The 144,179-nt window shown below is 45.4% G+C and overlaps 1 protein-coding gene across 1 annotated transcript; it reads right to left on the reverse strand.

Moving 5' to 3' along the window:
* Positions 1 to 32,151: 32,151 nt before the first annotated feature.
* On the reverse strand, positions 32,152 to 97,386 carry hao2 (hydroxyacid oxidase 2 (long chain)). Its single transcript, XM_070892706.1, has 7 exons — positions 97,241 to 97,386; positions 94,885 to 95,036; positions 72,406 to 72,689; positions 69,871 to 70,089; positions 61,539 to 61,697; positions 59,127 to 59,196; positions 32,152 to 32,204 (listed from the first exon to the last, which is right to left on the reverse strand). The coding sequence occupies exons 1-7, from the start codon at positions 97,369 to 97,371 to the stop codon at positions 32,152 to 32,154; spliced, it is 1,068 nt and encodes a 355-aa protein (XP_070748807.1). The 5' UTR covers positions 97,372 to 97,386.
* Positions 97,387 to 144,179: the final 46,793 nt, after the last annotated feature.

Here is a 144,179-nt window from a genome sequence, read left to right on the forward strand (position 1 = left end):
GCCAATAATTGAGACTTATGCCATTAAGACTCATACCCGTGAATGTACCAGCCCTAACTTCTGGCGCGTTTAGTGGGTATCGAGTGGGTAAGTACCACAAGTTCACGCCCTTACATGTATTTCAATGCCGAGTCAAACATCGAGGAACTGATATAGCGCAGCCTGTGGAGGAGCAGGATAACTCAGACTGCAACTTCCAGATTTCCGCGTTTAACTGCGCATATGTGGACTCTGTCATCAAAGAATCATAGGGGACGAAATTTACCTCCGCCCGAAATGGGTTGCATCTTCCGCTCCTGAATTGTTTTTCCCACCGCATCAGATGAGGTCGCCTCTTTCAGTGAATTCAGTTCTTTGTCGTTTTTTTTGAAGCGGACCGGAAGTTGGCCATAATGGGGGCGGAAGTGGGACTGTTGGCAGTCGACCGACAAAAAATCATGGTGGCCGCGGCAGTGCGCCTTCCCCTTGAAGGGCCGCCGCGCCGCCTTGGCTCACAGACTGAAAGCAAGGTGCACCAACAGAAAAAGCTGTCGGGAGCACCGCGCGGCGGGTTAAAGATTTGTGAACATAAATTTTGCGGGAGGTGCGCTGGAGGTGCAGGAGATCGGTGGTGCCCCCTTTGATGATACACTTAGGACAGTCAGCAGCAGCGGGACAGAAGTGGGGGCTGTCAGAAAAATCCCCGAGCTGAATTTCGCTGGCGGCGGCCATTGGACATGAAGTTGGCCACCGCTCGACTCCGCTGCCTGGCCACTGCTTTCTGGTGGTAAGAAGCCTTTTGGGGGAGCTGAATTTCAGCCCCATAGAGTCATAGAATGGTTACAGCACAGAAGGAGGCCATTCAGCCTGTTGAGCCCATGCCGGCTCTCTGCACGAGCATTTCAGCTAGTCCCACTGCCCCGCCCTTTCCACATAGCTCTGAAAATCTTTTTTCTTCAGGGACTTATCCAATTCTCTTTTGAAAGCCATGATTGAGTCAACCTCCACCATCCTTTCAGGCAGTGCATTTCAGATCGTAATCACTCGCTGTGTAAAAATGTTTTTCCTCATGTCGCCTTTGGTTTTTTTGCCAATCACCTTAAAAATGAAAGTTGCTGTCTGATTTACTGCTTAGTAACGGTGAGCTTGATAGCCTCACCGTTATTCTTAGTGCAAAATCCGGGCCAAAGTATTGCTGATATGGGCTGTGGATTCCTCCAAGTTTCCACCAACTGTAGCATATCCATTGAAACTGTCTTCACAGCCTACATATGCTCTTGTATAATTTTCCATTTTGGTCCCTAAGTTGCTCAGGACAGTTATTTCTCAAACCTCTGGTCAAACTCAGTTGTTGCATCTGTTGTGTATGAAGATAGAGTCAGACTGAACACTGTGAGCTCAAAGTGAGCTGTACAAGGTATTGGTGAGGCCATACCCGGAATACTGCGTGTAGTTTTGGTTTCCATATTTATGAAAGGATATACTTGCTGTGGAGGCAGTTCAGAGAAGGTTCACTAGGTTGATCCCGGCGATGAGGGGGTTGACTTATGAGGAAAGGTTGAGTAGGTTGGGCCTCTACTCATTGGAATTCAGAAGAATGAGAGGTGATCTTATCGAAACGAATAAGATTATGAGGGGGCTTGACAAGGTGGATACAGAGAGGAGGTTTTCTCTGGTGGGAGAGACTAGAACTAGAGGGCATGATCTTAGAATAAGGGGCTGCCCATTTAAAACTGAGATGAGAAGAAATTCCTTCTCTCAGAGGATTGTGAATCTGTGGAATTCACTGCCTCAGAGAGCTGTGGAAGCTGGGACGTTAAATAAATTTAAGAAAGAAATAGACAGTTTCTTAAACGATAAGGGGATAAGGGGTTATGGGGAGCGGGCAGGGAAGTGGAGCTGAGTCCATGATCAGATCAGCCATGATTTTATTGAATGGCGGAGCAGGCTCGATGGGGCCGCATGGCCTACTTCTACACCTATATCTTATGTTATTATTTGCTGTACCTGCATACTAATCTTTTATGTTGCATGCACAAGGACACCAGGTCCCTCTGTACTGCAGCACTTTGCAATTTTTCTCCATTTAAATAATAATTTGCTTTTCTATTTTTTCTGCCAAAGTGGATAACCTCATATTTTCCCACATTATACTCCATCTGCCAAATTTTTTCCCACTCACTTAGCCTGTCTATATCCCTTTGCAGATTTCTTGTGTCCTCCTCACGATTTGCTCCCACCCATCTTTGTATCAGCAGCAAACTTGGCTACAGTTATATATGTGGACATATTTACTCTGTACACCCATCAGAGGGCTCATTCCCCGTAGTCCCAAGGGATCCCATCATCCCTTGGGAGCACAGGTATTTAAGAAGACTTCACGGGTTGGAAAGGCACTCTGGAGACCTGCAATAAAAGACTAAGGTCACACTTTACTTTGAGCTCACAGTGTTCAGTCTGACTCTTTCTCCATACACAACAACTGGCGACGAGATACAGATAGCAAACCCAAAGATGCAGCAAACAGTGGGCATCCTGGAGAAATTTTCGGACGGAGATGATTGGTAAACTTTTGTGGAGCAACTCAACCAATACTTCGTGGCCAAAGAGCTAGATGGGGAAGAGAGCATTGCCAAATATAGAGCGATCCTCCTCACTGTCTGTGGGCCACCAACATATGGCCTCATGAAGAATCTGCTCACTCCAGCGAACCCATGGAGAAATCGTGCGACGATTTGTGCACACTGGTCTGAGAGCATTTGAACCCGAAGGAAAGTGTTCTGATGGCGAGGTACCAGTTCTACACCTACAAAAGGTCTGAAGGCCAGGAAATGGCGAGTTATGTCGCCGAGCTGAGATGCCTTGCAGGACATTGCGAATTTGAAGGACATTTGGAGCACATGCTCAAGGACTTTTTCGTACTTGGCATTGGTCACAAAACCATACTTCACAAGCTTTTGACTGTAGACACCCCAACCTTGATTAAGGCCATAACGATAGCCCAGGCGTTCATTGCCACCAGTGACAATACTAAGCAAATCTCTCAGCACACAAGTGCTGCTACAAGTACTGTGAACAAAGTGATGTTGTTTTCGAATCATAACATACAGGGCAGGTCACACATACCTGCAGCTACACATCCGCAGATGTCTCAGAGTCCACCATTATGGGTGATGAATGCAAGGCCATTAACACCTTGTTGGTGCTGCGGGGGTGATCATCGTTTCCATTCATGCCAATTCAAAGGATACGTTTGCAAGGGCAGTGGAACAATGGGACACCTCCAAAGAGTGTGCAGGTGAGCTACTAAGCCTGTTAAACCTGCAAACCACCATGTTGCAGAGGAGGACAGATCCACGGAGGATCACAACGAACCAGAGCCTCAGATAGAGGAGGCAGAGGTATATGGGGTGCACACATTCATCATGAATTGCCCCCCCGATAATGGTGAATATTGAACTAAATGGACTCCCGGTGTCAATGGAGCTGGACACGGGCACGAGCCAGTCCAACATGGGCAAAAAGACTTTCGAAAGGTTGTGGTGCAACAAGGCCTCAAGGCCAGTCTTAGCTCCAGTTTGCACGAGTCTAAGAACTTACACGAAAGAACTGATTCCTGTAATCGGCAGTGCTACCGTAAAGGTCTCCTACGATGGAGCGGTGCACAAGCTACCACTCTGGGTGGTACCTGGCGATGGTCCCATGCTGCTCGGCAGGAGCTGGCTGGGAAGGAAACGCTGGAACTGGGACAATGTCCGAGTGCTATTGCCCGCTAACGACACTTCTTGTGCCCAGGTCTTAAACAAATTTCCTTTGCTGTTCGTACCAGGCATCGGGAAATTCCAAAGAGCAAAAGTGCAGATCCACCTAATTCCGGGGGCACGACCCATCCATCACAAGGCGAGAGCATGATGAGAGAAAGGGTAGAGATCGAGCTAGACCGGCTGCAATGAAAGGGCATCATTTCACCGATCGAGTTCAGCGAGTGGGCCAGTCCTATTGTCCCAGTCTTCAAGGGAGACGGCACCGTCAGAATCTGTGGCGATTACAAAGTAACTATCAATTGTTTCTCCCTGCAGGACCAATACCCACTACCAAAAGCCGACGACCTCTTTGCAATGCTGGTGGGTGGAAAGACGTTCATGAAGCTGGATCTGATTTCAGCCTACATGACGCAGGAACTGGAGGAATCATCGAAGGCCCTCACCTGCATCAGCACGCACAAAGGTCTTTTTGTTTGGAATCTGATCAGCGGCGGTGATATTCCAGAGAAACATGGAAAGTTTAATGAAGTCGGTCCCGCACACCGTGGTCTTCCAGGACGACATTTTGGTCACAGGTCGGAACGCAGTCGAGTACCTGCAGAACCAGAAGGAGGTTCTTAGTCGATTCAACCACATGGGGCTCAGGTTAAAACGCTCGAAGTGCATTTTCCTGGTGCCTGAAGTGGAGTTCCTATGAAGGAGGATTGCGGCGGATGGCATCAGGCCCACCAACACAAAAATGGAGGCTATTGAGAACGCACCGAGGCCACAGAACGTGACGGAGCTGCGGTCGTTTCTGGGACACTTGAACTACTTTGGTATCTTCTTACCGGGTCTCAGCACCCTGCTAGAACCACTACATGTCTTAATACAAAAAGAGGGCACATGGGTTTCGGGCAAAGGCCAAGAAAATGCCTTTGTAAAAGCGAGAAAATTGATATAATGAAGCAAATTGATTGTGCTGTATGATGTATGTAAGCGTTTGGTACTAACAGACTATTATCTGAATGGTGACAGATTAGGAAAAGGGGAGGTGCAAAGAGACCTGGGTGTCATGGTACATCAGTCATTGAAGGTTGGCATGCAGGTACAGCAGGCGGTTAAGAAAGCAAATGGCATGTTGGCCTTCATAGCGAGGGGATTTGAGTACAGGGGCAAGGAGGTGTTGCTACAGTTGTACAGGGCCTTGGTGAGGCCACACCTGGAGTATTGTGTACAGTTTTGGTCTCCTAACCTGAGGAAGGACATTCTTGCTATTGAGGGAGTGCAGCGAAGGTTCACCAGACTGATTCCCGGGATGGCGGGACTGACCTATCAAGAAAGGTTGGATCAACTGGGCTTGTATTCACTGGAGTTCAGAAGAATGAGAGGGGACCTCATAGAAACGTTTAAAATTTTGATGGGGTTAGACAGGTTAGATGCAGGAAGAATGTTCCCAATGTTGGGGAAGTCCAGAACCAGGGGACACAGTCTAAGGATAAGGGGTAAGCCATTTAGGACCGAGATGAGGAGGAATTTCTTCACCCAGAGAGTGGTGAATCTGTGGAATTCTCTACCACAGAAAGTTGTTGAGGCCAGTTCACTGAATATATTCAAAAAGGAGTTAGCTGAAGTCCTTACTACTAGGGGAATCAAGGGGTATGGTGAGAAAGCAGGAAGGGGGTACTGAAGTTGCATGTTCAGCCATGAACTCATTGAATGGCGGTGCAGGCTAGAAGGGCCGAATGGCCTACTCCTGCACCTATCTTCTATGTTTCTATGTTTCTAACATGTGATGTGTTGTCATATTGCATTGGGTGTCTATTGCCACAAGCTAATGATTTCGGGAAACTGCAACCGGTTGCTTTTGCATCCAGGAGTCTGTCTAAGGCCGAGAACGCCTACAGCATGATTGAAAAAGAAACATTAGCGTGTGTCTATGGGGCAAAGAAAATGCATCAGTACCTGTTTGGGCTAAAATTTGAGTTGGAAACTGACCATAAGCCACTTATATCCGTGTTTTCCGAGAGTAAAGGGATAAATACCAATGCATCGGCCCGCATCCAGAGATGGGTGCTCACGTTGTCCGCATACAACTACGCCATCCGCTACAGGCCAGGCACAAAAAACTGCACCGATGCTTTCAGTAGGCTGCCATTTCCCACCAAGGAGGAGGAAATGGCGCATCCCGTAGATCTAGCCATGGTTATGAGGGCATTTGAGAATGAGCAATCACCCGTCACTGCCCGGCAGATCAAAGCCTGGACAAGCCAGGACCCTTTATTATCTCGAGTCAAAAGCTGTATGCTTCACGGGAACTGGTCCAGTGTCCCAATGGAAATGCAGGATGAGATAAAGCCATTCCAGCAGCGCAAGGATGAAATGTCTACACAGGCAGATTGCCTTCTGTGGGGCAATCGAGTAATGGTCCTCAAGAAGGGCAGAGCCTCCTTCATCAATGACCTTCACAGTACCCACCCAGGCATCATAATGATGAAAGCGATAGCCAGATCCCACGTGTGGTGCCTGGTATCAATGCGGACTTAGAGTCCTGCGCTCACAGATGTAATACATGCTTGCTGTTAAGCAATGTACCCAGGGAGGCGCTGCGAAGTTTATGGTCTTGGCCCTCCAAACCGTGGTCTAGGGTACACGTAGACTCTGCAGGCCCGTTCTTGGGTAAAATGTACCTTGTGATTGTAGACGTATAATCCAAGTGGATTGAATGTGAGATTATGTCGGCTAGCATGTCTGCTGCCACCACTGAAAGCCTGCGGGCCATGTTTGCCACACACGGCTTACCGATGTCCTGGTGAGCGACAACGGGCCATGTTTTACCAGTGCTGAGTTCAAAGAATTCATGACCCGTAATTGGATCAAATATGTCACATCTGCCCCGTTTAAACCAGCGTCCAATGGTCAGGCAGAGAGAGCAGTGCAAACCATCAAGCAAGGCTTGAAGAGGGTAACTGAAGGCTCACTGCAGACTCACCTATCCCGTGTCCTGTTTAGCTACCGCACGAAACCCCACTCACTCACTGGGATCCACCTGCTGAACTGATCAGGAAAAAAGCACTTAAGACAAGGCTCTCGTTATTTCACCCTGATCTACATGAACAGGTAGAGAGCAGGCGGCTTCAACAAAGTGCATACCATGATAGCGCAAATGTGTCACGCGAGATTGAAATCAATGATCCTGTATTTGTATTAAATTATGGACAAGGTCCCAAGTGGCTTCCCGGCACTGTCATGGCCAAAGAGGGGAGCAGGGTGTTTCGGGTCAAACCTTCAAATGGACTCATTCACCAGAAACACTTGGACCAAATCAAACTCAGATTCAGGGACTACTCTGAGCAACCCACCTTGGACTCTACCTTTTCTGATCCCCCAACACCCAAACCAGTGGCAACCGACACCACGGTTGACCACGAAGCAGAACCCATCATCCACAGCAGCCCTGCAGTGCCCAACAAACCAGACAACCCAGCAAGGCCAGCTACACAGCTGCACAGCAACCCAGCGAGGGCCCAACAAAAGATTCAACAACACCAGCTTTCACACCGAGACAATCAACCAGGCAAGAAGGGACCCAGATTTACTCACATTGTAAATAGTTACACTACTGACTTTGGTGGAAATGTTGTTATATATGTGGACTTGCATTTCCTCTGTACAGCCACCAGAGGGCTCATTCCCCGGAGTCTCAAGGGATCCCATAATCCCTTAGGAGCACAGGTATTTAAGAAGGCTTCACAGGTTGGAGAGGCACTCTGGAGACCTGCAATAAAAGACTAAGATCACACTTTACTTTGAGCTCACAGTGTTCAGTCTGACTCTTTCTCCATACACAACACATATGGAGTCTCTTCATCCAAGCCATTAATATAGATTGTAAATAGTTGAGGCCCCAACACCGATCCCTGCGGCACCCTACTAGTTACTGTTTGCCAATCGGAAAATGACCTATTTATCCTGATTCTCTGTTTTCTGTTAGTTAGCCAATCCTCTACCCATGAACTTACTTCTTGTGCAGTAACCTTTCATGTGGCACCTTATCGAATGCCTTCTGGAAATCCAAATACACTACATCCACTGGTTCCCCTTTATCCACCCTGCTCGTTACATCCTCAAAGAACTCCAGCAAATTTGTCAAAAATGATTTCCCTTTCATAAAACCATGTTGACTCTGCTTGATTGAATCATGCTTTTCCAAATGTCCTGCTACTGCTTCCTCAATAATGGACTCCAGCATTTTCCCAACGACTGATGTTAGGCTAACTGGTCTATAATTTCCTGCTTTCTGTCTGCCTCCTTTTTTAAATAGGGGTATTACATTTGCGGTTTTCCAATCCGCTGGGACTGCCCCAAAATCCAGGGAATTTTGGTAGATTACAGCTAATGCATCCACTATCTCTGCAACCACTTCTTTTAAGACCCGAGGACGCAAGCCATCAGGTCCAGAGAACTTGTCCGCCTTTAGTCCCATTATATTACCAAGTACTATTTCTTTAGTGATAGTGAGTTCCTCCTTCCCTATTGCCCCTTGATTATCCACTATTGGGATGTTTTTAGTGTCTTCTACTGTGAAGACCAATACAAAATATTTGTTCAACATCTCTGCCATTTCCCTGTTTCCCATTATTAATTACCCAGTCTCATCCTCTAAGGGACCAACATTTACGTTAGCCACTCTTTTTCTTTTTATGTACCTGTAAAAACTCTATCTGTTTTTATATTTCGTGCTCGTTTATTTTCATAATCTATCTTCCCTCTCTTTGGGCTCAATTTTCCCCAAGCCTGTTTTCTGGCATATTGCCAGAGTTGCGCCACTTATTTAGGTCAAGAAATGCATGAGAAAAACTTGTCGGAAGTTTCCCTGATGTAATCTGGAACCGCGCAGCATGGCCAGTCGCCTCGGGGGGTGGAACCTGCGGTCTGCGCTGGAAAAAGGAGCCAGGCCTTCTGCGCATGCGCGAGGAAAGAAACTAACATTCTTGACGTCGCTGGGATGGCCTCTCTCTCCCTCTCCCCTCCCCTCCCCAGGCACAAATCCTTCTGATCGGCTGTTTGCGACCCTCTCCGGTCCCCGAGTGAGGTGCCTTCCTGGTCCGTTGTGGCCCCTGAGTGCGTGCCGGTCAGTTTGCTCCCGCACTCCCCCACCGAGCCACTCCGGTCCCGAGTGCTTGCCGGTCCTGGTTCGCTCCGCTTCCCGCCCCTAGACCAGGCCGAATGGCTTCCGATTTATTTACCTGCGCCAATTTCTTTAACTCTCTGCAAGGGTTTTCTTGAGAGGCCACACACACTGGCCTAAGCAGAAGTGGAGAAATTATTAACTGGCCAAAGTTCCCTAAATGGCCAGAATTGGCATAGGTGGCTGGTTACGCTCCCTCTTGAGGAAAGAAAAACTTAGCTAAAAAAAGCGGAACTAAATGAGTTACGCTGGTGCAAATTGATTGGGGAAACTGGGGATTTTTAAGTTCGGCCAGAAAAAGCAGCCTGCTCCAAAAAAAACAGCGCAAATACTGGGGAAAATTGAGGCCAAAATTATTCTTTTAGTCGTTCTTTGCTGGCTTCTAAAAGTTTCCCAATCCTCTGGCCTCCCACTAGTCTTGGCCACTATGTATGCCCTTGTTTTCAATTTGGTACCTCCCTTATTTCCTTAGTTAGCCACGGATGGTTATCCCTTCTCTTACAGTCTTTCCTTCTCATTGGAATATATTTTTGTTGAGAGTAATGAACTATCTCCTTAAATGTCTGCCACTGCTCATCAACCATCCCACTCTTTAATCTATTTTCCCAGTTCACTTTAGCCAACTCTGCCCTCATACCTTTGTAGTTTCCTTTGTTTAAGCTTAGGACACTGGTTTGAGATCCAACTTTCTCACCCTCCAACTGAATTTGAAATTCAACCATGCTATGGTCACTCATTCCTAGAGGATCCTTTACCAGGAGATCGTTTATTAATCCTGCCTTAGTACCAGATCTAAGATAGCCTGCTCCCTGGTTGGTTCCGCAAACTACTGTTCAATGAAACTATCCTGGATACACTCTATGAACTCTTCGTCAAGGCTACCCTGGCCAATTTGTTTTGTCCAATCAATATGAAGGTTAAAATCGCCCATGATTATTGCCGTTCCTTTTTTACAAGCCTCCATTATTTCTTGATTTATACTCCATCCAACAGTGTTAGGGGACTTATAGACTACGCCCACCAGAGACTTTTCCCACTTATTATTTGTTATCTCCACCCAAACTGATTCAACATTTTGATCTTCTGAGCCAATATCGTTTCTCACTCACGTACTGATCTCATAAGAACATAACATAAGAACATAAGAAATAGGAACAGGAGTAAGCCATTCGGCCCCTCGAGCCTGCTCTGCCATTCAATATCAAGGCTGATCGGATCATGGACTCAGCTCCACTTCCCCGCCCGCTCCCCATAACCCCTTATCCCCTTATCGTTTAAGAAACTGTCTATTTCTGTCTTAAATTTATTCAATGTCCCAGCTGTTCTGTGGCCTCGGTGCATTCTCAATTGCTTCCGTCTTCGCGTTGGTGGGCCTGATGCTGTCCGCCACAATCCTCCTTCCCAGGAACTCCACTTCAGGCGCCAGGAAAATGCACTGAGCCCCACGTGGTTGAGCTGACTAAGAACCTCCTCAAGGTTCTGCCGATGCTTGACTTTGTTCCGACCTGTGACCAAGATGTCGTCCTGGAAGACCACGGTGTGCGGGACCGACTTCAGTAAGCTTTCCATGTTTCTCTGGAATATCGCCGCTGCCGATCGGATTCCAAACGGGCATCTGTTATAAACAAAAAGACCTTTGTACGTGTTGATGCAGGTGAGGGCCTTCGATGATTCTTCCAGTTCCTGCGACATGTAGGCTGAAGTCAAATCCAGCTTCATGAATGTCTTTCCTCCCGCCAGGGCTGCAAAGAGACCTTTGGTAGTGGGTATTGGTCCTGCAGGGAGAAACAATTGTAATCGCCCAGATTCTGATGGTGCCGTCTCCCTTGAGGACTGGGATGATAGGACTGGCCCACTCATTGAACTCGATCGGGGACATGATGCCCTCTCTTTGCAGCCGGTCTAGCTCGATCTCTACCCTTTCTCTCATCATGTACGGTACTGCTCTCGCCTTGTGATGGATGGGTCGTGCCCCCAGAATGAGGTGGATCTGCACTTTTGCTCCTTGGAATTTCCCGATGCCTGGTTCGAACAGCGAAGGAAATTTGTTTAAGAGAAGTGTCGTCAGCGGGCGATAGCGCACGGATGCTGTCCCAGTTCCAGCATATCTTTCCCAGCCAGCTTCTGCTGAGCAGCGTGGGACCATCGCCCGGTACCACCCAGAGTGGTAGCTTGTGCACCGCTCCATCGTAGGAGACCTTTACGGTAGCACTGCCGATTACAGGAATCAGTTCTTTCGTGTAAGTTCTTAGTTTTGTGCGAATTGGAGTTAAGACTGGCCTTGAGGCCTTGTTGCACCACAGTCTTTCGAAAGTCTTTTTGTCCATGATGGACTGGCTCGCACCCATGTCCAGCTCCATTGACACCGGGAGTCCATTTAGTTCAAAATTCAGCATTATCGGGGTACAATTCGTGGTGAATGTGTGCACCCCATGTACCTCTGCCTCCTCGATCTGAGGCTCTGGTTCGTCGTGAGCCTCCGTGGATCTATCCACCTCTGCAACATGGTGATTTGCAGGTATAACAGGCTTTGCAGTTCGCCTGCACACTCGTTGGAGGTGTTCCATTGTTCCATAGCCCTTGCAAACATACTCTTTGAATCGGCATGAATGGAAACGATGATTACCCCCGCAGCACCAACAAGGTGTTAATGGCCTTGCATTCATCACCCTTAATGGTGGACTCTGAGACACCTGCAGACGTGTAGCTGCAGGCTTGTGTGACCTGCCCTGTACGTTACGTTTTGAAAACAACATCATTTTGTTCACAGTACTTGTAGAAGCACTTGTGTGCTGAGAGATTTGCTTAGTATTGTCACTGGTGGCAATGAATGCCTGGGCTATCACTATGGCCTTACTCAAGGTTGGGGTGTCTACAGGCAAAAGTTTGCGAAGTATGGTTTCGTGGCCAATGCCAAGTACGAAAAAGTCTCTGAGCATGTGCTCCAAATGTCCTTCAAATTCGCAATGTCCTATCAGGCGTCTTAGCTCAGCAACATAACTCGCCGCTTCCTGGCCTTCAGACCTTTTGTAGGTGTAGAACCGGTACCTCGCCATCAGAACGCTTTCCTTTGGGTTCAAATGCTCTTGGACCAGTGTGCACAAATCGTCGTACAATTTCTCCGTGGGTTTCGCCGGAGTGAGCAGATCCTTCATGAGGCCATACGTTGGTGCCCCACAGACGGTGAGGAGGATCGCCCTTCATTTGGCAGCGTTCTCTTACCCATCTAGCTCGTAGGCCGCGAAGTATTGGTCGAGTCGCTCCACAAAAGTTTCCCAATCATCTCCCTTCGAGAATTTCTCCAGGATGCCCACTGTTCTCTGCATCTTTGGGTTCGCTATCTGTATCTCGTCGCCAGTTGTTGTGTATGGAGATAGAGTCAGACTGAACACTGTGATCTCAAGGTAAAGTGTGACCTTAATCTTTTATTGCAGGTCTCCAGAGTGTCGCTCCAACCTGTGAAGCCTCCTTAAATACCTGTGCTGCTAAGGGATTATGGGATCCCTTGGGACTCCAGGGGATGAGCCCTCTGGTGGCTGTACAGAGTAAGTACAAGTTTACATATATAACAAACTCATTTTCCATTTACAAGTCATTCTGTTTCCTGGTGCTCTGTTTGTCTGTCTGTAAGGTGCCATGATGGTATGGACAAGGTGCAGGGGTCACCGTTGTAGAGTGAAGATGCCAGGCAGCTCTTTCGAATGCCATTTAGATTCTTGCTGAGAATACGCTGGAAGAAATTAAGGGCGATACATTTTTGGAGGGGAAGCACTGAGAATGGAGATTGACAATGGTCATAAGCTATGAAAGAGGAGACCTTGGGGTAATATCCTCATTTTCCTTCATAATCTTGTCCAAACTAAGGCAGAATTGGGCCAGAAATGGTGAGACAATGAGGCAGTGAGGCCTACGGTCAGCTCACCACCCCAACCGACATTTCCCTGATGGGACTGCTGCTCCGGCCTCTTTTTCATTTAATCCCCAATGATGTATCTGTTGAATGCCCTGGTCTTGTGCTGCCATAGTGTCCTCATTGCTGTTCCGCTTGATGGTGGGAATCCCACTGAGACCTCACTGTGCAACCATAATAAGCCCCAATCCAAAAAATTAGTTGGGGTTCAGGGGTAGTTACAGAGAGGTGGGCAGAAGTCCTGCCTCCCCCACTCCCACCGGAACTGCACCCTTAAGAGAATACCCCATGTACATTGTAATTGTACTGCAGATCATCACTATCATTACAAATTGGACATGTTAGATGCGGGAAGAATGTTCCTGATGTTGGGGAAGTCCAGAACCAGGGGACACAGTCTCAGGATAAGGGGTAGGCCATTTAGGACTGAGATGAGGAGAAACTTCTTCACTTGTTAACCTGTGGAATTCCCTGCCGCAGAGAGTTGTTGATGCCAGTTCATTGGATATATTCAAGAGGGAGTTAGATTTGGCTCTTACGGCTAAAGGGATCAAGGGATATGGAGAGAAAGCAGGAAAGGGGTACTGAGGTGAATGATCAACCATGATCTTATTGAATGGTGGTGCAGGCTCGAAGGGCCAAATGGCCTACTCCTGCACCTGTTTTCTATGTTTCTATGTTTCTATATTTATAAATCTGTTCCTGGCTGCTTGCCTCACACTTTCCCATCTCCCAGTATCTCTCCTGAGTGCCAGTCAAGTAATTGCAGAGCTTCTACCTCGTGAGCAGTCAGTGGTGTCGGTAATCATTCATCGCCCTGTGGCTGTTCCTGTTGATTGTGGGCAAACTTTTCCTTTGCAAAGAGAGAAATGAGTGAAAAAAAACACCATCCTGGCACTTCATTTAATTTCACCCAGGTATATGCATTAACCGCCACAGGTAATATTTTCAGGAGCAGGATAGCAGCAAGTATCTCTTATTTGAACATTCCACTACAGTCCTTGTTGTCAGGCCTTGGAAATTGCATATTAACATGGTGGGAAGAAAGTGTGTGTGTGTGCAGGATGTGAGGGGCTTTGTAATATTTATTTTGTTATTTCGACAGTGAAGGCATGATGGTTATGGAGGAGACTCATGCATCTAACAGTGTTACAAGGGCAAACATGCCTTCACTTACCTTGGCCAACCTTTTAAGGTCATTAAACCTTTTCCTGCCCTCTATAAAGTTTGGATGACCTTCCGCTGTGGATTCCTTTCCTCTAGTCCTAGGTGCCTGCCTCGCCATGTCCTTAACTCAAACAGAAGGACTTCCACTGAGGTCTCTGAGAATATGTGGTCTCTAACAAAGTTTCACAGATTCTATACAAATTTAACATAACTTTTTTGCTTTTTAATTCTAACCCTTTAGAAATGAACACTATGCTTTGTTTGCTTTTTTTGAATGGCCTTATTAACCTGCGTCACTACTTTTAGTGATTTATGTATCTGTACCTCTGATACCTGTGTTCCTCTATCCTATTTTGTAACTTATTTTCCAAGGGGCATATGGCCTTCTTATTCTTCCTACCAAAATATATTACCTCACATTTATCCACATTAATGTTCATTTGCCAATTACATGTCCATTCTGCAAGTTAACCACATCCCCAATTTGATGTCATCCGCAAATTTTGAAAATGCAAGTCCAATTGCTGAGCCCAAATTATTTATATAAATGGTGTTAGCGTGAATGTTTTCTCGGAAGAATCACTCAACACTCAGAGTCGGTTCCAACGCCAAAGTGGCCTTTTATTACGCCGGCGGGGAGGAAGCCTCTGGTCTAGATCCAGGCACCTCTCTCCAACGAACAAAGAAATTCATCGATATTTATATGTTTTACAATAGTTCATTACAGTTACTCAGCCCACTTCGGCTGGACACAATCCAATCATAACGATTATAGATTACATATAGGTTTCTTTAACCCAATAGAATTCCCCTGATACCTCAGGGGCTGTATGTTCGGTTCTTGTCAGCTCGGGCTGATTAATGACCTTGTTATGTGAGGTAGGCCTCCCCTTATCTCTGTTCCTCGGGGCTCTGCTGTGCGAAGTCCTTGATTAAGGACATTCCATACCAGGTACTATAATGGTTCGTTATAGTTATCTTGTCTCAAGTGGGTGATCCAAGGCATTTCCGGTAGTGGGCCTCACTAGGTCATTGCTTGGTCAGCCTCAGTCAACAGTTCATTGCTTGACTAACTGAGTTCCCATCATGCTTGGGCAGCCATTTTATATGTGGCCACTTTAAACCTATATGAGTTTAGATATATTTAGCAGGTGCCTAATGCCTGGTGTTTTGATATATTCAGCAGGTGCCTAATGCCTACAACAAATGGTATAAAGCAGTGGTCCCAGCATGGATCCTTGTGGAACATCACTTCCCATCATTTGCCAACCTGCGTAACTACCTTTAATCCCGACTCTCTGTTTTCTGTTTTGTAGCCAGCTTGCTATCCATTCTCTTACTTGTCCCCTGACGCCACATGAGTTTACTATATGGTACCTTATAGAAGGCTTTTTGGAAATCCAAATATACTACGTCTGCTGCATTACCCCATTTACCTTTCTGTTACTAATCAAGGGGCTATAGGGAGGGTGTAACTTAAAACAATCACGACAGAAAAAGTACGAGGCGAACTAATGGGACTAAAGGTGGACAAGTCCCCTGGATCTGATGGTCTGCATCCTAGGGTCTTAAAAGAAGTGGCTGCAGAGATAGTGGATGCACTGGTTGTAGTCTACCAAAATTGGAAAACTGCAAATGGAACGCCACAATTCAAGAAAGGAGGGAGACAGAAAGCAGGAAACTATAGACCAGTTAGCCCAACATCTGTCATTGGGAAAATACTGGAGTCCATTTTTAAGGAAGTAGTAGCATCATCATAGGCAGTCCCTTGGGATCGAGGAAGACTTGCTTCCACTCTTAGCATGAGTTCTTAGGTGGCTGTACAGTCCAATACGAGAACTGCAGTCTCTGTCACAGGTGGGACAAATAGTCATTCAGGGAAAGGGTGGGCAGGGAGCCTGGTTTGCCGCACGCTCCTTCCACTGCCTGCGCTTGATTTCTGAATGCTCTCGGCGACGATACTCGAGGAACTCAGCGCCCTCTCAAATGCACTTCCTCCACTTAGGACGGTCTATGGCCAGGGACTCCCAGTTGTCAGTGGGGATGTCGCACTTTATCAGGGAGGCTTTGAGGGTGTCCTTGTAACGTTTCCTCTGCCCACCTTTGGCTCGTTTGCCGTGGACAAGTTCCGAGTAGAGCGCTTGCTTTGGGAGTCTCGTGTCTGGCATGCGAACTATGTGGCATGCGAACTATGTGGCCTGCGGAGCTGATCAAGTGTGGTCAGTGCTTCAATGCTGGGAATATTGACCTGGACGAGGATGCTAATGTTTGTGCATCTGTCCTCCCAGGGGATTTGCAGGCAGGGCACTTAGAAAACCATAATATAATCAAGCAGAGTCAGCATGGTTTTATGAAAGGGAAATCATGTTTGACAAATTTGCTAGAATTCTTTGAGGATGTAATGAGCAGGGTGGATAAGGGGAAACCAGTGGATGTGTTGTATTTGGATTTCCAGAAGGCATTCGATAAGGTGCCACATAAAAGGTTACTGCACAAGATAAGACCTCACGGGGTTGGGTTTAATATATTAGCATGGATAGAGAATTGGCTAACTAACAGAAAACAGAGAGTCTGGATACATGAGTCATTTTCAGCTTGGCAACCTGTAACTAGTGGGGTGCCACAGGGATCAGTGCTGGGGCCTCAACTATTTAAAATCCATATTAATGACTTGGATGAAGGGACCGAGTGTAATGTAGCCAAATTTGCTGATGATACAAAGATAGTTGAGAAAGCAAGGTGGGAAGATGATATAAAGCATTGCATAAAGGGATATAGTTAGGTTAAATGGCAGATGGTGTATAATGTGGGAAAATGTGAGGTTATCCACTTTGGTAGGAAGGCTAAAAAAACTAATTATTATTTAAATGAAGAGAGACTACAAAATGCTGTGGTACAGAGGGATCTGGGGGCCCTTGTACGTGAATCACAAAAAGTTATTATGCAGGTACAGCAAGTAATTAGGAAGGCAAATGGAATGTTGGTCTTTATTGCAAGGGGGAGGAGTATAAAAGTAGGGAAGTCCTGCTACAACTGTACAGGGCATTGGTGAGATCACACCTGGAGTACTGCGTGCAGTTTTGGTCTCCTTATTTAAGAAAGGATATACTTGCATTGGAGGCAGGTCAGAGAAGGATCACTAGGTAGATGCCTAAGGTGAAGGGGTTGTCTCATGAAGAAAGGTTGAGCAGGTTGGACCTATACTCATTGGAGTTCAGAAGAGTGAGAGGTGGTCTTATTGAAACGTATAAGATTTTGAGGGGGTTCGACAGGGTAGATGTAGAGAGGATATTTCTCCTCGTGGAGGAATTTAGATCTAGGAGCCGTAGTTTCAGAATAAGGGGTCACCCATTTAAAATGGAGATGAGGAAGAATTTCTTCTCTCAGAGGCTAGTGAATCTTTGCAATTCTCTACCCCAGAGAGCTGTGGAGGCTGGGTCATTGAATATATTTAAGGTGGAGATAGATAGATTTTTGAAAGATAGGGGAGTCAAGGGTTATGGGAAGTGGGCAGGGAAGTGTAGTTGAGGCCAAGATCAGATCAGATCTTATTGAATGGCGGAGCAGGCTTGAGGGGCCATATGGCCTACTCATGCTCCTATTTCTTATGTTCTTAGATGAGGAAAAGGAGAGGTGCAACGAGACCTGGATGTCATGGTACATCAGTCATTGAAGGTTGGCATGCAGTACAACAGGCGGTTAAGAAAGCAAATGGCATGTTGGCCTTCATAGCGAGGGGATTTGAGTACAGGGGCAGGGAGGTGTTACTACAATTGTACAGGGCCTTGGTGAGGCCACACCTGGAGCATTGTGTACAGTTTTGGTCTCCTAATTTGAGGAAGGACATTCTTGCTATTGAGGGAGTGCAGCAAAGGTTCACCAGACTGATTCCCGGGATGGCGGGACTGATATATCAAGAAAGACTGGATCAACTGGGCTTGTATTCACTGGAGTTCAGAAGAATGAGAGGTGATCTCATAGAAACGTTTAAAATTCTGACGGGTTTAGACAGGTTAGATGCAGGAAGAATGTTCCCAAGGTTGGGGAAGTCCAGAACCAGGGGTCACAGTCTAAGGATAAGGGGTAAGCCATTTAGGACTGAGATGAGGAGAGACTTCTTCACCCAGAGAGTGGTGAACCTGTGGAATTCTCCACCACAGAAAGTTGTTGAGGCCAAGTCACTAAATATATTCAAAAAGGAGTTAGATGTAGTCCTTACTACTAGGGGGATCAAGGGGTATGGCGAGAAAGCAGGAATGGGGTACTGAAGTGCATGTTCACCCATGATCTCATTGAATGGCGGTGCAGGCTAGAAGGGCCAAATGGCCTACTCCTGCAACTATTTTCTATGTTTCTATGTTGAAAGAATTCTATAAGGCTGGTTAAGTATGGCCGTCCCTTTTGAAATCCATGCTGACTGCTCTTTATTTCAGTTCTAGATGTTTTTCTATTACATCTTTCCCACCACCTATGTTATGCTCATTGGTCTTTAGTTCCCGGTCCTTGTTCTATGTTGGTCTCTTGTGACATAGAGCTCCAGATTCTATTTCTGATTGGTTTGTTCTCTCAAGCTCCAGAATTCCAAATACTTTGGGTCCTTTAAACAGCTTCAACCTTTTATATCCTCCACATTTTTCTCCCGCCTAGTGGCAGTATGTCCGCCAGTGGGACCAGCACTCAAAACCTACTGTACATGCACGATGAGCCCCTTTGTGCTCATTGTATTGAACATGTACCTAATTAGTTACTTATCAGCACTTAACATCGTTAAGTTAAAAACATTTTTTTAAATTCTTTATAAAGAAGTGTTGGGAGTGCTAAAAAAAATGATATCTCAGAACTACTCTCTTTTCATGGTGCTCCAAGGAAACTCATTCTCACGGCAAGATATTGGAACAAAGATTGTAAGGTCTCACCTTTCTCAGGTAGTAACAGTCTGACATACAAGTTTGGATGTTACTACCCTATAAGAAGGTAAAGGTAGGGAAACAGTGATTAAATTAAACACCTAGCTAATCTTTGCTGGGCAGTCGGAAGGAATTGGCATTGAGGGAGCAGGCAAATATTTCAGATGATATGTAGAGGTAGTCTGAAACAGCCCAATTAAAACTCGCTTGATTGTAGTGGTGGAGATTGATTTAGAAAGTATATAGGGTGTCATGTTCAGAATAAATTCACAGGACTATATCGCAAGCTCAAACTGTTGTGACCTTGGTCTTTTTATTCAGACTCCAGAGTGAGGAAGCAGCATGTTGAATCACCTTTTATACCTGCTTGCCCCAGGGTGCACAGGTGGCCCTTTGGTCTCCCACATTTGGTTAAGGTCTACATACATACATAACATCACTCCCCTCCAAAGTCTTATTGTGCAAGTTATTTGCAAGTTGAGGCGATTTGGAGATCCGCACCCCCGAGTCGATCACCTGGGTTGAAATCCTGACATGGTGGGTTCATCCTCGTGATTGACGGCGAAGTTGATCGTGTTAGTGGGTCACTGGGGGCCAGGTCCTTTCACAGTGGTTCTTGGTTAACTGTCGTTCGCAGTTTGGTCTAGTCCAACTGCCTTACTCGTTAGCCCAGTTCACGGTTTCACAATCAAATGCTCCGTTTTCATCACATACACTCCATTCCCCCCCACCCCGGCTAATGCAGTGCTACCAGCCCAACTGGAGCCCTGAACATGGTCGACATCACTTATTCTGATGTCGCGTGGAGGAGCCGTGCAATTATGGTGCATTCTCTGCTGATGGCATGCGGAAGGCTCGGTTCTGAGTGATTCCGTCTGGTGATTGCGTAGCAGCCAGGCTAGGCGGGTCTGTAGGGAGTCTACCATGACACACGTGGTGCTGGGTTTAGTGATTTGGGCGCTGATCTTGAGGTCTGGCAAGCCCAGGATGGCCGCAATGGCCTTGAGATTTTCGGTAGTGGTGGGAGGTCCCCATGGACCTTGGGCCATAGTGTGGGGACCCCGGACCACCGACTGTGTGTAGCCGACCTGCCTTGCTTTGCAACATTGAGATGGGTCTATCATCTCTGCGGCGGATAGGTTGCCACATCCCGTCCAGCAGTTGACCTTTGGCAGGTGGTAATATGGGATCCTGGCTGGTCCAAGTCCTAAACTGGGGGGCCGTTACGGTTGACCCCTCGCTTTCTAGCACTTCCACGACTGCGAGTGGGTCTGCAGGCTGCGTCGTTTCCACCCCGGGGGTGAACAACGGTGGTCAACTGAGAGCATAGGCGCCCCTCTCTGTGCCTGGCCTGTGGCGGATCATGTTACAGTGCACAGACAGTGTTGGACATTCTCGAAACAATGCATCGATAATGGTACCACTGCTCTCCCAAACTTGTGGGATGAGCAGCTTGTCTGACTCGAGCACATATTGGGACACTCTTTGGTTTGGTACGTCTCTTTAGTCCCGTGGATACAGGCTGGTGCTTTGTTTAACTTATTTGATACATGTTCAATCGTTTGGGGCTCACCCGCTACTTTTGCTTGCTGCACAACACTCCCGACCCCATGCAGTAACATCTCACTTGCTATGAAAACTTTGTTAGATACATATACAACTGGTTGGGGTTCGTCCGCTACTTTGGCTTGCTGTACAACACACCCGACCCCGTGTGATAACACATCACTTGCTACAAGTACTTTGTCAGATACATATACGACCGGTTGGTGTTCGCCTGCTACTTTGGCTTGTTGTAAATTACTCCCAACCCCATACAATGGTACATCATTGGCTGCGAAAGACCGCCCCTTTACCATTGCCCCAAACCCAGTTGTCTTCCGTGCTGGGTGACACATTTCTCCGTTCCGTTGTGGCGACCTTCCGTGGTCTGAATGCTCTCTCGTCCTGTGGTCTGGACGCTCTCTCAACCCATGGCCTGGACGCCTTCTCGTCCCGTGGTCTGGGCGCCCTCTCGTCCGTGTCCGTGATGTCAACAGCCATGATTTTCCTCCACAGGTATTTTGCCTCTAGCGTCGGAAGACACATTCGGATCATTTCGGCCAGAGTCCCACTCTACATGTTCGATCTGGAGCCTCTTCCATCGTCGCGAAAGGGTCGTCGGCTTCGGGTGATGGGTACTGCGTCTGTACCGCTGCTCGGTTGAGCTTTACCTCCTCGTGGTTGTGATGTGGCCTGTGCCTCGGGGATCTGCAAATGGACCTGCACTTCAATGCTTGGTTCAGCTGGAAGTGGTGGTTTGCTCGGTCTTTGAGAAGGGGAGACGTCGGTCGCCGGAGACGGTACGCAGAGGTCTTCCCAGTTCCATCAAATCTTCTCCATCCACCTCCTGCCAAGCAGCATTGGCCCATCACCTGAAACAATCCACAGTGGTAATTCGTGTACTGCTCCCTCATGGAATACTCTTATGTCTGCATTATCAATCACTGGTATCAGTTCCTTGGTGTAGGTGTGCAGCTTTGCCTGACTCGGGATCAGCTCGGGTCGCTGTGCTTCGTCGCCCCACAGCCTCTCGAAAGCCTTCTGGCTCATAACTGATTGACTCGCCCCCATGTCTAGTTCCATGGAAACTGGAGTGCCATTAAGTTCAACTTTTAGCATTATCGGAGGGCTTTTGGTGGTGAAGGTTTGTATCCCATATACTTCCTCTTCATCCTCAGGTTCAGTTGCCTCTCCTGCTCGTTCAGCGTGATCCTCGCTGGATCGGTCGTCCTCTCCTGACTCTGCCACGTGGTGAATCAGAGATCCTTTGCACATTCGCTGGAGGTGCCCCATTGTTCCACAGCCCTTGCACACATAGGGTTTGAATGTACATTGATGTGCTCTATGGCTGCCCCCGCATCGTCAACATGGTGCTAATGGATACGCATTCACGCCCCACGCCGGACTCTGAGTCACTCTAGGCCTAGGTCTGGCATCCACAATCGGGTGGGCCCTGCCCTGTGCCATTCTGCCTGCAGAAAACATTATTTTGTGCACGGTGCTCGCCGGTGAGCTTCGATTCTGTGAAGATATCTGTTTCGTGTTATCGCTCGTGGATATGAAGGCTTGGGCTATCGTGGTGGCCTTGCTCAGATCTAGGGATTCGGCAGACAGCAGTTTGCAAAGGATGACCTCATGGCCAATTCCAAGCACAAAAAATTCCTGCAACATTTCCCCCAAGGATCCTGCAAAGTCGCACTGCCTCGCAAGGCGTCTTAGGTCGGTGACAAAACTCGCCACGTTCTGGCCCTTGGAGCGACGGTGCATGTAAAAGCAGTACCTGGCCATCAGGATGCTCTCCTTTGGCTTGAGATGTTCCTTAGCCAGCGTACACAGCTATGCGTAAGATTTGTCCATTATTTTGACCGGTGCCAGCAAATTTTTAAGGAGGCCATATACAGATGACCCACATTCGGTGAGGAGAATTACCCTGCACTTGGTCGCTGTCTTAGCCTTGTCCAATTTGTTGGCCACAAAGTACTGGTCGAGGTGCTCCATGAAGGCGTTCCAATCATCACCCTCAACAAATCTCTTAAGAATACCAATGGCAGCCATTACCGCGTAAAAGTTCTTGATCCGTTACTCGTCGCCAATTTGTTATGTTTACAATAAATTCACAGGACTGTATCGCAAGCTCAAACTGTTGTGACCTTGGTCTCTTTATTCAGACTCCAGAGTGAGGAAGCAGCATGGTGAATCACCTTTTATACCTGCTTGCCCCAGGGTGCACAAGTGACCTTTAGGTCTCCCACAGGTGTGCCCCCTAGTGGCAAGTCTTACATTTGGTCTACATACATACACAACATAGGGGGCTGTACTAGAAGGGAGCAAGGGCAGAGATAGGGCTAAAAGGAGGTGTTGATTCTCTGGCCGCTAACTTTTGGTAAATAGTTCATATACACAAATTATGATTTTGACAATAAGAGGGGACATAGGAGAAGAATCAGAAGCATGAGAGGTGATCTTATCGAAACGTATAAGATTATGAGGGGGCTTGACAAGGTGGATGCAGAGAGGATGTTTCCACTGATGGGGGAGACTAGAACTAGAGGGCACGATCTTAGAATAAGGGGCCGTCCATTTAACATTGAGATGAGGAGAAATTTCTCTCAGAGCGTTGTAAATCAGTGGAATATGCTGCCTCAGAGAGCTGTGGAAACTGGGACAGTGAATAAATTTAAGACAGAAATAGACAGTTTCTTAAACGATAAGGGGATAAGGGGTTATGGGGAGCAGGCAGGGAAGTGGAGCTATGGCCATGATCAGATCAGCCATGATCTTATTGAATGGCAGAGCAGGCTCGAGGGGCCATATGGCCTACTCCTGCTCCTATTTCTTATGTTCTTATGTTCTTATTCAGTCCCTTAAGCCTGTTCCACCATTCAATTAGATCATAGCTTATCTGTAACTTAACTCCATCTTCCCACCTTGGCTTTGTAACCTTTAGTACACATGACTAACAAAAATCTATCAATCTCAGTTTAGAATTTTCAATTAACTTAGCCTCAATAGCTTTTTGGGAAGAGAGTTCCAGATTTCTACTACCCTTTGTGTAAAGAAGTACTTTCTGCCATCATCCCTGAATAGTCTAGCTCTAATTTTATTCTGGACATTCCCATCAGAGGAAATAGTTTCTTTGGACTCAATTTTCCCCAAGCCGGTTTTCTGGCGTATTGCCAGAGTTACGCCCGTTTTTCTAGGCCTGAAATGCACCAGAAATATTTTGCCAAAGTTTCCCTGATGTAAATTCAAATTTGGCGCCGTGCAGCATGTCCAATCACCTTGGGGGAGGGGGTGGAGCCTGCTGTCAGTGCCGAAAAACAAAGCCGCACCTTTTGCGCATGCGCAGAGAAAAAGTTATGTTTTTGACATCGTTCCATTGGACGCACATGCTCAGTACAGCTTGGATTTAGCAATCTGCCATTTTAAAAGAGCCAGTTGTGTATGTGAGAATGTTGAGTGCCATGTGAGAGCACTGGAAAAAATCGCAGCTGCAGCAATACAAGATGCAACGCAGTGCAAGGACCAAGAATTTCTTACAGGATGAAGTGGAGGCACTAGTTACTGTGATTGAGAACAGATGGCATGAGCTGGACACCAGCAGAGGTCACATAAAAGTTCCACCCAAAGAACTGAAGAAACGCTGGAACCAAGTTGCAGAAGATCACTGCACAGTGGTGACCACCACGAGATCTGGAAGCCAGTGTAAAAAGAAATGGCAGGATCTTGGTCAAGTAGTTAGTGTAAGTAATATTTTCATTTATTCAATGCAATTGCAATTGCAATTGTAAAATATGACCAGCTGTATATGTCCCACCCAGCAGAAAGACACTCTCTCTAAAAAGTTACATTTTCATCTTTGCAGAGGAAAGTGGCACATAATAAAAGGGAAAGAACTCGAACAGGAGGAGGCCCGGAAAATCTGTACCCATTGACACCCTTGGAAGAGAGGGTCGCTGCTTTGATGGGTCCTGCCTGGAAAAAAGCAATCAGTACTGCAGAAGCTGGGTCCACACTCGAGGGAGAGGGTAAGTCCTGCAAATTCATCATGGTCCTTCAAATCAGCCTGCTGCCTGGCCTGTGCTGCGTGAGCCTACTCATGCCACCCACCCTGCCCCCTCCTCTGCTGCTAACCATTTGACTGTTCTGTTATATTTTGCAGAACTTGAGGCCAACCCTGACAATGCAGAAGAAGATTCAGACAAGGATGAACCTGAAGAGGAGAACATCTTCCAATCCAACCCTCCAGACCAAGAACATGAGGGTGAGGGGGAGGGGATGGAGCTGGATAAAGTTCCCACTGTTGTACTGACTTTGAAGGAGGTGCCGCTCATGGAGGTGACAAACCCTTTCGTTACTAATGGTTTGAGTGTTGGTGGGACATTCCATAGTTTCACACCTTCTGAGGATGCGGGTCCAGTGGTGGGGTGCAGCAAGGCACACCCAGGGCCCCACCATCCCAGGCTGCGGGTCCCAGTGTTGGGGTGCGAGTCACACCCATGGGGAGGAGGAGAAGGAGAGCTCGACCGCATATCTCCTGAGGTGCAGGATCTAACAGATGTGGTTCAGATGTTGTTATTGAGTGTGGAGAGTATTGACCTTACCCGATCACTCCTGGACGCCATCAGTAGGGTGAGTGATGAGGTAGCGGGACTGTCGGGAGGAGTAACAGCAATGACACGAGAAATGGGAATGATATCCGGGATCATCAGTGAGGGAATAGTGGCCATGAGGGAGGGAATGTCAGAGATGGCGCAAACCAGGTCACTGACCATGAGGGAGGGAATGTTGCAGGTAATTCAGACAGTTTTGCTCAACGTGAGGGAGGGAATGTTGCAGGTCGTTGAGACAGTCAGGAGCATGATGGATCACGCCCAGACCCATCCTCCATGGACAGAATCAATTGTCACTCTGACTCCAATCCCCACACCAGTCTCTGAAGAGCCCAAAGCCGGACCCTCCAACTTGCCACCTGGACCCTCCAACTTGTTGCCTGACGCCGACGTCCCCCACTCAAGAGGTGCGCAGTACCTGAGATGTTAGAAAGAGTAAGCTTGGTATCAAGCCCAGAAACACTGTGTCACTGCCTGCGGGCAGGGGTGGTGGAGAGTCCAAAACCAAGCGCCGCGGGTGGTCTTAGAATAAAGGGGGATGGGAGATGGGTGCAGCCTGTCTTTGCTGCTGCTGTTGTTGTTATTATTGTTACTGTTGTAACTGTCCTCAAATTAAAAGTTTTTTGTAAGTTATGTAAATTTACAAGTTTATATGATCTGAAAGTTTTTAAGTGATCTTAAAGAGTGATATTAAAATAAAGTTTGATACAAGAATAATGTTATAAAGTTAAGTACATTGTAAACTTTTGAATAAAATATATTTTACATTAAAACTGAATCATGTTCCATTAACACAACACAACATTACGGAACAGCTCCAAACAGTAAACATGTCCATGTGGAATAGTTGTCGCTGAGCCGTTAGGCATCAGTAAAGCGTTCACGGATGAGCAGCTGGCGCAAGGCTCGAGCAATCGTTAAAGGGGTACGATGGCCCGCCCTCCTCCACCGTCGTGCTCCGGCCTCAGGCACTTGCGTGGTTTCCTCATCCTAGTCATCATCCGCCTCCTCCTCCTCCTCCTCCTCCTCCTCCTGCTCGTCACCTGCATCTTCCACCTCATTATCATCAGCCACTATCACTGCAGGTGGGTCTTCCACTATCAGGTGCTGCTGCCTCATGATGGCTAAGTTATGCAGCATGCAGCACACAACAGTGAACTGACCGACAATCTCAGGGGAGTACAGCAAGTAGCCTCTGGAATGGTCCAGGCATTGGAAACGCTGTTTCAATATGCCAACGGTCCTCTCAATGATGCTGCACATCGCAATGTGCGACATGTTGTATTGACAGTCAGCTTCCGTCTGGGTTACGCGTAGGGCATCATGAGCCAGGTGGCGAGGTCATACCCTTTATCTCCCAGCAACCTGCTCTGCCCTTCTGGCTGCTGCTGAAACATGGCAGATATAATGTTGTCGCATAGGATGAATGCACCATGGCTATTGCCAGGGTATCTTGCATCGACTGACATGATATGATGCACATCATCACACACGAGCTGCACATTAATGGAGTGGAAGCCTTTTCTGTTCCTGTACATCTCGGAATCCTTTAAAGGTGCTCGCAAGGCGATGTGGGTACAATCAATGCAGCCCTGTACCTTTGGGAAGCCAGCAATCCTGGAGAAGCCCACAGCCCTGTCATGGATTGCTTGGGTGGTCATGGGGAACTTTATGAAGTCATTCCTACGCACTTACAGTGCAGCTGTGACCTGGCGAATGGAGACATGAGTTGCATGTTGAGAGATGGCGCACACATCCCCAGTTATAGCTTGAAACGATCCGGAGGCATAGAATGAAAGTGCAGCTGACAAAGCAGCCTTCCTGATGATTCTAGGATGCAGGTCTGCTTTGACCAACTAACAGATCTCACTTTCAACTTTTTTGCAGAAATGCGGCCTTCTGACACAGTTTGCATCACTCAGGTGGAGGTACAAACGCCTGTCTCAATATACCTGAGGTGTGTATGGCCTCCTGCCCAGCACCCTACAGGCTCTGATGTTCCTGATGCGATGAAGTTGAATCAATTGTCTCCTACGTAGCACCATGATGCAGAAAGCTTGCACAAGGTATGGACATTGTCAGTGTTGCTCCCATACTTAAATTTAACTTTTGAAAGAAGCTCAAAATGGCAAGAAAACAGGCAGCACAGGTTCGTAGTTGTATCTCCCCAGGTCTATATGGATGGACCACATACCCAAAGATCTTGTGACTCCTCTCTCTCCTCCCCCCCACCTCCCCTTGAGTCTTGTGACTTCTCTCTCTCCCTCCTCCTCCCCGGGCTCCAATCCTTCCGATCAGCACCCCTCTCTCTCTCCTCTCCTCTCCCCCCCCAACCTTTAATAATTGGAGTCTTGTGACTTCTCTCTCTCTGTCCCCCTTCCCGGGCTCCAAGCCTTCCGATCGGCACCTCGCTCTCTCTCCCTCCTCCCCCTCTCCCCCCCCCCATGGCTTGTTTTGTAGTCAAGCCCCGAGCCGCTGTGTCCAGGTGCGAGGCCGATTCTGCCGGCCAAACATATAACCCTCCAGCCCTGCTTCAAGACCTTCGCTGGTGGCGTGTGAGTGAGTAAAAAAATGAGAAAACTTCTGAAATCCAATAAATTTACACTTCTACGTTGACAGGTAAAAAAAAATTGAACTTTATTATTGATTTTGACAGTGTTCTTGACTCCCTGCAAAATCTTCAATTTAAAAACAATGACGTCTTTTAGCGCAGATTTTGAATGTGCGCTGATTTTCTTAACTCACCAGAAAGTTTTTCGGGAGTGGCTAGATACGCCAACCTGAGAGAAAAAAATGTTGGCCAAACTGCGAACAATTGAAAAAACCGGTGCAGACATGAGGGAACATGATGTCAAAAAAACTGGCCTAGAAAAATCGTAACTAAGTCAGTTATACCAGCGCAGATCGCAGGGGGAAACTTGGGAAAAAATAAATATGCCAGAAAAAACGGCGCATGCCCAAAAAATGGCGCAAATGACCAGGGAAAATTGAACCCTTTCTATCTACCCTATAAAGTCCTTCAATCATGTTAAACAACACAATTAGATTAGGGGAGGAGGTTCAATGTCAGGAAATAACATTCAAGCTGGGCTCCTGGGTTGATGGCTCCTGGGTTGACTGCTCCTTAGGGAGCATGTTTGCTTTGCAACTCTATCCTGGGCCATCCGTTGTCACCTGTTTACCTTTCTCCCCCAATCTCCTCTTCCACTGTTTAAGTCCCCCCAACTCTAATAGTGGGTGCATTTTAGCCCTAACTGCACGCTACAGCTGCAAGTTTAAAGTTACCTGGGCCCAATGCCCATCCCCTAACAACGCTGGCTCTTTGTTTTCATCAGTGAGCACTGGACCTTTGCTTAGATTTGGCTTCCAATGTCATAGATAAGACTGTATGGTGTATCTATTCTCAAATCCTTTGAATACGGACTATTCATATAAACAGCTGTAGTTTGCTTACTTCAGAACGACTCCCCTTAAACAAGATTTCCTCAAATGGATTTGCTACCCTCATTTTATTACCCTAAAACTAAAGCTACATTTTATTACCTACAATTATTTCCTTACACAAGAACTTTATGTATCAGAAGACAGGCAATGCATTCCTTTTATGACACTTCAAAGTCATCCTGTTTATATTGGAAAATCTGGAAAACCTGTTGCTTTAAGATACAAAGAAGTTTGACTGTTAACCCTTAACTCCCCAAGATGTCCAACACACATCACTCCAGAATGTCAAAGACCTTTCCTTTCCATTCACCCCTCGCAGCATTGACCCTGTGAATTCTGCCAGCAGATTAGCTCTCACAGCCCCTCTCTGCCTTTCCCTCCAAACTGTCCGTTCACTTATGGAAAAGGCCCTTGCTATCCATGAGCTTATTGTCGATGATTGCATCGAAATCATGGCCGGGTTGGAAACTTAGCTGATGGGTGATGACACCTTCCCCCTTAATAACGCCTCCTGCCTATTCCTTCGACCACTTTCCCCTCCTCACTGAATCACACCTCCGTCTGTTCCACTACTTCTCTGACCCTTCCTCCTCCTTTGAACATCTCACCTTGCTCCACCCCTCTCAGCTCTCCTTTACAATTCTTGTTCTCTACCACCCACCTAAGTACCATAAAAATGTTCTCATTAAGATATCTTCACTGCTTTCCTCCCTCTGCCTTTGTACTGAGTGACTTCTGATCCTTGGTGATTTCAACCTTCTTTATCAACTCATCATGATCTCTCTCCTTTGAGTCCACTGCCCTCCTATCCTCCCTTAATCTCTCCCTGCATATAAGCTCGCCTATCGATAGTCACGGAAACGCCCTCGACCTTGCCATTTCACGTGGTCTCTGTACTCCCATCATGTCAATCCAGGTAAAGTCATGTCTAATCACTTCCTTGTATCCGTCTCCACTCACATTTCCCTTCCCCCTCTAAACCCCACTTCCTTCTGTGTCTGCTCTGGAAAAAACTCTCCCCCAATTCACTTACAACAGCACTTTCAAATTCCCAACTGTCTATCGTTTGGTCCTCCATTCACCATGACCTTTCTGCAGCTACCAATCTGCTCAATCACAACCTTACCTGCACCTTTGATGACCTTGTCCCTATTAAAACCATTACTCTCTCTCACCCTGGTATGGCCCCACTCTCTTAAATCCCAGGGACGCAGACTTGAACTATATCGGACAATTTGTTGAACCACACATTGCCAGATTTGGCTGGACCACATAAAGCAGACCTGCTCACCTGCTCTCTTCTGTCAAATCTTATCATTATTCCGCGATCATCCTGGAATGCCAAGATAGCCCCGACTTTTCCACCACAAACCGCCTTCGTAAACCCCTCTCCCTTGCCCCTTGATCCTCACCTCCAACAACTAGTGTAAGGAGCTCATGGACTTCTTTGTCACTAAGATTGGGATCATCCATTCAGATGCCTCTGCCATTTCCCTCCCTTCCCCTAGTCCACAGGGTCCAACTTCCCCTAAGGTTCCCTCGGCCCTAGCCCTGAACGCACATTTTTCTCTAGATTCTATCCCATGTGCCTATATGCCCTCTTCAAACTCAACTTGTCAATGAGACCCAGCTTCTGCCAATCCTTAAACCGATTCCCACCAAACTGCTGACCATCCAACTTCCTTTTCTGGCCCCCATGTGAGCTGTTATTGCAAACAGTTCCCTCTCTTCAGTTACTGTTCCCCCTCCCTTCTAATCTGCTATCATCACTCCCCTTCTCAAAAAAAACACCCCTGGCCCCCTGTCCTTGCAAAGTACCACCCCATCTTCAACCTCCATTTCCTCTGCAAAGTCCTTGAACGTGTTGTCGCCTCTCAAATTCATGCCCATCTTTCCCACAACTCCATGCAATCAGATGTCTGCCCTGCCACAGTACTGAAACGGTCCTTAGTAAAGTCACAAATTACATCCTATTGTGTCTGAGACCATGGTAAACTATCCCTCCTTATCCATCTAGACTTCACTCACTGCCACTTTGACACAGCTGACCACGCTATCCTCCTCCATTGCCTCTCCACCATCGTTCTGCTGGGTGGAACTTCCCCCGCCTGGTTCCACTCTTAGCTATCTAATTGTAGCCAGAGAATCAGCTGCAATGGCTTCTCTTCCCACTCCCACACAGTTACCTCTGGAGTTCCCCAAGGAGCTCTCCTTGGCCCCTCCTATTTCTCATCTACGTGCTGCCCCTCAGCAACACAATGTCAAATTCCACGTGTAAGCTGACAACATCCAGCTCGACATCACCACCACCTCCCTCAACCCCAGTCCCGCCCTCCCCCCTCCCCCCCACCACTGCCTTTGATTTGTTATGCTGCTTGTCCAATATCCAGTATTGGATGAGCAGAAATTTCCTCCAACTAAATATTGGGAAGACCGAAGATATCGTCTTCAGTCTCCACCACAAACTCCATTCCCTAGCTACTAACTCCGTCCCTCTCCCGAGCCACTGCCTGAGGCTAAATCAGATCACTTGCAACATTCGATTCCTATTTGACCCTTTGAGCTTCCAACCTCATCTTCTCTCCATCAGTAAGACCGCCTACTTCCACCTCCGTAACAATGCCTGTCTCCGACCCACTTCAGCTTATCTCCTGCTGAGACCCTCAGCCAAGCCTTTTTACCTATAGACTTGATGATTCCAATGGTCTCCTGGCTGGCCTCCCACCTTACACACTCCGTAAACTTAAGCTCATCCAAAATTCTCCTTCCTGTATCCTAACTCAAACCAAGTCCGGTTCACCCATCACCCCTGTGACCTACATTGGCTCCTGGTCTCACAATGCTTTGATTTTAAAATTCTCATCCTTGTTTTCAAATCCCTCCATGGCCTCCCTCCTCCTTAACTCTGTAGCCACCTCCATCCTTACAACCTCCTAAATGACTGCACTCCATCAATTCTGGCCTCTTGCCCATCCCTGACTTTAATCGCTCCACCATTGGTAGCCGTGTCTTCAGCTGCCTAGAACCTACGCTCTGGAATCCTCCCCCACCCCTACACCTCTCTGCCTCTCCTTCCTCCTTTAAGACCTCTGTGGCCACCTGTCACCTGGTCACCTGTCCTAATATCTCCTTATGTTGCCTGGTGCCTTGGGATGTTTCATTACGTTAAAGGCACTATATAAATACAAGTTGCTGTAGTTGAAAGAAGCTCAATTACAAAAATGAGCTGAGAACAACAGAAAGTTGCTCAGATACATTCGGTTCAAATATCGGGCAGTGAGCAATCTACTGCTGGAAGGTTGCTGAGTTCAATGTCAAGGTATCTGAAAATGGTAGAAATGCTTACAGAGGGAAACTGAATTCAAATGTCAGGCAGTGAGAAATATGGGAAGTCAGGCATCTGATTTAACCTGTAAAGGCATGAGAAGCACAGTGTGTTCCTGGTAGAAGGCTTCTGGATTTGAATGACAGTGGAGGATGGGACTTGAACTTGGGAACTAGAATCTAACAGTTTTATTGAACCTGCTCTGTCTCAGTTTGTAACTCATTTGATGAATAATGAGTCTAATTGTTTAAAATTAAAATATCTCCAAATATATATGCAGAGCAAACTGATGCAAGTTTGTAACACTGAGCAACTAGTTTCATAATTACTTTACTGCCACACTTCCTGTTTTTCTTCTTTTGCCAGATTATTGAGGAAGTATTCTGCAAGAAATATTTTATTACATGCAGATTAATTATTCATAGATAGTAAGTGTAAATGTTCCTTCATTTCTGTTTTTCTGTTAACAGCTGTGTCAGATTATCCATGGCTATATTGTAAATATTATCATTAATATCAGCATTTAACACATTCATTTAATATTGCTCTGTCTGCTGTTTTAATGCAGGTTTTAACCAGTTTATTTTAAGTGGTCTGGTGCCTCTTCTACAAAAGAAAACAGAAAAAAATCCACATTAGCAAGTGTCTGCTGATATTGGCAGCACAAGTTCCAGGTTATAATGAATCTGGGCGAATCAAACACAATGGCTGCAATTTCGCCTATCTCTGCGGGTCCGTGGCAGGCAACGATGGTGGCGGGAACCCGGCCCCGCTGCTGGCTCTGGCCCGCTGTGTAGAATGATTTTACATTGATTGGACTTGTTACGCCTGCCCAGCGCATTTGCCGGCCAAGGAAGCGGGTCTGATGACGTCACTTGATGATGCGTCATCAACCGGTTTCCATAAAGGGACCATGCGCAAATTAATTTTGACAGTTGTGCTGTCAGTATTCTACAGCATTGAAGTGCTGCAAACACTGTCAAGCACTTCACAGAGATGCAGGGCTGCACCCAGGCTCTCCCATGACTCCCTCCATATGCTTATATGCACATTGCAGAGGAGGGCACAAGCAGGGATGTCATCAGGAGAATCAAGCTGCAGTGCCACAAATATTTCAATGATCTCAGCAGATCACAAAACGTTAGTACAAAGCCACACTCAATCTCATGCTGCTGTGCCTCTCATTACATCCCCATCACTCTGCCTTCCTTACCATACTCCTGCACATCCTGACTCACACCACCCATCCCTCTCTATCTACAGAATCACATCCCCATCTTACTAGCCACCCCTCACCTCATCCTAGTGCAATCATGCCAAGTAAATACTTGGGTGTTTTATCCAATGTTCATGTAAAGTTTCTGTTAATGTGGTGTCAAACATTGAAACCTTTATTTTCAACACTAGGACAGATCTGTGTACACTTTTGGAAGTGACTTCGTGAGTTGCAGTGAATGGTAAGACATAATGGTACCCCTGCAATGGTGATGAGTTGCTTGGGCATTGTAGGAATGCTTTATGGTGTTGGTGTGTGGTGTATCATGTGGCAGCCGAGTGTACAGCATCAAGTGAAGTGCATCTGGCCATGGTGAGGCCATCCCTGGCTTACCAAGCAGCAATGTGGTCGGGTGCTGATGCCCTGTGTCCTGTGCAGCATCAGTTAATTGCGGAGAAGGTTGATGTTGTTGGTGCTGCTGGTGTGCCTGGTGCTGCTAGCATTGGGCGCCAGCAAACTTGGTATTATGAGGACCAAGGTAACATAGTTTCAAGGGCACTGACACTGACGTAATAGATGGCAGGTGAAGTTGGGATTTCAGAAGCGATCTGTCAATGGTGAAAGAGGTTGTTTCAATGAGGTGACACTGGATAGAGAGTTTACTCCACTTTCAACCTGCATAAAACTCAATCTGTCTTCCAAATGCAGTAAGCAACAGTTTCTGAGCTTGGAAAGTGAACAGCTGTGAGATGGGAGCTTTTATAGCCCATTTCGAGCTGTCATGTAATGAGATGATCCCTGTCATTCAACTCCCGACCTCCTTACCTGACATGATCCCCGAGCAGTGTGGACCCTGTGGGCGACCTCGTAAATGTAAAGGTGAGCTCAAAATTCTTCTTAATGGGCTGTTAACAAGGTCATAATGACCTGTATTTGACCTGTATTACCTCCCCCTCCGCTGCATGTCGGGCCTGTTCTGCACCGACAGACCCGACATCTGGGAAAGGTATGTAGCAGCAGGTTGACAACAGGGCCCAACCCGCTGTCAAAACATTTTTTTCCCCACCCGAACCGCCACCAAACGTGCCTGCTGAACCCCCGCAAAATTCCCCCCAACGTGTGTACCTGGATGATAATTAACACAAAAGTATACATATAAAGGGTTTCACTGCACCATGTAATTAATATCAATTGAAAAAATAGATTTTGTAAATTACTGCTTCTCGCTGCCCCACTCCAAGGTAATGAATATCGAAAAGAGAGGGCTTCAGGAGAGCTCCCTCTGGTGGTCTAGTCTGTAACATGCAGTATGCCTATTACAATCCGGAAAGATTTTATTCAGCATAGAAAAGCAATTCTGTGTACATAAAACTGCTGTTTTCTTTCAAATACAAAAAGATTCAGGAATGTAGCAGCTAAGATAAAGCCAAAGATACAACAATTAGTGGTAGTATTCAGCATTTGTTGTGGATAGAGGAGCAGATGTGTTTGAACTGTGTAGAATATTTAATTCACTTATTAAGATATTGGATTTTATTACAATTTTCTACCATTGTGTCCAAAGAGCAAGGGTGACAATTTACAATGTTCTTTGCTGTGTTTATATTTAATTGGTTCAGATACATATCTTCAATAAATATCCATTAGATATGATGTAATTGTACTGATGCAACAGATCTCAGGGATGCAGAGGCTAATTGCAGTGTCTCATCTATTGCGCCATCAGAAATAAATGAGTAAGATAGAGCCCTGATGATATAGATTGTATACGGCCCATGGAAGAAGGAGATTTGTTAGCTTTGAGCTTATTATTGACCAGTCACATTCCATAATCTCAGTAGTGCACGGACGAAATTCAATGCAGAAATGTGTGAGGTGATACATAAGAACATAAGAAATAGGAGCAGGAATAGACCACCTGGCCCCTCGGGCCTGCTCCACCATTTAATAAGATCATGGCTGATCCGATTATGGACTCAGCTCCACTTCTCTGCCCGCTCCCCATAACCCCTTATTCCCTTTTCGCTCAAAAAACTGTCTATCGCCGCCTTAAATATATTCAATGACTCAGCCGCCACAGCTCTCTGGAGCAGAGAATTCCACAAATTTACAACTCTCTGAGAGAAGAAATTCCTCCTCATCTCAGTTTTAATTGGGCAGCCCCTTATTCTGAGACTACGGGCTAGAATTTCCTATCAGCCCACCAGCGGCGATTGATGCCCAAAAGTCCGCTAAGACGGCGAAAACTTCCTCCCAAAAAATAAAAAAATCCGCCTAGCGAAAACCATGGGCCTTGCGCCCCCATTCTGGGCGAAAAAAATGCAAGTTAGGGTCAATTATGCGGTTCGTGAACAAAATGGGCGAAAAAATAAAAAAAACAATAAAAATTTGCCCCGAGGCTGTGGGTTGGGCCGAACACCAGAAAAACAATTAAAATAATTTAAAATAAAACATCAACTAAAAAAAAGTCAAAAAAATATTCCCAAGACACTTTAAAACTAAATCACCACAACACATTTTTAAAATAATTAGTAAAAAAACAATTACTAACCTTTTTCTTGCAGAGCAACTTACCTAGCGCCCAACTCTGCTGATCCTCGTGGGCGTTTAAAAAAAACTTACCTATGGGTCACCGCTCAGCCAAATATCGCGCTAGGGCGATCTGAGGAGATGCACGCTGGCAGTCCGCTCCCCAACGATATCTCGAAACTGCCAGCGTAACTCAGGTAAGGAAATATTCGCTCACCTGATCACTGCCCACAATGGCCAATACTGCCCAGAAAACAGGCGGTAAGCCATTGGAAATTCTAGCCCCCTGTCCCCTAGTTTTAGTTTCCCCTATGAGTGGAAATATCCTCTCTGCATCCACCTTGTTGAGCCCCCTCATTATCTTATACGTTTCTATAAGATCATCTCTCATTCTTCTCAACTCCAATGAGTATAGGCCCAACCTACTCGGCCTATCTTCATAAGTCAATCCCCTTATCTCCGGAATCAACCTAGTGAACCTTCTCTGAACAGCCTCCAATGCAAGTATATCCCTTCTTAAATACGGAGACCAAAACTCTAGTGGCCTCACCAATACCCTGTACAGTTGTAGCAGGACTTCTCTGCTTTTATACTCTATCCCCCTTGTAATAAAGGCCAGCATTCCATTTGCCTTCCTGATTACTTGCTGTACCTGCATACTCACATTTTGTGTTTCATGCTCAAGGACTCCCAGGTCCCTCCGTACTGCAGCACTTTGCAATTTTTCTCCATTTAACTTATAATTTGCTTTTCTATTTTTTCCCACATTATACTCCATCTACCAAATTTTTGCTCACTCACTTAGCCTGTCTATATCCCTTTGCAGATGTTTTGTGTCCTCCTCACAATTTGCCTTCCCACCCATCTTTGTATCATCAGCAAACTTGGCTACATTTTGGTAAGAAGAATGAGGAGAGACAATGCAAGCTTAATGGTACAATTATAAAGGGAGTGCAAAAACAAACAGACCTGGGGGTGTTTGTGCACAAATTGTTTAAGGTGGCAGGACAGGTTAACAAAGCAGTTACTAAAACATATGGGATTTATAAATAGAGGCATAGAGTACAAAAGGCAGGAAGTTATGCTAAACCTATATAAAACACTAGTTTGGCTGTAGCTTGAGGATTGTGTCCAATTCTGGGCACCACACTTGAGAGGGTACAGAAGAGATTTACTAGAATAGTTCCAGGGATGAGGGATTGATTGGAGAAGCTGGGATTGTTCTCCTTCAAGCAGAGAAGGTTAAGAGGAAATTTTATAGAGGTGTTTAAAATCATGAAGGATTTAGATAGAGTGAAGAAAGATAAACTGTTTCCAGTGGCTGTAGGGTTGATAATGAGGGGCCCTCATTAAGGTGATTGGAAATGAACCAGAGACAATCTGAGGAAAAACTTTATCACACAACAAGTGGTTAGGATTTGGAATTCACTGCCTGAGAGGGTGGTGGATACAGATTCAATAGCAGCTTTCAAAAGGAAATTAGATAAATACTTGAAGGAGAAAAAATTGCAGGGATACAGGGAAAGAGCGAGGGAGTGGGACTAACTGGATTGCTCTTCGAATGAGCCGGCACAGACTTGATGGGCCGAATAGCCTCTTACTGTGCTGCACTATTCTATAATTCTATGAAATCGCTTTTCCACAGTCTACATAATCAGCAGAGTGTCTGGAACAGGTTGTCTTGTTGAAGTGATTCAAATATTGTTACCACCAGTGTGGGATGTTTCAGTATCCCATTAGTTTTGCGGTGGGAGGGGGGGGGAGCGGGGGAGGGGGGGTGCATATCCACAGCTTCTAAGAGGCACTTTACTACTGCAGAATTGACCTATAAAACTGATAATATTCTTTTACCCTCTTCAGCTGTGCGGAAGTGGTATGGCATAGTAGTGTAGTGGTTATAGTGTTAAACGAACAAACTAGAGGTCGTGATTTCAGTAGGATTTTGCACTGAGAATAATGGTGCGACTAACAGCACTTACCATTATTATGGGGTAAATTGGACAGTAACTTCGGTACGCACATGCGCAGTTAAACTGAAAGCTGCTGTCCGAGTTACCCTGCTCCTTCACAGGCTGCGCTATGATAATACCTCACAGATACAGTCGGCATTAAAGTCCATGTAAGGGCATAAAGTTGCTGTACTTACCCACCAGTTACCCACTAAACATAGCAGAAAAAGTTAGGCTGGTGCATTCAGGTGTAAGTGAATTTCTAATGATGTGATACATCACAATTACTTCTAAGCAACCTCTCTAGCACTGAAAATTTAATTTTACAAGTGTGGAGTCTCATTCCTTCAGAACTTAATTAGTGTTGGAGCTTTAAAAGATATGTTTTTTATTTTACTTTCTCTTTCTGTCTCTTTTATCTCTCTCTCTCTTAATCCCATCTTTGTATATAAAATTATGAGGGGCCTAGATAGAGAGGATAGGAAGGACATATTTCCTTTAGCAGAGAGGGCACTAACCAGGGGGCACAGATTTAAAGTAATTGGTAGAATGATTAGAGAGGTTATGAGGAGAATGGTGGGGGTCTGGAACTCACTGCCTGAAAGGGTGGTAGAGACAGAAACCTGCAACACATTTTAAAAGTATTGAATGTGCACTTGAAGTGCAGTAACCTACAGGGCTACGGATCAAGAGCTGTAAACTGGATAACTCTTTTTCAGCTGCCACAGACCCAATGAGCCGAATGGCCTCCTTCTGTGCCATAAATTTCTATGGGTCTATCTTTCTTTCCCTCCATTTCACTTTCTGCGCGTGGTTTTACAATGGATTAAATATTCTAATTTATACTTCCTGGTATAGCCTCTGCGTATCTCAGTGAAGATTGTTCAATCTGATTGGTTGAAGAGCCACACTGTTCCTTGTCCTGCTTACAGATGCCACAGATCCCCTGTAGAGGACACTGGAAAAGATCTCAAGAAACTATAAGTTACCACTCAACAGCCCGCATATTGTCTGTGGGCAGCTGTCAGTGTGATGAACAGCAAGCGTCGTTCCTTCGCTGCTGACCACAAAATCCGGGCCAATAAATCCTGACAATAAACAAAACCAAACATGACAATGATCCCCCGCCCTCTTCCACTTACATTGACATTTTGTTTTGCTCCTTTTCATTTTGTATCTGGCTAGGTATCTCTTTTCCTACACATAATAAGGGTAAATCTCTTGCCTACACTCTTTGTAGTGTATGCGGGAGTTACCAGTGTGGAGTGCCCCGAATGCCTCCTCTGTTGATTTGTAATCTATGACATCAGATTATAATTTTCATGCATGATCTATTCTGCCAAAAATATCGCAAGACCTGCCATATGTTAATTGTAGTCGCACTACTTAATATTCCAAAATATGTCTGCAATAGTACAAGGAATGTTTGATAATGCAGTACTGTTTTTGGCCAGCAAGTGGCACTGATGTTCTTTCAAAATACCACTTGGTCCACAGTATACTAAGTTTGCAAATAGACCATTAAACTTTTTTTTAATGGATAGGCCAATTATAAGAATTTCAAAATGAAAAAATAATGTTCCAGCAATAAAGCAGATTCATTCCAAATACATAATTTCAACTGACCAACAACTGTAGTTACACTAGGCATCATTTGGAGATTTCCTTAAATAAATTTCAGATGTATGTAGAAATGATTGAAATAAATCTATGGATAATTATAATTCAAAAGCAGTGTAATTCTTTATCTGAAGTAAAATGTTTTGAAATGTGGCATCTACAAATAATTAAAATATTTCAAGTCATTTGTGACCTCTTGAAATGACAATTCATTTTGTCCCACTAGTTAGCGGGGGAGAAACACAGCCACAGAATGGACAATTTGAGAAGGCCTTTGAAACCAGGGGTAAAGATGACAAAGTGGAGTGATTTAGGGAGGGAGTGGTTTTCTCCACTTAGCTGAATTGAGAATGCTGCAAGCCACATTCTTTTCTTCACAAAATCCTGCCCTCTCGTCACCTCTGCCCTCTTCAAACTTCACTGGCTCCATCTGCCCCAATGAATTGGGTCAAATCCCTCAATGGCTTTCACTCCACCCTACCTCAATGATGTATCTCCTCTCGCCCTATGTCACACCTCCATCACCACTCTGCTCCTTATACTCCAGACTCTCCACTCTACAATTAAGACCCACTGTATCAGCCACAATGCCCCCACTTTCTGGACTCCCTCCCTAAATCACTCCATAAGATTACAGTTTTCCTTTCTGCCATGTAATGGCAAATTGCATATTGGGTGCGGTGACTAGTGGTTACGAAATCAGCTGATAAAGCCCAGCAATATGTTTATATATATGTGTATGATTACAGTTTGCGAGTGCCTTACAGGGTGTGATGCAATTTTAGGGAGGAATGTATTAACTGCCCAACCATTTCCCTTGAAGTTCATGATTTTGTCAGAATCTCGTCTCGTTGCAACCTCAGTCTCAATTATCAGAAGAATTATTTCATAGCAACATAGGAACAGGAGTAGGCCATTTAGCCCCTCGAGCCTGTTCTGTCATTCAGTGAGATCATGGCTGATCTGCGACCTAACTCCATATACCCGCCTTTGGCCCATATCCCTTAATACATTTGGTGAACAAGAAGCTATCAATCTCAGATTTAAAATTAAATGTTTACATTTCATTGCTGACTTTCACAGAGACATTGACAATATGATGTATTTGTTGCAATTTTATGCCTTAAATAGTCTCCTCTAGAAGTCTGAGCAAATCACATAGAAGCTGAATATTAGTTTCCAAAGGTGAAATGACATTATTCTGGTGCACACTGCCACCCAACCTCCACATCTCCTTTAGCTGGGCTGGAGTTCAACTCAAGTCATAAAGCTGAACGAGTAATGACAATCAAGTCCCACTTCCACAACAAACCACCTGGTTCCAGCATTTAGATTTGGGCTTTGAGCAGAACTTAGCTTGTGAAATGTATCTGTGCTTCACATGGTGGCTCTGCTCCAGCAACAACAATAACTTTCATTTATATAGCACCTTTGACATTAAAAAAAGGTCCAAAGCACTTCATGGAGATATGAGGAAAATGGATGCCGAGCCAAAGAAGGGGAGGTTTCGACCGATGACCAAAAGCTTGGTTAAAGAGATGGATTTTAAGGACAGTCTTAAAGGAAAAGTGGGAGGTAGAGGGGCTTGCAGAGAGAAAGATCTCCAACATAGGCTTAACAGTGGTGGAAATGCTGCAGTTAAAAGGGTTCAGGTAAAGAACATTTATACATGTCAACAAAAAGAGAACTACTTCTCAAACAGACATACTACAATATTGCATTACAAAATAAAAGTTATTCGATATATTCTGATTTGTTTATTTGCCTTGGTTACAGTGCTTTTCAATGAGGTCCAAATGTGTCCAAAACAATCTTTTCTTTCCAGATATACTGAACTTCCAGCGATGGTGCCCCGAACTCAGATGTGCTGCTTAATTTCATTTCAGGAATCATTCTAAAGCTTGGAGAACTGAATGAGGTTCCTGTTGATCTCGGAGATATTTCTACAACCTGCATCGGAGACAAGGTATTGCTGATGCTAGATAAAACCCAAGTGCATTAAATTGCTGATATCACATGATATTGGGCCCAAGTTTCCACATGATTCTGCCTGATTTTTAGGAGCAACTGGTGGAGAACGGACTATTTTAGAAATCGCAATTCTCCACATTTTTTTTTCTGCAGTTCTAGTCAGGTAGAACAGTTCTAGTTTAGAACAGAATTTTTTCTTCAAAAGGGGGCGTGTCCGGCCACTGACGCCTGATTTGAAAGTTTCCACAGTGAAAATGTACTCCAAACTAAAGTAGAATGGAGCCAGTGAAGATTTTTGTAGAACTGAAAAAATCTGTTCTACACATTAAAAAATCAGGCGCAGGTTACAAATTAGGCGTCCAGAACGAGGTGGGGGGGGAGGGGGGGGGGGAAGGGAACTCATTAAATTTGACAATAAATCCTTATTTATACTTCTACAAATATTATACAAATAAATCCAACCTGAATAAACATTTATAAGCCAAGAAAAGATTAAATAAACCATCTTCCTACCTGTGTGAAAGTGCTTCAGCCAGGAAGAATTCTGCAGCCGTTCGTGCTGCTGAGCGGGAGGGGGAGAGAGAGAGACAGAGAGAGGGAGGGAGAGAGAGAGAGAGAGAGAGAGAGAGAGAGAGAGAGAGAGGGGGGAGGGAGAGAGAGAGGGGGGGGGAGGGAGGGGGAGAGAGAGAGGTGGGGGAGGGAGCGAGAGAGAGGGGGGGGAGGGAGGGAGAGAGAGAGATGGGGGGAGGGAGGGAGAGAGAGGGGGGGGAGGGAGGGAGAGAGAGGGGGAGGGAGGGAGAGAGAGAGAGGGGGAGGGAGGGAGAGAGAGAGAGGGGAGGGAGGGAGAGAGAGAGAGCGGGGGGGGGGGGGAGAGAGGGGAGGGGGGGTGGGGAAGGGAGAGGTCAGGTCGGATCGGATCCAGTCCGGGAGTCGGGTCCAGTGGGGGGGGGGGGGGTCGGGTCGGGGAACAGGAGCGCGGGTCGGGTTGGGTCAGTCGGTGGGGGGGGGGGTAGTGGGTGTCGGGTCTCGGGTCGGGGCGGGGGGGGGGGAAGCGGGTGTCTGGTCGGCGGGGGGGGGTGGGGAAGCGAGTGTCGGGTCAGGTCTGGTCGGCGGGGGGGGGGGGGGAAGCGAGTGTCGGGTCTTGTCGGGGGCGGGGAGCAGGAGCTGGCCGTGGGAGGAGCCTTATTCACGCAGCCCCAGTGAGGCCATTCAGCCAGGGCTAGGGGCTGTGTGCTTCGGGCCCCTCCCACACAGTTCGGCGCCTGGAGCTACTGCACTTGCGTGCCGACTGTAGCGTGCATGTGCAGAGGTCCCGGCACTGTTTTCAGCGCCGGAACCTGGCTCCGCCCCCCCCCACAGCTCGTGCTGGCTGCGCCGAGGGCCAGAGGACCTGTAAGTAGGCGGAGAATACCGAGGATTTTTTTAGCCGCCGTTTTAGGCGCGAAAAACGGGCGCCCAGCTCGGAGGGGCGCCCGTTTTTTTTCTTGTGGAAACTTTGGCCCATTATAACTAAATAAGTTTATTTCCTATGAGAGCCATGTGCCACCACACAGCTTCTGGCTGAAGTGGGAGCAGAATTCTCGATGTGAGAGAGGTTGCCACAAGTGGCACCGTTGCTGACTCACACGCTGTCAGGAGGTGCACTTCAAAGAAGAGAGTTGTCGAAAGCCATGTTTTGCAAATCATTTCAAATTTTGCACATTAATGTTATATTGTCATTGGTAATCTTGCAAAACACTTTACCAGGCTACACAAAGAGGATTCAACACATGGCGTAGTGCAGTGTTTGCTACAGTATATTAATATATACACTTTATTACTTAACAACACAATATCCACCTTTTAACAGCATGGAATCAAGAGTATCCTGTGCATAGCCTTATTTTATTTTCTGGCTAAGGTACAAGTGAGGATTAAACACTGTCTATAATAAAAACAGAAAATGCTGGAAATCTCAGAAGGTCAGGCAGCATCTGCGGTACTTGTTAGAAACTGTCTGTTACATTCAATCCTCAGCAACATATCGTCCATGTACTTAGACAAATTAGTTGGGGTTTCAGCTTTGAACTTGCCAGCATGCAACTTTCCCGCAGCCATTTTAATGGTCAGGACAATTACGTGCTGGCGAGCGCACGGTGGAAAGCCCCAGCCACTATGATTAATCCTTATCCACAGCTGATCTCCATTAATGTTATGCTGCAGGGTCAATAGTATGATGGAGACTTGGTGAAAGCAAATTTTCAGAATTTAGCAAGTCTTCAGCAATACTTTTCATCAAATATTTGTTACAATTTCTATTTCCAACATCAAATAATAACACCCAGCAGACATCACGGCCTATAAATTCAGCTGCGCCCGTTTCTCAGGCGTTAACTGGTCTACTAAGTCCCTAATATGGCGGGCAGGAAGCACATTTCAAACTCGCAGAGCACATCGCGGTGCTAACCGGCACCAAGGCCCCCATGCTTACCTGACTGCCGAGCTGGGAGTATTAGAAGTGCTCCTACCAACCCCACATTAAAAGATCACGAGCCTCTCCCCTCTCCCCGCACCCCACACTCCAGCTACTGTTTCCCCTGACCCAGCTACCGGTCGTTCCCCTTGTCCAACACTATCTCTCCCTGGCCACCGATCTATCAACAACCCTCCGCCCCCACCCCACCCCACCCCTAGCCACAATTCCAGCCTGAGCCTCAATTGCCCATCCTTCCTTACTTAGCCTGAGGGCTGCTGTGTCACCAAGCATAGGCCCGATCTTCAATTACGTTTCACTGGCAGCTCTGTGGCACACACCAGTTCGATAGAAACATAGAAACATAGAAAATAGGTGCAGGAGTAGGCCATTCGGCCCTTCTAGCCTGCACCGCCATTCAATGAGTTCATGGCTGAACATGCAACTTCAGTACCCCATTCCTGCTTTCTCGCCATACTCCTTGATCCCCCTAGTAGTAAGGACTACATCTAACTCCTTTTTGAATATATTTAGTGAATTGGCTTCAACAACTTTCTGTGGTAGAGAATTCCACAGGTTCACCACTCTCTGGGTGAAGAAGTTTCTCCTCATCTTGGTCCTAAATGGCTTACCCCTTATCCTTAGACTGTGACCCCTGGTTCTGATCTTCCCCAACAGTGGGAACATTCTTCCTGCATCTAACCTGTATAAACCCATCAGAATTTTAAACGTTTCTATGAGATCCCCTTCATTCTTCTGAACACCAGTGAATACAAGCCCAGTTGATCCAGTCTTTCTTGATATGTCAGTCCCTCCATCCCGGGAATCAGTCTGGTGAACCTTCGCTGCACTCACTCAATAGCAAGAATGTCCTTCCTGAAGTTAGGAGACCAAAACTGTACACAATACTCCAGGTGTGGCCTCACCAAGGCCCTGTACAACTGTAGTAACACCTCCCTGCCCCTGTACTCAAATCCCCTCGCTATGAAGGCCAACATGCTATTTGCTTTCTTAACCGCCTGCTGTACCTGCATGCCAACCTTCAATGACTGATGTACCATGACACCCAGGTCTCGTTGCACTCCCCTTTTCCTAATTTGTCACCATTCAGATAATAGTCTGTCTCTCTGTTTTTACCACCAAAGTGTCAGGGTGCCTAGATACTCACCATTCAGGTGTAGGAACAATACCCTGCTCCCCAGGGCAGCCAGTCTTGCCGCCCCACCCCCCCACCACACCTTAATTTCGAGGCCATGAAGGGGAAATCATGTTTAACTAATTTACTGGAATTCTTTGAGGATATAACGAGCATGGTGGATAGAGGTGTACCGGTGGATGTGGTGTATTTAGATTTCCAAAAGGCATTCGATAAGGTGCCACACAAAAGGTTACTGCAGAAGATAAAGGTACGCGGAGTCAGAGGAAATGTATTAGCATGGATAGAGAATTGGCTGGCTAACAGAAAGCAGAGAGTCGGGATAAATGGGTCCTTTTCGGGTTGGAAATCGGTGGTTAGTGATGTGCCACAGGGATCAGTGCTGGGACCACAACTGTTTACAATACACATAGATGACCTGGAAGAGGGGACAGAGTGTAGTGTAACAAAATTTGCAGATGACACAAAGATTAGTGGGAAAGCGGGTTGTGTCGAGGACACAGAGAGGCTGCAAAGAGATTTAGATAGGTTAAGCTAATGGGCTAAGGTTTGGCAGATGGAATACAATGTCGGAAAATGTGAGGTCATCCACCTTGGAAAAGAAAAACAGTAAAAGGGAATATTATTTGAATGGGGAGAAATTACAACATGCTGTGGTGCAGAGGGACCTGGGGGTCCTTGTGCATGAATCCCAAAAAGTTAGTTTGCAGGTGCAGCAGGTAATCAGGAAGGCGAATGGAATGTTGGCCTTCATTGCGAGAGCATTGGAGTACAAAAGCAGGGAGATCCTGCTGCAACTGTACAGGGTATTGGTGAGGCCGCACCTGGAGCACCGCGTGCAGTTTTGGTCACTTTACTTAAGGAAGGATATACTAGCTTTGGAGGGGGTACAGAGACGATTCACTCGGCTGATTCCGGAGATGAGGGGGTTACCTTATGATGATAGATTGAGTAGACTGGGTCTTTACTCGTTGGAGTTCAGAAGGATGAGGGGTGATTTTATAGAAACATTTAAAATAATGAAAGGGATAGACAAGATAGAGGCAGAGAGGTTGTTTCCACCGGTCGGGCAGACTAGAACTAGGGGGCACAGCCTCAAAATACGGGGGAGCCAATTTAAAATCGAGTTGAGAAGGAATTTCTTCTCCCAGAGGGTTGTGAATCTGTGGAATTCTCTGCCCAGGGAAGCAGTTGAGGCTAGCTCATTGAATGTATTCGAATCACAGATAGATAGATTTTTAACCAATAAGGGAATTAAGGGTTACGGGGAGCGGGCGGGTATGTGGAGCTGAGTCCACGGCCAGATCAGCCATGATCTTGTTGAATGGCGGAGCAGGGTCGAGGGGCTAGATGGCCTACTCCTGTTCCTAATTCTTATGTTTTTATGTTCTTATATACAAAGGTAAATCAACAATAGTAACATTAGAACATAAGAAATAGGAGCAGGAGTAGGCCCTATGACCCCTCGAGCCTGCACCACCTTTCAATAAGATCATGGCTGATCATCGATCTCAGCTCCACTTTCCCACCTGATCTCCATATCCCTTGATTTTCCCAGACTCCAAAAATCTATCTATCTCTGCCTTGAATATATTCATAGGCTCATCAATTACAGCCCTCTGGAGCAGAGAATTCCAAAGATTCACAACCCTCTGAGTGAAGAAATTCCTCCTCATCTCTGTCTTAAATGGCTGACCCCCTTATCCTGAGATTGTGTCCCCTAGTTCTAAACACTCCAGCCAGGGTAAACAACCTCTCAGCATCTACCCTGTTAATCCCCTTCAGAATCTTGTATGTTTCAATGAGATCATCTCTCATTCTTCTAAACTCCAGAGAGTATAGGCCCATTCTACACAATCTCTCATCATAAGATGGCCCTCTCATCCCAGGAATCAAGCTAGTGAACATGTTATAAATATATCGCCATGCCTTCATCGTCGCTGTGTCAATAATCCTGGATCTCGATACCTAACAGCACTGTGGGAGTACCTTCATCACACAGACTGCACCGCTTCAAGAAGAAGTTTCACCACCATCTTCTTAAGGGCAACTAGGGATAAGCAATAAAGGTCGGCCCTGCTATCAACGCTCATATCCTGAGAATGAATTTAAAAAAATAACATACCCAGCCACTATCACCAGCCTCTGACCCATCCTCACCCTCAGAAATCCCTCTGTCACTGGCCTCAATTGCTGGAATGGCTGTTCCCAGCCTCTGCCCCATCAACATTTTCACTCCCAGCCGCAGCTCTAGAAATGACTCTGCTCATAGACTTAGTCCCAGGGATATCTCTACTCCTAGCCTTGGTCCCAGAGATTCTTCAATTCCCAATCTCAGGAACAGAATTCTGCTCTTGGCCTCAGCCTCAGGAATGCCTTTGCCCACCTGAAGTATTGATGGTACCAATCCCAGCTGCCAAATAACAGGAAACCGATCTTGCTTAATTCTTGCTTCAACTCAGGTATCACATGCACTCCATCCTACTCCAGCTCTCTCTTTGCCTCACTGTTCTGTGGTTTTCCATCTTCTATTCTGCTGCCAGATTGCTCCATTCCTGGTCTGTGTTTTTCATTACGTAATGTGTGATTGGCTATTTTATTAGTACCACCCAAATATATTGATGCAGAGATTAGTTATATTGCCATGAACAGTACATTACTGGATATACAATCTCCGGTTGAAAATTTAGCAGAAAATGAACAGAACAGCACATTGTTATGGTTAAGTGACTTTATTGCATATGGCAGCAACTTTCCTGAAAAGGATTATTTTAGCCTAAAAGAAAGAGAGACTTGCATTTCTATAGTGCCTTTCATGACCTCAGGGACATCGCAAAGTGCTTTACATCTACTTTACTTTAAAAAATATATATATGGTCACTTTTGTAATGTAGGAACCATAGCAGCCAATTCTGCACCCAGCAAGCTCCCACAAACAGCAATTATATAAATTACCAGATAATGCATTAGGTGTTGAGGGATAAAATTTGGCCAGGACACCAGGAGAACTCTTTTTTTCTGCATTGAATTTACAGCACAGAAACAAGCCATTTGGCCCAACATGTCTATGCCGGTGATTATGCTCCACAATCTCCTCCTCCCACCTTACTCCATCTCACCCCATCAACATATCCTTCTAGTCCTTCCCCTCTCATGTACTTATCTAGCTTTCCCTTAAATGCATCTTTGTTATTCACTTCAACTACTCCTGGTGGTAGCAAGTTCTACATTCTCACCGCTCTCTGAGTAAATAAGGTGCTTCTGAATTCCTTATCTATTTTATTAGTAACTATTTTATATTCATGGTCCCTAGTTTTGGACTCCCCCACAAGTAGGGGCTGAAATTCACTGTCCCCGAAAGGACGGTTTGGGCGGCCAATCGAAAAAATCAATGGGCTGCCGTGATCGGGTGTTTTTCCCTTGGCTTGGGGAGGATTTGAGCGGTGCGCACTTCCGTCGGAAACGGTGCGGTGAAACCGTTATAAAGGAAGGTTTGCAGCGGTGACCTCGGCAGCATGCGGGCTGCTGAATAGCGTCCATAACAACGAAATTCGGGATAAAGAGTAGGATCTTTCCTGGCAGTGCCCCTGCGAGGTTTTCCAGTCAGTGCACAAACGCGACACCGCTGGAGTTTTGCCGCAATCGAGTCCGTTTCTTCTGGTAAATCGTTTGTAATTGTTTTGGTTCCATTAAACCTGCTGAGTGCTGCTCAGAGGTTTTCACAGACTTTATACAACTTTCAGGTCTGACTGTTTAGTGGAGGCCTGTAGGCCTGATTGTGGGCTGCAGAAACTTGCTTGGCGAGGTTCACCCTGTGGATGGGAGGAGTGTTAGGAGGGTGACACCTGGTACACCTGATTGGAAGCAGGGCAGCACGCAGGAGAAAGCATCGTCGGCAGCACCGTGCAGAGGCAGCAGGCAAGGGAGGCAGTACAACAGAGAGAAGGGTGTGCAGATGTGCGCAGACATGCAGCTAGAGAGGGTGACCAGGAGAGAGATGGCATCAGGAGGAGGGTGAGGGATGCTGACCACCCCACCCCCTCCAAATACCGAAAGAGGAGCCTTTCCAGCAAGAGCCTCCACCGAGAATGAGGAGGACCAGGGAGATGGCCAGCAGGCAGCTGCCAGGGGAAGTGGCCAATGCAGATGTGGGGGAAGTAGGCCCTACCTTCTAAGGGTCTACAGACCTCAGTTCTCCTACCTCCAGTTCAGTGAGGAGCAATACCTGCGAAGGCTAGGATTTCAGAAAGACGTACTCAGGGAGCTCTGCACTGTCCTGCAAGAAGATCTGCAGCCTCAAACAAGGCTCAGGACCACTCCCACCGTAGAGACCAAGATCACCATCGCCTTGAATTTTTATGCCAGTCTGCCACCGCAGACATTAGCAACATCTCCCAATTCTCGGCACATCAGTGCATCCGGCAGGTCACAGATGCACTGAACAGGAGAAGGGTCCAGTACATCTCCTTCCCGATGACAAGGGACAAACAGGTAGAGCGCAGGCCGGATTTGCCCGAAATCGTCCTCATCATAACCCTGGAAGGGAGGTGCAGCTGCGTCTCATAGCTGCTCGCTTCAGATAATCCCATCCACACATGACCCTTCAGGTCCCACTTTCAATGGCCATCGCAATGAGTGCCTGGGGGAGGTGGGACCTGTACAAGCCGGACGGGTTGCACCTCAACAGAGCCGGGACCAATATGTTTGCGGAGGGGTTTGCTAGTACCATTGGGGAGGGTTTAAACTTGGCAGGGGGATGGGAACCTGAGAGTAGATTCAGTAGGTGGGGCGGGGGGAGGGGGGGGGGAGAGAAAAGCTGGAATTAGAAAACAAAAATAAAGAAAGTGAGTTTGAAGGAGAGAGGAAACAAGCAGGAAAAAAGGGTAATAAAACAAACTTAAAGGCACTTTGTCTAAATGCACGTAGTATTTGTAACAAAATAGATGAGTTGATGGCACAAATTGAGACAAATGGGTATGATCTGATAGCCATTACAGAGACGTGGTTGCAAGGCAACCAGGACCGGGAATTAAATATTCACAGGTACTTGGCAATCTGGAAGGACAGACAGAAAAGAAAAGGAGGTGGGTTTGATAAAGGATGGAATCACTGCAATGGTGAGAAACGATATTGGCTCAAAGGATCAGGGTGTTGAAACAGTTTGGGTGGAGATAAGGAATAATAAGAGGAAAAAGACACTGGAGGGCGTAGTCTCTAGGCCCCCTAACAGTAGCAACTCTGTTGGTCGGAGTATAAACCAGGAAATAGTGGGGGCTTGTAAAAGGGAACAGCAATAATCATGGGTGATTTTAACCTCCATATTGATTGGACAAATCAAATTGGTCAGGGTAGCCTTGAGGAAGAGTTCATAGAGTGCATAAGGGAGGGTTCCTTGAGCAGCATGTAACAGAACCAACCAGGGGGCAGGCTATCTTAGATCTGGTCCTGTGTAATGAGACAGGATTAATAAACAATCTCCTAGTAAAGGATCCCCTTGGAATGAGTGATCATAGCATGATTAAATTTCAAATTCAGATGGAGGGTGAGAAAGTTGGATCTTAAACCAGCGTACTAAGCTTAAATAAAGGAGACTATGAAGGTATGAGGGCAGAGTTGGCTAAAGTGAACTGGGAAAATAGAGTGAAGTGTAGGACGGTTGATGAACAATGGTGTACATTTAAAGAGATATTTCACAACTCTCAAGAAAAATATATTCCAGTGAGGAGGAAAGGGTGCAAGAGAAAAGAAAGCCATCCGTGGCTAACTAAAGAAATAAAGGACGGTATCCAATTAAAAACAAGGGCATACAAAGTGGCCAAAACTAGTCGGAGGACAGAAGACTGGGAAGCTTTTAAAAGCCAGCAAAGAACAACTAAAAAAATGATTAAGAAAGGGAAGATAGACTATGAAAGTAAACTAGCACAAAATATAAAAACAGATCGCAAGAGTTTCTATAGGTATATAAAAAGAAAAAGAGTGGCTAAAGTAAATGTTAGTCCCTTAGAGGATGAGACTGGGGAATTAGTAATGGGGAACATGGAGATGGCAGAAACTCTAAACAAGTATTTTGTATCAGTTTTTACGGTAGAGAACACTAACAATATTCCGACAGTGGATAGTAAAGGGGCTCTAGAGGGGGAGGAACTTAACACAATCACAATCACGAAGGAGGTGGTACTCAGTAAGATAATGGGACTAAAGGCAGAAAAATTTCTTGGACCTGATGGCTTGCATTCTAGGGTCTTAAGAGAAGTAGCGGCAGAGATTGTGGATGCATTGGTTGTAATTTACCAAAATTCCCTGGATTCTGGGGCAGTCCCAGCAGATTGGAAAACTGCCAATGTAATGCACCTATTCAAAAAAGGAGGCAGACAAAAAGCAGGAAACTATAGACCAGTTAACCTAACATCTGTGGTCGGGAAAATGTTGGAGTCCATTATTAAAGAAGCAGTAACAGGACATTTGGAAAAGCAAAATTTGGTCAGGCAGAGTCAGCATGGATTTATGAAGGGGAAGTCATGTTTGACAAATTTGCTGGAATTCTTTGAGGATGTAACGAACAAGGTGGATAAAGGGGAACCAGTGGATGTGGTGTATTTAGACTTCCAGAAGACATTTGACAAGGTGCCACATAAAAGGTCACTGCACAAGATAAAGGTTCACGGGGTTGGGGGTAATATATTAGCATGGATAGAAGATTGGCTAACAAACAGAAAACAAAGAGTTGGGATAACTGTTTCATTCTCTGGTTGGCAATCAGTAACGAGTGGGGTGCCGCAGGGATCAGTGCTGGGACCCCAACTATTTACAATCTATATTAACGACTTGGAAGAAGGGATTGAGTGTAATGTAGCCAAGTTTGCTGACGATACAAAGATGAGAGGAAAAGCAATGGGTGAGGAGGACATAAAAAAGCTGCAAAAGGACATAGACAGGCTAAATGAGTTAGCAAAAATTTGGGAGAGGGAGTATAATGTGTGAGGTCATGCACTTTGGCAGAAAAAAATCAAAGAGCAAATTATTATTTAAATGGAGAAAGATTGCAAATGATTTAGATGAAGGAATTGAATGCAATATCTCCAAATTTACAGATGACACTAAGCTGGGTGGTGGTGTGAGCTGTGAGGAGGAACATAAGAGGCTGCAGGGTGACTTGGACAGGTCAGGTGAGTGGGCAAATACATGGCAGATGAAGTATAATGTGGATAAATGTGAGGTTATCCACTTTGGAGGCAAAAACAGGAAGACAGAATATTATCTGAATGGTGACAGATTAGGAAAAGGGGAGGTGCAACGAGTCCTGGGTGTCATGGTACATCAGTCATTGAAGTTTGGCATGCAGGTGCAGCAGGCGGTGAAGAAGGCAAATGGCATGTTGGCCTTCATAGCTAGAGGATTTGAGTATAGGAGCAGGGAGGTCTTGCTACAGTTGTACAGGGCCTTGGTGAGGCCACACCTGGAATATTGTGTTCAGTTTTGGTCTCCTAATCTGAGGAAGGACGTTCTTGCTAATGAGGGAGTTCACCAGATTGATTCCTGGGATGGCAGGACTGATATATGAGGAGAGACTGGATCAACTGGGCTTGTATCCACTGGAGTTTAGAAGAATGAGAGGGGATCTCATAGAAACATATAAAATTCTGACAGGATTGCACAGGTTAGAGGCAGGAAGAATCTTCCCATTGCTGGGGAGTTCCAGAACCAGGGGTCACAGACTAAGAATAAGGGGTAAGCCATTTAGGACCGAGATGAGGAGAAACTTCTTCACTCAGAGAAAGGTTAACCTGTGGAATTCTCTACCGCAGAAAGTTGTTGAGGCCAGTTCGTTAGATATATTCAAAAGGGAGTTAGATATGGCCCTTATGGCCAAAGGCATTAAGGGGTATGGAGAGAAAGCAGGAAAGGGGTACTGAGGTTGAATTATCAGCCATGATCTTATTGAATGGTGGTGCGGGCTCAAAGGGCCGAATGGCCTGCTCCTGCACCTAATTTCTATGTTTCTATGTTTAGAGTGCTGCAGTACAGCGGGACCTGGGGGTACTTGTGCATGAAACACAGAAGGATAGTATGCAGATACAGCAAGTGATCAGGAAGGCCAATGGAATCTTAGCCTTTATTGCAAAGGGGATGGAGTATAAAAGCAGGGAAGTCTTGTTATAGCTCTACAGGGTATTGGTGAGACCACACCTGGAATATTGCGCGCAGTTTTGGTTTCCATATTTACGAAAGGATATGCTTGCTTTGGAGGCCTTTCAGCGAAGGTTCAGGGAGCAGCTGGCTTGTAAGAAATCCTTACCTGCATGCTGAATTTCTCAGTGGTGATAAAGCTCAAATTAAGACAGCCATGCAGCTTTAAAATTCAATTTGGAAGGGTTCATTAGCGCTGGAATCCATTTGTTCACTTTTGGAGTTGAACATGGGGTGCCCCAACCACAAAATAATTTTGGTGCCAATGGCCCCAAAAAGGTGGGGGGAGCACCAGCTTTTCAGCGGTACTGAATTTCGGGCATGTAGTGTTTTACTTTCCATATATTTCACATTGATGAAAAACAAGCTGATGCTGCAATGTACAGCAATGCCACCCAATGCCACCCAATGTGTTTTAAAGTTAGGTGATCTCTTAACTTGGGTTCCCCAGAGCATAATCTAGCCCAACTCAAGGATGTCCTTTGGCACAGAGCAAAAACCCTGCAAAGTAAATAATTTTTATATATTTTATATATTTGTATGTACTGACATTCTAATGGTCAGAATCTCATTTAAACTCAAGGGCAGGGTATTCCTGACTGGACAAGCTGTGGAAAACCTCCCTGTGCTCTGTGTTGGTAAGCTGGTTAACTTGTTAAATTCTAGCACTATCCCTGTGCATATTTGGAACCTTGGTTCTGTGCCTAAACTCTCTCGATTTATGTAAGTAAGGTGTATCCCTAGGGGAAGAGATTGTGCACCACATCAGACAAGCAGAATTGCTACCTCTGTGAAATTCTTAGTTGCTTGGTTTGAAGTCTCTTAACTATGGTGATGGGTTTGTGTCTGTGTCAGACTTCTTCAAAATAGTGTCATTGGATCTTTTACATTCACCTAGTTTAACGTCTCATCCGAAAGACGGCATCTCTGACAGTGCAGCACTCCCTCAGTAGTGAATCCTAGAAATTTACAGCAAGGAAGGAGACCATTTCGGCCCATCATGTCAGCGCCGGCCAACAAAAACTATCCAGCCTAATTCCACTTTCCAGCTTGGTCCGTGGCCCTGTAGGTTACAGCACTTCAAGTGCGCATCCAAGTATCTTTTAAATGTGGTGAGGGTTCCTGCCTCTACCACCCTTTCAGGCAGTGAGTTCCAGACCCCCACCATCCGCTGGGTGAAGAAATTTCCCCTCATATCTCCTCTAAGCCTCCCCCAATTACTTTAAATCTCCCCCTGGTTGTTGACCCCTCTGCAAAGGGAAATAGGTCCTTCCTTGCCACTCTATCCAGGCCCCTCATAATTTTATACACCTTAATCAGGTCTCCCCATAGCCTCCTCTGTTCCAAAGAAAACTCAATCTTTCCTCATAGCCAAAATTCTCCAGTCCAGGCAACATTCTTATAAATCTCCTCTGCACCCTTTCCAGTGCAATCACATCTTTCCTGTAATGTGGTGACCAGAACTGCACATTGTACTCCAGCTGCTGCCTAACCAGTGTTTTCTACAGTTCAAGCATAACGTCCTTGCTCTTGTATTCCATGCCTTGACTTATAAAGGCAAGTATTCCATATGCCTTCTTAACCACCTTATCTACCTGGCCTCCTACATTAAAGATAGAAAACATAGAAAATGGTTGCAGGAGTAGGCCATTCGGCCCTTCGAGCCTGCACCGCCATTCAATATGATCATGGCTGATCCTCTATCTCAACACCATTGTCCCACTTTTCCTCCATACCCCTTGTTTCTAAAAATCTATCTATCTCCCTCTTAATTATATTCAGTGACTTGGCCTCCACAGCCTTCTGTGGTAGAGAAATCCACAGGTTCACCACCCTCTGAGTGAAAAAATTTCTCGTCATCTTGGTCCTAAATTTCCTACCCCGTATCCTGACACTTTAACCCCTTGTTCTAGACTTCCTAGCCAGGGGAAACATTCTCCCCGCATCCAGTCTATCCAACCCAATCAGAATTTTATACGTTTAAATGAAATCTCCTCTCATTCTTCTAAACTCGAGTGAATACAGGCCTAGTCGACCCAAACTCCAAGGTCATAAAAACATAGAAAATAGGTGCAGGAGTAGGCCATTCGGCCCTTCGAGCCTGCACCGCCATTCAATGAGTTCATGGCTGAACATTCAACTTCAGTACCCCATTCCTGCTTTCTCGCCATACCCCTTGATCCCCCTAGTAGTAAGGACCTCATCTAACTCCTTTTTGAATATATTTAGTGAATTGGCCTCAACAACTTTCTGTGGTAGAGAATTCCACAGGTTCACCACTCTCTGGGTGAAGAAGTTCCTCCGCATCTCGGTCCTAAATGGCTTACCCCTTATCCTTAGACTGTGACCTCTGGTTCTGGACTTCCCCAACATTGGGAACATTCTTCCTGCATCTAACCTGTCTAACCCCGTCAGAATTTTAAATGTTTCTATGAGATCCCCTCTCATTCTTCTGAACTCCAGTGAATACAAGCCCAGTTGATCCAGTCTTTCTTGATAGGTCAGTCCCGCCATCCCGTGAATCAGTCTGGTGAACCTTCGCTGCACTCCCTCAATAGCAAGAATGTCCTTCCTCAGGTTAGGAGACCAAAACTGTACACAATACTCCAGGTGTGGCCTCACCAATGCCCTGTACAACTGTAGCAACACCTCCCTGCCCCTGTACTCAAATCCCCTTGCTATGAAGGACAACATGCCATTTGCTTTCTTAACCGCCTGCTGCACCTGCATGCCAACCTTCAATGACTGATGTACCATGACACCCAGGTCTCTTTGCACCTCCCCTTTTCCTAATCTGTCACCATTCAGATAATAGTCTGTCTCTCTGTTTTTACCACCAAAGTGGATAACCTCACATTTATCCACATTATACTTCATCTGCCATGCATTTGCCCACTCACCTAACCTATCCAAGTCGCTCTGCAGCCTCACAGCATCCTCCTCGCAGCTCACACTGCCACCCAACTTAGTGTCATCCGCAAATTTGGAGATACTACATTTAATCCCCTCATCTAAATCATTAATGTACAGTGTAAACAGCTGGGGCCCCAGCACAGAACCTTGCGGTACCCCACTAGTCACTGCCTGCCATTCTGAAAAGTACCCATTTACTCCTACTCTTTGCTTCCTGTCTGACAACCAGTTCTCAATCCATGTCAGTACACTACCCCCAATCCCATGTGCTCTAACTTTGCACATCAATCTCTTGTGTGGGACCTTGTCGAACGCCTTCTGAAAGTCCAAATATACCACATCAACTGGTTCTCCCTTATCCACTCTACTGGAAACATCCTCAAAAAATTCCAGAAGATTTGTCAAGCATGATTTCCCTTTCACAAATCCATGCTGACTTGGACCTATCTTTCCAAATGCACTGCTATGACATCCTTAATAATTGATTCCATCATTTTACCCACTACCGATGTCAGGCTGACCGGTCTATAATTCCCTGTTTTCTCTCTCCCTCCTTTTTTAAAAAGTGGGGTTACATTGGCTACCCTCCACTCCATAGGAACTGATCCAGAGTCAATGGAATGTTGGAAAATGACTGTCAACGCATCCACTATTTCCAAGGCCACCTCCTTAAGTACTCTGGGATGCAGTCCATCAGGCCCTGGGGATTTATCGGCCTTCAATCCCATCAATTTCCCCAACACAATTTCCCGGCTAATAAGGATTTCCCTCAGTTCCTCCTCCTTACTAGACCCCCCGACCCCTTTTATAACCGGAAGGTTGTTCGTGTCCTCCTTCGTGAATACCGAACCAAAGTACTTGTTCAATTGGTCCGCCATTTCTTTGTTCCCCGTTATGACTTCCCCTGATTCTGACTGCAGGGGACCTACGTTTGTCTTTACTAACCTTTTTCTCTTTACATATCTATAGAAACTTTTGCAATCCGTCTTAATGTTCCCTTTGTTCCTCTACACTTTTCAGTGTTGTACCATTTAATGTGTATTCCCTTGCCTTGTTAGACCTCCCCAAATGTATTACCTCACACTTATCCGGATTGAATTCCATTTGCCACTGTTCTGCCCACCTGACCAGTACATTGATATCTTCCTGCAGTCTGCAGCTTTCTTCTTCATTATCAACCACGCAGCCTATTTTAATGTCATCTGCAAACTTCTTGATCATATCCCCAACATTTAAGTCCAAGTCATTGATATATACCACAAAAAGCAAGGGACCCAGCACTGAGCCCTGCGGAACCCCACTGGAAACAGCCTTCCAGTCACAAAAACACCCATCAACCATTACCCACGCTTCCTGCCTCTGAGCCAATTTTGGATTCAACTTGCCACTTTGCCCTGGATCCCATGGGCTATTACTTTTGTGACCAGTCTGCCATGTGGGACCTTATCAAAAGCTTTGTTAAAATCCACATACTCTACATCATACGCACTGCCCTCATCAACCTTCCTGGTTACCTCCTCGAAAAATTCAATCAAGTTAGTCAGACACGACCTTTCCTTAACAAATCCATGCTGACTGTCCTTGATTAATCCATGTATTTCCAAATGAAGATTTATCCTGTCCCTCAGGATTTTTTCCAATAATTTTCCCACCACTGAGGTTAGGCTGACTGGCCTGTAATTACTCTGTCTCCCTTTCTCCCTTTTTAAACAAAGGTACAATATTAGGAGTCCTTCAGTCCTCTGGCACCACACCTGTAGCCAGAGAGATTTGGAAAATGATGATCAGAGCCTCTGCTATTTGCTCTTTTGCTTCTCTTAACATCCTGGGATACATTTCATCTGGGCCTGGAGATTTATCTACTTTCAAAGCTGCTAAGCCCCTGAATACTTCCTTTCTCACTATGTTTATCTCATCTCGTATTTCACACTCCTCCTCCCTCATTGCAATGTCTGCATCGCCCCTCTCTTTTGTGAAAACAGATACAAATTATTCATTAAGAATCCTATGCACGTCTTCCACCTGCACACACAGATTTCCGTTATGGTTTCTAATAGGCCCCACTTTTTCTCTCGTTATCTTCTTACTCTTAATGTATTTATAAAACATCTTTGAGTTTTCCCTGACTTTACTTGCCAACATTCTTTCATGCTCTCTCTTTGCTTTCCTGATATCTTTTTTAATTGCACCCCTGCACCTCTTATACTCCTCTAGAGTTTTTGCAGTGTTGAGTTCTCGGTATCGGTCATAAGCTTCCCTTTTTTTCTTTATTTTACCCTGTATGTCCCACCCTTTTTTTTAAGGGAACATACTTGCTCTGTACCCTCAGGATCTCCTCCTTGAATGTCTCCCATTGCTCTGACACTGATTTGCCATCAAGTAGCCATTTCCTGTCCACTTTGGCCAAATCCCATCTCGGCTCAGCAAAATTGGCTTTATCCCAATTGAGAACTTTTATTCCTGGTCCCCCTTTGTCCTTTTCCATAACTACCCAAAATCTTACTGAATTATGATCACTAGCACCAAAATGCTCTTCCACTGATACCCTTTCCACCTGCCCATCTTCATTCCCCAAAACCAAGTCCAGAACCACCCTCTCCCTAGTTGGGCTTGTTACGTACTGGCTAAAGAAGTTCTCCTGAATGCACTTTAGGAATCCTGCACCTTCTGTACCACTCACACTACCTTTTTCCCAGTTAATATTAGGGTAGTTGAAATCCCCCACTATTTTTGCACTTCACAGCAATTTGCCCACATATTTGTTCTTCTATCCCTCTCTGACTGCTTGGGGGTCTATAGTACATTCCCAGGAGTGTGATCGCCCTTTTTTGTTCTTTAATTCAATCCATATGGCCTCGTTTGATGACCCATCTAACATATAATCCCTTCTCACAGTTGTAATTGTTTCCTTAATCAATACTGTGACTCCCCCTCCTTTTTTACCCTCTTCTCTATCCTGTCTGAAGACCCTGTAACCAGGAATGTTGAGCTGCCATACGTACCCTTCTTTCAGCCATGTCTCAGTAATAGTCTCTGGAATGGGAATTAAAATTCTGCCTCAGAGGCGACAGTGCTATCACTGAGCCAAACCTACATCTTTGAGGTAGGAGGAGTGATATAACAGGACTATTTCTGAATTTTTTTAAAGACTTGTACACTGAGGTTATGTGCACTAAGGACCTTCAAACTCTCATTCGAGAGAGAGAATCCTATGTACTATCCAACCTGAGCTGCATTTCAAGCTAGGTTCCTTAGTGTTTAAACCCATTCTGCTGTACAGTCAGAAAATATTACAACTTTAAAAGTCCTTACCAGCCAAAGCCATTGATAAACGAAATTCATCATTCAAAATCTGCAAAATCTCTTTGACTCCCTCTTCTCCCTAAAGATAAAATAATATACATTCAATGTTTGAAAATAGATTTTTGTCAACATTTTGTAATTTCAAAATTTTACATCAGCCAGTTATGTAAAAACACAGTTTTAGGCTCGAGTGTATTACAAGGCTTTAACATGTAACAGCTATGCCATTTACCTGCATCAATTATTTAAAGAAATCCTGATATTGCACAGTACAGTATCACTGAGTCTGCCATATAATTTCCATTCTTTATGACACTACTACTGGCCAAAATAAGCAAAAGGAAAATGCTCAGTAGAAATGTTAAAATTCCTTAAGTTATTATTTGCAAAATAACACAGCCTGCAGCCTGTGGAAATCCAGTAGCTTATCTTGGGTTTGAGGTAGGATTAATAAACCACTTCAGTTTCACTCTTCAGTTTTAGGATGCTGGTTCAACCCCTCAATTTGTTATTGTTTAGGTTGGTACAGTTATTTAATGCAGGTTTGAAAAAAGGTTATTTGAAAAAAAACAGTTGTCTGCCCAGAGCAGGATATTTGACTCTATCAGAGTATCATCTTGTCTTACATTCAGCAGATCATGGTTCTCCACAGTTTCTGTTGTTATTTTCAAGTCTGTAACAAGATTCATCTTGTCTCTGGGTTGTTTTTAGAATGACAGGTTGTTAGCCTGACTCACAACCCCTGATCAAGAAGAGGGATGGACTACATTTAGTCTGGCTCCTACCTTCCAACCTGTCTAGTTTGGGTGGTGATACTCCTGCCAGCATAGTTCTCAGGGTCATAGGAGTACACAAGCCTTCCATTCACATCAAGGTGCAGTCCCCAGGGAAGGTCATTGCTCTGTGGGTGTGGGTAGGTGGTGGTGGGGGGTCCGCCAATTTACTGTGAAAGTTACAGAAATAGGTTGGGAGAACCCTTGTAGAAATTCCAAGTGCTGGTACTTTCAGAGATCTTTATTAGCTAGAAATGTTATATATCCCATGGGCAGAATCATAGTTGTGTACATGACTTTATCCATGAGATAAATTGAGTAATTTCTAGCCATAGCTTATCTATTTCTTCTCAGAGGAAATACCTTTCTACTAGCTGAAGACTGAGTAACATTTGTGTAATTGCTTTGGAAATTTCCATTGTCCCTTTTGTCCAATTTCTTCAATAGATGTAATAGGAGTTTGGAAGTATCCTACAAAATTGGGAACTGAATATTACAATATAATAAGTTAATCTCTCATGGTGTTGCTCACACAGTCAGAAGAAGTGGCTGTGTTGTGACATTACTTTTGAAAATGAGATGACATGGTTTGGGGGAGGGGTTTATTGAGGTTTTAAGGCAATGCCAAGTTGCAGAGGTAAGGAGTCATTGGAAGGAAAGTACTGAGAATTTGTCAGAGGGAATTGGACTGAGGTTTCAGGGGTAATAAGTAACTGAGAGGGTGGAGGAAGGAATGGGACAGTGAGTTTTTGTGGTATTGAAGTTGTAAGGAGTTAGAGTGGGACAGTTATAATTTGGATTGGTGAGTGGGGAATGGAGAGTAATTAGTATTTAGGAGAGGCTACTGGGGGTAGTGACATGCTGAATGAGAAATGATCAGGATGGTGAACATTTGGGGGTAATGAAGAGTAGAAAAGTGGGTAATTGTGGGCATTGTAGGGTAGTGGGGATTGGAGAGGAAAGGAGATGAGGATTGGTTGGAAGCAAAATAAAGGAATAAAAAGACATAGAGGAGAGGTTTGAGGTCACTGAGTGGCAGATGTAAAGCTTATGATCAGAACACAGTGAGGCTGAAAACCTATGAGGGCTTTGTGTTAAATTCCTTTACTTTCTGCTTTGTGACTACCTGCTCCCCCTTGTAAAACACTCTGACATAAGAACATGAGAAATAGGAGTAGGAGTAGGCCATTTGGCCCCTCGAGCCTGCACCACTATTTAATAAGATCATGTCTGATCTGATCTTGGGCTCAGCTCCACTTCCCTGCCCACTCCCCATAACCCTTCATTTCCTTTTAATTCTTTTAAATAAGCAGTGCCTTATAAACAGAGGTTGTTGTCAATGGGTACACAAAGAAAAGAATTTATTCATTAAAAAAAATCGATAGCTGTTGGATTTCATAATTCTATAAATCCTTTTGTTTTTGAAACATAAGCCTCATTAGATATTTGTCTGGGATACTATTGAAGGGGACAAGGAAGCAATACTCCTCCCACCCTGTAAGAACATTTGCTCACCTGTTCTAAAATCCACTTGACCTCCAACAGACTACCTAATGATCTCCAAAATTTTCCTACGGCAGGGAGCAATGGAAACATGGAGAAGTTGAAGGTTAGTAGTGATAATGAATATAAAGCATCAATTAATTACCTTGTAGGCAAGGCCCCAAACCACAGGGCGGCCAATGAAAACGCACTTGGCACCAAGAGCTATAGCCTTGAGCACGTCACTTCCTGTACGGATTCCGCCATCCAAATAAACCTCAATTCTCCCTTGTACCATCTCCACAATCTCTGAAAGGGCATCTATCTGCAAACGTTCAAACAAGTATTACTCACTGTCTTTCAATCCACCTTTCTGTTTGGAATTAAGGGCAATGGCACTATTTTCCTAACTTAGTGAAATTTGTTGCTAACAGATTAAGATGTTGCTAATGGATTAATTCCCAGATCTCTTCCAGCTAACCCTAATCATAGTTAATGTTATAGAATTGTGGCCTTCTTAAAAAGAAAAGGATTATATATCTTCATTGTTTAGCCTGTGATGAGTTAGGGAATAAATCTCATTGACCAGTTAATTTTACCTTCGGCAATTCCCCACAGTAACACTACTGTGACAGGGAGCTCGGTGTCGGGAATCATGTGAGCAAATGTACATCCTAATACTCACAAGATCTTTTTTTGTGTAAAGAACAACTTCCTCCATCTTACTTTCTCACACAAATACACCCACTATATTCTGCCACTGCATACACCAGATTTCCCAGTAATTATCCAATACAGTTTGTCACTTAAATAGCTTTTTGAGTCTTTGAACTATGAATTGCTCTTCCAGGGCTCAGTTAGCAAATGTATCACATGATGTACTAAGCCACTCAGAACGGGAAGGTCTCAGGTTCTAGATCTAGTCTGCGCTGAGTCTGACTTAACTGGGAGTGGTGCAGGGAATTACAACTAGCCTTAGTGGTTAGGAAGGGGAAAAGAATCTGATTCTGATAATTATCCCGTGACCCTCGTGGCTGTCAAGTGAGGACAGGATCAAGCTCAGCTATGATGGCCCTGCTTGCATAGCTTGCTGATTTCCATAATGCTCACAAATGAAGAACGAGCACTTGGTATTGGAGAGCTCCTTGTGCCTGTGGCATCTGCACCCGGGTGCAGCAAATATTCCCTTCAGAAAAAGAGTAAAGAGAGGAAACTAGAGGTGACAGAAATTTATAAAAATGTTACATTTTACTGACAAAGTAGATATAAGAGCTGTGGTGTATGTAGGCACATTTAGCAATGACTCCACGAGGCAGGGTATGATATTTAAACTGTGTAGACCGTAGTCCTTTATTTGCAGCTCCTCGAGTGAGGACACAAAGCTGTGAGCTTCCTTTTATACTGGGTTACCGGCAGTGTGCAGGTAACCCTTAGGTCTCCAGCTATTGCACCCCCTGGTGTATAGGTAAGGTATGTACAGTGTAAGGGTACATTCGGTGTTACAGACATCACACAACAAACAAGCATGCATATATAACAACACTCCCCCCTAAGCATTTTTAATATCCTTATTGTCATGACAAGGGGAAGTGATCAGTGGTGGGCTGTGGGAGGTTGTGGTGAGGGTTGTGTGGTTGCCAGGTGTGACCCCTGTACTTGAGGCTGGCCTCGTACATTCCCTCCCCCCTCCCTCACACACAGACCAAGTGGGTGTCACTGTTGTGGGATCCCTCAGGGGGGTAGCCACAGCAGCAGTGGGTAGGGTGCATACTCTGTGATGTGGGTAATTGTGTGGTGGTGGGCAGGGCCACAGGACTGGGTGGGCTCCTTGTCCTCCAATTGGGATGAGGGTCAGGTCATCCCAGGGTTTACCAGGGAAGCTGGAGGGTATTGGCCTCTCGCTCCTGGTGTTGGCCCTGATGGCCAAGGAGTGTAGGGCTGGTCTGGTGCAGGTTGCCAGTGGTGGTGACTGTGCTGCCCATTGACCACTGTCCCTTTAGTGGGTCTGCTCCCACTGGGTGTGTGTGTGTTCTTCCAGGGGTATCACATTTGTTCCAAAGGTCCAGGGTACATGGTCTGGTAGCCAGCTGGACCTGGGGGTCTCCCACAAGGGGATTCCTCTAGCATTTGCATGGTCCCTGCAGAACCCAATGTCCTTTAGCAGTGTCCTACATGTATACATGATACCTTGGTATACATAGTTGAGCCTACATTATAAATTACAGCATTTGCATCACTCTTGGGTGTCATGGTCTCACTAGACATGGTTACATTAGGCATTTCAAACTCTCTGTCATAATCATCAAACATAACAAGCTTGTTCTTAATCTTACTTACACAAGCATTCATCTCATTAGTCACATTAGTTACACCAGCATCACAATTCATGGTCACATTATCATACTTGCACCCTTTTATTGCATCTTTAGCTTTAAAGTCCTTGTCCTCATTTAGTTGAAACTGTCCCTTTAAATTTTTTTCGTTACCGGTCTCCTTTAAGGGAGCCTTCCAGTCCGATTGGCCGCTCGGTGCCACATGTCGCTCTTCCAACGCTGCCCCGCGTGGTCTGGCCGTGGCCATTTTGTTTGCAGGTTCTTCTCCTCGTGGTGCAGCCACCATCTTCTGGCTCTCCTCCAGGTAGGCTGTGGTGGTCTTTTCTTCCTCAGGTTCAGGTTCTTCCTGGACATCGGGAATCCACTTCTTTCGACGATGTTCACCTCTTGGAGTCCTGCCCCGGCCCAGAAAGTGGAGTTTTCGATCCTGGAGATGTTGTGGAGTTGTCGCTGTGCAGTCGAGCTGGACAGTGGGATCTCTGGATGCAGCGGTGGATCCATGTTTGATATCGATTGCTGGAGCCTGGAGGCCATCGCCACTTCGACCGACTTGGACCGGGTTCATCCAATTCCTTCCCAGCAGTGTGGGACCGTCGCCAGCTACGATCCACAGGGGGAGTTTGTTCAACATGCCGTCCTGGGAGACCTGGGCGTCTACGTTGCCAATGACCGGGATTTTACCTTTGGTGTAGGTGAGCAGCTTTGCTTGGACAGGGTGCAGTTTTGGTCGATTGGCGGGATTTATCCAAAGTTTTTCAAAGGTCGTTTAACTCATCACAGACTGGTTCGCCCCTGTGTCGATCTGCATAGAAACTGGGACCCCGTCGATGTCAACTTCCATCGTCCACGGAGAACTTTCGGTGGAGCAGGTATAAATTCCATACTCTTCTTCCAGGGGTTGAGCAGCTTTACCTTCATCTGTGTCAGAGCTCCGGTGATCAGCCAACTCACCAGAGATGCGATGAATACAGCTTTTTCTGCACATTCTTTCAAGGTGCCCTTTCTCTTTGCAACCTTTGTATGCATAGTCTTTGTAGCGGCACTGGTGGGCCCTGTAGTTTCCCCCACAGCGCCAGCACGGGGCCATCCGGTTTGCCCCATGTGGCGGACTCAGGGTTGCAGGACTCGGGGCAGCATTTCTGCCTTTGGACGTATCCATGCGGTGCACTGCATTCGCCGGTTTAAAGTCCTGGGTCAGTATTCTCCTGGAGTCGTCGGCCGAAACCATGTAGGCCTGGCTCACTTGAATTGCTTTCTGCAGGGTGACTGTGATGTCAGCTGAGAGCAATTTGTGTAGAAGGTCTTCGTGGCTGATTCCGATGACAAATATGTCCCTTAGTGCTTCATTTAGGTGGTCTCCAAAATCACATGATGCAGCTAGTCTTCTTAAATGTGCAGCATACTTAGTAATTTCTTGGCCTTCGGGTCGCCAGTAAGTGTAGAACAGGTACCTGGCTGTGAGGATGCTTTCTTTTGGTCTTAGTTGCTCCTGTATAAGTGTTACAAGTTCCTCATTGCTTTTAGTGGTTGTCTTTGCTGGGGCTAGCAAGTCCCTGATGAGACAATGGATGGTGGACCCACAACTGCTAAGCAGGATGGCCCTGTGCTTGTTCGGTCATGTAGCCGGTGTGTCCTCATCCAAGTCATTGGCTATGAAGAAATGTTCCAGTCTTTCTACAAAAGCATCCCAATCTTCCCCATCAGTAAATTGCTGAAAGTTCCTGAGATTCGACATGCTGAGTGTGTAGTTCGTGACCTCGTATCCTTGTCGCCAGTTGTGGTGTATGTAGGCACCTTTAGCAATGACTCCACTAGGCAGGGTATGATACTTAAATTGTGTAGACTATAGTCCTTTATTTGCAGCTCCTCAAGTGAGGAGACCAAGCTGTGAGCTTCCTTTTATACTGGGTTACCTGCAGTATGCAGGTAGCCCTTAGGTCTCCAGCAGCAGCACCCTCTGGGGTACAGGTAAGGTGTGTACAATGTAAGGGTACATTCAGTGTTACAGACATCACACAACAAACAATCATGCATATATAACAAGAGTGAATTCCACTGGAAGCACAGGATTGCAGAATTAGTTCTCTATTTCTCATTAGACCCTGAAAATTAGAATACTTTCTGTTGACCCCTACTGCTGACATGGCTGAGATCAACTAACCAGGTAAGGAATTAAAGCCTAGAAACTCGTCTTGGGCAATGGTGCAGGATGTGCGGTATCGGATCCGAATATCAGGTGCTGCGTTTAACGGGCAGCCGACCTGATACTGCCCGTGATGCACCATCGCCCGAGTTGAATTTCTAAACCGTGGTGTGGGACCTTCTCAGTCTGTCTGGCTTAGTACTACATTAGACTAAATTAAACAATGTAAGCTTTCTTTGCATTTTAAGAACTGTTTAGCAAAGAGTAAGATAAATTGCTGATATGATATGACAGGATTAAGATCATTTTAATGCTACAATGTCTGGTTAGCTCAGTTAGTATTATTCCTATAGATTAATATATGGAAAACAAATTCAACTTTAGGTTTTGATGTTAATATGTGGAAGAGGAATGGCTGTGCAGAGTGGCGGTATGGATTTGTATGATACAATGGAATGATCACGATGTTGTAAATGTTTTTAATGTTCAATAAATATATATTTTTTAAGTTAATACTATTCCTTCTCCAAGGTCAGAAGGTTGTGGGTTCAAACCCCACTGCAGGACTTGACCATGTAATCTAGACCGACACTTCAGTGTGGTGGGAAGTGTTGGGAGATGTCTTTAATTGGTATCGCTTGGATAAAATGCTAAACTGAGGCATTGTCTACTTGTACATAAGAACATAAGAATTAGGAGCAGGAGTAGGCTATTCAGCCCCTCGAGCCTGCTCCGCCATTCAATAAGATCATGGCTGATGTTCAACCTCAACTCTACTTTCCTGCACGATAGCTCCTGTTTCCTTTAATATCCAAATATCTCTCTATCTCTGTCTTGAATGTACTAAAAGACAAAGTCTCCACAGCCCTCTGGGGTAGAGAATTCCAAAGATTCACCACCCTCTTTGGTGGTGAAGAAGTTTCTCCTCATCTCAGTCCTAAATGGCTGACCTCTTTTTCTGAAATATGGCCCCTGGTTCTAGACTCCCCAGCCAGGGGAAACATCCTCCCTGCATCTACCCTGTCAAGCCCTGTAAGAATTTTGCTTCATTGAGATCACCTCTCATTCTTCTAAACTCTAGAGAATATAGGCCTAGTCTACTCAATCTCTCTTCATAGGGCAATCCCCCCATCCCAGGAATCAGTCTGGTGAACCTTTGTTGCACTCCCCTCTCCTTAGGTAAGGAGACCAAAACTGTACACAATACACCAGGTGCGATCTCACCAGGACCCTATATAATTGTAATAAGACGTCTTTACTCTTGTACTCAAATCCTCATGTAATAAAGGCCAACATTCCATTTGCTTTCTTAATTGCTTGCTGTACCTGCATGTTAACTTTCAATGATTTGTGTACAAGGATACCCAGGTCCCTCTGAACATCAACTTTTCCCAATCTTTCACCATTTAAAAAATACTCTGCTTTTCTATTTTTCCTACCAAAGTGGATAACTTCACATTTCTCCACATCATGTTCCATTTGCCATGTTCTTGGCCATTCACTTAGCCTGTCTATATCCCCTTGAAATCTCTTTTCATCCTCCTCATAACTTACATTCCCACCTAGCTTTATATCATCAGCAAACTTGGATTATATTACATTTGGTTCTCTCATCCAAATCATTGACATAGATTGTGAATAGCTGGGGCCCAAGCACCAGTCCTTACGGCACCCCACTAGTTACAGCCTGCCAACCCAAGAATGATCCGTTTATTCCTACTCTCTGTTTTCTGTCTGGTAACCAATCCTCAATCCATGCTAGTATTTTACCCCCAATCCCATGAGCCCTACTTTTGTTTAATAACCTCTTGTGCAGCACCTTATGGAATGCCTTCTGAAAATCCAAATACACTACATCCACTGGTTCCCCCTTATCTATTCTGCTAGTTACAACATCAAAAAACTCTAACAGATTTGTCAAACATGATTTCCCTTTCATAAATCCGTGTTGACTCTGCCCAATCCTATTATTCTTTTCTAAGTGCCCTGTTACCACGTCCTTAATAATAGATTCTAGCATTTTCCCTACTACTGATGTCAGACTAACTGGTCTGTAGTACCCCGTTTTCTATCTCCCTCCTTTCTTAAATAGCGGGGTTACATTAGTTACCTTCCAATCTGCTGGAACCATTCTAGAATCTAGAGAATTTTGGAAGATGACTACCAATGCATTCACTATCTCGATAGCCACCTCTTTCAAAACCCTAGGATGTAGGCCATCGGGTTCAGGGGATTTATCGGCTTTCAGTCCCATTAATTTCTCCAGTACTAATTTTTTACAAATACTAATTTCTTTCAGTTCCTCATTCTTGCTAGACCCTTGGTATTCCACTATTTCCGGAAGGTTTTTCGTGTCTTCTTCTGTGAAGACAGACCAAAGTATTTGTTTAATTTCTCTGCCATTTTCTTATTCCCCATCATAATTTCTCCTGTCTCAGCCTGTAGCGGACCCACATTTACTTTCACTAATCATTTCCTTTTTATATACCTATAGAAGCTTTTACAGTATGTTTTTATGTTTCTTGTTAGTTTACTCTCATATTCTTTTTTCCCTTTCTTTATCAATTTCTAGGTCTTCCTTCGCTGAATTCTAAAGTCCTCCCAATCCTCAGGCTGACTGCTCTTTTTGGCAACATTATAAGTCTTTTCCTTTGATCTAATAATATCTTTAACTTTTCTTGTCAGCCATGGTTGGACCACTTTTCCTTTGTGCCTTAAAGGAATGTATATTTGTTGTAAATTATGTACTAATTCTTTAAATGCTAGCCATTGCTTGTCTACCATCATACCACTCAATGTAGTTTCTCAATTTACCTTAGCCAACTCTTCCCTCATATCTACTTAGTTTCCTTTGTTTAGATTTAAGACCCTAGTTTCAGATTTAACTAAATCACTTTCAAACTTAATGTAAAATTCTATCATAGTATGGTCTCTCTTCCCTAAGGGCCCCTTTACTACAAGGTTATTAATTAACCCTTTCTCGTTGCATAATACTCAATCTAAAATAGCTTGTTCTCTAGTTGGTTCCTCAACATACTATCTTGTATACATTCCATGAATTCGTCCTCCACACTATTACTGAAAATTTGATTTGCCCAGTCTATACGTTGATTAAAGTCGCCTGTGATTATTGTATTACCCTTGTTACATGCGCCTCTAATTTTCTGATTTATACTGTGCCCTATATTACCACTACTGTTTGGGGGCCTATAAACAACTCTCACCAGTGTTTTCTGCCCCTTGCTGTTTCTTAGCTCCACCCAAACTGATTCTACTTCTTGATTTTCTGAGCTAAGATCCTTTCTCCCTACTGTCTTTATCCCATACTTTATTATCAGGGCTACCCCTCCTCCTTTTCCATTTTGCCTATCTCTTCTAAAAATTAAGTATCCTGGAATATTTAGTTCCCAACTTTACAACCACGGCTATTAGATCAAACCTATTAATTTATATCTGCGTTATTAATTCATCTATTTTGTTGCGAATGCTTCGCACATTCAGATATAGTGCCTTTAGCTTTGACTTTTTTCTATTTTTCCCTGATGTGACCTTTGTCAGTAATGCCCTATTACCTTTGTTACTCTCTCTGTCCCTTCCTGACCCACTCTGCTTATTTTTACCCAAAACTCTGCTCTGCTCTAGAGCCTTAACATTTCTCTTGCTGCTTTTAAATTTACTCTTTCCTCAATCCTGCCCTTGCACCCCCCACTTCATTAGCTTAAAACCCTGTCTACTGCCCAAGTTATTCATACAAATGGACATAAAGTAGCACAGTTCGAGGAAGAGCAGTAAGTTTTCCTGGTCTACTGGTCAACATTCCCGCCTCAACCGACACCACTAAAAGCAGCTTAACTAGTCACCCATTTGATTTGCTGTTTCTGGGAGCTTGTTGTGTGCAAATTGGCTGTCATGCATGCCTACATAATAACAGTGACTATACTTCAAGGCAAACAGTTAGTCATGGATGAAAGAAAGTGAGGAAGGAAAGAAGGATGGAATGTGAGAGAGATAGATAAACTGACCGTAGCTGGGCCTCCATCAAGTTGCCTCCCTCCATGGTTTGACACAATGATACCTTGGACACCATGTTCCACTGCCAGCTCTGCATCTTCTTTGGTTAGAATACCCTTGATAATTATAGGCAGGCGAGTTAATGACTGAAGCCAGTAGATATCTTTCCAACAAATTGACGGATCCAGAGAATTGGCTGGTACTCCATATACCTCTGCTCCGTTAAGATCCTGTTCGGATAGGAGTGTAGTATCAGTACAGTAGAAAGTGACGTTTCATTATGTGGGAAACTCAACTTGAGGGTTGTAGAAGTTGTGCATTTCGTCCAGACACTTTAAATCCTTTTGGCTCAATTCTATCTCAATTGGGACTGATGATCTGGGAGTGTATTGATGGTTTCTAAACTTGATCTGCAGATAGCTTTTCAATATCAGTTATGTGACATAAAAAAGCAAACAGTTAGTTTATACACACACAAATATTTGAGTTTAAGATTATTGATTTTAAGCAATGACAAGGATTGCTTTTAACTGTAGACCTTTAACTCAGAATAGAAATAATTGCTTACTGAATTTCATGATTTAGTGTGCAAATATGCACTATAATAATGTTATATATCTAGGTACCGAACAGCAGACATAGTTGGTGTATGCTTGAAAATTCATTAGGTGCATTATGCCCATAAATATTAGAAATGTACATAGAAACTTGGGCCTAGAAATTGGATCATGTTCGAAATGGACATGCCTAATGAGGCCAACAAAAGGTCCACTGCCGGCTCACTTGTATATTATCGGCGATCTGCAGGCACCAGTTGCACCCCAGGTGCAGCTTCCCAGTCGCAGAGGAAAGCAAGAGCGGCTGACTGAGATGCTGACTGAGGGTAGCAGGTATGTTCGCGAGAGAGGGGTTGAGGCAATCGGGAGGAGGATGAGCACTGGCTGCCAACGGCCCACGGTGTTCCTGTGGAACCAGAAGAAGCACCCCTACTCCTCCTAGCTCCGGATTCAGGAAGTATAAAATGTTATGCTTTTTGGTCGGTTTAAAGAATGCTGGTTTGTTTGCTGTGCGCCCGAGAAAACTGACCGCAGCATGCACAGCACATGGGGTCAGTCGTGATGCAATTTGGTGAAGGGGTCTGAAACAGGTGTTATGCCCATTGTTTATACAATACGAGGGTCTAACGTCTGTTTCATGTGAGCTCCCTGCACAACTACAGAGCAGCCTAACCAGTATAGCACGTGGTGCACTTCTGGTGTGTACTGAGCATGTTCATATTGTACCTTTCGGCACCGGTTTCTCGCCTAATAAACAGGTAGTGTACAATCAAACTTTTAGGGCTTGATCTTCAAGTATCTCAATATATAGTTGGGGCAAGGAGTAAATAATGTGAAAAGAATAGCTGGGAAAGACAGGCTGAAGATGTTTTTCCACCTTTTTTTGCCAGCTTTATTCATTATTTTTATCCACTCCTGTCCTCTCCTGAAGGTAGAATAGAATCATCGAATGGTTACAGCACAGAAGGAGGCCATTCAGCACGTTCAGCCCGTGCCAGCTCTCTGCAAGAGCACTTCAGCTAATCCCACTCCCTCGCCCTTTCCCCATAGCCCTGCAATTTTTTTTTAGCTCTTTTGCCAAATTATGGTTCATGAGCAATATGGCTTGCCTAAGCACAAGCCCTAACAGTGAGTGTCGGCCACCTCAAGCGACCCTGATCTGGTCCTCACCAGCATCCACATATAGATACTTCAGCAGGATTTGCCAAATAGCGATCCGGAGTGGTGAGCCTGGCCAACTTTCGCCGCCAAACCCAGTGGTGCTGAGGCCAATTAGCGTGACACTGCTACCATCCTAGCTGGGATCAGTTAACTTCATTATATATATTTAGGACATTGGAAAATAGAAACATAGCAAAAGGAGTAGGCTGTTCAACCCCTCGAGCTTGTTCCGCCATTCAATGAGATCATGGGTGATCTGCGATCTAACCCCATATACCTGCCTTTAACTCATATCTCTTAATATCTTTGGTTAACAAAAAGCTATCAATCTCAGATTTAAAATGAACAATTGATCTAGTATCAATTGCAGTTTGCAGAAGAGAGTTCCAAACTTCTACAACCCTTTGCGTTTCCTAATTTCATTCCTGAAAGGTCTGGCTCTAATTTTTAGACTATGCCCCCGAGTCCTAGAATCCCCAACCAGCAGAAATAGTTTCTCTCTCTATCTACCCTATCTGATCCCCTTAATATCCTGAAAACTTTGATCAGATCACCCCTTAATCTTCTAAATTCTAGGGAATACAACACTAATTTGTGTAATCTCTCCTCGTAACTTAACCCTTGAAGTCCGGGTATCATTCTGGTAAACATACGCTGCACTCCCCCCAAGGTGTGGTGCTCACAGTACTCCAACTGTGGTCTAACCAGGGTTTTGTATAGCTGCTGCAAGACTTCTACCCCCTTGTATGCTAGTCCTCTAGATATAAAGGCCAGCATTTCATCAGCCTTTTTGAATATTTTCTGTACCTGTTCATGAAATATCCATACCTCAAAAACGCCATCAAAATTTTTTACTTTGAGATGAGGTGGTAGCTTAAAATTGTTCCTGATATCATTTCTCCGCTTGCCGGTAAAAGGGACATCCACAGTTAGGACGATGGCCTTGTATCCATGTGCTTCCACGCGGTGTACTAACTGCTCGGAGAGTTTACGGTTGCGGTAGACATAAAGCTGAAACCATCGAAATCCATTTGGTGCTGCAGTTGAAATCTCTTCCACAGAGCAGGTGGCGTACGTGCTGGCAATGTAACAAGTGTTCATGGTTTCAGCAGCTATAAAACAACACGCAAACACTGATCAAAATCCACGTTAGTTTTTAAAACATGAAATGTTGGAAATACTCAGCAAGTCAGGCAGCATCTGTGCAGAGAGAAACAGAGTTAATGTTTCAGATCGATGACCTTTCATCAGAACTGGATAAAGTTAGAGATATAGCAGGGTATCTGCAAGAGCAGGTGCACAAAAAGGTGCCCGTATCCCCCAGTTGCAGGTCTGATGAAACCCATTATATTTGTAATAAAAACAGAAAATGCTGGCAATACTTAGCAGGGTAAGCCACATCTGTGGAGAGAGAAACAGAGTTAATGTTTCAGGCCGATGATCTTTCATCAGAACAGGGAAAAGTTAGAGATGTTACAGATTTTAAGCAAGTACAGAGGCAGGGAAAGGGGTGGGGAAGAAAGAACAAAAGGGAAGGTCTGTGAGAGGGTGAAAGGCAGGAGAGATTGGAGAGACAAAAGGAATGATGGTGCAAGGCAAAAGGAAATGGTAATGGGACAAGTAAAGTGACAAAAGATGGTCTAGAAGAGGTGTAAATGGGAATGGCAGAATCATCAACAGCTGCCATCTGAAAAAATGGGGGCAAAGGTTATGGTCTGAAATAGGTGAACTCGATTTTGAGTCCAAAAGGCTATAACGTCACGAATCGAAAGATGAGCTTCGTTGAAACAGTTTAAGAGGACGAGGACAGAGCGGTCAGAGTGGGAGTGGAGCAAAGAATTAAAGTGACAGACGACCGGAAGCTCAGGGTCACACTTGCGGACTGAACGGAGGTGTTACGCAAAGCGATCACCCAATCTGCATTTGGTCTCCCCAATGTAGAGGAGACGGCAGTGTGAGCAGCGAATACAGTATACTGAACTGCAAGAAGTACAAGTAAATTGCTGTTTCACCTGGAAGGAGTATTTGGGGCCCTGGGTGTGGGAAGAGAGGAGGCAAAAGGGCAGGTGTTGCATCTCCTGCGCTTGCACGGAAAGGTGCCGTGGGAAGGGGAGGGGATGACTGCGGAATGGATCAGGCTGTCGCCGAGGGAGTGGTCCCTTTGGAATGCTGAAAGGGGAGGGGAGGGTGGTGGGTTCACGCTGGAGGTGGCAGAAATGGCAGAGGATGATCCTCTGTGGAGGCTGTTGGGGTGAACGGGTAGGACAAAGGGAACCTTCTTGAGGTTCTGGGAGGAAGGGGAAGGGGTGAGAACAGACGTGCAGGAAAAAGAATGGGCATCGAGGGTTGTAAAAAAGGAACGGCAATGATCATGCACAACTGTACACAGTATTCCAGGTGAGACCTCACCAATACCCTGTATAACTGTAGCAAGACTTGCCTGCATTTATACTCCATCCCCTTTGCAATAAAGGCCAAGATTCCATTGGCCTTCCTGATCACTTGCTGTACCTGCATACAAATCTTTTGTGTTTCATGCACCAGGACCCCCAGGTCCCGCTGTACTGCAGCACTTTGCAATTTTTCTCAATTTAAATAATAACTTGCTCTTTGATATCTTTCTGCCAAAGTGCATGACCTCACACTTTCCAACATAAAACTCCATCTGCCAAATTTTTGCCCACTCACTTAGCCTGTCTTTGTCCTTTTGCAGATTTTTTGTGTCCTCCTCACACATTGCTTTTCCGGAGATTACTACCATTAAGGTCCTGCTTTTTAATCTCTCTCCTAGCTTCCTATACTCTGCCTGCAGGACCTCATCCCTCTTCCTATCTATGTCATTGGTACCGATGAGGACTACGACCTCTGGCTGTTCACCCTCTCCCCCAGAATGCCCTGCTGCTGACTCTGCCTGACCAAATTTTGCTTTTCCAAATGGCCAGCTACTGCTTCTTTAATAATGGAGTCCAACATTTTCCAAACCACAGATGTTAGGCTAACTGGTCTATAGTTTCCTGTTTTTTGTCTGCCTCCTTTTTTAAATAGGAGCATTACATTTGCAGTTTTCCAATCTTCTGGGACCTCCCCAGAATCCAAGGAATTTTGGTAAATTATCCCTATCCCTGCCGCTACTTCTCTTAAGATCCTAGGATGCAAGCCATCAGTTCCAAGGGATTTATCCGCTTTTAGTCCCATTATCTTTCTGAGTACCACCTCCTTAGTGACTGTGATTGTGGTAAGTTCCTCCCCTGCTATAGCCCCTTGACTATTCACTGTTGGGATACATAAAAACTAAGAGAAGGGATAGCCATCCGTGACTAACTAAGGAAATAAGGGATCGTATCAAATTGAAAACAAGGGCATACAATTTGAACAAGACTAGTGGGAGGCCAGAGGATTGGGAAACTTTTAAAAGCCAGCAAAGAACGACTAAAAAATGAATAGAGGGAAGATAGATTATGAAAGTAAACTAGCACGAAATATAAAAACAGGTAGTGTTAGATCTCTTAATTTCCAATGAAATACGAACTCCGGTTGTAGTTTTAACATAACTTTTATTCTGACAGCTGCAACAAGCTCTTGGCTTTAAGCCAGGCCTTTGTCCTTCTGTGACCACATGGCCAAAATGGCTGTTCTTATACCTGGCTCAGTTTACAGAAAAGAACGCGCCTTCTTTGACCTTATTGGCTCAATTGATATACTGTTAACCTTTAATTGGCTCGCTACCAAAGGTCCTAAAATGTCAAGTTGATTGATGACTTAATGCAACATGCTCCCACTCACGTAACAGCTCTGATTTGGGGTCTGTGAATTCTCACAGCCTGTTTGAATGCAGCCTGTTTGAATTCTCTATCAATCCCCCCTTTGATTCTTTCACAAACTGAATCATAAAACATCAGCTATCACTGGTTAAACATTCTACAAAATAATTTCATACATGTTAATAGAGTTTCCTTCTAAAATTTGTTGATGTGTTTCACCACATGTCCGGATTAGTAGCTGCCACACAAATTTACACCGACCCGAATTCCATCGTGGCCACAATGGAAGTCTGGTTTTAGTAGGTTAATTAACCTTATTCCAATTTAATCCAAATCAATATCTTAATTCAACCAGTAAACAACCTTCCCTTAAGCATAACATACCCCTGTGCCACGTACAGACGGTCTGCTGGGACCTGCAAGGTGTCTCATCTTAGGGGCTGCAGCCACCTGGTCGCAACAACATTTAATCAACATAAACAAACAATATAAAAGCAGAATAATTACAACAAACAGAATTAAACCTTCCACCAATGAAGTTCCTATTGAACCTAGCCATTCAGTGGCTCTGCTCCACAAAGTGAATGATGGGGGTTGCTTAAGTTTTTCTACCTCCTTTTGGATATGCTCCGCGAAGTGGGTAATTTCTTCGGAGCTATCTGGGATATATGTGCAACACTCAGTTCCGAGTAGGTCGCAAGTACCTCCCTTTTCAGCCAGGATGTAGTCAAGGGTCAGTCTATTCTGTAGGGCTACTGTGCGGATTGATAGCATTTCTGCATTGATTTTAACTAGGGCCTCTGAGGTATCATTGGCTACCCGTTCCACAACAGATGCCATGTTAATGGATTCCCTTGCCAGTCTGGCGGTCCCATACCTAGGGATCAGAATGGCAAAGAACCTCTCTGTTTCTGTGATAGCTCTCTTAGGACGGTGTAGATGTTCCGACAGTGACTTTATATGATACATGTATGGCACAATATAGGCTAAATAGCAGGATCCCATCCAATTCTGGGGCAACCAAGGGTAGGCCTTGTGGCCACACACCCAATAGGTGCCATTATAGGCAATGAAGGTTAGCTGTTTCTTTGTCAGCAACACTCCGGGGTCTGTCCAGGCTTTTCCATCTGTTTTATTCAGAATCCCTATTAAGTTAAGAATTCCCACATCGGCCCAGTTTGGACGGTTCCGTGGCTTGATTACATTATAATTCCGGGAGCAGTTACTATACCCCATATTTTGGCCTCCTTTGATGTTTCTAATCAGACAGACCGATTCCCCCGGTCTTCCTATTCCCGTTGTATTAGTGATAACAAAAAATGGGGGCCGTTTCGAATTATTGTAGCACGGTTGGTACCCCCCCTTCAAAGGTAGTCAGATTGTAACCTGCTGATGTCCATTTACGTGCCCAGTTTTCCATATCCTGAAACACATTGCCTGTTTTGTTTTGATTAATTATCCACTCAGCCATTTCCGAGATATTCAAGGGAACTGGCCTCAAGGGAATCCCTCCCTTTGAGTGAATAGGAATATGCGCACACCTCCAACAACCAGAAATGTTACCTTGTTTGGCATAAATGTATGACATATATAAAAAGGTGTTTACATGTAATTCCCTTGCTACCCTACTATTTCCCTTTGGTGCAAAGGGTCGGCTAGTAAGAAGTAGGCCTATGCCTAGAATACCTACAATCAGTAATACAATAAATTTATACATTTCGGCAAAAAGCAATTGTCCTTATTAGATTTCAGCTTCAGTTACGGGTGCTCGTTTAACGTGTGAAGCGTGGATCCAGGCTTTCTTTCCTTGGACTTTAACAGCTGCCTGGGTGGTCACTAACACTTGATAAGGTCCCTCCCACTTGGCACCCAAAGGTTCTTTATGCAACTTTTTCACATACACCCAGACTCCCGGGATGATGTCGTGTCCTCCTTCGGGTGGATTACCCCAAGCTGACGATACCTGTCGGGAAACAGAACTAATAGCATTGGTTAGGTCCTGACAGTATGATAATAAAGTGTCACTCATTAAATGAACATCAGCTTTCCGTAAATCGATAGTTCCTGGCAGCGACATGGGTCTTCCTGTTATAATTTCAAATGGGCTTAGACCTGTAGTTCTGTTCGGGGTTGCCCTAATACTACATAGCACTATTGGTAGTGCCTGGGGCCATGATGTTCCTTCTTGGTGATTTTTGGCAAGCCGTTGTTTCAGAGTTCGATTCATTCGTTCTACTTGTCCTGATGATTGTGGATGATAAGGACAGTGTAAATCCCACGTAATGTTCAGTAACCTACAGACTTCTTGGCAGACAGCACCTGTGAAGTGTGTTCCCTAATCTGAGTCAATGCTACTCGGGACTCCCCATCGGGGAATGTAATCCTTACACAAGACCTTTGCAGTGTGATTGGCTGTTTGGCTCTTTTAGTTGGGACAGCTTCTACCCATCTAGAGAATCTGTCGACCATGACAAGAATGTTAGTGTATCCTTGGCATGAAGGAAGAGATATATAATCAACCTGCAGATGCTGGAATGGTCTGACAGGGGCAGGGGGCCTCAGTTGGGGCATTACCGTGATGGGTCCAGAATTATTTTTCTGGCAGACCACACAGCGGTCTGCTACCAGCTGGGCATGTTTTTTAAATTCCCGACCCTACCAGCTTTTCTGGAACCATGCTGTCATCTGTTGTGAGGCCAAGTGTCCCCACGAGTGGATCTGTTGGGCTAAAAATGGCATAAGCGCATGTGGCGCGACTGGCTTGTTGGTAACTCTTTGTCTCCAGACACCATCTTCACATAGCTTAATTCCTGCCTCAATCCATGTCCATTTTTCCTCTCGGGAGCACTCGTCTTGCATTGTTTGATGGTCTCGTGTCAGAGTCCTAAGTGTTTTCAATCTGCACATCTGTGTTGGTTCTTCTGGGGGAAACGCCCTGTGAGGCGGCATCTTTAGCTGCCTGGTCGGCTTGGGCATTTCCCTGTGCTTCCGTGGTATTTTCCTTGGTATGGGCCTTACACTTCAGGATGGATACTTCCTGAGTTAATTGTATGGCCTCCAGTAAGTCTCGGACTTCTTTTCCATTTCGGATAGGTGTACCAGCAGCAGTGAGGAATCCTCCTTTCCGCCATAACATACCAAAGTCGTGAGCGACTCCAAAAGCATAACACGAATCTGTGCAGACATTAGCTGTCTGTCCTTCTGCTATTTGACATGCTTCTGACAGGGCCCGTAACTCGGCCTGTTGTGCTAACGTTCCTGAGGGTAAACGTCCTTTTGCCACTACCTCATATAAGGTTGTAACTGCCCATCCTGCTTTTCTGGTACCATTGTCAACAAAGGAGGAACCATCTGTAAACAGGATGAGGTCTGGGTTGTGCAGAGGCTCCTCTGCTGCTAAGGCTGCTTCTTCTGTTTCTTTTAAAATCTCCATGCAGTCATGCTCTTCACATTCTCCCCCCTCTTGCTCCCTCGATTCTGACATCGGGAGCATAGTTGTGGGATTAACCGGGCTGGCCTGGACGATATGGAGATTAGGAGCTTCCAAAACTACTGTCCAGCGGATCCATCTAGCTGCTGTCACCTAAGACATTCTATTCATAGACAGCAAAGCGTGTACGGTGTGGGGACATTTGACAATCAGCTTTTGGTCGAGGACTAGACCCGCAGTGATCATTACCGCTCGTCATGTAGCTTCCATGGCCCTTAGGCAACTTCCCCATCTGAGGGCTACCGCATCCAGTTTTGCCGAATAATAGCCAATAGGTCTTTGCCGATCCCCATGTTCTTGTGTCAGTATAGCTGTCATATATCCTTCTTTCTCATGGACAAACAGGGTAAATGGCTTACCACTGTCGGGGATTTCCAGAACCGGTGCCGAACACAAGGCCTTTTTCAAACTCAGGAAGGCCTCTTGCTGTTCCTTAGTGAGGGTGATGGCTTCTTTAGAGGCACGTTTCCCCTTTAAGATATCATTCAATGACTGAGCAAGCTGTGTGAAAGAGTCAATCCAATTTCTGTTAAAGTTACACAATCCCAAAAAAGACCTCAGTTCCTGAATAGTGGTGGGTTTTTTAGCAGCCCGAATGGCTGCAGTTCTATCCTGGGTAAGTTCTCTCTTTCCTTGTGAAATCTTTTGTCCCAGGTATACAACCTCTTCTTGGGATATTTGTGCTTTGTCGATGCTGGCTTTATGTCCTTTCAGCCAAAGGTGGCCCAGCAAAGCTCGTAAATCTTGTTCATGCTGTTCTTCCGTGTTTGAAGCTAGCAAGATTTGTCTACATATTGGATGACTGTGGATGACAGGGGAGGTAATTCTCGCAAATGGCTTTGTAAAGCCATGTGGAATACCATAGGGCTGTTGTGGAAACCCTGCGGTAACCGGGTCCAAGTATACTGTTGTCCTTGGACCGTGAAAGCAAACCACTGTCGAACCTCCGGTGCCAGAGGCACCGACCAAAATCCGTTGGCCATATCTATAACCGAGAAATATTTATGTTCCGGTTTGAGGGCATTAAAAATGGTGGAGGGATCTGTGACCAAAGGAGCTTTTTGATCAATACACTGGTTAGCTTTCCTATAATTGACAGTCAAATGCCAAGTCTCATTAGATTTCTGTACCGGCCACACGGGGCTATTGGAGGAGCTATGCATTTTAATAAGCACCCCTTGTTTCTCCAATTGCTGAATAACTGGTAAGATTCCCGCGATGGCAGTTGAACTGATGGGATACTGTTTAGTGCATGGAGGCTTGGTCCCGGTAATTGATGCAGGCTCCATCTGGAGTAGGCCACAATCGTTCTTATCTTTAGCCCATATCGGGTGTTCCTTCAATTCTTCTTTCTTCAAAGTTCTAATTGACCATGTCACCCGACCATCCTCAAAATGCAACGATGAATCTACTTGGATTAGAACGTCCATTCCCAAAAGGGGTTGATCTACTGGGCCTATCCAGACCGGCATGGTTAGTTCATGTGGACCCAGCCCATAAGTACCGGTATTGTCCTTTTAATTTCCATTTTATGGCCCCCCAACTCCATAGGCTGTACGTGCCCTACCATCCAACGGCAGAAAGTCTCCATATTGTAGGGGTAAGCATGTTAATTCCGCCCCTGTGTCTAAAAGACAGTCCACATCCTTATCGCCCACCCTCACAGTTATATATAGCCCATCTCCCCTTTGTTGTATTAGTGCGAGGAGGGGGGCCAGGGTGGGCTCTAATAGTTTTTTGCTATCCCAAGTAACTCCTTCTGTTGTTGTATTGTCAGTCGCTTAAATGCTTCTATGAGGTCATTATCTTGTGACAAGCCTGGCTTTTGGCTGAATTGTATCCCTGGCTGCGTCCTCTTCCCCAGCCACGACCTTTCTGTTTTGCCCTGCACGTCTTGGCCCAGTGACCTTCTTTCCCACAATAATGACATTTTCCGGGTAATTTTCCTAATGACTGTTTATCGGAATCCTGGGATTTCCATCCCATAGCCTGTACAGCTCGGACTTTAGCTCCCATATCCCGATCTAATTGGTTACATCGATCCACCAAAGGTAGTTCCTGCAAAGGTAGTTCCTCTACCTTCCCAGTCCGGTAACACTACCTTAAGCATTTTGGACAGTTCTGGCTTTAGACCAGCCACGAAAGCTGCTTTCAGGGGTCCAAACACTTGTTCATCCATTTCCTCATCCGTATTATTCATACCCGAATGTTCTAGCCACGTGCATCTAAACCGCTCGTCATACTCCAGGACCTCCTCTGTTCCTTTCTGTTGGCAGGCTGCAATTTTTCCCCAGTCTGTCTTAGCTGGACTGAAGGCTTGCAGCCAGTGTTTAATTGCCTCCCATCCTGCGTCTAATTCTTGCTCATCCTGCCCCAAAGCTTCTTCTACCTTGTCGTGCAATTTTCTTCCCTGAGTTTTGGCACCATTATGGTCAAAATTTGCACTCCGTCCCAGGGATGAAGTTGATATATATTTCTTAAGCGGTCCAATTAGTCCTACGTTTTCACTCCCCCTTTCTTTGGATTGGGCAATTCCTTGGACCATTTATCAATTTTCCCTGGGTCTGTCGGATCATGAAATAAGTATTCTGCATACACCCTTTTCCTCATTTTTTTGGTTCCGCAGTCTCTTCTCATTTGACTACGGGGCAAAGCGCACCCCTAATTCGTCATCCTCCGACCCTATATCGTCAGAGGATTCAGAATCCGTACCTATTCCTCGGTCGTGTCCTCGGGTTTGCACTTTTAATTTATCCAAACATGGGTACCCTGGGAATTGACCGATACATTTTCTTTTTCCTATTGCTGTCTCTTGACCTAATGATTTTTTCCATTCTTTAATTTCACCTTTAAGATCTTTAACTTCCACTTCCGACTTTTCAAGTTCAAGTCTTTTCTGTCGCAGCTGTGCACAAACAGCTTGCAAATGGTCCTTTGTACTGGTCAGGTCCCTATCATGTTGGGAACGCATTACAATTTCATTCCGCTGTCGGATCTGTCCCATAACGGCTAGGGACCATCAGATTTGCTCTTTATTTTTCATACGGGTCGTTTTTCCCCAGACCCTTTTAATCTCGTCCAAGGACCATTATCCTTTGGAGGTTCCGTACTTTTGTTCGATCTTAATACAGGTTTTAGATAAGTCAAATTGTTGCTCTATGTATTCTTTCAACTGTTCGAGGATTTCATCTGTCAAAACCTCAGGTGGTGCCTGCCCACCTTTAACAGTTGTAGGCAATTCTTTGCTCTTATCTCCTGCTGCCATAATACTTATTTCTTTACTGGGGTCTCGAGTCGTAGGCTTTCCAGCCGATCAATAGGTCGGTGATTAATTAACTAACACACCACCGAAGTTAGACGTCTATGGGAGCTCGAGTCGACTACCAACTGGAGGGTTCACAAACCGGAGGCTTTCGGAATTGCGTAGAAGGAGAGGTGAATTTAGACTTTTGACCGAGGACTTTTATAAAGAGGAGTCCTTACCTCAGTATGTAGGTCCGATGTCCAAAATTCAATTTCTTCCCTCAGCGATCCTGTTCGCGACGCCAAAATTGCTAGATCTCTTAATTTCCAATGAAATACGAGCTCCAGTTGTAGTTTTAACATAACTTTTATTCTGGCAGCTGCAACAAGCTCTTGGCTTTAAGCCAGGCTTTTGTCCTTCTGTGACCACATGGCCAAAATGGCTGTTCTTATACCTGGCTCAGTTTACATAACAGAACGCGCCTTCTTTGACCTTATTGGCTCAATTGATATACTGTTAACCTTTAATTGGCTCGCTACCAAAGGTCCTAAAATGTCAAGTTGATTGATGACTTAATGCACCATGCTCTCACTCACGTAACAGCACAGCCTGTCTGAATGCAGCCTGTTTGAATTCTCTATCAGATAGTAAGGAAAAGAATGGCTAAAGTAAATGTTGGTCCCTTAGAGGATAAGACTGGAGAATTAATAATGGGGATTAGGGAAATGGCAGAGACATTGAACAAATATTTTGTATTGGTCTTTACGGTAGAAGACACTAAAAACATCCCAATAGTGGATAATCAAGGGGCTATAGGGAGAGAGTAGCTTAATACAATCACTATCACTAACAAAGTAGTACTCGGTAAAATAATGGAACTAAAGGCGGACAGGTCCCCTGGACCTGATGGCTTACATCTTAGGATCTTAAAAGAAATGGTTGCAGAGAGAGTGGATGCATTGGTTGTAATCTACAAAAGTTCCCTGGATTCTGGGGCAGTCCCAGTGAATTGGGAAACCGCAAATGTAACAGCCCTATTTAAAAAAGGAGGCAGAAAAAAAGCAGGAAACTATAGACCAGTTAGCCTAACATCTGTCATTGGGAAAATGCTGGAGTCCATTATTAAAAAACAGCAGCGGGACATTTGGAAAAGCATCATTCAATCAAGCAGAGTCAACAGGATTGGATAACTAACAGCCAATTAGGGATAAATGAGTCATTTTCCAGTTGGCAAACAGTAACTAGTGGGGTGCCGCAGGGATCAGTGCTGGGTCCTCAACTATTTACGATCTATATTAATGACTTGGATCAAGGGACCGAGTGTAATGTAGCCAAGTTTGATGATGATACAAAGATGGATGGGAAAATAAATTGTGAGGACACAAAAAATCTGCAAAGAGATATAGACAAGCTAAGTGAGTAGGCAAAAATTATGCAGATGGAGTATAATGTTGGAAAATGTGAGGTTATCCACTTTGACAGAAAAAATAGAAAAGCAAATTATAATTTAAATGGAGAAAAATTGCAAAGTGCTGCAGAACAGAGGGACCTGGGGGTCCTTGAGCATGAAACACAAAAAGTTAGTATGCAGGTACAGCAAGTAATCAGGAAGGCAAATGGAAGGTTGGCCTTTATTGCAAGGGGGATATAGTATAAAAGCAGAGAAGTCCTGCTACAACTGTACAGGGTATAGGTGAGGCCACACCTAGAGTACTGCATACAGTTTTGGTCACTGTATTTAAGGAAGGATATACTTGCATTGAAGGTTCACTAGGCTGATTCCGGAGATGAAGGGGTTAACTTATGAAGATAGGTTGAGTAGGTTGGGCCTTACTCATTGGAGTTCAGAAGAATGAGAGCTGATCTTATCGAAACATATAAGATAATGAAGGAGCTTGACAAGGTGGATGCAGAGAGGATATTTGACTCCTAGGGGAAACTAAAACTAAGGGACTATGGGCTAGATTTTACACTTTTGTGCTTATCACCCAAAAATGGGCATTATTTCCGGCGTGGGCGGTAAAAATGGGTTTTCAGATCACCGGCTTCTCGCGCATTCTCAAAGCACCTCGTCTCTATTTTTTAAATTGGGCATTACCGCGAGCGATATGAAATGGGCGGTAGCGTTAAATCTCGCTGACCTTCTGCCGTAAAGTGTCGCCGTCCTTTGCAACAGCATGGCAACGCTCGATTCCCGTGATTCAGGAGGTCAAGGGTCATCATGACATGCACAGAAGAGGAGACAGAGAGAGAGGGAGCTGAAAGGGACTGAAGACGTGTGTGGGTGTGGTGTGTGTTTGTTTGGATATTCTGCGAGGCACAGGGGAGATGCACCAGCAGTAAGAAGCCTACTAAGCACCAAGAACATAGTTGGCACCGAGTTTCTGTCCAACAAATAAGATATAACATTGAAGGGATGGTGGAGGCCCTGGAGCTGGTAGCCAGGAATACTGGTGGCAGAGGGCTCCCAGTGGTCCCATTATAACTTGCTAGTGGTCGACAACCAGTTGGACATTCAGGGAGTGGAATCCCTTGCGGTTCCTGAAAACCTCTGCATCCTGAAAAGGTGCCCACATCACAATATGCGTACAGTCTATTGCTCCCTGCATCTTGGGGAAGTTTGCAATTCTGGAGAATCCTACAGCCCTCTCACGCTGTGTCTCCCTGGTCATAGGGAAGCTGATCAAGTCCCTCCTGCATGCATATAGGGCTTCAGTGACCTGTCTAATGCTGAGACAGACCGCAAATGTCGCCAGCTGAGGCCTGAAAAGAACCCGACACGTAGAACGGCAGTGCCGCGAGGCATCTTGCTTCTGGCTCGGAGCATATTCCCACCTCAGGACCTTCTTCCCCCGTATCCGTCCAAGCAGCGGTTCGGCCGTTAATCCCCCCCCTCCCTCAATGAAACATTGCCTGAGGAGCTCCTTGGCCAGGCGGCTTGGAGTCAGGAGGGGAAGGGGAAGGGTAGAAGAGGGGAAGAGCAGCGGGTGGGAGCGGAAGGGTTGGATTTTACATAAATACTGATGATTTCAGACAACTGTTCGGTTTAATTGTTTTTTTCATTTAACAAAACCTTGTTGCGCATTGGCTCAGATAGCTACACCATTACACGCTGGTGATTCCTTTAACATCAAAGGGGTATAATTACAATTAACTTCAATCAACTTAAACTTTAACTGTCACCAAGGTGATGCCCACCATTGATTTATGACCTGCACACCCAGCGGTGTGTCAGCCTTGTAAATAACACCAACGTTCTTTCAGGCAAAGCGATCATTGATGAGCTCCTGACGTAGGGCTCTTGCAGCTATCATGCCATCACGGGCCCTTTCATGTGGTCTACTGGGGAGCGGAGGCATGGCTTCAGTGTCAGCCTGATTGTCTGGGCCGATGTCAGCTTCCGCCTCCTCGTCCTTCTCTTCCTTTCTTTGGTGAGGTGGACTGTCAGACTCATCAGGCAATGCTTGTTCCCTCCTGATAGCCAAGTTGTGCAACATGGAGCACACCACCACGAATTGAGCTACCTGCTCAGGGTGGTATTGGAGCTCACCTCCTGAGTGGTCCAGGCACCTAAAGCGCTGCTTAAGCAATCCAATGGTTTTCTCCACCATATTGCGAGTGGCTCTGTCGCTCTCATTGTATCGCCTCTCAGCTTCGGTGTGGGTGTCACGCAGGGGGGTCATCAGCCAGGTGGCGAGGCCATATCCTTGGTCACCAAGCATCCAGCATTGACCTTGTGGCTGATTGTTAAACAAGTCAGAGACAGTGTTCTCATGCAGGATGTGGATGTTGCCTGAATATTTAGCATTCACTGCCATTATAATTTGCTGGTGGTCGACAACCAGTTGGACATTCACGGAGTGGAATCCCTTGCGGTTCCTGAAAACCTCTGCATCCTGAAAAGGTGCCCGCATCACAATGTGCGTACAGTCTATTGCTCCCTGCATCTTGGGGAAGTTTGCAATTCTGGAGAATCCTTGAGCCCTCTCAGTCTGTACATCCCTGGTCATAGGGAAGCTGATCAAGTCCCTCCTGCATGCATACAGGGCTTCAGTGACCTGTCTAATGCAGGAATGTGTGGCATGCTGAGACAGACCGCAAGTGTCGCCAGCTGAGGGCTGAAAAGAACCCGACGCGTAGAACAGCAGTGCCGCGTGACATTGACCTTGATGGACAGTGCAGTACTGATGGTGCTGGCAGGCTGCAGATCTCCCCTTATGAGCTGGCATACCTCAGTGATAACCTCTTTGTGGAAGTGCAGTCTCCGGTGTTGGGCAAGTCGAGGTAAGACCGCTTGTCCCTGTACTTGTGGGGGATGTAATGTCTGGCCCTCCTCATCAGTCTGGCATGTCTTACATTGGGCACATAATGCTGTGGCGTGTAACTTCACCCATCTCGAGTCTGCAGCATGTAATTGGTCATCAAGAGAGGGTGAGAAAGGACAGGCCCCATTGCACTAGCTCTCTGTTTTCCACCGATTGGTCACAAACAATGAATGCCCCGATGAAGACAACTATTAAATTCCAACCAGTCACAGTATGGTAAAGATGGTTGTATAGATGTTCACATCAACGCCAACGACCTCCAGAGTACATCCGAGCTCCTCCAAGGTTGAAGCAGAGCAGCCTTTTAAATGATGCGACATGTGATGTAGAACATGGCGTCCATAACGCTGTGATTAGTTCTACTTTTTCCGGGCATTTTTTTGGGCGAGCGATATTGTGGGCGATATATGCAAAATGGTGAAAGTGACGCTGGGCGATCTCATGGCCGCTAGTTTTGGCAAATATGATATTTACGGAAAAAAAAAGTGGACGGGCGGTATTTTTGAATCTCGGCGTTAATTCCGTGCGGAAAGTAACGCTGGGTGATATGGGCGTTGATTTCGCCCATTCTGATGATTCCGCCCAAAAAAAGTGGGCAGGCAATATTATTTTTTCCCAGCGTTACGCACATGGGGAAAGTAACGCTCGTCGATAAGTTTCCGAAAAATGCCCGTCAGTTTCCATTTTGTGGCTAAATGGGCGATATATGGGCGTTATAAATCATTTCAGTGGTAATATGGACCTTAAGTGGGCGTAAAGCATGCAAAAAACGTGGAAAATCTAGCCCCATAGAGCTGTGAATATATTTAAGGCGGAGATAGACAGATTTTTGAGCGATAAGATAATACACAGATGCAATTTGTATTAATTAACTTCCATAGAGTCTGTTCCCTAAAATTATTGCTTCATTATACTAAACAGTGTAATTATGACTAAGTCACAACAATGGGCAAGGGGCCAAATCATGAGCAACATGGCTTGCCTAAGTATAAGCTCTAACAGTGAGTATCGGCCACCTCAACTGACCCTGGGTCAATTGTGCCCACCTATTTTCCACTTCTGTCACTAAGGCAGCATTGGTCTCCTCACTAAAGCACGCCTACGTCCTCCCATTTCTCCTGTTTCCGCCACTCCTTCTTCCTCCTCCTCCCTCATCCTTTTTCAATAATTTCAATTGAATCCATCTCAAATAATCAGAAACAATTCAAAAATAGGTTGAAAAGCTCAAAAATAACTCCAGGCTCTCCAATAATCCAATAACACTACAATCTCTCCACCAGCTTTCTCCTCTCTCTTTCTCTCTATCTCTCCTCTTTCACTCTCTTCTGCACATGTGCAGATGACCCCTAACCTCCTAAAACACGGGAAAAGGCCGTTGCTATGGACGCTGGCCTTGCACGACTGAAAAAAAATGCTAATGCCCATTTCACATCGCTACGGCTAGCCCCCAAATTAATAAAGTGGAAACTCGCGGGTTTGAAAATAGGCGATATTCCGGCGATCACAAAAACCAATATAAACACTAACACTGGAAATATCGGCTACTTTTGGGCGATTTGGACAATAATGCAAAATCTAGCCCCATGTCATCAACATCATATTGGCACAAAGCTATAAAAAAAATTGCCACTGAACCTTTCAGTTGACATTCTTAAAATACAGCACAACAGTGATGCTTTCTGTCCGTCCAGCATATCTTGGCTTTGATGAAATATCTCAGCCGCCCAGCTTTCTTATTGAATCAACATGGAATCAATTTTCAGCTACTTTCCCAATTTGTTACAAATAAAAAGCTATTCGTAACAACAACACAGCCAGTTGTTTTCATTTCCATTACGAATAAACAAGAAGAAAGAACTTGCATTTATAAAGCACTTTTGAGATCCTCAGAATGAGTCAAAACATTTGATAACTAATGAATTACTTTTGTAGTGTAGTCACTAATGTTTACTGGGCAAACACAGCAAAGTCCCGCCAACAGCAATGAGTTGAATAAGCAGTTAATCTGTTTTGATGGTTGATGGTTGTTGGTTGAGAGAGGGTGGTCAACAACAGGCCGGCTTCCACCAGTTTAAAAGGGACAGCAATTTTTTAGCCTTTGAAAGATAAGTTACGGTTTCCTGGTACTGTAACATGCTTGACATGCAATAGGCACAATGCCAAAATCATCTTGAACAATTGACAGAGGAACCAATCCTAAATATAATGGCCAACTGGTATGGAACCTGCTGGTTCCAGCCATGAGGATCATTCTATAGTACCAAAAGGCTAGCACCTCCTGCTCTGGAAATGGTTCCCTACAAGATGTGTCATAGCATGCCTCAAAAGGGAAAGCAGCCTTTCAAGTTACATGGCATCACCTAATTAACCATATTGGAGAACTAGGAACTCCTCTTTGTTTACATGAATCAGTTAATTAATTTTGCCATTGGATTAGAGTATAAGAAGGGCTGATCAACTGGGTTAGCCAAAATACCACCAGCATAATATGTTCCTGCTGTGGTAATGGATAGAAGCACTTGATATGTTTCCATTATTATTTTGTGCAATATTGTACACTTCAGCTCCACAATCTTTGATTTTATGTTTTCATTTATATAGCACCTTTCACAACCTCAGGACATCCCAAAGCGTTTTACATCTGACGAAGTATTTTTGAAGTGTAGTTCAGAAGAATGAGAGGTGATCTTTTTGAAACATATAAGATAATGAGGGGGCTCGACAAGGTGGATGCAAAGAGGATATTTCCACTCATAGGGGAAACTAAAACTAGGGGACGAGTCTCAGAATAAGAGGCCACCCATTTAAAACTGAGATGAGGGAAAATTTGTTCTCTCAGCAGGTTGTGAATCTATGGAATTCTCTGCCCCAGTGAGCTGTGGAGGTTGGGTCATTGAATATATTTACGGCAGAGATAGACAGATTTTTGAGCGATAAGGGAATAAAGGGTTTTGGGGAGCGGGAAGGGAAGTGGAGCTGAGCCCATGATCAGATCAGCCATGATTTTATTAAATAGTGGAGCAGGCTCGAGGGGCCAGGTGGCATACTCCTGCTCCTATTTCTTATGTTCTTATGGTCGAGGGCAATGCCAATTATGGTTGAGGGGAATCCTCGGTTGAAGAAAAATGAAGACATATCGGAAACACTAGTATCCATATGGAGATTGGGTGACCGCTTTGTGGAACACCTGCATTCAGTCCGCAAACGTGGCACTTTAATTCTCTGCTCCATTCCCACTCTGACCTCTCTGTCCTCGGCCTCTTACACTGTTCCAGCAAAGCTCAATGTAAGCTTGTGGAAGTGCACCTCATCTTTCGATGAGGTTCTTTACAGCCTTCTGGACTCAAGATTGAGTTCAACAATTTCAGACCATAACCTCTACTCCCATTTTTTCAGATGGCAGCTGTGGATGATTCTGCTCTTCCCATTTACACCTTTTCTAGACCATCTTTTGTCACTTTACTTGTCCCATGACCATCTCCTTTTTCTTTGTAGAATCATTCCTTTTGTCGTTTAATCTCTCCTGCCTCCCACCCTATCACAGACCTTCCCTTTTGTTATTTCCCTCCCTCTGCCTTTCCCTGCCTCTGCACTTGCTTAAAACCAGTTATATCTCTAACTTTATCCAGTTCTAATGAAAGATCATCGACCCAAAATGTTAACTTTGTTTCTCTTCCCACAGATGCTGCCTGCCCTGCTGAGTATTTGCAGCATTTAATGTTTTTATTTCAGATTTCCAGCTTCTGCAGTATTTTGCTTCTACATTTTTATTTGTTTGACTTCTTGGCCATAAGATTTTGATCATCTTTAACTTTGAAAGGATTGCATTAGAGTCCTGTCATTTCAATTCTTGGACCTAGATTCAGTTTCAGCCCAAGGAAAAGGGTGAACTTATTCCCTTTCATGAATTATAAGGTAGTTATCATTGGACATTAGTTTACCCACTTTGTTCCAATAGTCATGCCCACAGGAAAGCATTTGGCCTAAATTCACTGAATATTTGTGCCATAGTGCCTTAAGCCATTATTATGGCACAGAAATTCCAGTAAATGAAGGTGTAAGTACCTTGTTCCATTATTTATGCCATCATTTGCTGAGACTTCTGTGCTGCTCCACCATTGCCCCTTGCTGACACAACGAGAAGGAAATTATAATAGTCATGGCCCCATTAAAATCAATGCGACCTGGAATTTCATGCAATTCACACCGCTACTACTTAGACTTAAAAATAATGGCATTAGAGACCATCATAGTGATGGCCAAAAGTGCCTTTACATCATTTCATGCTGTGGGAATAGAAAGTCACAAACTATGGAATATATTGATCTTTGGTTACTCATTGGTTTTACAATGCTTGCAGTGATGTAAAGGAACTGGTGTCCAAAACTCACAACAATTGTATTTCATCATGTGGCTGTGTTCGCATGTCTTTGTTAACACGACTGCAACCATATTAATGAGACTGAAAGCTGATAGCCCCTAGACCTGATAGCCTACATCCTAGGGATTTGAAAGAGGTGGCTATAGAGATAGAGGATGCCTTGGTTGTCATCTTTCAAAATTCAATAGATTAAAAAACCATTTACCGCGGATTGGAAAGTAGCTAATGTAACCCCATTATTTAAGACAGGACGGGGAGAGAAAATAGGGAACTATAGACCAGTTAGTTTGACATCAGTAGCAGGGAAAATGCTAGAATCTATTATTAAGGACATGGTAACAGGGAACTTAGAAAATAATAATAAGTTTGGAAGGGAAATCATGTTTGACAAATCGGTTTGAGTTTTTTGACATTGTAACTAGCAGAATAGATAAGGGGGAACCAGTGGATGTTCAGAAGGCATTTGATAAGCTGCCACACAAGAGGTTATTGAACAAAATTAGGGCTCATGGGATTGTGGGTAATATACCAGCATGGATTGAGGATTGGTTAACAGACAGAAAACAAAGAGTAGGAATAAATGGATCATTTTCAGATCGGCAGACTTTAACTAATAGGATACCGCAAAGATCAGTGCTTGGGCCCCAGCTAGTCACAATCTATATCAATGATTTGGATGAGGGAACCAAATGTAATATATCCAAGTTTGCTAATGATACAGAGCTAGTTGGGAATGTAAGTTGTGAGGAGGATGCAAAGAAGCTTCAAATGGATAAGGCTAAGTGAGTGGGAAAGAACATGGCAAATGGAACATAATGTGGAGAAATGTGAAGTTATCCACTTTGGTAGGAAAAATGGAAAAGCAGAGTATTTTTTAAATGGTGAGAGATTGGGAAAAGTTGGTGTTCAGAGGGACCTGTGTGTCCTTGTACACGAATCATTGAAAGTTAAGCATGCAAGTATAGCAAGCAATTAAGAAAGCAAATGTAATGTTAGCCTTTATTACAAGAGAATTTGAGTATAAGAGTAAAGACGTCTTACTGCAATTAAATAGGGTCCTGGTGAGACCACACCTGGAGTATTGTGTACAGTTTTGGTCTCCTTACCTGAGGAAGGATATACTTGCCATAGAGGGAGTGCAACAAAGGTTCACCAGACTGATTCCTGGGATGGGGGGATTGTCCGATGAGGAGAGATTGAGTAGACTAGGTCTATATTCTCTAGAGTTTAGAAGAATGAGAGGTGATCTCATTGAAACATACAAAATTCTTACAGGGCTTGACAGGGTAGATGTAGGGAGGATGTTTCCCCTAGCTGGGGAGTCTAGAACTAGAGGTCACAGTCTCAGAATAAGGGGTCGGCCATTCAACATAACATAAGAACATAAGAAATAGAAGCAGGAGTAGGCCATTTGGCCCCTCAAGCCTGCTCCACCATTCAATAAGATCATGGCTGATCTGATCTTGGCCTCAACTCCACTTTCATGCCCTCTCCCCATAACCCTTGACTCCCTTATCATTCAAAAATCTGTCTAACTCCACCTTAAATATATTCAATGACCCAGCCTCCACAGCTCTCTGAGGTAGAGAATTCCAAAGATTCACGACGCTCTGAGAGAAGAAATTCCTCCTCATTCCCGTTTTAAAAGGGCGAACCTTTATTCTGAAACTATGCCCCTTAGTTCGAGATTCCCCAACAAGGGGAAACATCCTCTCTGCATCTACCTTGTCGAGCCCCCTCAGAATCTTATGCGTTTGAATAAGATCACCTCTCATTCTTCTAAACTCCAATGAATATAGACCTTTCTTCATAAGACAACCCCTTCATCTCAGGAATCAACCTTAGTGAACCTTCTCTGAACCACCTCCAATGCATGTACATCCTTCCTTAAATAAGGGGACCAAAACTATACACAGTACCCCAGATGTTGTCTCACCAACATCTTGTACAGTTGTAGCAGGACTTCCCTACTTTTATACTCTAGCCCCCTTGCAATAAAGGCCAACATTCTATTTGCCTTCCTGATTACTTGCTGTACCTGCATGCTAACTTTTTGTGTTTCACGTACAAGGACCCCCAGATCCCTCTGCACTGCAGCATTTTGTAATCTCTATCCATTTAAATAATAATTTGCTTTTTTTATTTTTCCTATCAAAATGGATAACCTCACATTTTCCCATACTATACTCCATCTGCCAAAATTTTGCCCACTCACTTAGCCTATCTATATCCCTTTGCAGATTCTTTGCATCTTCCTCACAACTGACTTGCCCATCCATCTTTGTATCATCAGCAAATTTGGCTACATTACACTCTGTCCCTTCATCCAAATCATTAATATAGATTGTAAACAGTTGAGGCCTCAACACTGATCCCTGTGGCACCCCACTAGTTATAGTTTGCCAACCTGAAAATTACCCATTTATCCAGACTCTCTGTTTTTTGTTAGTTAGCCAATCCTCTATTCATGCTAATATATTATACCCAACCCTGTGAGCTCTTATCTTGTGCAGTAACCTTTCATGTGGCACCTTATCAAATGCCTTCTGGAAATCTAAATACACAATATCTACTGGTTCCCCCTTATCCACCCTGCTCGTTACATCCTCAAAGAACTCCAGCAAATTTGTCAAGCATGATTTCCCTTTCATAAACCATGACTGTATTATGATTTTCTAAATGTCCTGCTACTACTTCCTTAATAATGGACTCCAGCATTTTCCCAATAACTGATGTTAGGCTAACTAGTCTATAATTTCCTGCTTTCTGTCTCTCTCCTTTCTTAAATAGGAGCATTACATTTGTGGTTTTCCAATCTGCTGGGACCTTTCCAGAATCCAGGAAATTTTGGTAGATTACAACCAAAACATCCACTATCTCTACAGCCAATTCTTTTAAGAGCCTAGGATGCAGGCCATCAGGTCGAGGGGACTTGTTCACCTTTACATAGAAACATAGAAACATAGAAAATAGGTGCAGGAGCAGGCCATTCGGCCCTTCGAGCCTGCACCACCATTCAATATGATAATGGCTGATCATGCAACTTCAGTACCCCACTCCTGCCTTCTCTCCATAACCCTTATCCCTTTAGTCGTAGTCCTATTAGTTTGCCTAGTATTTTTTCACTAGTGATAGTAATTGTTTTAAGTTCCCCCCCTCCCAATGGCCCCTTGATTATCAATTATTGGGATGCTTATAGTGTCTTCTACCGTGAAGACCGATACAAAATATTTATTCAAAGTTTCTGCCATTTCCCTGTTTCCCATTATTAATTCTCCTGTCTCATCCTTTAAGGGATCAATGTTTACTTTAGCTACTCTCGTCCTTTTTATATACCTGTAGAAACTCTTACTGTCTGTTTTCATATTTCTTGCTAATTTACTCTCAAACTATCTTCTCTCTCTTTATTATTTTTTTTAGTCATCCTTTGCTGGTTTCTAAAAATTTCCCAATCCTTTGGCCTTCCATTATTCTTTGATTTGATTTGATTTGTTTTCGATTTGATACCATCCTTTACTTTCTTAGTACGCCACAGATGATTCATCCTTCTCTTAGAGTCTTTCTTTCTCACTGGAATATATCTTTGCTGAGATTATGAAATATCTCCTTAAATGTTTGTCACTGCTTATCTACCGTCTTACCCGTTAATCTATTTTCCTAGTCCACGTTAGCCAATTCTGCCTTCATACCTTTGTAATTGTCTTCATTTAAGTTCAGGACACTAGTTTGAGACCTAGCTTTCTCATCCTCAAACTTAATTTGAAATTCTACCATGCTATGGTCGGGACTTAGGATCTGGACTGAGATGAGGAGAAATTTCTTCACTCTGATAGTGATGAATCTTTGGAATTCTCTACCCCAGAGGGTTGTGGAGGCTCAGTCATTGAGTATATGCAAGACAGATCGATTTATTTTTGGATTACGGGGATAGTGCAGGAAAGCGGAGTTGAGGTAGAAGATCAGCCATGATCTTATTGAATGGCAGAGCAGGCTCGAGGGGCTAAATGGCTTCTCCTGATCCTATTTTTTATGCTCTTATCTGATCTATCATCTTCTTATGTTCTTATGAATACAGTTATCTTTTTAAAAGAAAATGTCTGACGTACCACGGGCTGTACTCATCTCGCCATCATGCCATGCCATGCAGTGGAAGGCAGTAGGTGCAATTCCGATAGGAAAACTGATCTCAGTGCCCTGGATGGTTGTCCTTGTGTCTGTTACGGAAACATCTCTTAGCATTCGGGGACGCAGACGGATCCTGTAAAATTAGCAAAAATTTGAAATTAGATTAAACTCTTTAATCCATGTAATCCCACATCATCTGTAGTATCTCCCTTCATAATCTAATCACTCTCACTGAGTTATATTTTAGTCTATATTACTTGGATTGTAAAGTATTTCCTGAAAAGAATGCAGAAAGGAAAAGTGGGAGGAGGAATGAACACTCATAACAGCCAGCACAATTTTAGTTCCATTTAAATGTACAATCGGGCTGATGGTGCTTGGCACCCACAGAGGCATGGAGTGAAGGACAAATGGAGATTTGATTCTTCTTCCACTTAGTTCCTACTCTGAGCAAACTGAATGGCAAGGCACCAAGTGGAGGTTACGATTTGTTTGTATGCGTGTGTGTTTGTATTTGTACTTACGTGTATGTGCGTGAGGAGGGGGCGGTGTGGATCGGATGTTAAAGGAAAGAAGCACATCTAATGGTCAATAGTGTCTCCTTAGTTACTGTCTGCGAGCAAACTAACTGTCTATTCTGGGCAGCAGTGGTGGCTAGTTCAGGTAGACTGAAGATAATTTATTTTAAAAAGCAAATTACATAGAAGTAGTGCAACATAGACTCTTCCTGATATAACGCAATTCTCAACCCACCTCATTATTAACATTGCTAATATGATGACGAGATTGTTTATCATTGGTAGTAAAAGAGTTATTACTCTTTAGTTAATATTGGTTGTGCGATCAAAGTCACAGAGGAAATAGAAATGTTACAGGACCAGAATGACCACAGCAGTTCATCAGGCTGATCACAAAATTCTAAACATTTCATACTACACTTGCATCTCCATTTGTAGGCTGGAAATGACTGTCAATGTTAGCATATGGATGCTTAACACACTAATATCTAATTCCTTTCTCTGCAATCTTAACTGGAATGTTAAGCTATGTATTTTAAAATAACGAGGAAAGGAATCTGTTCTGAGCATGGCAAACTGGGAAGAAGAATTTGGGAAATTTTAGGAGAGTATAGACAGATTAGCAGAGTGGCCAGATAAGTAGTAGATGCAGTTCAATGCATAGAAATATGAAGTAATGTATTTTGGGGAAAAGGAATGGTGAACGGTAAGATCCTTAGCAGTGTGGCAGAAAGATCCCGTGGTGCAGAAAGATCCCGTGGTGCAGAAAGATCCCGTGGTGCAGAAAGATCCCGTGGTGCAAGTACATAGATTTTAAGAGCGAAATTGCAGGGAGAAATGGTCATTGGAAAAAAGGAAATAGGATTTAGGATTTTATACATGGGACACTGACTATGAAAACAAACAAGTGACGTTGAATTTGTACAATACATTGGTTAGACTATATTAGGAGTATAATGTGCAATTTTGGGCACCCCATTATAAGAAGGCTATTGGAGACATTAGATCACATCAAAGCTTCACCAGAATTATATCACAAATAAGAGATTATAGTTTTAAAGACCCAAAAATGAATGTTTTGTTCCACTGGAACAGAAGGGGGATCTAATAGAGGTTTTCGTATTTCTGTGTAATCTGTGAACAACTGGTCTCATCGCATTCTGATGGCAGATCAGAGGCCTGGACCAGGCTGAAAACAAAGAGGTGCAACATTTTTTGTACATAGTGCAAGCTAATGGTCAGAGTAGAAAACCAAGCAATTTTTCCTGGAATCGTTACCTTTGTCTTTAGAAATATTGGGGCCTTTATTAGGCTCTGACTGGAACTCTTACCAGCTCTCAGTTGGGCCTAATGGGGATGTAAGTGAAAGAGTTTGTTGGGTAGTCTGGGAATAGCCCCCCCCACACATGCCCCCTTAATGTAGAGTTGGGGGGGGGAGGGCACAAGAGTTACTCACCTCCCCAACTGGGCTTCTTTGCAGGGTGGAATTCCTTCAGAACCAGCTTCCGTTCCAATTCCAGCCCTCCCATGCAAAAAGTGCCACCATGGGACTCTCCCTAACTCAAGAAATTTCAGGCCCGAATAATTCAGACTCATCCAGAATTGTAGCATGCCCTGCATGGAATTCTGCAGTTAACTGATTTTTTAGTGAATGAAAATTCAGAAACATCCACTCATTAATTTCAGGTTATCATCTAACAGGGTGGAGAAGCTGGACCTCATAAACTATTTGGAATTTTCTTCTCTATTGTGTTTCAACAATATGTTATTGTACAATTGAGATGATTTAGGTCTCATTAGTATTTGATCGAGCACAAACCTTTTATAAGCCATCAGATTGTCATCTCTGGTACAGCACTCGTCTGCCCCAGCAGCGTAGTAATCCCAGGTGGTTTTGGGTAAGTGTTCTTTAGCATATATCTCAAAGTCAGACAGACATACCAAAGACATCTCTGGGTCACACAGAGAGGTTCTGAAACAATAATGGTTGCAGGGAAATTTTAACACGCATCTCAATCTCTAACATTTATTGCAGACACAAAAGACACTAAAGAGACCAAAACAGTGATCAGTGAGATGCACTAAGCGAGGAAGGCTTTAGTCACAACTCACAAATAGCAAGAGTCCTGCGTGGATTATAAAGGTGTTGTTTTTTAGTCAAAAATCACAAACCAACTATTCCCATTATGTGTTCTGTTTATATCATGGGGAAAGATTCAGACACACATTCTTGTATCAATTAAAATGTTAACCTGTTTTAGAATGTTACAAAAAGTTATTATCTTAAAAACTATTGTGATATCCCATAAGAATCTGTAAGCTTTTGATTATTAAGATTTTTTGGGGATGCCTGGCCACTGTTGTGTTTTAATTCTTAATTATTTTGACAGTACCTCCCAACCCTGCAGGCTCTACCCCTGAGAAGGTCAGGTATAATAATATTATGGGAACACCACTACCTTTGAATCCCTCTCCAAGTCACACACCATTCTGACACACACACACATCATTCATTGTTGCTAGGTCAAAATCCTGCAATTTCCTACTAAAAACCTAAAATATTTGAAGAAGATGATTCTCCACCAACTTTTCAGAGCAACTAGGGTAATAAACGTGGTCTTGTCAGTGTCTCTAAATCCCACAAACAAATAATAAAAAATCAAAGCCCTGTCGATTTAACGCATTGGGGAGCTGTCCACAAGTTTGGGGATGATATAAGATTTGCGCGAGTGTTAGAACCTTGGATGAGAAAATACAGCTTGAATAAAGTCTAACTGAAAAATTGGCATGTGTCTGGCTGATGTCATTTGATAGTGTATGCACATGGGTAGTAAGGTCTGTTGGTGGGAAGGAGATCTAAGTCTTATAATACATGAATCTCTAAAGATTAAATAATATAGCAAAAGCAAATAGAATATTAAGTTGTACTGCTACGTGTTCCTATATAATACAAAAAGTACCATACGGTCCTTGTATAAGACCTTGGTTAGGCTTCAGCTAAATACTGTGGGGGTGTAATTGCCCCTTTTTATAGCCCCAGTTTTTGCCCTGGGGTGGGGTGCGCTACTGCCTCCTGGGAAATTGCCCGGGAGCTTGCTGAAGTGCTGGCACATCATCGCCATGTGTCCCGATCTCTTTGCACCCCATGGGGAAAATTGCTCAATGGGCCGCAAGGCTGGTGTGGAAGGCTGTCGACGGCAGCTGCGCGACATCCGCTCTTGGGGCGCCCCTTAAAGGGTCGGCTTGACGATGGCGGCTCTAGTGTGGTCCGGGCTGCCATCGTGCAACCCGGCACTCTGTATTGGGTGCCGGGCTGCTGGCCCAGTTTCACACTGTCCTGGTGGCCCAGTGGTGGCCACGAAAGGGCCTGCAGGGTGCGCAGCGGCCCACCCCTTTAAGCGAATGAGAGCGGCGTTGTAGCGTGTCAGCGTAACATTTGACTCAGCGCTGCAGTAGCGCCCAGGGAACCACCCCCTCCTTCCCTCCAAAGGAAGTAGAGCGCCGCAATTTGCACACTTCTTCCTTTGAGGGGCAGTAGGCCCAATTCAGCATCAGGGGTGGGACTGCCACATCAGGCAATAAAATGCTGGCCCGGAAGGTTACCACCCCCAATCAGGGCCCAGGGCAATTCTGGCCCTGTGTCTAGTTTAGTTCCCCTCACATGGTCGGTGATATAGAGGTCTTGGAGAAGGCTTAGAGGTGAGCCACTAGATTGATGTTTAGTGTAAAACCCCTTAGTTACCATGGTACACTTAGAAAGTTAGGTCTTTTTACTTTAGATTAATCTAATCTTCATTATTTTACTTTAAAATAATAAAGTAACTTATTTTGCATAGAAAAAAATGACAAAAAAAGGGAAAAATAATTCCTAAACAACTAACACACTTTTATTGGGTTTTGATTTCTGTAATGAACACATGAAACTCTCATATTATTTTCAAATTTAATGAGCCAAACTTTGCTGTGGCAGGACATCTAATACTTGCCCTTGCACGGTTAGGTTTTTAGATTTTTGCATAACAAGTTGCTGAAAGTGTGAGCTGATAATGTCGCAGTGAGGGAAAAAGGTATCTGGGTCGTGAACAGGCAAAGCCACAATGTATTTCCTTAACCAATCATATTGAAGGATTGAAAAATAAACATCGCAAGGAATGAGAGGGAAGTGTAAATTGGTATGGGTGAATTCAATGTCAAATCAGGTGCACAAAGATAAATAAAGAGAGGGAAAGAGAGATTGGATTGAGAGAGAGAAAAAAAGAGACATGAGAATATAAGAACATAAGAATTATGAGGAGGAGTAGGCTATACCGCCCTTAGCCATTCAATAAGATCATGGCTGATCTTCGACCTGAGTTACACTTTCCTGCCTGATACCCATATCTCTTGATTCCCCTAAAGCCCAAAATCTATCTATCTCAGCCTTGAATGTATTCAATGACTCAGCATCCACATCCCTTTGGGGTAGAGAATTCCAAAGATTCACAACCCTCTGATGAAGAAGTTCCTCCTCATCTTAGTATTAAATGGCTGACCCTTTATCCTGAGATTATGCCACCTAGTTCTAGACTCTCCAGCCAGAGGAAACAACCTCTCAGCATTTACCCTGTTAAACAACCTCAATATCTCATATATTTCAATGAGATCACTTCTCATTCTTCGAAACTACAGAAAATATTGGCTCAATCTATTCAATTTGTCCTCATAGGACAACCTTCTCATCCCAGGAATTTAGTGAACCCCCATTGCACCGCCTCTAAGGCAAGTATATCCTTCCTCAGATGAGGAGATCAAAACTGTGCACAGTACTCCAGGTATGGTCTCACCAAAGCCCTGTACAATTGTAGTAATACTGCCTGACTCTTGTACTCCAACCCCTTGCAATAAAGGCCAACATGCCATTTGCCTTCTTAATTGCTTGCTGTATCTGCATGCTAACTTGCTGTGTTTCCTGTACGAGGACAACTAAATCTTTCTGAATATCAACATTTAATATTTTCTCACCATTTAAAAAATATTCTATTCTTCCTACCAAAGTGAATAACCCCACATTTCCCCACAATATTCTTCATCTGCCACCTTACTACACACTCACTTAACCGATTTAAATCACTTTGCAGGCTCTTTGTGACCTCCTCACAGCTTACTTGCCCACCTAGCTTTGTATCGTCAGCAAACTTGGATACACTGCACTCAGTCCCATTCATCTAAGTCATTAATATCGATTGTAAATAGCTGAGGCCGAAGCACTGATCCTTGCAGCACTCCACGAGTTAAAACCTGCCAACTGAAAAATAACCCCCCATTTATCCCTATTCTTTGTTTTCTGTCCGTTAACCAATTCTCCATCCATGCTAACATACTACCCTCAACCTCATGAGCCCTTATCTTGAGTAATAACCTTTTATGTGGCACCTTAACATATGCCTTTTGAAAATCCAAATATACTACATTCACTGGTTCCCCTTTATCTACCCTGCTAGTTACAGCCTCAAAAAAAACTAATAAATTTGTTAAATACAATTTCCCTTACATAACACCATGTTGACTCTGACTAATCATGTTATGATTTTCTAAGTGCCCTGTTCCTACATCCATGATAATGGATTCCAGCATTTTACCGACAACTGGCCTGTAGTTCCCTGTTTTCTCTCTCCCTCCTTTCTTGAATAGCGGGGTTATATTAGCTACATTCCAATCCACTAGGACCGTTCTAGAATCTAGTACATTTTGGAAGATCACAACCAATGCATCCATCATCTCTGCAGCCACCTCTTTTAGAACCTGAGGATGTAGGTCATCTGGTCCAGGGAATTTGTCAGCTTTTAGTCCCATTCGTTTCTCAAGTACCTTTTCTCTAATGATATTAATTACTTTAAGTTACTCACCCTTATTCGCCCCTCGGTTTCCCACTATTTTTGGTATGCTTTTTGTGTTGTGTACTGTGAAGACAGATACAAATTATTTGTTTAAAGTCTCTGCCATCTCCTTATTTCCCATTATAATTTCACCTTTCTCTATCTAAGGGACCAATGCCTACTTTTGCTATTCTCTTCCTTCTTACATACTTGTAGAAGCTCTTAGAGTCTGTTCTTATATTACTTGCTAATTCACTCCTATATTCTATTTTCTCCCTTTTTATCAATTTTTTGGTCAACCTTTGCTGGTTTCTAATGTTCTCCCAACCCTCAGGCTTACTAATATCCTTTGCAACATCATAGCCCCTTCTTTTAATCTAATGCTATCCTTAACTTCTTTAGTTAGACACGGATGGATCACTTTTCCTGTGGAGTTTTTATTTCTCAATGGAATGTATATTTGTTGAGAAGTTTGGAATATTTTTTTAACTGCTTATCTAACACCATACCTTTTAATCTAATTTCCCAATCTACCTTAGCTAACTCACCCCACATTCCTATGAAATTGGCTTCATTTAAGTTTAAGACTCTTGTTTCGGATTTAAGTATTTCACTCTTAAACTCAACATAAAATTCGATCATATCACTCTTCCCCCAGAGGAATCTTTACTAGGAGATTACTCGTTACAGAATGCAAGAACTCTAGTTACATGACATATTATTCTAGGAAACTATCTCCAATGCATTCCATGATCTTGTCATCCAGACTACCTTTGCCAATTTGATTTGCCTAGTCTCTGTAAGATTAAAATTCTCCATGATTATTGTATTACCTTTGCCACAAGCTCCTACTATTTGTTGATTAATACTCTGTCCAATGGTATAGCTACTGTTTGGGGGCCTATAAATGACTCCCACCAATGATTTCTGCCCCTTATTACTTCTTATCTCTACCCATACTGATTCTATTCCTGAACTTCTGAGCCAAGATTCTTTCTCACTGTTGTCCTTATGTCATCCTTTATTATCAGGGCCACACTCACCTCTGCTTTTTCCATTCAGTCTGTTTTTTTGGAAACGTCAAGCAGCTTGGAATATTTTGTTCCCAATATTGGTCACCTTGTGGCTATTAGACCAAAGCTATTTACCTCTATTTTGCCACTAATTTGTCTACCTTGTTATGAATACTTCATGCATTCAAATAAAGAATCTTTAATTTTAATTTTTTTGTCATTATTCCTTGCTTTCACCCTATTCACTGATACTTCCTGTTACACTGCTTTTTTTTTTAACCCAAATCGCTACACTGCTCCATTGCCTTGACTTTTCTCTTTAAACTAAAAATGGAGGGGGGGGAGGGAGGGGTCAGGTGAGGGAAAATGTAAAAATTTAAAGCCCTATATACAGCCCTAGTTATTCGATTCACCAGGACATTGATCCCAACCCGGTTTAAGTTGAGACCGTCCCAACGGAACAGCTCCCTCTTTTCCCAGTACTGGTGCCAGTGCCCCATGAATCAAAACCCTTCCTCCCATACCACTCTTTGAGCCATACATTTAACTCTCTGATCTGCTTATCCCTATGCCAATTTGCGCATGGCTGAAGTAACAATCCAGATATTATTACCTTAGAGGTTCTGCATTTTAATTTAGGGAAATGAAAAGTAGAAAAAACATTAAAAATTACAAATTTTGCATTTAAAAAATCTTTAACAACAATTAAAACCTGAAGAAATGAGACTCCATACTTGCAACAGTTTAGATTTCAGTGCTAGAGAGGCTGTTTGGCAGTAATTAACACTTATCACATCATTCCTGACATGGCAGGAATCAGGCCTGATTCCTGCCATGAATCCTCAAAGAAATTCGGACACTACATGGTTCTTTTTGGCCCCCTTATAAAGTGTGTCATTTGGGCCTCTCTTAACAAAATTTCCTGGCTGATGTGTGTAACGAGATAATGTATAGCACCCTCTAGCTGGGAGATATTGATATACTGTATAGCATTCTCTAGCTAGGAGGTAAAGGGAGCTGTATTGAGAGAGAGGGTCTGTGAAGGAATGCCATCTTAAGCTCCACATGGCTATCTGAAATCTCCCAAATAAATAGAGTTAAGTTGAACTAAGTGTTTAAGAGTGTTCAAGAGACTATAAAATACATAGTGTCAGAAGTGAAGACTTCCAATCTTTCGTCGAACGCATCTACGACCAAAATATTGGAACTGTAAGACTTTCTCGAACCGATCAAAGTCGATGTTAAGCAGTGCAGTGCAGAGCGTGCTTCCTACACATCACATGTGGATCCATGAAGGCCGATAAATAGTCGTTATCTTGTAAAATAATCTAGAGGCATTAGTAAAGTAAATTTAAAGTGGCATAAATTATTGTAGAGCCGCGATTGAAGAAGTATTTCTACAAATACATGGCCACAATATTTTACTATTAGACTTGGTCTAGTCCTCGGGTTATTTGAACTGTATACATGTATGTGACAAACTCAAAGTTCTAAACTGTAGTGAGCTATCATGACCACCACGGTGCCAACTCCCACGCACATTCCTCTCCCACCTCCATTGCAGGTGACTGGCGATTTGAAAGCCAACAGGAAAAAATTCAAACAGCTGTGGGACAGCAATGAAATTATTGCAAATATTGTGAAAAAAACAGATAGAGTTAGGGTTGCAATGTTTATCACTGCCATTGGCAGCGTTGCCCTAGATATCCACAATAATCTTCCCTGGAAATCAAGGCAGACAAGCAGGAAACTGAGATTATTTTGAAGCTCTGGGAAAATCACTGTAAAGGTAAAACCAACATCATCTATGAATGGTACCAGTTTAACAACTGTACAAGGGGACGAGTGGTTTGACAGCTATCTCGTGAAAGTGAGTGAGCTAGCATCGTCATGTGATTTAGGCAATTCGAGGGATAATTTCATCAGAGACCGCATAATCTGCAGAATATCTGATAACACTCTGCATAAGAGGCTGTTGCAAGAATCAAGCTTAACACTCGATAAATGTGTGATGCTCTGTAAAGCTACAGAGACCACAGTTGTGCAAATGAAATCCATGAAGCTCACTAAAACAGACTCTGAAGATATCAAAGCTATCAGACAAAAACCCCGACCCACAAAGAAAGAATTCACAGACAAAGAGTTCACAAACAATTGCAGATATTGTGGCAAAAGACATGAGCTGTCAAAAACAAAATGCCTGGCATATGAGAAGACCTGCACAAGCTGCGGCAAACAAATTCACTTTTCTCAAAAGTGTAGGCTGAATGGATCAAGGCAGAAGTCTACACATAACCCTAAATATAAGGGCAAGTCAAAAGTTCATGCACTATATGAAGAGAGTTATGATTCTGATGTTGAAGTCATAAAGATGCTTGGTAAAGTTGATCGCACAATCAAGGACAAAGCTGACAGAAAGTATCCTAACAAGATTATGGCTACCTTCTCCATTAAAGGTCAAATGATAAAAATATAAATAGATTGTGGGGCCACATGCAATGTGCCACCTCTTAGATACTTACCTAAAGGCTTAAAGATAAAAGAATCTAAGATAATACTGTCACTATATGACAACCATGCAACCATTCCAGTGGTAGGGACTTCTAATGTGCCACTGGAAAATACAAAGGACAAGCAAAAGTACGTTGTGCCCTTTGTGATCATTGAGGGCCAAAGTGCACCACTGATTGGCCCACGCACTGCTCAACAGCTACAACTGATAAAAGTGCAGCATCAGAATATCGCGGTGGTAAATGAATGGTGCGAATCACAAACTACAAACAAGGCAAACCTCCTGCTAGCGTCAAAAACTGATGTCAACAATACGTATCCAGATGTGTTTAAGGGACTTGGGCACATTTCAGGGACAGTTCACCTTGAACTTAATGAATCAGCGACACCAGCTGTAATGCCACCCAGATAGATGCCAATAGCGATCAAATAAACACTAAAAGAGGAACTCGATCATTTGGAAAAACAACAAATCATCACGAAAGTGATTGAACCGGCAGACTGGGTATCCAGTCTAGTGACTGTACAAAAAACAAATGGAAAGATAAGAGTATGTATCGACCCTCAACATCTAAACAGTGCCCTGAAATGTGGACACTATCCACCTCCTGTGATCGATAACATCTTGCCACAGATGTCAAGTGTAAGGGTCTTCACTAAAACAGACTGCAAGGAGGGTTTCTTGCAATGTGAACTAGACACAGAGTCCTCCTACCTCATCACCTTTCAGACTCCATGGGGACAATATTGATATAATAGAATGCCATTTGGCATCAGTCCTTCCCCAGAAATCTTCCAGCAGAAGCTAGACCAGAACCTTGAGGGTTTAGATGGAGTCTACAAGATTGCAGATGATATATTGATCACTGGACGCAGTGAGACACTTATAGAGGCCAATCACGATCATGACGCAAACTTACACAAATTCATGCAGAGATGCAGAGAGCGAAACATCAAACTAAACTTCAATAAGTTCAAATACAAGAGCTCCCAAGTGAAATACATGGGACACATACTGTCTAGTGATGGACTCAAAGCCGACCCAACCAAAGTGGTCGCAATCAACGAAATGCAGAAACCACAGGATGTCGCAGGTGTACAATAATTTGTCGGCATGACAAAGTACCTCGCAAAATTCTTGCCAGATCTTTCAGACCTCAGCGAGTCTCTGCGATGGCTTACTCATAAAGACATTGTCTGGAAATAGACTGAAGAACAAGACAAAGGGTTTGAAGCTATCAAACAACGCATGACAGATTCTCCGGTGTTCAGGTACTTTGACCACAAACTTGCAACCGAAGGTCAAGGAGATGCTTTGAGCAAGGGTCTTGGGTTCATCCTTCTGCAATAGGGTCAACCAATTGCATACGCGAGCTGAGCGCTCACTCCAGCAGAAACGTGATACTCTCAAATCGAAAAGGGGTTGCTTGCTTAAGTCTTTGGAATGGAACAAAACCATCAATATGTATACGGTCGTAAGATCAAGCTATGGACAGACCATAAGCCTTTGGTTGCTATACGATGCAAGCCATTATCTGCAGCACCCCGAGTGACTACAACATCTGCTCATTCGGCTCAACCAATATGACGTTGAAATAAAGTATCAACCAGGAAAAGAAATGTACCTAGCAGACACCCTCTCGCGCGCATACCTCGAAAACATGGAGAGATCACTGGCAGAAATTGCAGTGGAATGCATCCACATGGTCTACTTTCTCCCACTCTCCAAACAAGGACTGACTATCTTACAATGTGCAACTGCAAGCGACTCCACACTACAACTGGTCATACAACAAATCACAATGGGGTGGCCAGAAACGACACATGAATGCCCGCCTGAAATGCATGCATAATTCAAAGTTTGTGATGAACTCGTAACACAGGATGGCATAGTCTTCAAAGGCTATCGCTATGTCATACCAAAAACCCTGAGATCCGACATTCGTCAGCGACTTCATGCTGCTCACACTGGCATCGAGAGCACTTTTCGACGTGCCAGAGAATCAGTTTAATGGCCAGGACTGAACAGTGACATAAAAGACTGTTTCAAAGTGTGAAACATGTAACACCTATCAATCGAGCAAACCAAAAGAACCATTGATAAGGATAAGTCACGACCTCCCTCAGAGACCATGGGAATAGATTGGTTGTGACATATTCACACTCGCTGGCAAAGACTACTTATGCACAGTGGACTACTACTTGGACTATTTCGAGATAGACAATCTGCATGGAAAGAAAGATGCCACTATCATCATGAAACACCTCAAGAAACACTTCTCTAACCACGGTATTCCAGACAAGCTTCAATCCGACAATTCAATCCGACAATGGATCTCCCTTCAACTCACAACAGTTCACAAGCTTTGCCACACAATATGGATTCGATCACGCAACAAGCTCACCAGAATGTCCACAAAACAACGGAAAGGTTGAGAACGTGGTTACGCTCGCAAAGCGGTTCATCAAGAAGACAAAGAAAGACTGTGGTGACTTCTACATAAATCTTCTCATCTGGCGAAACACACCAACTGAAAGCCTTGATATTTTGCCAGCACAATGCTTACTCGGTCGCCACACAAAGACAAACATTCCAATCGCAAATGATCTACCAAGAATCATACACAACATCATCGTCAACAAAGAAAGGAACCATGCCAAACAAGCGCACTCCTACAACAGAGGTGATGCAGCACTTCCTACACTGCAGAAAGGAGAAACAGTGAGACTCAAACAAACGCGAGAAAGCAGAGTGCCAAAAAGCTCAGGTTCAGAAACAAGTTGGCATTCAAACATATCAGGTCATTACAGAAGATGGCCATGAGTATCGCAGAAATAGGAAACATCTGAGAAAGAGCACTGAGACATTCATCGAAATGCCAGAGATCTCAGTGACACACACAGACGATCTGCTGCCAACATAGCCAACTAACACGCGAAACAGCACTTCAATGACAACACGTGAAAACAGGGATATGTTACCAGATATTTCCCCATTTCCCCTCAGAGCACTAATGAAGGGACTAAAGCGATCAGTGCACAGAACACAATAAACAAGTGCACATAATTCTGTACACGTGTAATAAAATTATTGCTAAGACACTAGTTTGAGGCGAAGCAACAGAATCTGCACAACAGCTAAATACCTGAAACATTATGTACAGAACTAAGGAATCATGGACACTGGACACTTGGATAAAGAATTAATAAGACAAGAGTTATGTTGTTGTTTGTTAAACTTGTAGTTTATTAATACGTGTATTCATAAGAAGTTAACTACCCGTTTATATTGAAGCTAACTTTAATTCATTTTTGTTTCTTGAAAGGAAAGGTGTAACGAGATAATCTATAGCGCTCTCTAGCTAGGAGGTATTGATATAATGTATAGCGTCCTCTTGCTAGGAGATATTGGGAGCTGTATTGAGAGAGAGGGTCTGTCTGAGATCTCCCAAATAAATAGAGTTAAGTTGAACTAAGAGTGTTCAACAGTATTCAAGAGACTATAAAATACAATACGCTGGCTTGATGGCATGCCCTGCTGCCCTCTAGGTATAGATGGTGCTTGAGTGGTCATAATTCTGTACAAGTGTAATAAAATTATTGCTAAGACATGCAGTGAAGTTGTTAGAGAGTGGAGAAAAGAGCCACTTGCATGTATACGTCTGTCTACTGTACTACAGAATATCTTTAAATGATTAAAAAAATACAAATCTGCTTAGCTCTTCAAACAGCCTGACGCGTGCTGGATTCTGTTTAACAATCACTATAATTATATTAGTCAATGAGAATGAGTGTCGCTCCAAGTGAATGACACTTGACAGGTCTGTTAATGTTATTGTAACTACATTTGAAGAAAAGAGAGAACATACAATAAACAAGTAATACATAAAATTAAAATGCACAAACATTTTCTCATTGAAGATGTTGTCAGTTTCTGTGCAGTAAATATCTATGTTTATGAATAATCATGCATCACATTTCATTGGAACTGGCTGTTAATAAAAAGTATCTGCACTTAACTGAGCATTTGTTCAGAAAACAATACCTTCGCTTTCTGAAAGTGCAATAAATTTGGCTTCAGACCAGCTCTTTAGCCAAAATCTGACTTGATGGAAGAAAGCTCCAACCTCTGCCCCTCTCCTAGTATCTCCACTGAACTGACCAGGCAGAGGAAGAATTCAGGAAGCTAAGCATAGTCCTGTTATCATCTGAAAATCTTTCTGTAAAACAGGAAGAGAACGCAGGACAATCCCTGGGGTCCTAGTGCCTGTCCAGTAACTGAAACTGCCCCAATTTTGTTCATGTTGACTTCTCTGTGATGTTTCTAAAACAACAAAGTAAAAATTCAGCAGAAATATTTTATAGATGTAATGAATACATCCCACATCACTAATATGCAGTTAGAGATGTTTAAAAAGTAATTGCCCAGATTAATACTTATCACATCATTAAAAGGCTGCTTAGACTGAAATGGACAAGACTTAATTTTCTGTGACGAGTTTAGTTCGTATCTACCATGCAAGTACTGTCTTTCGGATGAGACATTAAACCAAGGTTCCGTCTGCTCTCTCAAGTAGACGTAAAAGATCCTATGGCTCTATTTCGAAGAAGAGCAGGGAAGTTATCCCGGTGTCCTGGCCAATATTTATCCCTCAATCAACGTAACAAAAACAGATTATCTATTCATTATCACATTGCAGCTGTGGGAGCTTGCTTGTGCGCAAATTGGCTGCCACATTTCCTACATTACAACAGTGACTACACTCCAAAAGTACTTTATTGGCTGTAAAGCGCTTTGAGACATCCAGTGGTCATGAAAGGCACTATATAAATCCAAGTCGTTCCTTTTTTACAGCAACTTCATACTGTTCAGTACATTTCAATGGTGAGGCAGACAGTGACATGTCACTTTCACAAAGCTAACGGTGGAGCAGTGCAACTCAGACAGTAACTTTTGGATATTTGTGTTTAACCCAGTATCTGTCCCTCACCTGAAGTTGCTGCACCATTTGCACATAAATAACGGTGATCGCCATCAGCCTCACCGAGATTTTGACAGCAAATTATGCCCAATGTGTTTTTAGCCATTTTGATCATATTTCAACTTCACAGTTTATAAGTTTAAGGTTCCAGCAGATGACATTGAAAGTCTCTTGCAACAACAATCATTCCAGGGGAAAAGCTATGAATGGCTCCAAAGTCTAGAATGGCAGCAATTTGCATTACTTATTAACTTACTTAATCAATCACTCAATGGATTGTGAGAACCAGATCGGTAGCTTACCACTTCACTTTACTGGCTATTTGATAGACTTCAAGGGGTCAATTTTACAAGTAGTGCATAAATCATGCAGGCTGCTGATCTCCTTGCTCGAATTCCTGATTTGTACTTCGGTCACTGAAAGCTCTGTGCTGTGAGCACTAACTTATAAAATTTAACCCTATAGGTGAAACAGGCAAGTCGATAACTACTTATTATACCTATTGTCTATTTATTGGCTGTTTTATTGGCACAACTGGATATTTAACAGACACAATATAGTGTTATTTTACATAACTGTACTGACCATTTAACTGACTGAAGTATGGAATGGTAGTAAATAAGACTATCAAAAAGAGTTACTTACTCTGTTTTTGCTCAAATGTAATGGCCACCAATCAAATTAGTGGGTACTCCTGATTTTACGTTGGCCAATTAATTCCAACGTGAACTTGAAAACGGGAATGAAAGACAAACAGCCAATCACAATGTACTTATAATAATGCCCATTTCACACATTTGTGACCTACAGTTACTAAGGGGATGCAACAATACCCCATTTCAGGGCCAAAATTCCTTAGCCCTAAGGTGTTCCAGTGGCACATGTTGGGCTTGACAGAGGTGGGATTTCTGGTGGGACTTGGGAACCCCCAGGCACACCTTCCACTAATTTGTGCACAGGTGTGGTGGGCAGAACCTTCTTCCAGCCCAGTTCCTGACGTTGAAGGTGACAGGGCCAAGGGGAGGATTTTCCTCGCAGTAGCCTCCATTGAGCGACCTGCATGTCAGGATGAACCTGGCGTAAGGTTGGATCAAAAGTGTAATTGGGGCTCAGCAAGGGATCATGGCCTGATTCCTGGCATGGATCCTCATAGACATTCTGACACTACAAGGTTCTTTTTGGCCCCCTTATAAAGGGTGTAATTTGGGCCTTTCTTAATAAAATTGACAGGTTGCTGGCGCTGGCTTGGTGGCATGCCCTGCTGCCCTCTGGTATAGATGGCGCATGAGTGGTCATAATTCTGTACAAGTGTAATAAAATTATTGCGAAGACATGCAGTGAAGTTGTTGGAGAGTGAAGTGAAAAGAGCCACTTGCATGTATACATCTGTCTACTGTACTACAGAATATCTTTAAATGATTAAAAAAAACAAATCTGTATAGCTCTTCAAACAGCCTGACGCGTGCTGGATTATGTTCAACAATCACTGTAATTATGTTATTCAATGAGAATGAGTTTTAAAATTAATTGCCCAGTCAAGACAATTTTAAGTGTCACTGGGATCAGCAAACTTCAGTTGCATGTTCCTTCCCAACTGTAGCCTGACCACATTTCACAAACGTACTGCAGGTCAATGGGAAATCAGTTGGCATTTGTGAAACTGTTCCACAGCAATGTGGATTCAATAACTCTCAGAGGACACGGGAGAGACGGCAACACTAATCTGAGGGAGAGTTTGGTAAAAGAAAAGAAAGACTTATATTTATATAGCACCTTTCATGACCACTGGATGTCCCAAAGCGTTTACTGCCCATGAAGTACTTTTTGAAGTGTAATTGCTGTTGTAATGTAGGAATCGCGGCAGCCAAATTGCACACAAGCAAGCTCCCACAAACAGCAATGTGATAATGACCAGATTATCTGTTTTTGTTATGTTGATTGAGCGATAAATATTGGCCAGGACACCGGGCATAACTCCCCTGCTCTTCTTTGAAATCGTGCCATGGGATCTTTTACGTCCACCTGATAAAGCGGACGGGGCCTCGGTTTAATGTCTCATCTGAAAGATGGCATCTCTGACAGCGCAGCACTTCATCAGCACTACACTGGAGTGTCACCCTAGATCTTTGTGCTCAAGTCTCTGGAGTGGAAGGAGGAATCAGAAGCAGAGGCGTGGAATGAGAAATAAACACTTCAAATAGCACAAAACTTTAAGTGGCTTGTGTTGTATATGCTGACTATGGATGTACTCTATGTGTAATCACTGTGAGATTGTATAAGATGGAGACTTGTTTACCTGATGTACGATCAAATTCACGACCAACTTAAACAAAAGGAGGGTATCCTCACGGCCAGGCACAGATTCTACACGCACCGCAGACCTGAGGGCCAGGAGATTGCAAAATATGCTGCCAACCTCAGGAGACATAGAAACATAGAAAATAGGTGCAGGAGTAGGCCATTCGGCCCTTCGAGCCCGCACCGCCATTCAATGAGTTCATGGCTGAACATGCAACCTCAGTACCCCATTCCTGCTTTCTCGCCATACCCCTTGATCCCCCTAGTAGTAAGGACTGCATCTAACTCCTTTTTGAATATATTTATTGAATTGGCCTCAACAATTTTCTGTGGTAGAGAATTCCACAGGTTCACCACTCTCTGGGTGAAGAAGTTTCTCCTCATCTCGGTCCTAAATGGCTTACCCCTTATCCTTAGACTGTGACCCCTGGTTCTGGACTTCCCCAACATTGGGAACATTCTTCCTGCATCTAACCTGTCTAAACCCGTCAGAATTTTAAATGTTTCTATGAGATCCCGTCTCATTCTTCTGAACTCCAGTGAATACAAGCCCAGTTGATCCAGTCTTACTTGATATGTCAGTCCCGCCATCCCGGGAATCAATCTGGTGAACCTTCGCTGCACTCCCTCAATAGCAAGAATGGCCTTCCTCAAGTTAGGAGACCAAAACTGTACACAATACTCCAGGTGTGGCCTCACCAAGGCCCTGTACAACTGTAGCAACACCTCTCTGCCCCTGTACTCAAATCCCCTCGCTATGAAGGCCAACATGCCATTTGCTTTCTTAACTGCCTGCTGTACCTGCATGCCAACCTTCAATGACTGATGTACCATGACACCCAGGTCTCGTTGCACCTCACCTTTTCCTAATCTGTCACCATTCAGATAATAGTCTGTCTCTCTGTTTTTACCACCAAAGTGGATAACCTCACATTTATCCACATTATACTTCATCTGCCATGCATTTGCCCACTCACCTAACCTATTCAAGTCACTCTGCAGCCTCATAGCATCCTCCTTGCAGCTCACACTGCCACCCAACTTAGTGTCATCCGCAAATTTGGAGATACTACATTTAATCCCCTCGTCCAAATCATTAATGTACAATGTAAACAGCTGGGGCCCCAGCACAGAACCCTGCGGTACCCCACTAGTCACTGCCTGCCATTCCGAAAAGTACCCATTTACTCCTACTCTTTTCTTCCTGTCTGACAACCAGTTCTCAATCTATGTCAGCATACTACCCCCAATCCCATGTGCTTTAACTTTGCACATTAATCTCTTGTGTGAAAGCCTTCTGAAAGTCCAAATATACCACGTCAACTGGTTCTCCCTTGTCCACTCTACTGGAAACATCCTCAAAAAATTCCAGAAGATTTGTCAAGCATGATTTCCCTTTCACAAATCCATGCTGACTTGGACCTATCATCTCACTCTTTCCAAATGCGCTGCTATGACATCCTTAATAATTGATTCCATCATTTTACCCACTACTGATGTTAGGCTGACTGGTCTATAATTCCCTGTTTTCTCTCTCCCTCCTTTTTTAAAAAGTGGGGTTACATTGGCTACCCTCCACTCGATAGGAACTGATCCAGATTCTATAGAATGTTGGAAAATGACTGTTAATGCATCCGCTATTTCCAAGGTCACCTCCTTAAGTACTCTGGGGATGCAGTCCATCGGGCCCTGGGGATTTATCGGCCTTCAATCCCATCAATTTCCCCCAACACAATTTCCCGACTAATAAGGATTTCCCTCGGTTCCTCCCTCTTACTAGACCCTCTGACCCCTTTTATATCCGGAAGGTTGTTTGTGTCCTCTTTAGTGAATACCGAACCAAAGTACTTGTTCAATTGGTCTGCCATTTCTTTGTTCCCCATTATGACTTCCCCTGATTCTGACTGCAGGGGACCTACCTTTGTCTTTACTAACCTTTTTCTCTTTACAGATCTATCGAAGCTTTTGCAGTCCGTCTTAATGTTCCCTGCAAGCTTCCTCTCGTACTCTATTTTCCCTGCCCTAATCAAACCCTTTGTCCTCCTCTGCTGAGTTCTAAATTTCTCCCAGTCCCCAGGTTCACTGCTAGTTATGGCCAATTTGTATGCCAATTCCTTGGCTTTAATACTATCCCTGATTTCCCTTGATAGCCACGGTTGAGCCACCTTCCCTTTTTTATTTTTACGCCAGACAGGGATGTACAATTGTTGTAGTTCATCCATGCGGTCTCTAAATGTCTGCCATTGCCCATCCACTGTCAACACCTTAAGTATCATTTGCCAATCTATCCTAGCCAATTCACGCCTCATACCTTCAAAGTTACCCTTCTTTAAGTTCTGGACCATGGTCTCTGAATTAACTGTTTCATTCTCCATCTAAATGTAGAATTCCACCATATTATAGTCACTCTTCCCCAAGGGGCCTCGCCCAACGAGATTGCTAATTAATCCTCTCTCATTACTTGCAGCACCATGTGATTTTGGCACGCACCTCAACGAAGCATTGCGAGACATCTTCGTTATAGGAATTAGCCATGAGTGCCTCCTTCACAAGCTATTATCTGCCGACACCACAGTCAACCTGCAGAAAGCCATCGGCATCAGTCAAGCATTCATGACCTCGACCGGCAGCACCAAGCAAATCATTCAGCCTGTGGACTCAAACCCGGCAAATACTGTACACAGAAAGGTGCCTTTCACAGGCAAGATTGTAGAACGTGGCTCTGCCCAGGGCGAGAGCACAGACCTCAGGGTTCCAGAACTCAGAGTCCGCCAAGGGGTGCTAATAGAGTAGCACCGTGCTGGCGTTGTGGAGGAAACCATAGGGCTCACCAGTGTCGGTTTGCTGAGTACATATGCAAAGCCTGTAACATGAAGGGCCACCTCCAGCACATGTGTAAAAGAAATATGACTCACCGTCCAGCAGAGGAGTTGGTAGTTGACTTTGAATCCAGCAGGGAGTATGATGATTTGGCCAAAGAGGCAGCTCAGCCCCAAGAAGTGTATGGAGTGTATACCTGCACCACCCGTTTATCTTGCAGTGAAGATGGCAGTCGAGATAAACGGCATTCCAGTCTTCATGGAAGTGGATGCTGGAGCGAGCCAGTCAGTGATGAGCCAGGATGCCTTCGAGAGGCTGTGGAATGAAAAACGACCCGAGCTAGTTCCAGTACAGGAAAAGTTGCGCACATACACCAAGGAGCTGATCCCAGTCCTTGGTAGTGTGGATGTAAGTTTAATCCATAATTGCGTGGTGCATAAGTCACCTCTGTGGATTGTTGCAGGTGACAGCCCAATGCTACTTGTAAGAAGGTGAATGGGGAAGATCCAGTGGAAATGGGTAGACCTCTTCGCTCCAGCAATCGATGACCCCCAGGCTCAGAGGCAGAGAAAAACCTCACCTTCGCTTGGGCCAGGCACCAGAGAACAGACCAGCGCAGCACCTGAGGCACAGACCATCCATCACGACTGTGTGGCAATGATCCGACCGGAACGAACTAAAAATACCTTCCCGGCTCCAGTAGCAGGACTCCTGGCGAGGAACATCGAAATCACAGGGACCCTTCCAGCATTTATGGCAGAATCACAGGAGAGAAGGATCAAGGCAGTCGACTGGAGGACCGAGGCAAGATGGGGTTCCTGCTGCAGCGAGGAGCAGCGTGGCTGAAAAGAACGATGGCCGTGGCAACATCACGAGGTGCAACACTGAGGGACCAACACGTGGGGTCTAACAAAGGATCTGATTGGGGTAAAGTCGGCAGGGTTCTCTTAAAGGAGACCTGCAACCAACTGAACTTAAAGAGACATTGTATGCATGGCAATCAATGTAACGAATCAATTAAGATTGTGAACAGAATGTTGTTGCAAGATGTCGGGAATAGAGTGTCCCCGAGAGCAGCAAGCGAGCGAATTCGGGAGGGTAAAGGCACTGAGCCTGATACCCGGCCCCAGGTCTATCCCATGCTGCAGGCACCCAATGGCACCATTCGCCATGGGAATGAAAACGGCACCATACGTGCAGTCGGCTGCCGTTGTCCACCACCCGGGTGGAGACAGCACAGCCACCAGACCCAGTCGCTTCCTCGGCCATGTCCGGGAGTGAAAGGTCAGAACCAGCGAGTTCCCAAATGGGACCTGGAACGGCCAGGTTCCCAACACTGTTTGAGAGCAGGCAGAAGACTCTGCAGCCCTCAAAGGAGGACAGGGAGGTCACACACATCTGTAGCTCTGCCCACCACTAGGCAACGGCAAAGGCCCGGAGTCCTGGCAAGGTGAGCGAACCAAGCCCACCCCGCTAGCAGGGGGCGCAGCGCCACCATCAGATGACTAGGACCCCATCCGGTTGTTCCAGAACTAGCGTCCTCGCATACCTGTGCTGCTACCTCAGTACTGACCATGACCAAACCATAAATGCAATCTACCCAATCCTGGCGCACGACCCGTAAACCGTAACAAATGTAAGTCATGGAACCTAGGTGCCACGATACAAACTGAAAAAAAAATTTTTTTCTTTCTTTGTACTTGCACTGTGTCCAATCCTGTATGTTAATGTAATGGGCCAGCTGCATGATCTCACTGTGGAGGGGGGAAATGGATGTATGTAGCCATGGACACACACATGGATCACACCCAGAACCTACTGGAATCTCCACCACATCATCGAACCATCCAATTTGATAACCACTACCCAACATTGTGGCAAAAGGACTTGGGTGTTAGCAGGGAGAGGGCCAAACCAAAGCACAGCCAAGGTGCAAGGGCTATTGGCACTTAAATCTGGGGAGAGCTAAGCCAGAGCACATAGTGCAAAGGTAATTGGCACAAAGGACTTGGGGGAGAGTGATGTTATATATGCTGACTATGGATGTACTCTATATGTAGTTACTGTGAGATTGTATAAGATGGAGACTTGTTTATGGAGATTGTATAAGATGGAGACTTGCAATAAAGAAAGGAAAGATAGATTACGAAAGTAAACTTGCGCAAAACATAAAAACAGATAGTAAAAGCTTTTACAGATATATAAAACGGAAAAGAGTGATGAAAGTAAATGTTGGTCCCTTAGAAGATGAGAAGGGGGATTTAATAATGGGAAATGTGGAAATGGCTGAGACCTTAAACAATTATTTTGCTTCGGTCTTCACAGTGGAAGACACAAAAACCATGCCAAAAATTGCTGGTCACAGGAATGTGGGAAGGGAGGACCTTGAGACAATCATTATCACTAGGGGGGTAGTGTTGGACAGGTTAATGGGACTCAAGGTAGACAAGTCCCCTGGTCCTGATGAAATGCATCCCAGGGTATTAAAAGAGATGGTGGAAGTTATAGCAGATGCATTCGTTATAATCTACCAAAATTCTCTGAACTCTGGGGAGGTACCAGCGGATTGGAAAGCAGCTAATGTAACGCCTCTGTTTAAAAAAGGGGGCAGACAAAAGGCAGGAAACTATAGGCCAGTTAGTTTAACATCTGTAGTGGGGAAAATGCTTGAAACTATCATTAAGGAAGAAATAGCGGGACATCTAGATAGGAATAGTGCAATCAAGCAGACACAGCATGGATTCATGAGGGGAAATCATGTTTAACGAATTTACTGGAATTCTTTGAGGATATAATGAGCATGGTGGATAGAGGTGTACTGATGGATGTGGTTTTAAATTTGTATTTAAATTTCCAAAAGGCAATCGATAAGGTGCCACACAAAAGGTTACTGCAGAAGATAAAGGTATGCGGAGTCAGAGGAAATGTATTAGCATGGATAGAGAATTGACTGGCTAACAGAAAGCAGAGAGTCGGGATAAATGGGTCCTTTTCGGGTTGGAAATCGGTGATTAGTGGTGTGCCACAGGGATTGGTGGTGGGACCACAACTGTTTACAATATATATAGATGACCTGGAAGAGGGGACAGAGTGTAGTGTAACAAAATTTGCAGATGACACAAAGATTAGTGGGAAAGCGGGTTGTGTAGAGGACACAGAGAGGCTGCAAAGAGATTTAGATAGGTTAAGTGAATGGGCTAAGGCTTGGCAGATGGAATACAATGTCGGAGAGTGTGAGGTCATCCACCTTGGAAAAATAACAGTAAAAGGGAATATTATTTGAATGGGGAGAAATTACAACATGCTGCGGTGCAGAGGGACCTGGGGGTTCTTGTATATGAATCCCAAAAAGTTAGTTTGCAGGTGCAGCAGGTAATCAGGAAGGCGAATGGAATGTTGGCCTTCATTGCGAGAGGGATGGAGTACAAAAGCAGGGACGTCCTGCTGCAACTGTATAGGGTATTGGTGAGGCCGCACCTGGAGTACTGCGTGCAGGTTTGGTCCCCTTACTTAAGGAAGGATATACTAGGAGGGGGTACAGAGACGATTCACTAGGCTGATTCCGGAGATGAGGGGGTTACCTTATGATGATAGATTGAGTAGACTGGGTCTTTACTCATTGGAGTTCAGAAGGATGAGGGATGATCTTATAGAAACATTTAAAATAATGAAAGGGATAGACAAGATAGAGGCAGAGAGGTTGTTTCCACTGGTCGGGGAGACTAGAACTAGGGGGCACAGCCTCAAAATACGGAGGAGCCAATTTAAAACCGAGTTGAGAAGGAATTTCTTCTAGAAACATAGAAACATAGAAAATAGGTGCAGGAGCAGGCCATTCAGCCCTTCTAGCCTGCACCGCCATTCAATGAGTTCATGGCTGAACATGAAACTTCAGTACCCGCTTCCTGCTTTCACGCCATACCCCTTGATCCCCCGAGTAGTAAGGACTTCATCTAACTCCCTTTTGAATATATTTAGTGAATTGGCCTCAACTACTTTCTGTGGTAGAGAATTCCACAGGTTCACCACTCTCTGGGTGAAGAAGTTTCTCCTCATCTCGGTCCTTAATGGCTTACCCCTTATCCTTAGACTGTGACCCCTGGTTCTGGACTTCCCCAACATTGGGAACATTCTTCCTGCATCCAACCTGTCCAAACCCGTCAGAATTTTAAACGTTTCTATGAGGTCCCCTCTCACTCTTCTGAACTCCAGTGAATACAAGCCCAGTTGATCCAGTCTTTCTTGATAGGTCAGTCCCGCCATCCCGGGAATCAGTCTGGTGAATCTTCGCTGCACTCCCTCAATAGCAAGAATGTCCTTCCTCAAGTTAGGAGACCAAAACTGTACACAATACTCCAGGTGTGGCCTCACCAAGGCCCTGTACAACTGTAGCAACACCTCCCTGCCCCTGTACTCAAATGCCCTCGCTATGAAGGCCAACATGCCATTTGCTTTCTTAACTGCCCGCTGTACCTGCATGCCAACCTTCAATGACTGATGTACCATGACACCCAGGTCTCGTTGCACCTCCCCTTTTCCTAATCTGTCACCATTCAGATAATAGTCTGTCTCTCTGTTTTTACCACCAAAGTGGATAACCTCACATTTATCCATATTATACTTCATCTGCCACGCATTTGCCCACTCACCTAACCTATCCAAGTCACTCTGCAGCCTCATAGCATCCTCCTCGCAGCTCACACTGCCACCCAACTTAGTGTCATCCGCAAATTTGGAGATACTACATTTAATCCCCTCGTCTAAATCATTAATGTACAATGTAAACAGCTGGGGCCCCAGCACAGAACCCTGCGGTACCCCACTAGTCACTGCCTGCCATTCCGAAAAGTACCCATTTACTCCTACTCTTTGCTTCCTGTCTGACAACCAGTTCTCAATCCACGTCAGCACACTACCCCCAATCCCATGTGCTTTAACTTTGCACATTAATCTCCTGTGTGGGACCTTGTCGAAAGCCTTCTGAAAGTCCAAATATACCACATCAACTGGTACTCCTTTGTCCACTTTATTGGAAACATCCTCAAAAAATTCCAGAAGATTTGTCAAGCATGATCTCCCTTTCACAAATCCATGCTGACTTGGACCTATCATGTCACCATTTTCCAAATGCGCTGCTATGACATCCTTAATAATTGATTCCATCATTTTACCCACTACTGAGGTCAGGCTGACCGGTCTATAATTCCCTGCTTTCTCTCTCCCAGAGCGTTGTGAATCTGTGGAATTCTCTGCCCGAGGAAGCAGTTGAGGCTAGCTCATTGAATGTATTCAAGTCACAGATAGATAGATTTTTAACGAATAAGGGAATTAAGGGTTACGGGGAGCGGGCGGGTAAGTGGAGCTGAGTCCACGGCCAGATCAGCCATGATCTTGTTGAATGGCGGAGCAGGCTCGAGGGGCTAGATGGCATACTTCTGTTCCTAATTCTTATCTTCTTATGTTCTTATGTTTACCTGATGTACTATCAATAAAGTTGATACATACATACTGGCACCACTAGAGGGTGCAACTGGTGGAGACCGGGGGTTTCCTGCCCTGGTGGCAGGGCCCTGTATAAAAGGCTGCACACCATGCTTGCACAGCACTCTGGAATTTGGAATAAAGGACCAAGGTCACTACAGTTCAAGTACAATATATTGCCTTGAGGAGTCATTCATAAGTACACTATAGACATAACAGTTTAAATGCCTTAACAGTGTTTAGTTGTCTGGGGTATCATCTATCGTCAAACTCTGTAAAGGTGTATCATAGCCAGCCGTGTGATATGGTCAGTATCATGTATTTCAAGTGAGTGACTTGATGTTGGATGAGCAATCTTACAGCAAAGTAGCCATTATGTAGTCAAAGTGCTGACAGAGAGATGGAACTGGGTGGCATCAGCATACAAGAAGAAGCCGGCTCCATGCTCATTAATATTGTCACCAAGGATCAACGTGAAAATGATGTAAAGGAAAGGGCAAAAGGTGGAACCTTGGCGTATACCTGAGGTGGTGATAAGCAAGAGGGAGGAAAAGCCATTACCAGAAAAAGCTGGTTACATTGAGACCGATAAGAGTGGAACAATTCAAGGGCAATCCCATGGAAAAGGGCCATGGAGGAGAGGCAGTGGAAGAGGTCAACCATGCCAAAATGCTGTGGATAGGTCGAGGATGACTCGTACACTGTGATTCCAGTAACAGAGGTCAGTGGTGATTTTGAACAAACTGATATTGGTTCTGTGGACAAGGTGTAAACTGGGTCTATGGGATTCGAACAATGAGTGGTGAGCATGGAACTGGATAGCACCCATGTGTTCAATAATATTCAAAATGAAGGTGGGGTTAGAACTGGGTGGCAGTTGGAGAGAATGGAGGGGGCTTTTCAAGAGAGGGAGGTGATGGTAGTTTTGAAGGGAAGTAGAACAATGCAAAGAGAACTATTTAAAATGTCAGTGAGCATGAGGGAAAATGCTTCCTTAGATATAGTTTGTCACTGGTTCGTTGAAATTTCTAACAATGCTACTTACAAGTATCAAGGCTGACATGGTCTCAGTGATACCCTTATTTTACTGATTTTCAACATCTCTCTACTTACAGACATTGAGCATTTTCTCAAGAAATTAGAGATTTCCAACTGTTGTGTTCATACTCTATTTATTTGTTAGAGCGCACAGGACAGGCATTAGGACCCTGCGGGAGCTATTCACAGTTGCTGTGTTCATTCTGGTTCATGCCGGTTTGGGACTCCATTTTGGGTTGTATAAAAGCACAGTTAAGTTAAGTTACATTTCTCCTGACTCAGTTTGTCAGTTATTTACGCGTACACAACATAATTTGGCGACGAGGATGAATCAAATTAACCTCCCTACCCCACCACCTTTCTTCTCCACACCCGGGGATCCTCCAATTTCATGGTCAAGATGGATAAAACGTTTTATTATGTACATCCTGTGCAGCAGACTGGAGCTACAGCCTATGTGGAAGGTGTTCGTCCAAAGCGGAAATCACTGCAAACCCAGGGCTAGTAATAAGCCACCCACTACGGATCGCGGGCTTAACTTTCACTGCTTTAACTGTGGGGACAAATCACATTCAGCAAAGAGTCCGAACTGTCCTGCATGTGGGAAGAAATGCTCTGCATGTGGTAAAATGAACCATTTTGCTAGTATCTTCGCTCATCGCAGCATATTCGACATGTGGATAACTCCGATAGTGATGATGGACCCAGTATGGTTTACACCGTTTGTGACATTTCGCACATCGGTTCGGGCAAATTCAAGGACTATGAGGTAAACATTGATGGCACGCCCTGCTGCATCCTCATTGACCTTGGAGCCAAAGTGACAATATTGAGCGAGGCTGTGTACAAAACCCACTTCACGCAGTATCAACTGCAGCCTGCAACTCCCATTCTACATGCGTACTCCGACTCCAAAATTGAGGTACCTGGAGTCATATCTGTCCCAATATACTACAAGGTCATAACATTGGAGAATCTTTCCTTTTATGTCGCGAAGGGACGAAGCCTCATGGGGGTTGACCTTTTTGACAAGCTTGGGTTCAAAGCTTACGACCCAACTGGCACACCTGTGTACACGGTGGACTTTGACAAGCAGTATCCCTCAATTTTCACAAAGTTTGGAATGATAGCAAAATTCTGCCATCATCCCCGCGTGACCCTTCCGTCAAACCGATTACGCAGCGACTTCGCCGTCTCTCATTCGCGGTTCGCGACCAAGTATCCGCAGAATTAACGTGACTCAAATCTCAGGGAATCATTGAGAGCATCGACTCCTCACCCTGGATCTCGAACTTAATCATTGCTTGGCATAAAAATGGGGAGATCCGCTTATGCATCGACTTGAAAGAGGTCAACAAGGCTATCATCACCAACAAGTATCCTATTCCTCCCATTGACAAAGTGTCTTCAGAATTCCACGGCTCAATAGTTTTCACGAAACTCGAAATGCACCACAGTTACCTGCAAATACCTCTAGTGGAGGACAACACACCGCTCATGGCATTCACAACACATGATGGTCTGTATCAGTATTGATGCATGCCCTACAGACTATCTTCTGCACCGTGCATTTCAAAAGATTGTCACTACTATGCTAGCAGGCATAGAGGGAGCCCTCAATCTGCTTGACGATATCGTCGTCCATGGACGGACAATGGAAGAACATGACCAGTGACTTCACGCAGTTATGGCTAGACTTGTTACACATAACATTGCACTTAATGCCGATAAGTGTACATTTGCTGCTGGAGAAATCAACTTTCTGGGCTACAGAGTCACAGCACAAAGTGTCAACATTGACGCGATCCAGCGAATGCAGGAGGCTACCAACGTCAAAGAACTTTCATCATTCCTCAGCACTTGCAACTTCTATCTGAAGTTCGTCCCACACTACACTGTTGTGTATGCAATAACTGTTAGACTGAGTACTGTTTAACTCCAAGAGGTATGACCTTGGCTCTACTTTATTAAGGCCCAAAGTGACTAATATACAAAATGGTTGGTCTTTATACTTGGGCTGCACACACGTGCGTGCAACCCAATGGCCTCCAAAAGTGCCGCCATCTAGTGGCTAGTGATCCTAAATGTACTTACATGACAATACGCCCCTCTGAGATATTAACACAGTCTTTTACAAATTGAGACGTTCTGGTGTTTTACACTCCCGGGTTGAACGTCTCAGTTCAACTCCAGCCTTGGGTGAGTGTTCATAGTCTGTTGTGACTGGTGACTGGGTGGCTGACCTGGTGGGAGTGGCAATGGCCATGTCAGGAATTGAAAGTCCATTTTCATTGAACATGTCAGTGATTGAAAGTCCCGATTCGCTGATGACCACTGAGTCCTCTGATGACTGGGGGTAGGTTGGTTGGTCGTCGATTGTCTCTTCCTCCGACTGTTCTGGTTCTTCTGTGTGCCGCAGCTTTGTCTGATCCACATGTTTCCTGCATGTTTGCCCATTTTTGAGCTTGACAATAAATACTATGTTGACCTCCTTGGCCATGACAGTACCAGCAATCCACTTGGGACCCTGACCATAATTCAGAACATATACAGGATCATTTACAGAAATATCGCGTGACACAGCTGTGCGATCGTGATACCCTTGCTGACTTTGTCTTCTATATTCAACTTGATTATTCAAGTCAGGGTGTACAAGAGATAGCTTGGTCTTAAGACTTCTCTTCATCATTAATTCAGCAGGCGAGATCCCAGTAAGCGTGTATGGTCTTGTCCTGTAACTAAGCATGCATGACAGGCTGGTCTGCAGTGACCCTTGGGTTACTCACTTCATACTCTGCTTTATGATTTGGACAGCACGTTCTGCTTGCCCATTGGATGCAGGTTTGAACGGTGCTGACCTTACATGTTTGATACCATTGAGTTTCATGAACTCTTGAAACTTCTGACTGGTGAAGCACGATCCGTTGTCGCCAACAACGAAGTCAGGCAGACCATGCATCGCGAACATGACACTGAGATTCTCAATGGTAGCTGTGGATGTGCTGGATGACATGATTATACACTCTATCCACTTTGAATATGCATCCACTATAACTAAAAACATCTTCCCAGGAAGGGACCTGCAAAGTCTATGTGGATCCTGGACCATGGTTTGTACGGCCATGACCACAGACTCAGCGGCGATTCCGCTGGTGCTTTGTTGAGCTGCATGCGAGTGTTGCACTGATGCGCACATGATTCCAGCTCAGAGTCAATTCCCGGCCACCATACATGAGACCTGGCGATGACTTTCATCATTACAATGCCAGGATGTGTGCTATGTAGCTCACGTACAAATTTCTCTCTCCCTTTCTTGGGCATAACAACACGATTGCCCCACAGTATACAATCCGACTGAATAGACAGTTTGTCTTTGCGATGAATGTAAGGTTTGGTCTCCTCGCACATTTGCTTGGGTATGGCAGACCAATCACTTTTGAGGATGCAACTGTTCACCACCGATAAAATCGGGTCCTGGCTGGTCCAGGTCTTAACTTAACAGGTCTTAACAGGTCCTTCACTCTCAAAAACATCCATAACTAACAATAGGTCCGCCGGTTGTGGCGTTTCCACCTCCGGTGTGGGCAACGGCAGACGGCTCAAAGCATCGGCACAATTCTCAGTGCCAGGTCTATAGTGAACAACATAATCATAAGCGGATAATGACAGCGCCCACCTCTGGATGCAGGATGAAGCATTGGTATTGATACCTTTGTTTGCAGAGAACAGTGAACTGAGCGGCTTGTGATCTGTCTCCAGTTCAAACCGAAGACCAAACAGGCACTGATGCATCTTTTTAACCCCATACACACAGGCTAGAGCTTCTTTCTCTACAATGCTGTAGGCTCTTTCCGCATTAGGCAAACTTTTTGAAGTATACGCAACTGGTTGAAGTTTACCCAACTCATTAGCTTGTTGGAGTACGCAACCAATTCCATATGACGAAGCATCACAGGCCAACACTAAACGTTTACATGGGTCATAATGTGCCAGCAGCTTGTTAGAGCAAAGCAGATTAATGACTTTCACAAAAGCTCTGTCTTGAGATGCACCCCACACCCAGTTGTCGCCTTTATTTTAGCAGCATGTGCAGTGGTTCTAATAAGGTGCTCAATTTAGGTAGGAAGTTACCGAAGTAGACCAAGGAACGAACGCAGCTCCTCACATTCTGCGGCTTGGGTGCATTCTTGATGGCCTTGGTTTTCAGGTCCATGGGCCTGATGCCGTCAGCAGCAATTTTCCTCCCCAGTAATTCGACCTCTGGTGTCATGAAGACGCACTTTGAGTCCCACTTTGTCCAGACGATGTAGAACCTCTTCCAGGTTGTTCAGATGTTCCTCGGAGTCACGACCCATAATCAGGATGTCATCTTGGAACATGATGGTTCTGGGAATGGACTTCAGTAGACTCTCCATGTTCCTCTAAAATATTGCTGCAGCTGAGCGAATTCCAAAAGGGCACCTGTGATAAATAAACAGTCCTTTATGCGTGTTAATGCACATAAGCCTCTTCGACATCTCGACCAGTTCCTGTGTCATGTAGGCTGACGTCAAGTCCAGTTTGGTGAACGACTTCCCCCGGCCAGCGTTGCAAACAAGTCATCAGCCTTCGGTAACAGGTACTGATCCTGTTTTGAAATCCTGTTGATCGTAGCCGTGTAGTCTCCACAGATTCTGACTGTGCCATCACTTTTGAGCACAGGAACAATGGGGCTGGCCCATTCATTAAATTCAACCGGTGTTATAATCCCTTCACACTGGAGTCTGTCCAGTTCGATTTTGACCTTCTTCCTCATCATATACGGAACTGCCCGAGCTTTATGATGGACGGGTCTTGCATCCGAGTCCACGTGGATCTGCACCTTGGCTCCCGTGAAGTTGCTGATGCCTGATTCGAACAGCGAGGGGAACTTGATCAGTACTTGGGTATATCTCCGACGACAACGCCTTGATGTCGTTCCAATCGCATCTAATTTTTTCAAGCCAGTTCTTGCCGTACAGCATTGGGCCATTGCCTGGGACAATCCATAGCGGTAACTCATGAACCGCACCATCATACGACACTTTAATTGTGGCACTGCCAATCACCGTTATGAGTTCTTTGGTGTACATGTGCAACTTGGCATTGATGGTCTCAGCCTGGGCCTCACAGCCTTAGTATCCCACAGCTTGTCGAATGCCCTCTGGATCATTATCAATTGACTCGCCCCCATGTCCAGTTCCATTGATACCGGCACCCCATTAAATTTCACATTGATCATTATTGGTTTGCTCTTAGTTAGGAACGACTACAGTCCATACATTTCCTCCTCTGGTATCTCGGATTGAGTATCCGGATCCGCGCTAGTCTGACCATCATCCTCCACGTGGTGTGTCGCAGCACGCTTGCTCATCTGTGGACACTTGCGCTGGAGATGTCCCACTCTCAGACAGCCTTTGCAACTGTATTGCTTAAATCGGCATTGCTGGTGCCGGTGATTTCCTCCACAATGCTAACATGGAGAATTATGATGCATTCCCACTGGCGGACTTCAGGCTGCCACAGGTTTCGCGTATACAGTCGGGTAGGCTCTGCCATGTGCCGTTCTGCCGAACGCCGAATCAATCATATTTACAGTATTTGCCGAGTTTCGATTTTTCACTGATATGTGCTTTAGACTTCTATCCATCGTCATGCATGACTGAACGATCGTGATGGCCCTGCTCAAGTCCAACGTCTCCAATGCCAGTAGTTTACGCAGAATCACCTCGTGGTTGATGCCGATTACAAAAGTAGTCCCACAGCATGTCTGCCAACACAGCCCAGAAGTTGCACGGCCCGCTAGGCGTCTCAGGTCGGCAATGAATTCCGCCGCATTCTGGCCCTCTGAGCGAACGTGCGTGTAAAATCTGTATCTCGAGATGATGATGCCTTCGTCAGGCTTAAGGTGGTCCTGTACCAGTGTACACTATTCTTCATATGTCTTCTCTGTTGGACTCATTGGCAGGAGTAGATTCTTTATCAGACCATAAATTTTTGGACTGCAAACTGTGAGGAACACCACCCGGCGCCGATCTGCGTCGCCGACCTCCTCCATTTTGTTGGCCACAAAGAACTGGCTCAAATGGCTCACAAAGTCTGCCCAATCTTCTCCTTCCACAAATCACTACAACAATCCAATTGTGCCCATTTTTACATGCAACTGTTCTTGTTGTCTCGTCGCCAAATGTTGTGTATGCAATAACTGTTAGACTGAGTATTGCTTAACTCCAAGAGGTGTGACCTTGGCTCTGCTTTATTAAGGCCCAAAGTGACTAATATACAAAATGGCTGGCCTTTTATACTTGGGCTGCCCACACGTGCGTGCAGCCCAATGGCCTCCAACAGTGACACCATCTAGTGGCTAGTGCTCCCAAAAGTACATACATGACACGCACATTGCCGAACCACTTCGCAAGTTGCTGCGCAAGGACATCCCTTGGGAATGGACGGATTCCCAGGCTCAGGCATTCACCACACTTCAGGAGAAAATCACATCCCCTCTTACCCTCGCGCACTTTGATCCGAATGCCACTATGTACGTCACCACGAATGCATCAGGCACCGTCATGGGTGCTGTGCTCTTGCAATGGCTTGATGGCTTGGAACGCCCAGTCGCCTTTGCCTCTCGCATGCTCTCATCTGCAGAACATAAATACTCTACGGGGGAATGCAAAGCACTCACTTGCATCTACACTTGTGAACGCTGGCACATCTATCTCTATGGCAGGAAATTTACCCTCTGTCGGGATCACCAAGCGCTAACTATGCTCGTTGCTATAACTGGATCTGGGCACAGATCACTATGAATCAGCTGATGGTCAGATCACCTTCATCAGTATAACTTTGATGTACAGTACATTGCTGGCAGTCACAACCACGTAGCTGACATGCTCAGCCGCTCGACACCTGTTTCGGACTCTGGTGCTGAATTGTTCACAGATGATGACACATATGTCACGTCGATCATCACTCAGTCCATCAGAAACCTTGTCTCCTGCGATAAACTCAAAACCGAATCACAGAGTGATGCTACACTCCAGCACATGTGCCACTTCCTCCAGACAGTGTGGCCTAAGCAAATTCCTGAAGAGCTGAAAACATACCACAGACTTCGCGATTAATTTTCCATTTGGAATGATGGCTGCCTAGTTCGTGGTGATAGAGCAGTAATTCCCAAGTCACTTTAACAGCGCGTTCTCTCATTGGCACACGATGGACACCCTGGCATTGTCCGTATGAGGCAGAGATGTCGCGATTCAATATGGTGGCCTGGGATTGACACTGGCATTGAGGAGTGCGTCTGACACTGTGAAGCATGCAGTCTGAACGAAAAGGCCCAAATATCTGACCAGCGCCAATGAAGCCCATTCCGTAGCCACAAAGACCATGGCAACAACTTCAGCTGGATATCTTCGCTCCAGTTGAAGCAGCTCCACAGTACCAGCAGTTCCTTGTTGTAGTACATGACCTGCATTCCAAATGGCCAGAAATTGCTGCAAGTTCAGTGACCTCATCAACGATTGTCACTATTCTACAGTGTATGTTCACGAAGTGGGGCCTCCCAGAGGTAATAATCACTGAAAATAGACCACAGTTTGTGTCCGACCAGTTCGCGGATTTCCTCATTCATTATGCTAGTGAACATCACCTTACTGCTCAGTACAATCCTCAAAGCAATGGAGGTGTTGAGTATTTTAACCGCATCATCAAAGAGGGTTTGAAAGCCAACCTCACAGCAGGGCAAACATTCGATGAAGCGGTTCAAACCATTCTCCGCACATACTGTTCGATAAAGCACTCACTAATGGGGAAGACATCCGCTGAGCTCATGATTGGATGGAACCTTAGCTGGCTACTGGACATTCTCAAACCCCTAGCCAAATCTAGCGCGAAGATAACCACACTCGCATCACAGATTTCAGAACGGCAACAAAAAGTGTCGTCATACACTGACACAAAACGACGCGCTCAAAAGCCTCAACTGAAGAATAGAGATTGTGTCAGAGTTAAGCGCCCAAACCGTAATCATAAGCTCGCATCTTCACTTTCGCCTCCAAAACAGATCGGGCGAAAGTTTAGCCCTCACACCTACGTGCTCAATAATCGAACTCGATGGAACGCTCCTAGACTGATCTCAACTCACAGGCCAACAGACCAGCAGAATGGGACAGAGGTTCCGTTCTGTTTCCCAACCAAAAAACCTCGATCAAATACCGCAAGCTCCTCGCCGGTCTCAGCGTATCAGAACATGACCTGGCTAACTCAAGGACTTTGTCTGTACGTAGACAGTGCTTTTAAAAAGGGGGGAAATATGTTGTGTTCATACTCTTATTTATTTTTTTACAGCTCATAGGATGGGCATTAGGACCCTGTGGGAGCTATTCACAGTTGCTGTATTCATTCTGGTTCATGCCAGTTTGGGACTCCATTTTGGGTTGTATAAAAGCACAATTAAGTTACTTTACTCCTGGCTCAGTTTGTCAGTTATTTACGCGTATACAACACCAACTAATTTTGATTGTTCAGCTCCAGTATTGCCAGTGAGAGCCGCGATTTTGGAGTGAAATACAGCATCGTCGCGATCCTGCGATGGAACACCTAAATCTTGGCATTTTCTTTTGGAATAAAATGCTGATTTGCACCTGCACAACATAAATACTCAATTTGCACATGCGTGAAGAAAATCGTCGATCGAAGAGGAATGGTGAACACCCGAGTCAAACATTTCCCACTAAAGAAGTTTCCGCTTCAATATCCTTCCGACCAATCTCCATTTACACCATTTTCCTGACATGTTTTCATCGACTGGCTGATTGAAAGTTGAAGGGCATCAGCAGGATTCACAATAGACTTCCAAACACCCCTCCCCCTCCCAAACACCCCCTCACCAAACACCCACACACCATCCCCCTCCCAAACACCCACACCCCATCCCCCTCCCCAAATACCCTCACACCATCCCCCTCCCAAACACCCACACCCCATCGCCCTCCCCAAACACCCACACCCCACCCCCCTCCCCAAACACCCACACCCCTCCCCCTCCCAAAACACCCACACCCCTCCCCCTCCCCAATCACCCACACCCCTCCCCCTCCCCAAACACCCACACACCATCCCCCTCCCAAACACCCACACCCCATCCCCCTCCCCAAACACCCACACACCATCCCCCTCCCAAACACCCACACCCCATCCCCCTCCCCAAACACCCACACCCCATCCCCCTCCCCAAACACCCACACCCCACCCCCTCCCCAAACACCCACACCCCATCCCCCTCCCCAAACACCCACACCCCATCCCCCTCCCCAAACACATACACCCCATCCCCCTCCCCAAACACCCACACCCCATCCCCCTCCCAAATACCCACACCCCATCCCCGTCCCCAAACACCCACACCCCATCGCCCTCCCCAAACACCCACGCCCCACCCCCTCCCCAAACACCCACACCCATCGCCCTCCCCAAACACCCACACCCCACCCCCCTCCCTAAACATCCACACCCCATCGCCCTCCCCAAACACCCACACCCCTACCCCTCCCCAAACACCCACACCCCACCCTCCTCCCCAAACACCCACACCCCATCGCCCTCCCCAAACACCTACACCCCTCCCCCTCCCCAAACACCAACACCCCATCGCCCTCCCCAAACACCCACACCCCATCCCCCTCCACAAACACCCACACCCCTCCCCCTCCCCAAACACCCACACCCCTCTCCCTCCCCAAACACCCACACCCCATCGCCCTCCCCAAACACCCACACCCCTCCCCCTCCCCAAACACCCACATCCCACCCCCCTTCCCAAACATCCACACCCCCTCCCCCTCCCCAAACACCCACATCCCATCGCCCTCCCCAAACACCCACACCCCATCGCCCTCCCCAAACACCCACACCCCATCCCCCTCCCCAAACACCCACACCTCTCCCCCTCCCCAAACACCCACACCCCTCCCCCTCCCCAAACCCCATCGCCCTCCCCAAACACCCACACCCCTCCACCTCCCCAAGCTCGGCTCACATGTAGGGTTCCCACCGGTTTTATTTCCTGACCGATGCAGTCTGTGTTTTTCATGTAATTAGCCCATTTTTCTGGAACTCTCATTTAGAACACCTGTAAGTCACTCCCGGTAGACATACAGAGATACAACAACAACAAAAGCAACAACTTGTATTTATATAGCACCATTAACACAGCAAAACATCCCAAGGCGCTTCACAGGAACCTTATCAAATAACTACCAGAATCTTATTGCCCTCTTTGGCAATCACAGTGCCTGTGAGCCATTTAGGCCCTGCAGCATAGTTGAGGACAAAGACAGGATCATTGACATCAATACATCGCGCCCTCGCATTCCCGTCATGGTAGTCACATTGTGACTGGCGCCTGCTCTCGACAATTTCTTTCATGGTGGGGTGTATAAGGGATAACCTGGTTTTGAGCGTCCTATTCATTAGCAGCTTTGTGGGTGGGACCCCTGTGAGCGAGTGTGGTCGGGATCTATTGGCCAACAGGAGGCGTGATAAGCGGCTTTATAGGGAACACCCTTGGATTCTGAGCATCCCCTGTTTGATTATCTGCACTGCTCGTTCCGCCTGGCCGTTTGAGGCCGGCTTGAACGGTGCCGTTCTGACATGGTTGATACCATTTCCTGCCATGAAGTCCTGGAATTCAATGCTTGTAAAGCATGAGCCATTGTCACTGACCAAGACGTCCGGTAGACCATGAGCGGCGAACATTGCCCGTAGACTTTCTACCGTGGCAGAGGATGTGCTTGAATTAAGAATGTCACACTCGATCCATTTGGAGTAGGCGTCTACTACAACAAAAAACATTTTTCCCATGAAAGGACCTGCATAGTCCACATGGATGCGTGACCATGGCTTGGTGGGCCAGGACCAGGGGCTAAGGGGGGCTTCCCTGGGCGCATTGCCCAGCTGGGCACACGTGTTGCACCTGCGAACACAAAGTTCCAGGTCTGCATCTATCCCTGGCCACCAAACGTGTGACCTGGCAATTGCCTTCATCATGACAATGCCCGGGTGCTCATTGTGGACTTCTCTGATGAACATCTCTCTGCCCATCTGGGGCATGACTACTCGGTTTCCCCATAGTAGGCAATCGGCCTTGATATGTCCTTACTATACAGTATAAATGCACACGAGGCCCATGCTTGAGAGAAGGTCAGTCTGTGACCTGTCCTTTATTCCTTAGCACTCAAGTGATGGAAGTGGGTGGAGCTTCCCCTTTTATATCTGAAGGTCCAGGTTAGGAGTGTCTCCCACAAGTTCACCACTTAGTGGTCATTGTTCTCACAGTGTACAACTTGGGTCAGATTATACATGGGTTACATTGCTGGTTGAATACATGACATCACCTCCCCCCGCAAAGTCTAATTGGGATCACAGGTTGAATCTCTCTGGTGGTTTATGCTCTCTTGTAGAGCGCCTAAGTTGGGGCTCCGGTTGTTGGGCGCTGGCCTGAGTGTCTGCTGTTTGCGGTGCCTCAGGCCTATCCGGACTGCCCACAGTGACTGGGCTCTCCTCCCTTTGGTCCCTGTATTCAGTCACCTGTGGAGGAGTGAACTCTATATTGAGTTCTTCCTCTGCTTCTTCTATGGGGTTGCTGAACCTCCTTTTTGTTTGATCCACATGTTTGCGGCAGATTTGTCCATTGATAAGTTTAACTATCAGAATCCTATTCACCTCTTTGGCAATCACAGTGCCTGCGAGCCATTTGGGCCCTGCAGCATAGTTGAGGACAAAAACAGGGTCATTCACATCAATACATCGCGCCCTCACATTCCTGTCATGGTAGTGATATTGTGACTGGCACCTGCTCTCAACAATTTCTTTCATGGTGGGGTGTATAAGGGATAACCGGGTTTTGAGCGTCCTTTTCATTAGCAGCTCTGCGGGTGGAACCCCTTTGAGTGAGTGTGGTCGGGATCTGTAGACCAACAGGAAGCGTGATAAGCGGCTTTGTAGGGAACCCCCTGGGATTCTGAGCATCCCCTGTTTGATTATCTGCACTGCTCGTTCCGCTTGGCTGTTTGAGGCCGGCTTGAACGGTGCCGTTCTGACATGGTTAATTCCATTGCCTACCATGAAGTCCTGGAATTCAGTGCTTGTGAAGCATGGGCCATTGTCGCTGACCAAGATGTCCGGTAGACCGTGGGCGGCGAACATTGCCCGTAGACTTTCTACCGTGGCAGAGGATGTGCTTGAATTTAAAATGTCACACTCGATCCATTTGGAGTAGGCGTCCACTACAACCAAAAACATTTTTCCCATGAAAGGACCTGCGTAGTCCACATGGATGCGTGACCACGGCTTGGCGGGCCATGGCCAGGGGCTAAGGGGGACTTCCCTGGGCGCATTGCCCAGCTGGGCACACGTGTTGCACCTGCGAACACAAAGTTCCAGATTTGCGTCTATCCCTGGCCACCAAACGTGTGACCTGGCAATTGCCTTCATTATGACAATGCCCGGGTGCTCATTGTGGAGTTCTCTGATGAACACCTCTCGGACCTTCTGGGGCATGACTATGCGGTTTCCCCACAGTAGGCAATCGGCCTGAATCGAGAGTTCATCCCTGTGCCTGTGAAATGGTTTAAATTCCTCAGGGCATGCCCTGTACGTGGTTGCCCAGTCCCCATTCAGGACACATTTCTTGACTAGAGACAATAGCGGGTCTCCATTTGTCCAGACTTTAATCTGACAGGCTGTCACGGGTGAGCCTTCGCTTCCGAAAGCTTCAACAGCCATGACCATCTCAGCAGCATGCTTGGTAGCCCCCTCAGTGGTGGCTAGTGGGAGCCTGCTGAGTGCATCGGCGCAGTTTTCGGTGCCCGGTCTGTGCCGAATTGTGTAGTCATAGGCGGCTAACGTGGGTGCCCACCTCTGTATGCGGGCCGATGCGTTTGCATTAATGACCTTGTTGTCGGCCAAAAGGGACGTTAGGAGCTTGTGATCTGTCTCCAGCTCAAATTTCCTGCCAAACAGGTACTGGTGCATTTTGTTTACAGCATATACACATGCAAGCGCCTCTTTTTCTACCATCCCGTAGCCCCTTTCTGCCTGGGACAGACTTCTGGAGGCATAAGCTACCGGCTGTAACTGACCCTTGGCATTGACATGCTGCAACACACACCTGACACCATAGGACGACGCATCGCACGTTAACACAAGTTTCTTACATGGGTCATATAGCGTTAACAGATTATTGGAACATAACAAATTGCATGCTCTATCAAAAGCCCTTTCCTGGCTGTCCCAGACCCATTCACGACCTTTGCGTAGGAGCACATGTAGCGGCTCTAGCAGCATGCTCAATTTGGGAAGAAAGTTACCAAAATAGTTCAGGAGCCCCGGGAACAAATGCAGCTCCGTCGTGTTACGGGGTCTGGGTACTCTCTGGATCGCTTCCGTCTTGGACGCAGTAGCGCTGATCCCGTCTGCTGCTACTCTCATCCCCAGGAATTCTCCCTCTGGAGCTAGGAAAACGCACTTTGTCTTTTTCAGTCGCAGCCCTACCCGGTCCAGTCTGCGTAGCATCTCCTCCAGGTTGTGGAGGTGTACTTCAGTATCGTAACCCGTAATGAGGATGTCATCCTGAAAAACCACCGTCCCTGGAATCAACTTGAGGAGGCTTTCCATATTTCGTTGGAAGATCGCGGTGGCCGAGCAAATCCCAAACAGACATCTGTTGTACTCAAACAACCCCTTGTGTGTCGTGATGGTGGTCAGCTTCTTCGACTCACTCGCCAGCTCCTGGGTCATGTAAGCTGAGGTCAGGTCCAATTTTGAAAAAATTTTGCCACCGGATAGTGTCGCAAAGAGGTCCTCCACTCTCGGTAGCGGGTACTGGTCTTGGAGTGACACCCGATTGATGGAGGCCTTGTAATTACCACATATCCTGACCGATCCATCCGCCTTGAGCACCGGCACAATCGGGCTCGCCCAGTGACTGAATTCGACTGGCGAGATGATGCCTTCCCTCAGCAGGCATTCCAATTCACCTTCTATCTTTTCCCGCATCACGTACGGCACCGCTCTGGCCTTGTGGTGTACTGGCCTGGCGCCCGGGTTTATGTGAATCACTATCTTGGCCCCCATGAAAGTGCCAATGCCGGGCTGAAATTGTGAGTCAAATTTGTCCAGGATCTGTGAGCATGATACTCGCTCCACAGAGAAAATTGCATTGACATCGCCCCATTTCCAGTTCATGACAGCAAGCCAACCCCTCCCCAGTAATGCGGGACCGTCCCCCGGGACAACCCAGAGTGGCAACCTGTTCTCCGAATCTTTGTGGGTCACGACTACCGTGGCGCTGCCTAGCACCGGAATGATCTCCTTTGTGTATGTCCGTGGCTGTGCGTCAATCAGCGATAATTTTGGCCTCCTGGCCTTGGACGCCCTCAACTTTTCGAACTGTTTGATACCCATCAGGGACTGGCTGGCCCCCGTGTCTAGCTCCAGTGATACTGGGATGCCATTGAGGAGCACTTTCAGCATTATCGGTGGCGACCTGGTGTATGAACTGTATACGTGCTCCACATGAACCTCCTGAACTTCAGCTTCCAACGTTTATTTTAGCAATTTCTGCAGGTATTTTGCTCATCTCTGCAAACTCCGGCTGAGTGTGTGCCTCCACGCCTCCAACATGAGCTGCTGTTGGAAACAAAAGGTCCCATGCTAGTCGATCGTCCCTGACTGCCCCTGTTATTGTCCTTGAGTGCGCCATTAACAGGTGTTGTTGGCCCCATTACTGGCCGCATTGTCCCATGCAATGGCGTGAATCGCCGTTCAGCTTGCCATTGTCTCTGTCGAACTCCCCTTCTGGGTTCGACTACATGTTGGGGCATGCCCGATTGCCCTTGTCTGCCTGGAGAACTATGTGCTGCTTTAACAATGTTGAATCTCTGTCCCAACCATTCCTTAACACAGTACTTCTCGTCTGTTCTGCTAGTGGCCATGCTCGCGTGGTTTAAATCCTAGTTTCTCGTCGCCATTGATATGTCCTTACTATACAGTATCAATGCACACGAGGCCCATGCTTGAGAGAAGGTCAGTCTGTGACCTGTCCTTTATTCCTTAGCACTCAAGTGCAGGAAGTGGGTGGAGCTTCCCCTTTTATATCTGAAGGTCCAGGTAAGGAGTGTCTCTCATTGGTCTCACAGTGTACAACTTGGGGCAGATTATACATGGGTTACATTGCTGGTTGAATACATGATAGGCCTGAATCGAGAGTTCATCCTTGCGCCTGTCAAATGGTTTGAATTCCTCAGGGCATGCCCCGTACGTGGCTGCCCAGTCCCCATTCAGGACACATTTCTTGACTAAAGACAGTAGCGGGTCTCTATTTGTCCAGACTTTAATCTGACGAGCTGTCACGGGTGAGCCTTCACTTTCAAAAGCTTCAACAGTCATGACCATCTCAGCAGCATGCTCGGTTGTCCCCTCGGTGGCTAGTGGGAGCCTGCTGAGTTCATCGGCGCAGTTCTCAGTGCTCGGTCTGTGCCGAATTGTATAGTCATAGGCGGCTAACGTGAGTGCCCATCTCTGTATGCGGACCGATGCATTTGCATTTATGGCCTTGTTGTCGGCCAAAAGGGACGTTAGCGGTTTGTGATCTGTCTCCAGCTCAAATTTCCTGCCAAACAGGTACTGGTGCATTTTGTTTACAGCATATACACATGCAAGCGCTTCCTTTTCTACCATCCCATAGCCCCGTTCTGCCTGGGACAGACTTCTGGAGGCATAAGCTACCGACTGTAACTGACTCTTGGCATTAACATGCTGCAACACACACGCGACCCCATAGGACAATGCGTCGCACGTTAAAACAAGTTTCTTACATGGGTCATATAGAGTTAACAGATTGTTGGAACATAACAAATTTCATGCTCGATCAAAAGCCCTTTCCTGGCTGTGCCCCCAGACCCATTCGCGACCTTTGCATCGGAGCACGTGCTCCTATAGCGTGCTCAATTTGGGAAGAAAGTTACCAAAATAGTTCAGGAGCCCGAGGAACGAACGCAACTCCATCGTGTTACGGGGTTTGGGTGCTCTCTGGATCGCTTCTGTTTTGGACGCAGTAGGTCTGATCTCATCTGCTACTATCCTCATCCCCAGAAATTCTATCTCTGGAGCTAGGAAAACTAACTTTGTCTTTTTCAGTCGCAGCCCTACCTGGTCCAGTCTGCGTAGTACCTCCTCCAGGTTGTGGAGGTGTTCTTCAGAATCGCGACCCGTGATGAGGATGTCGTCTTGAAAAATTACTGTCCTTGGAATCGACTTGAGGAGGCTTTCCATATTTTGTTGAAAGATCGCGGCGGCCGAGCGAATCCCAAACGGACATCTGTCACTGAATTCAACTGGCAAGATTATGCCTTCCCTCAGCAGCCGGTCCAATTCGCCTTCTATCTTTTCCCGCATCACGTACGGCCTTGTGGTGTACTGGCCTGGCGTCCGGGTTTATATGAATCACTACCTTGGTCCCCATGAAAGTGCTAATGCCGGGTTGAAATAATGAGACAAATTTGTCCAGGATCTGTGAGCATTATATTTGCTCCACAGAAGAAATTGCATTGACATCACTCCATTTCCAGTTCATGACAGCAAGCCAACTCCTCCCCAGCAATGCGGGACCATCCCCTGGGACAATCCAGAGTAGCAACCTGTTCTCCAAATCTTTGTGGGTCATGACTACCGTGGCGCTGCCGAGCACCGGAGTGATCTCCTTTGTATACGTCCGTAGCTGTGCGTCAATTGGCGATAATTTTGGCCTCCTGTTTGATGCTCATCAGGGACTGGCTGGCCCCTGTGTCCAGCTCCATTGATATTAGGATGCCATTGAGGAGCACGTTCATCATTATCGGTAGCGTCCTGGTGTATGAACTGTATATGTGCTCCACATGAACTCGCTGAACTTCAGCTTCCAGCGATTTCCCCCAGTGTCCATTTGGCCTCGTAGGGCTTACATCATCCCCGTCCTCCTTGTGCATCAACCTGGCTGCAGGCTTCCTGCACATACGCGCCAAGTGACTGCTGACGTTGCAATTTCTGCAGGTATATTGCTGATACCTGCAAGCTCTGGCTGTTTGTTTGCCTCCACACCTCCAACATGAGCCGTTGTTGGAAACAAAAGGTCCATTACCAGTCGATCATCTCTGACTGTCTCTGTAACTGTCCTTAAGCGCACCATTAACAAGTGTTGATGGCCCCATTACTGGCCACATTGTCCCTTGCGATGGCATGAATCGCCGTTCAGCTAGCCATTGTCTCTGTTGAATTCCCCTTTGGGTTCGACTACATGCTCGGGCATGTCCGATTGCCCCTGTCTGCCTGGAGAACTGTGTGCCGCGTTAACAATGTTGACTCCCTGCCCATTTGCTGCATTTAAACCAAAATTTTTGTCAAACATCATTCCGATCTCTTCCTCCCCTGAGATAAATGTCTGGGCCATCAAAGCCACCGTTTCCAGGGTCAAGTCTTTGGTCTCAATCAGTTTCCTGAAAACCCCAGCATGCCCGATGCCCTCAATAAAAAAGTCTTGCAGCATCTCCGCACTGCTTGCATCTGGGAACTTACATAGGCTCGCCAGTCGCCGGAGGTCTGCCACGAAGTCTGGAACACTTTGCCCTTCTCACCACCGGTGCATGTAAAACCGATGTCTCGCCATGTGCATGCTGCTCGCTGGTTTAAAGTGTTCCCCGATCAACTTATTGAACTCTTCAAAAGTATTGTCCGCCGGCTTCTCTGGCGCTAGAAGGTCCCTCATTAGGGAGTACATCCTGGATCCACAAACCGTCAGGAGATGAGCCCTGCGTTTGTCGGCCGAATCCTGTCCCAGCCATTCCTTAGTGACGAAACATTGCTGTAGTCCTTCAATAAAATTGTTCCAATCATCAGCAACACAGTACCTCTCATCTGTTCAGCTCGTGGCCATGCTCGTGTGTTTTAAATCCCATCCTCGTTGCCAATCATATGTCCTTACTATACGGTATAAATGCACACAAGGCCCATACTTGAGAAAAGGTCACTCTGTGACCAGTAACCTTTCTTAGCCAGCACTGATGTGATGAAGGTGGGTGGAGCTTCCCCTTTTATACCTGAAAGTCCAGGTTAGGAGTGTCACCAACAAGTTCACCACTTAGTGGTCAATGTTCTCACGGTGTACAACTTAGGTCAGTTTCTACATGGGTTACAATGACAGTTGAATACATGACAGAGGGAGAGAGAGAGAGACTGGGGGAAGGAGAGAGAGAGACTGGGGGGAGGGAGAGAGAGAGAGACTCAGTGGAGGAAGAGAGAGAGACTGGAGGGAGAGTGAAAGCCTGGGAGGGAGAGAGAGAGACTGGGGAGAGACTCGGGGGGGGAGAGTAAGAGAAACTGGGGAGAGAGAGAGAGACCGGTGCGGGGATGGGGGGGGGTGCTGAGGGGGGAGGGGAGGGGAGAGAGAATGGGGGGAAAGGGAGAGACTGGGGTGGGAGAGAGAGAGACTGGGGAGAGAGAGAGGCCGGGCTGGGGGACAGAGACTGGGGAGAGAGAGTGAGAGACTGGAGAGAGAGAGTGAGAGTGGAGGAGAGTGAGAGATGGGGAGAGAGAGAGAGAGAGAGAAACTGGGGAGAGAGAGAGACTGAGGGGAGAGAGAAGGACTGGGGGGAGAATTTGGGAGAGACTGGGGGGAGAGTGAGCGACTGGGAGAGAGAGGGGCAAAGAGATAGAGAGAGAGAGTACGACAGAAAGAGAGAGAGACTGGGGAGAAAGAGAAACTGGAGGGAGAAAGAGAGTCGGGCAGAGAGAGGGAGAGTGGAGCAAAGAGAGAGAGAGAGACGGAAGAGAGAGAGAGAGAGAGAGACTGGGGAGGGAGAGATAGAGACTCGGGGAGAGAGAGAAACTGGGGCAGAGAGAGAGGGAATGGCAAAGAGAGAGAGAGAGTGGCGCAGAGAGATGGAGCGACTGGGGGGGAGAGAGAGAGAGACTGGGGGAGAGAGAGAGACTGGGAAAGAGAGAGGGGTGGGGAGAAGAGATCGGAGGGGAGAGGGAAAGAGGGAACTCAGGAAAGACGGATCACCTTCTCCCAACCCCACCCTCTTTACACCCACACCATATTCTCCCTTTCCTCCCCCTACACCTGGTTGATTTCTTGGAAAGCTTGGTGCGTGCGTGACAAGGGATATCATTGGAGTGGATGAAATCCGGAAGTCACGACACTGTCACTATTCACTTCATACCCAATAAACTTGTTAACAATCCATGACCCAGACACAATGCCCCATCTAAGGCGCGATGGGAGAGGTAAGGTCAGGAACTTGGGCTGGGATGGGGCAGGAACTTGTACTGTTGGGGGCAAGATCTTGAGCTGGGAGGCAGGAACTTGGGATAGGGCAGGAATTACAGGATGGGGGAAGTCAGGAACTTGGGCTGGGATGGGGCAGGAACTTGGGCTGGGATGGGGCAGGAACTTGGGCTGGAATGGGGCAGGAACTTGGGTGGGGGGAGGTCTTAATCTGCAAGAGTGAGCTCTCTCCTGTCTGGAGTCGGCAGTCAGAATAGCTTGAATTACATTTTGCCAAGTTACTGATTACATAGGCAGGGCGATTCTAATTACACATTCCAGAGAAACTCCTGGATGTGTCTTATCCTACAAGGGGACCCAATCAGAGCATTTTACTGTTGCAAATACAGAAGTCCTAAAATCGGGGATGCTTAAGAGACCAGAATTAGAGGAGTGAAGATGTCTCGGAGGACTGGAAGAAGTTATAGAGGTAGGAAGGGGCGAGGCCATGGAGGCATTTGAAACAAAGATGAGAATTTTAAAATTGTTTAACCGGGATCCAATGTAGGTCAGCAAGCTCAGGGGTAAATAAATAAGATGGAGGTGGAGTGAAGGCACAGTCCATGGGTAGAGGCAGAGAGTGAGGCGCTGACAGGCAAACCTGTCACAGCACGAACCTGCAGACCGACACAAGTGTCTCACCTGTGAAATGATCCATGGAGACGGTAAGAAAACACTTGGAGGGCACTGTGTTTATCACAGGAATAATAATGCTGAGTGAGGGTGGAGCTGTTTTCACACCAACTCTTCTGGATTAGCTATGTGTTTGGTGTCAGTGAAACATTTTAATTCTGTGGTGAGAGGACAAAAATACAAAACACAAAAAAAACAGCACGTCCCCTGAAATCACAGCTAGGAATCACTTAGGAACAGGAGGAAGCCATTCAGCTCCTTGAGTCCCACTCCAGAGACCTTGCACAAGATCCAGGTTGACATTCCAGTGCAGCACTGAGGGAGCGCTGCATTGTCAGAGAGGCAGTACTGAGGGAGTGTTGCACTGTCGGAGGGACAGCACTGAGGGTGTGCTGCACTGTTGGAGGATCAGTACTCAGCAAGTGCTGCACTGTTGGAGGGGCAGTACTGAGGGAGTGCTGCACTGTTGGAGGGGCAGTACTGAGGGTGTGCTGCACTGTCGGAAGGGCAGCACTGAGGGCGTGCTGCACTGTCGGAGGATCCCTACTCAGTGAGTGCTGCACTGTCGGAGGGGCAGTACTGAGGGAGTGCTACATTGTTGCAGGTTCAGTACTGAGGGAGTGCTGCACTATCGAAGGGTCAGTACTGAGGGAGTGCTGCACTGTCGGAGAGGCAGTACTAAGGGTGTGCAGAACTGTCGGAGGGACAGCACTGAGGGTGTGCTGCACTGTCAGAGGATCGGTACTGAGGGAGTGCTGGACTGTTGCAGGATCCATATTGAGGGAGTACTGCACTATCGGAGGGGCAGCACTGAGGGTGAGCTGCACTGTCAGAGGATCGGTGCTGAAGGATTGTGGGACTGTCAGGGGGACAGTACTGAGGGAGTGCTGCACTGTTGCAGGATTAGTATTGAGAGAGTGCTGCACTGTCGGAGGGGCAGCACTGAAGGTGTGCTGCACAGTCGGAGGATTGATACTGAGGGAGAGCTGCACTGTCAGAGGGGCAGTACTGAGGGAGTGCTGCACTGTTGCAGGATCAGTACTGAGGGAGTGCTGCACTATCGGAGGGGCATCACTGAGGTTGTGCTGCACTGTCGGAGGGGCAGCACTGAGGGTGTGCTGTACTGTCAGATGGGCAATACGGAGGGTGTGCTGCACTGTTGGAGGGGCAGTATTGAGGGCGTGCTGCACTGTCAGTGGGGCAGTACTGAGGGAGTGCTGCACTGTTGCAGGATCAGTTCTGAGGGAGTGCTGGACTGTCAGAGGGACAGTACTGAGTGAGTGCTGGACTGTCGGAGGGGCAGTACTAAAGGAGAGCTGTACTGCCGGAGGTAGGTTTAAGGAGCGTCTTAAAGTGTAGAGAGAGGTGGAAAGAGGTTTAGGGCAGGAATTCTAGAGCTTAGGGCTTACGCGGCTGAAGGCACAGCTGTCAATGTTGAGCGAATAAACTTGGGAATGTGCAACAGGCTCGAATTGGAGGAGCACAGGGATCTCAGAGGGTTGTAGTGCTGGAGGAGCTTGTGTTCTGGAAAGATTAAGTGAAAAACAGAGCGAGGCCAGCCTGCGAGTGACTGGACAGCCGGACAGATGACCCGATAGTGGGGAGAGTGACCCGACAGTGGGGAGAGTGACATGGGGAGAGTGACCCGACAGTGGGGAGAGTGACATGGGGAGAGTGACCCGACAGTGGGGAGAGTGACATGGGGAGAGTGACAGTGGGGAGTGACAGTGGGGAGAGTGACCCGACAGTGGGGAGAGTGACAGTGGGGAGAGTGACATTGGGGAGTGACAGTGGGGAGAGTGACCCGACAGTGGGGAGAGTGACAGTGGGGAGAGTGACATTGGGGAGAGTGACAGTGGAGAGTGACAGTGGGGAGAGTGACCCGACAGTGGAGAGAGTGACAGTGGGGAGAGTGACATTGGGGAGTGACAGTGGGGAGAGTGACCCGACAGTGGGGAGAGTGACATTGGGGAGAGTGATAGTGGGGAGCGACAGTGGGGAGAGTGACCCGACAGTGGGGAGAGTGACAGTGGGGAGAGTGACCCGACAGTGGGGAGAGTGACAGTGGGGAGAGTGACATGGGGAGAGTGACCCGACAGTGGGGAGAGTGACAGTGGGGAAAGTAACCCGACAGTGGATAGAGTGACAGTGGGGAGAGTGACAGTGGGGTGAGTGACATTGGGGAGAGTGACATTGGGGAGAGTGACAGTCGGGAGTGACAGTGGAGAGAGTGACAGTGGAGAGAGTGACAGTGGGGAGTGACAGTGGGGAGAGTGACCCGACAGTGGGGAGAGTGACATTGGGGAGAGTGACAGTGGGGAGTGACAGTGGGGAGAGTGACTCGACAGTGGAGAAAGTGACATGGGGAGAGTGACATTGGGGAGAGTGACAGTCGGGAGTGACAGTGGGGAGAGTCATCTGACAGTGGGGAGAGTGACATGGGGAGAGTGACAGTGGGGAGTGACAGTGGGGAGAGTGACTCGACAGTGGAGAGAGTGACAGTGGGGAGAGTGACATTGGGGAGAGTGACATTGGGGAGAGTGATCCAAAAGTGGGGAGAGTGACAGTGGGGAGAGTGACAGGTGGGAGAGTGACCCGACAGTGGGGAGAGTGACAGTAGGAAGAGTGACAGTGGGGAGTGACAGGTGGGAGAGTGACCCGACAGTGGGGAGAGTGACAGTGGGGAGAGTGACAGTGGGGAGAGTGATCCGAAAGTGGGGAGAGTGACAGTGGGGAGAGTGACAGG

This window comes from Pristiophorus japonicus, chromosome 11 (assembly GCF_044704955.1).
Source record: "Pristiophorus japonicus isolate sPriJap1 chromosome 11, sPriJap1.hap1, whole genome shotgun sequence".
NCBI lineage: Eukaryota > Metazoa > Chordata > Chondrichthyes > Pristiophoridae > Pristiophorus > Pristiophorus japonicus.

Coding starts and splice junctions, on each gene's coding strand:
- hao2 (XM_070892706.1), bottom strand. CDS start 97,371: ATGTCTTTGGTATGTCTGTCTGACTTTGAGATATATGCTAAAGAACAC. Junction 72,690..94,884: donor CGAGATGAGTACAGCCCGTG/GTACGTCAGACA, acceptor GTTGTTTTATAG/CTGCTGAAACCATGAACACT. Junction 59,197..61,538: donor TTTGGGGCCTTGCCTACAAG/GTAATTAATTGA, acceptor TTTTATCTTTAG/GGAGAAGAGGGAGTCAAAGA.